Genomic DNA, 144179 nt, shown 5'->3' on the forward strand with positions numbered 1-144179 from the left:
TGGGAGGAAATTTCCAACAATGGGAAAAAGCAAAAATCACACCTGTTTTCAAAAAGAAGAGGAAAGATGACCTGGGGAACTTCAGGCCAGACACACTCACTTTGCTCCCTGAGACAATGATGGCAAGCATGCTCTTGGACCCCATTCCCAGTTACATGATAGAGAAGGTGATTGTGACAGTCAGCATCATTGACCAGGGGTGAATGATGCCTGAACCAGCTGATTACCTTGTGTGATAAAGATTTGTGTTAACATTTACAGTGGCTTTAGCAAGGCTTCCACTAATCTCCCAAAATGTCTTTACATCCACGCTAGACGTTGGAGTCTGGGTAAGTGTTCCACCACGTGGCTAAATCCCTGGTTGGGTGATCAAGGTCAGAGGTGGTTGTCACTGAGCCCTATTTGCTTCAAGGCTGGCTCCCCATGGGGTCCTGCAGGATCTGCTCTGGGCCTGTCCTGGTTACCGTCTCCAGCGGTGAGATGTGGAGGTCACGAAAGGCACTCTGTCAGGTTTGTGGTAGAAACAAACCTGTGGGGCTGGGTTTAATTCAGCTGGGAGCAGAGAGAGCTTCAGGGCACCTAGCAGTGCTTTGGTACCTACGTGGAGGGGATCAATGCGACATGGACAAGCTCTTTACAGCAGCGCTTGGTTTCATGTAAGAAATTCCTTTTGCTTTCCAAGGATAACACACAAGCCCTGGAGGAGCTGCCCTGAGAGCCCAGGGGTCTCCATCTTTGGAGGCTGAAAGCTCAGAGCTGATCTCCTGCTCTGAGCAAGTGGTGAACGAAGGGCCTCCTGGGGCCCCTGCTTCCCTCTGCTGCTCTGGGAAGTGGCTCTATGATTTTTGTGAAGCAGAGAATAACAGACCATTGTTTTTTGAAGTGCAGATGAAGGTTTCACATAAGCACAGCTCTGATTAATCAGTAGATGGAATTTTCACAGTCTTTGCTTTACTAAAACATTTTATCCTTTCAGGCAATAAATGGGATGAATCAAATATGTGATAGAATGCTGTGACTTTGCAGTAGTAAAGACAAGGGCAACCTGCTTTCATATCTTTGCAGCTAACTGTGGTCTGCACGTCAGATGCCATGGCATTTGTTTAGATTCATTTACACCTCTGTAAAGCCATTGTAAAAGTGTTACCATCGTGATTGCTTAGTGCCTTGAATCTACTTTGTGGAAGTGGAAATCACTACTTAAAAATTGGAGTCCCACTTTGTTCTCTGGCAACTGTGAAGTTTTTACAATTTCCAGAAAAAAAAATACCCCGATGACAATTTTTTTTTGTGCTTTCCTAAGGCTAAAAGAAGTATCAGTGAATAAGCTTTTAAATGTATTTCTGAAACTAGCCTCTCCAGGCCTTTCAGATTTTGCCAAAGGTGCCATGACTGTCACCCTGATTTGGGACTAATTTCTATGGCAATATTTTCTCATTCATGTTAGTTTTGGTTTTGAAATACCAGTCTTTCTGTATATGCTATTATTCAGCCTTATCTAGATGGAGACTTGTCTATAGTGCAAGGTCTATCTATTTTAGTGTACACGGGAGATCTTACAGTGGTAACTATCATACTTAGGAGCAAACAGTGGCCAGCAGATTGATGTGCTAAGGCAATAGAAAGGAATCTGATACCAACAGGCCTAACTGAAAGCTCATGTTTCACCCAGCTCTCTTTATAAGACTGCATTGTTATTTCATTTTTCAGCTTAGAATAATGTGATAAATGACCTCTTCTCTTGCTTTGTAGTCTCTTTTTGCTCCATTTATTTGTTGACATCATGCTCCCATGAATATTTCATAATTATTTCTACAAAACGTAGCCGAGCAGGTTACCTGAACATTAGCATTTGAGAAAGCAGAATCTGTCAGTATCAAGCTTTTGAAGAGGCTTTCCATTTATTCATAGCAGAGGAGTGGGAAGGGTCAGAAGAACCTCACTGACTTAATGAAGAGATGGAAGAGGAGGTAGTAAAAAAAATGGAGAGAGCTGATCATTCTGCAAGCTGTTGTAGGCAACATAATACATGCACTCACATAATTTTTTTTCTTGGTTACTGTAATTGTGACACTGTGTTATGTTTTTATAAAACACTCAGGGAAAACACTACAGATTCATTGACTTCACTGCCCATGGCCAAAAGGAAAAAGACTCTGGAAAGAAATCAGCATCAGGCATTGTGCATACAGCTCATACAAGCCAGCTGGAAGTGTTGTGCGTTGTATGGCAGAGTAATTCTTCTGGAGAGAATGAAATATTGCTACAATAAGGATCTTCATGAGATCTGGCCTGTGTCAGTCTACGAGAGGTCACCTGCACGTATTTTTTACATTGTAGTAACTGACTGCACAGTTTGGCCCTGGTATACCATTTCTCAGCTTTCATACTCCCAAAGTGGTTTAGAGGCTGAATATTAAAGCATATTACTGAGAAAAAAAAGTTTAGTGAGCTCAGTCCTATGTTTTGCAAAATATTGTTTTTTTCTGTATGTCATGGAGGCTATGGACATTTGCATATTCTGTGGTTATAATCTGACTGGCTCATGGACAAGAAATTCTGACATAAAGTGAGAAAAAAGGGTAGGAAATTTGATAGGGAGTAGCAAAAAGGAAGAATTTGATCTTTATTTGTACAGAAGAGTTGACAGGCAGCCGCAGGTCAGTGTAGTTCTTTCAAACAGTTGCTGGTTTTGCAATGGGTATATTAGTTTTCATATTGCAAGGCTCAAAAAAATGTTCCTTAAAAACAGGAGCTCCAGTTTTGCTTAAGTGCGGGAGATTTTTTGTGTGCTTGGTTGGGATTACTCTTAATTCTCCCCAGGCCTGGTGTCAACATCCCATTGCTTACTTCTAACCCATCAGGTGGATTCTTCTCACACATTTCTACTGAATTAGAGTCAGACCTGGTGTCTGGACCTCAGCCTGCCACTGCACCTGTCAAACATGTGGACTATGCATCTTCTGAACTTGCAGAGTATCTGCAGGAAGACCCATATTTGCATTAATGCAAAAATGTACAGACAACCTTTCAGCCCCATATGTATAATAAAAAAGTCAAACCACGTACATGGTTATGTCTACAGAACAACCTTCTCCTGCAGCAAAGACAAGTGACATGAAGACTACAAAAAACTACTAGGCCAGCTCGAACAAAAGTTGAATTCACAGGGGAGCTAGCCCCACTTTTAGAAGTGCTTAATCCTCCTAATGCTGTGCCAGTTCACTTCCTGCAAATATAAGTCACAGTCTAATATCTGACACCTGATATTTTAGATGGGTTAGTTGGGCTTCAGTGGCTTTGTAAGGCACAGCTTTCTCATACAGTTTTTGATCTGCCCATGGCCAAAAGACAAAAGCTCTTCCTCCCAGGTTTGCTCTACACATGGACAAGAAATGTTTGTACCTGGTTCACACAGTGGTGCAGCTGATCCCAGCTGAGGTGAGAAGGCTGTCAGTTCTGTACCTGTACACAGCCTTCACCTCCCTGTGGCATTTTGCAGATCAAGAGCAGATATATAGGGAAGAATAAACCTCAGGAAAACATAGAGGGAAGATGGTCGTAATCTGTGAATGAACTAATTTTCTCCTTGCACTGTCCCATCTGCGGGGCAATACATTGCATGGCCTGTCACCATCAGATAGTCCAGGCTTAGCAAAAGAGAAACTGAGTTCTTGCCTTGCTTGAAGTAAAGATTACAGATTTACTAAAATAACTGTAGGAATGAGTAACCATTGCACAGATGGATACTGAATAAGCCTTTAAAAAAATAGTATAAAAAAGGTGGGATATATCCTTCACTGGTGCAAAATGGTATAATACCATTTGAAAGCAACAGACTTTCATCAAATGCCTGGTTTTATGAAATAGATGACTCTGTTTCACAAAATACCTTTGTTCTCTGGTATTCTTAATGATTAATGAGTAATTCCTCACAGTGGGTCCACAATAACAGAAGAAAGCTGCTTTCTCTCCCAGTTTTCATAGAATATTGTCTTACACTGACAGTAGCAAAGTACACTCCTGATGCACTTATTACACACACCAATTTTACTCCATTTTGAGACATTGTCAGTGTTTTGCTCTTTAGCTGTGATGAACAAGACTGTACTACTAATGCAGTGGAACCCCATTATTTATATTATCACCTTATGTCCCGCACCTTATTAGTTACACCTTTGAAACACAAGAAGAAAATTATGATGATAATTTAGCTGATTTGTCTCTTTATCTCTTGTGCTTTCCATCTAACAATCATAAATTCATTTGCAGCATATCAGCAGGAAGCCGGTTCTGGAGCTTTACAGAAATGCAGCAAAGCATTTGGGGTCTCTAACCTCTGCCAAGGAAAGAGCTGAAATTTGTTGTCACATCCCTAACAGACCTATTTGTGGATTAGGTGTAGATAATAAGAAAAGAACAGATTTATATATCCATTCCTCAAGATCAAACCTAGGACCAGGGAGTAATTTAAAGTTGATTGCAGAACAGTGAAAACCAGTATCTGCAACCAGGAAACCTAGAATGGATTCAGTCAGTACAACTGCACAAGATGTGTATTTTAGATAGTCTTTTACACAGTGTTCATAACTAATAGTGTTAAAAGAAGCATCACAGAACATATCTATATCTCAGCTTCTTCACTTTTGTTAGAATCCACATGCTGAAAGCTGAAAAATAGCTGACTTGCATGTCATCCAATTAGTCTACTGAATTATCATTATTTTATATTTCACATTTCTGGGAACAATGTGATGTGAGTCTATCTCTGACCATTGGCAGATCTAGGCTTGAAATTAAGGTGTTTTTTAACAACATGCACAAGACTCATGTTCAAATAGGTAAGTCAGTGCAAACACATTCTGTTGTCATGGTTTTATATGAGTTATTTTGAAATTCACTGGGAGGTGAAGCTGTAGCACTTTGTCTCACTAACAGCTTCAGGAGCTTTGAAGAAGGTATAAAAGACCCCACGAGACTACTCCTTACCTGCAACTCCTGGGGTGGCATGGCTTAAAGTGCTGTGGAAATCCTCTTTATCTCATGATTTTGGAGATGAACTCATCTAGAGATGCTGCCATGTGCCAAAAATTGGCGTGGTCATGTTTTCCTTTCTTGACAATCTCCCTGTTGGTTTATGGGAAGCCTGCAATAAATTGTGGATTAGTTCATGGGCAGCCTGAGAAGGAGGTTCTGTAAAGGACTGCAGCTGCGTAGCTAAAAGAGGAGACAAATAAGACTTAATAGAAATAATGTAGGAAAAGGTGAAAAAATTCTCATTGATCATGTTTCCTCTTTATTCCCCCCAAAGGGAAACTGGACATACAGGATGTTCCACAGAATTGGGCACAATATATTTAAAGTGAGCAGAAATGTACACTTTATTTTTGAATGATAACTAATAAACTAAATCTTGTGAATTTGTAAAGACGGAGTTGTCAGAAAGATTAGACTTTTTTGTTTATTACTTGGGCAGATCTTTGGCAGCTCCTCTCTAGAAAGTCCTGAAGCGTGGGAAGTGAGTTAAATCTAACTGGATGGGGTTAAAAAACCCTCCCTTGGTGGCAAATTATTTTATCACAGTTTTTCCTAGGAGTTTGTTTATTAGCATTCATCTGAAGTCTACAGTATTGAACAGTATATTGGTCTAAACATGCCTTAGGTCAGAGCCAGGATAACAACTTCAATAAAATTGTCCTCTTGATAAGTTTGCCTGTCCTGAGACTGCAAGATGAGCATTTTCTCTTTTTAACTGTTTGTTTTTAATTTCTGGATAAAAGAATAACCTTAGAAACTCACTTGCACAGCAAAATGAAATGCATTATTCTTGTGACCATTCTTTCTAAAGATCCTCTTATGAAGGAAGAGGACTGAGCAGTTCTGTTGAAGAGCAATACCACTGAAAATTCAGTTATCAGAGAGAAACATTGCATTTCTCAAGGCACCATAAAAATATATCACAATAACATGGTGTCAAGAATGCAGTCATGTTTGATATTTTGTAAGCCTAATGGTGGTGCTGTTTCTACAGTGCTATTATCAACCTTTATTAGAAAAAAAAAGGCAGACACACAGGTTACAGATGTTATAGCACAAAGATTCAAAAGAAAACATAATAGAGGCATGTTGAGACTAACGAGGCTTTTCTTGTTCCTCAGATTCCCAGCAGAATTCAGCATCCCAGATGGCAGATGTTGGTCTGAGCCTTGGCTGTAAATTAGACACTATTCAAACAGCATCTGAAGAGCATCCTGCACCTCTAAACTAAAATGTGTTTTAGAGTTGTAAGTTCCTTTTTTCTTCCACTTTCTATCTATCCTTTTGTTTTTGGGACTGTCTTTGATAAATATGCTCTCTTGAGCTCTCTGATCTGACAGGAGGGAGAACATTTTATGAAGTAGAGGAGATAATTATGGTCCCTTTTATGGACACTTTGTACATTTTTGGGATGGCCTTGTTAATCCTAAACTTGGTAGTTAACCTCCTCCACGTTAGTCCTGTGTCTTCTAGACAGCCCCACGCATGAACCCCAACCCATGGCCAAGTAAATCCTTGTCACAGCTTTGTTTCTGGACTCATTTGTAACAAACAAGCAAGCAAACAAACCCAAGCCTCAAAGCCCTATAATACAGGGGCCAGGCTCTTTTCTCTGAAAAAGCCTATGAGCACAGTAAGAAGGAAAGGAGAGATTTTATGCAGCTCAATTGATCTTTCTTTTCTGCATTGCAACATTATTGAATGTCTTTCATTACAGAAGTGTTTAGCAGAACACTAACAGGTTCAGACAATACTTCAAAATGGCTTCTCTGCATGTCTCCCTGTACCATTTTTCTATTTATATTTTAGGGAGATAATTACATTGACACCAAAGTGAGCAGATGGAGAGTGACTGGAAGGATGAGGTCAGTGGAAGAGATGAACTTGAATGTATGACTGTAAATCTTGAGGAAAAGCTACTAAAATGGAGGGAGGCATGAAAAAATAAATCATGTTCTACAGGGAATTCACGTCAATACATTCAACAAAGTGCTGGATCCTTGTGGATTTAATCTCATTCTCTTCTGTCTGTGAAACTTGTCACTGAACCACCTCCTCAACAGGAATCTGTGGGATGCTCTGGGAAGTGCTTGGGGCATTTTCTGTTCTCCTTTCACACATCCCAGTAGTACATGCTCACTAATAACTTCTGCCTTGATGCAAAACCCCCTTAAGATGGTGAAAAGACATCTGCCCACTTGTTAAGGACTGTTGACCAAGCTTCCACTTCATAAATGACTGATTTCATCCTAGGGCTGCGCAAAGACACTTTGTAGATTTTCCGTGTGCATCATACACGCTGTTTATTTCTTCTGAATTGTTTTGTATTATACATGGGGAAGTGGAAGAAGATGAAAAGGAACAAAATCAGAACTCCTGCCAGGCAATACAGGTCAGGCGCCTTCCCAAGAGCAGTACGTTACCTGAAAAGACTGCCATCCCCACTGCTCCTGAAGAAACAGAACGATGCAGGATCCGGAAAATAAAATTTTTATAGCTCCATAACTGGATCTTTCACAACTTGGGTTTTGCACTGATTCCTGCTGGATTTGGCGGCAAGCCCAGCAACAGATACCTTGCACTCTGACATATAGTATGGTGAGACCCAGGACAGAAGTATAATTTGGCAGCAGGTATGTGAAGTAATTCTTTGTGGTGTACTTCTGAATTCCACAGGACTACCTTTTGTAAACAGGAGTAGGTCTGCTTTGACACCTGTGAGCACAAATTACTTCAGACAAAAGCCAGGGCTGATCTGCAGCATTCTGTGTCCAAGACCCACAGAGAGGATCCTGGATGGAGTCACTGCTCATAAGCTGTTCTAGCAGTCAACAGAATTTCTGGAAATAACTCCTCTCTGCTCTTTTTTCTCTGTTCTTTTTTAGTTAGTTTGTAAATTTCCTTCTGATGATTTTTAAGGACAAAATCTTCACAGGCATGTATAGTGATATTTCCTCTTGTTGGTGAGTACTGTGTTAGCACCTGTGAGGCTTTAACAGAACGTTAGTGTGCACAAATATCACAGTACTGTACAGTGGGAACCCAGTGTGCTCATTGTAGTAGCAGGGACTCTATATTTACAAGCTTATGTGGAACCTGCATAATCACACTGGCAGACGTGTTGCACAAACAGGCCGTCATTAATTGTTTGTATGTTTCCAATATAGGGCAGCAGTTCCCAAAATCTTGTATGTCCCATGTACAAGATCCAGGCTGTCTGCTTCTGTAGGTACAGGGTCAGTATGTTCTTTAATACAGTCTATTATCAAGCTTCTGCCCGTCCTGAACTGTTCTCTTTTCCAAACTGGAAGTACATCTAACATCACACCAGGTCTCATAAGCTCACAAAATCTCTTATTTATAAACGTGTGCATTCGTAGACTAATGGAGCGTTCATAAACTAATGAAAACACCAAGAAGATTCAGGAAGAGAGGAGCCCTTGGTAAGCCTTTATTTATTTATTTCTTAAATATGATAATTCATACTGCAAATAGGAGAAAGAAAGACTTAACTGTACTTCTATTGATACATAAGTAACAATATTAATGACATAATACTTAAGAAACATTAAGACCTAAATGGAAAGAATGACAGAAAGAGATATGGTAGGCAAAGAGACAGCAAAAAAAAATATTAAATAAGATTGACAAGAAATAACATTTCATTATTTTTAAGGAAAAAGTGAGAAATTACTTTAACATCATTTTAAAAGAAAAAAGAAAGCAAGCTTGTTGGCACAAATCAATCTCTTCAGGCAGGCAATTTACCTACTAAAAGCTGTGGATTTGAACTGGTGATTCCAGCAAAAGTCTTATTTTGAAAAAGTGAAATTAATGTTCCTTCTCAGTTGTTAGTTTGATTTTATTGCTAGTGAGCTGGCAAAAAGTACATGTTGCTCTCCTGTGGTGCTCTGCAACACAGCTGTGCATCTGCCAGACAGAGAACTGTAAAAGATACTACTATACATAATAGATGCTGAACTGGAGGTAGGTAGGTCTCCCTGCTCTTGAGAGTCAAGTCCTGCACAAGCTCTGTTCCTCATGTGTGCAAGATGGGTAAATTAATTCACTTACAGCTTCCACTTCTTATGAGATTGTCAGGTGGAGCACCATTATATACCAGAAATCTGGGAGGAACGTATAGGCATGGAGTCCTGCCTTTATGTGGTCTGTGTTAGCTTGCTTGTGGGTGCTGTTGTCAGAGGTGTTAATTTGTAAACTGATAGAAAGGTAGTGGAATGGTGTGGCGTGATCACCAAACGTGTAAATTTACATGTCTGTAAAGATGTTGCCATCACATTTCTAGGGAGTGAGGCACTGAGAAGTATCATCTATAAAATGTCAAGGCAGGGGCAAACTAAACACAGGCACAAACTTTCTTCTATCGTTGCTACCACAGGCCATGAAAGCATCTCCTGTCATGGAGGAGGCCAACAGTCATGTGGTGGATTTGCTGCAGAACTTGGACTATGACTATTGATATGTTAGAAACCACAGAAGTGCCTCAGGACGGTCATATAGGAACTAGGGCTTCTTCCCTAAAAAGAGGCAGTGGGATTAATAGCCCAACTGAAGTACATTTGCCCCAATGCACCCAGCATGGGCAACAAACAGGAGGAGCTGGAAGCCATTGTGCAGCTGGAAAACTGATATAGTTGCCATCATGGAAACATGGTGGGATGACTCACACAACTGGAGAGTTGCAATGGATGGCTATAACCACTTCAGAAGGGATAGGCAAGGAAGCAGAGGTGGTGGAATAGCCCTTTGTGTTAGGGGAGTGTTTTGACTGTCTAGAACTTGATGATGGATGATGATGATGAAAAGACTGAGTGTTTATGGGGGAAAATCAGGTGAAAGACCAACAAAGCAGATATCATGATGGGAGTGTGTTATAGACTACCTAAGCAGGATGAAGAGAGAGATGAAATATTCTGTAAGCAGCTGGGAGAAGTCTCATAATTGCTAGCCGTTGTTCTCATGGTGGACTTCAGCTTATCAGATGTCCCCTGGAAATATAACACAGTTCTGAGGCAACAGCCTAGGAGGTTCCTGGAGAGTGTGGAAGACAACTTCCTGACACAGCTGGTCAGTGAGGCTACCAGGGAAGGAACCCCACTGGACCTGTTTGTGAACAGAGAAGGACTCATGGGTAACGTGATGGTTGGAGGCCACCTTGGGCATAGCGATCATGATACGATCGAATTTGCTATTCTTGGAGAAGTCAGGAAGGCAGTCAGCAGAACTGCTACCTTGGACTTCTGAAGGGCAGACTTTGACCTGTTTAAGAGTGCCACCACGTGGCATGTACAAGGCAGCCAAGTGATCATGCCCAGTCAGGATGGGTTGATGAAAGGCAGGTCCTGCTTTACTAACCTGATTTCCCCCTATGGCTAGGTGGCACACTGAGTGGATGAGAGAAAGGTTGTATATGTTGTCTACCTAGACTTTAGTAAAAACTTTGACACCATTTCCCACAGCATTCTCCTGGAGAAACTGACTGCTCATGGCTTGGCTGGGCATACTGTTCACTGGGTAAAGAACTAGCTGGATGGTTGGTTCAAAAGAGTTGTGGTGAATGGCATCAAATCCAGTTGGTGGCTGGTCACAAATGGTCTTCCCCAGGGCTCACTGCTGGGACCTATTTTGTGTAATATCTTTATCAAATATCTGGATGAGGGGATTGAGTGCACCCTTAGTAAGTTTGCAGATTACAGCAAGGTGTGTGAGAGTGTTGATCTGCTTGAGGGTAGGAAGGCTCTACAGAGGGACTTGGACAGGCTCAGTCAGTGGGCCAAAGCCAATTGTGTGAGGTTCAACAAGGCCAAGTACCGGGTCCTGCACTTGGGTCACAGCAACCCCAGGCAGTGCTACAGGCTCGGAGAAGAGTGGCTGGAAAGCTGCCTGGAGGAAAAGGGGATGTTGGTCGACAGCTGACTGTACAAGAGCCAGCAGTGTGCCCAGGTGGCCAAAAAGGCCAACAGCATCCTGGCTTATATCAGGAATAGTGTGGCCAGGAGGACCAGAGGAGTGACCTTCCCCCTGTACCCCGTGGTGGTGAGGCCCCACCTGAAATTCTGTGTTCAGTTTTGGGACCCTCACTACAAGAAAGACATAGAGGCACTGGAGAGAGTTCAGAGAAGGGCAACAAAAATGGTGAAGGGTCTGGAGCACAAGTCTGATGAGGAGTGGCTGAGGGAACTGGGGCTGTTTAACCTGGAGAATAGAAGGCTGATCAGAGACCTTATTGCTGTCTACAAGTACCTGAAAGGAGGTTGTAGCATGGAGGGTGTTGGTCTCTTCTTGTGGAGAATGAAAAACTTGGGCATGGTAAGTCTCTTTGAGCGCGATGGGCGACCCGTGAGGACAGAGACTTGGGCTCAATATGAGTTTAACATCAATGCCCTTTAATGAACATTTTAACAACACACTGAATATCAATGTCCCCCAATACATGTTTTAACAACCCTTATATACTCTTTACTTAGTACAAGCACAGGCTATGATTGGTCACACTCTGCAGTCAAGGGTCCCCCCCCTCACGGTGATTAGCTGCAGGGCACTGTCCACGAGCTGTTCACGTGCAGTGATGACAGCGCCCCTCCTGCAGCCTGGGTTGAGGATACACCAGCTTCTGTTTACTTGAGCGACTTTCGTTCTGTCTTTTGTGTCTCCAGACAACCCTCCGTGCAGGTCCTGGCCTACACCTCAGCCACATCAAGCTCTGGCTTGTTCACAGCTCACAGCCCATGTCCCTTTCTTCCAAAAACTCTCCACATCTTCTCCCAAGTAGCAAGTGACAGGATGAGAAGAAATGGCCTCAAGTTGCACCAGGGGATGTTTAGATTAGATATTAGGAAAAGCTTCTTCACTGAAAGTGTTGTCTGGCATTGGAACAGGCTGCCCAGGAAAATGGTTCAGTCACCATCTCTGGAGATATTTTAAAGATATGTTGATGTGGTACTTAGGGACGTGGTTTAGGGTGGATTTAGCAGTGCTAGGTTGACAGTTGGACTCAATGATGTTAGGGTTTTTTTCCAACCTATGTTATTCCAGGATTCTATGATCCTATGATTCCACTTGCCTCCAGACTCAACAGAGAGCAGAATCAAGCACAGGTTTTTCACTTGAGGTTTGTCTGCTTTGAGCTGTCATGAATATATTTTGACCTTCAACATGAAGGCAGTGTACCTTCAGTAGGCCAGTGACACAGAGGTACTTTCACTTATGTCAGCCCTAAATTGAAATGAATATGGAACAAATGCAACAGTTTAGTCATTACCATGCTCATCTCCAAATATTCTCCCCACTAAACTCACACTCACCTCTCAGGCAAGAGGCAAGCCTCTTTTTGTGTGTGGCAGGCCTCAGCAGGGCACACAGAGAAGAAGGCAGCCAGCTCTGTTTGTCTACGTTGTCCTGCACTATCCTGTGAACTGGTGACAGCGACACAAAATAGAAGTGTTCTCAGGGCAGGCAGAGAAATGTAAAATGAAAAAAAATACAAATTAGGAAATGTGTGTGACTCAAAAGACATGAGCCACTTCTTGCTTCATTGCTTGATGCATTTAATAGAAACAGATGTCAATAGGACTTCAGGGAGTTGGTCCAGGATGGAAAGACTGCCAAGGTAAGAGAAAACACTTGAAGGAATGTGTATGTCATGCAATGACTTCCACACAGTAAAAGCCAGTGAAGACAGCATTGGAGGGTCCAACAAACCTGAAACTTGAGTTTCTTCAGGCTGAGCTGAAGAAGAAAACCTTGCAGATGGAGTTGGGTTTGAGTTTTATGTAGACTGGAAGGAAGGGACTATGTGACAATAAAGTTACATGAGTGATGTTGGGGTGTTCCTGTGGTGCCAAATTCTAACCCAAAATTTTCCAAAGGAAACTGGCTTCACCAAGCTGCTTTCTCATACAAGCTCATACAGCATATAGACATATGAGCCTGGAAAGATATTCTACCTTCTGCTGCACAGGGCTAAAAGACACAGCCCCTGCTTACAGGCTATACGCTGCCACAAAACTTATCAACAAAAGGGATTCCATCTCAGGAAGCCAAAATCATAGAATAGTTTGGTTGCAAAGGATGTTCAAAGGTCACCTCGTCTAACCACCCTGCAATAAGCAGAGACATCTTCAACTAGATCAGGTTGCTCAGAGCCCCGTCCAACCTGGCCTGGAATGTCTCCAGGGATGGTGCATCTTCCACCTCTCTGGGAAACCATCCCCCGTGAAATCAAGACTGCTGAATCTCAGAAACTGGTAATTTCTTCTGAACAAGTAGTTGTAACAAGCAATCACCTGGTCTGAGTAGGTCTTTGAGTTATGGTGTGCAGACAGGGCTCTTTCTCTTCCTCTTCCTCTTCCTCTTCCTCAGGTGTTGCCTACTTCTGTCAGGGGTTCAAAAACATACAGCCCCAGTTATTCCCTGGTGAGGGGCGGACTGCAGCTTCAGGCAGGGCACAAAGGTTCACATGAAGGAGTTGCTAGAAGGGTCTCTAGCCTAAACCACAGCCTGTGCTTGTGAGGTAAAAGCCTGTCCAGGGTACTGCCAGCCATGGCTGCACTCTCTTGTGTCAATAAACAAATGTTTTGCAAAGTGCCACAGAGACCAAGAGAGACGGGAAGCCCTCTGCTCTTTAAGGGGCTGATGATACGGGAGTTCAGGCCACATAGGAGTTTTCAAAGACCCAAAAGTCCAGGAAACAACATCCTCAGAGCAGAGTAAGCTCCTCTTTTTTTCACTTCTGCATTTCTATCTGTCCTGTGAGACCAGGTGAGTCCTCCAGGAGACTGGAGGCTCTCTTGACCTTAAGGTTTTTCAGAAAGACAAAGTTGGTAAGGAATAGGTGAAGAGCATATTTGGCTTGCAGAGATGGATATATGGACTTCAGTTGTGTAAAATTACTGGAAATCAGGAAGGATCAACTATCATATAAACCCATTTTGTTTGTCCCCCCCCCTTTTTTTTTCTTGTACCAGTTAGAAGACAGTTTAGAACACTGTACCCCTATCTGGAGGGTTGTTTGTTTTTTGTTTTTTGTTTTTTTTTTTTAAACAACTTATTTTTTCTTTTGATCTAGATCTCTCTTGAAACTTTCCTAAATAACTAACGTCTTATAATCTGGCTGTTTGCTGTCTTCACTCCTTGCATTACTGCTACATACTGTGAGGCCATTTTTGATGGTTGCTTTTCAATTTCAAGTGATAGCTGCAGTGCAGGGAGGGTAGACATGATAAACCATGCTCTCCTAGCGTTACTCTCCAAACATGACCACAGTAATCCAGTGCAGACAGAACCATGTTATAGCTAAAAAAGGATCACCATCTTAGGAAGCTCCAATGGGGCACACAGATGATGTTTCAGTTGCAGAAACCAAGGGCTTGCTGTCCATCACTGTATATTTCTGGATGTGACATTTCTATGTGCAAAGCCACTAAATATAGCTTGTTCTAGCCTTTCCTCCACAACATAAATGACAAGGGCAACAGCAGAGGTTTGCTTTTAGGAAGAAGTTACTGACATTGAGTAAGATTATTACCTCAGGCTACATGGATGTTCATGAAGCATTTTAGTTGCATCTGGAGTGAAAAAACAGAATCAAGAAGTAGATTTCCCAGTCGAGTTTTACCCTATTTAGAGTAGCCCACCATAGTCAGTATAAAAATACTCCTGGGAAGCACCTAAGAGTAGAAACAATTTTCTTGATTGACAGACAGCATTGTTCAACTATGCACAATGCTATATGTAGAATAATTTTAGACCATGCACTAGAATAAATATGCACATTCTTGATTCATTTCAGTGAAAGACTTATTGAAACTGTCCTTTGCTGTATTCATGCTCAAAATAAGTTTAGTTGTGTCTATATGACAATTTATCTCAAAATCATTGCTTTCATTGACAAAAGTCCTTCTAGACTAGCAGTGACAAGCTGGATGTTGCAGGGGATTTTCTGCTGAGATTGTTGCCAGGTGACAAGGAGCAAGTATGGGCCTCTGCACCGCATATTCCCCTCTGTCAGGAAGACAAGTTTACCACAAGGGAATTTAGGTCAGTGTTTTTTACACTCAGATTTTTTCCTGAAGTGTAAGAATAGATTAAAAGAGCAGGGATATCTTCCTGAAATGTAGGAAGTCAGTGCAGGGAAAGCTTGGGAATAATAAGCCTTAGGACCTACTCTTTTTCTTAGTGCCTGCGGGGCTGCACCCCCACAGGGCTGGAGAGAAGGCAATACCATAATTCTCTGTTTATGAGGAACAGGCCCTGAGTTGCTGTGAAGCCATATGCTCCAGGCTTCCTACTCTGCATTTTCAAACTCAATTGCAGAAGAGTCCCAGTCATGCAGGTTTCTAACTCTCACTTGCAGGGAAATTAACGCAACAAAATTCAGTGCAAGATCTTTTGGAAGAGGAATGTGATATCTATTTACAAAGTCTTCAAGCAACTTGATTTTTATGCATTCACTCTCCAACACTCACAAACTCATAAAATTCAAAATGTGTGAGTCCCTGTAGTCTGGTCACAGAGGGCGAGGACTGCTGGCTGTCCAGTCCTCTTCAGATTTTTGTGGCTGTTCTTGGTAGGAGACATGAAGCCAATTTTTGGACATTCCTTTTATATCCCTTACAAACCGTCAGTTGTTGTGTAGCACACCTCTGCCTTGGCTTTGTGCTTACTTCACCTTTCATAAATCTTACACCACATTGCTGTCTGTTGACTATTTTTCCTTGTGTGTAATATGTTGCCTGCTCCTGCTGGTCTAACACAAAAAGATATGTACATGTGATGTGCTGCAGTCTTCTAGCCATCCTGCTTGTGTGTGGATTGCAGAGTCTGTGGGGTCATCAGGAACATTGGCCTGGTAGTTGTAACAAAACCAGTACTTCCCTTAATTTTGCTGCTGAGACCTGTGTTCTGGGAGCTGTGTTTCTTCTGTTTTTTGCAAGTAGATTGCCACCCATTCCTCACTCATGCTTTCTTTAATATTTTTGCCATTAGTCTCTACAAGCTTATGTTCAGTATAACCAAGCAGTTCTGTTGTGCTCTGGGAGATTTTAGTTGTGGGTACAGCTTCCAAACCCAATTTCTAGTGGTCCATGAGAGAAAAAACCTAGGAAAAATGTGATTTGAAGCCTCCCCTAAACGTTGTTGAAAATGACTGTGCCAAAACTTGTATTGATTTCTTTGCATGCTAATTCCTTTCCAGAATCTGTAAGAAGTGTTTCCCTAAAAAAAGGTGTAGAGGCTGGAGAGTCCTGCTAATCACAGGACAGGATGGGTGACTATGAGTGTATCCAAATGCAAGGTAAATAAAACATGATGAAAAAAATGCCCTTTATTGTTGGAGATGGAAATTAAAGTTCTCTCCTCAACCGACCTGACTAGCAGTTAAATTATTTTTAGCTGCACGATTGTTTGAACAGAAGAAAACAGGAAAACAAAAATCAATGATTAGTTTGTTCTGCATCATGTTCTTGAAGATAATACGTAATACAATTCTTTAAGTACCTTTTAAGACAGATCTAAGAGATCTCTGAAAAAAATAGACTTTTAAGAGCATGAGTCAGACACATATTACCGGCAAGTACAATTATACACTCACGGGCTGCAACTAGGTCAGAGTCTTTACAAGATTGGTATTGACTTTCTTGTTCTTTCTCCCGTGCTGCTAAAAACCCATCAGTATTGCAGCATTTAACCCATCTTTCCACTCTGTTGTATGCCAGTAAGCTGACTGGGAAGCATGACTGGAGAAGGGAAAGGACAAGAACGAGGCAGAAGACTTACGGACGTTTGCTCACTTCTTCCTGCCTTCCAGCTGTTACGGCCTTACCGGGTGTACCTACTATGCATGTGCTTGGTTATTTTAAAAATCATCTTTCTAATGTGAGTCAAAGTCTTTCTACTTGGCTGCAGAAGAGACAGACCAAGGTTTCTCAGGCGTCTGAGACTTCCAACTCTTCTGCTCACAAAACTGTAATGAGAAGTATTTGACAAAAGACTCAAGTAATAAAGGGTTATTCTCATCTTTCACTGTTGAACAACAGGTATTCCTGAGTTTAAGACTGGAGACTGTAGTCTGGGCTGAATTCTTGACAATACGACTGAAATCTTTTGAGGCCTTCAGCAAATCTGGGTTCAGTCATGATTTATTGGTTCCTTCAACAAGGACAGTCAAGGAATATCAAGGATATTAGTGTTTTGACTAGACATATCGTTAGTGCTAATATCTGCGCATCCAGGTGTTAAGCAGGTTTTTTGGTGGGTTGGTAGGACTGTTGAAGTAAGGCCATAAGAAAGTTTTGTAAAGAGAGGTGTTGTAATTTGTTAGACTGACTCATGGAACTGGAAAATGCATGTAAGTTTACAGATGAACTACCCCTTCCTCAGTGCTGGCACAGACATGGCAAACTTGGAGCTAGAAACTGGGAAAAGTAATTTCAGGTTTAACAATATTGGCTGGCTGAGTGAAGGGCAGTTACACCCTCAAAAAGGGCATTAGTGATAGCAGAAGAGAAAGATTATCACCTCCTAGAGAAAGAAGAAGTGAAAGTGAACATCTAGGAGGGGGGAACATATCCTACCTTCAGATAACTCATTCGCTGGATAATTCTGGGATGACATTTCACTTTTCCTAGTTTTTACCTCTGTAAAACAAAGATAGTAAGGACTTGGCAAAGTACTGTAAATTAAAGAAGCTGTAGAAAACCAATTTTTTCTTCAATAATTCATTTGATTATTGAAGCTAATGATTCTGACCTGTAATTCTGGAAATGGTGTGTAATGGCCCCCTTAAGCACTAGGAGCTCAATATTTTTATTGGAAAAAAAATAGACCTTAGTACTGGGTTGTCAAGAAATGCTTCTACTCTTTAGATATTATTTTAAACAGTTGGAATTTACATACTTGTGTTACCAGATGAACTTGTGACAGTCTGTGTGAGCTCATCCTCCTTAAGAGTTTTTGTTTAACTTGAAGTGGTGATGATTTAAAATAACATCTATCTTTAATAGTAACTAAACTAGGCCACAACTCATGCTCACATGGCTAAACTCTCTTTTGCTTGTCCCTTTACTGTATTTTGGAATTGTTTCTTCCAAAAACAATGCCCAAACTTTGCCTGGTAGGAGTCAGTTGTCATCACAAAAAATGTGCCAGTTTAATTGATAATTAAGCAGTATGGAGGCATATGTGCCCGTCATTAAGCCTACCCTCTGTCCCTCTTTGTGTTACTGGTATGGCTGTGGCCAAAGATATCAGATTACTGTAAATTCCATAGAAGTAATTAATTAGTCTGGGAAATAAAAAGATACTATAAATTTCCTTGTGGAAAGGAACAAATAAAAAGACATTTGAACTCAGCCCCTACCATATAGGCCAGAGCAGGTACATTGGAAACATGTGTGGGACAATTGCCCAAGCCACCAGGTGCCTAATTCCTCAGTTACGGCTTCTCTGTGCTAGAGATATTCTGCTGCCTAATGAAGTGTGGCACAGCACACTTCGTTCAGCGCATTTTCTCAGTATATTTTAGTTAAAAGTCAGCCAGTTGGAACAATCAAATTGACTAGAAATAAGTTCCTGGGTTGCTCACAGGGAAATTTATTGTATTATTGCACGTGTTCAGATGATTTGCAGTACAGACTTGCCAGTGCACAGCAGGTGGTACTCTGTACCCTCAGGGAGTTTAGAAAGGGGGGTATGGAGGTGCTGGAAGTCAAAGGTGAGGCTTGTGTGGATGCCCTGTCACTCACCTTTCTGCTGTTTATGCTGTGCCTTTTCAGACAGCTGGGCTGGACGTGCCAGGTGGTGCATTCACCTGCCAGCTCTGCTTAGCCACGAAAAGTCCTGTGAGTTCCCAGGCATTGGGATAAGGTCTTGTCCATGCCAAATGACCCAGCTCTCCTGTCTCACTGCTAATTCCTGATCACTGTTCTGATGGACCAGTCACAGACTTTGCTCCTATTACTTCAAATTGCATCATCAAGGCTCAGGGAGAGCATTTCAGCCCACATTCACTGTCTTGTGTATAACTAAAATGATTGTTGACTCCTTATGACACAAACAAGATTATTCCAGAGCAATTAGATTTGCAGAGAGCAAACCCAGTTTTCTACAACAACATGGCAATTTCTCAGTGTTCTCACACAGATTTTGGATGGTACACTGTCATGCTGTTATTTATCTGGTCAAGAACCAAGAGGGCTGTATAATTACATTGACTGAAAAATACATTATAGGAAATGGGGATAATTCCAGTATAACAAACCATGTCTAGAGCCAGATACACAAGTAAGAGCTATTGCAGCATGTAACAATTTTAATACGAAAAAAAAATCACTGTATTTCATGCTAGGTAGCTGAATAACATGAATCAGCTGCTTAGGATGACTTCGAAACTCTGCTTACACAGATTAAATTGTATTAAAAGCCATGATGGTCATTAATATATTGTCAGATGTCTAACATAGAATTCCATTTAATAGAGATAAACAAACAAAACATGCCTATTTTGAAAGAAAAATTACTTTATCTGTAAGAATTAAGACCAGAGATTTGTCATCTTTGCATTACTTGGAAGAGTTAATGTTACTTGCTTGAAGGAACAACCTAAGCAAAATCTGATAATCCTGATACTCAAGATCACTCCCCAGATTGTAAGAGAGTGGTTGAAGGGGAAAAAGATTTGCATTATCATATCAAATCCCTATGTCACGTGGTGCCTCCCTGCTCCTTCAAATACTGGGTGAGACAAGCACTTTTCCTGAAAGGTGAAACCTGTGCCATCTGCAAATTAAAAGGCTCTATGAAAAGCATATAAATCTTGAAAGAGTGGGAGGCAACTGTTTTCTTACCGGAAGACCAACAGTAATCATGTAACCTTGCCAGATTGGTGCTACCTCAGAGAGATAACGCCTGACCATAAACTTATATGTAATGGCAAAACTTTAAAATAAAATGTGATACCTTTTAGGAGAAAAATAAGTAAAAATAACTAAGTAAGTAATAGGAGATTCAGTGGCTGTCTTTATAGTTAAACGTTACAGGTTTGGGCAGAAGTTCAGAATAATGTTTATCTGAAGTTAGGGTGCTAGTTGAAATGGGAGGTACCAGGTTTCTGAGCTATTTAGAAACATGAGCTGCTTTAAGAGCCTAGTGCGGGTGTAAATGTCTATTTGTAGTGTATCAGGCAAAACAGGAACCGTGTTCAGCTGTGACAAGAAGGAAGGGCAGGAAGAAACAAAAATAACACAACCTCACCTTTGATTTTTGGCTTTAGACTCCTTCAAGTTAGATAATTCAGTCCTCAAAGGGTACATCAAGACACTACATCTGGCCCATTAAATTTCATATCTTTTTTTCCTTGCTAACAAGACCTGCAATGTTGTGTCCTCCGGGGATTTCTCTCTATTATGATGTGACAGATTAGACTATATTCTGTGAAACACAGGCTAGAAATTCTTCTAAATTGAAAGCTGCAGTGATGTTTTGAACCTGACTTGTAATTAAGTTTTAACTTGGCTTGATATTTACATTGTAATGGAGACCACTACATTAGATGAGTTGCAAGAACGTAAATACAGCTCATTAATGGAGTTTCAGTATTAACCATATGAAATATTTCTGAATATATAATCTGTTAGAACAGCAAGAAGAAACAGAAGTAGATACATTGCCAGAATACCTGAAAGGCAGAAAATTAATACTGGGAAGACTGGTGATGTTTCAAATAAAGTGTGTAAAAAATGTTCAAAGTAGACAAGAGTTTGACTCTTTTCTAAGGCAAACAGTCCTTAGGGTGTTGTGTGTACCAGAGTACACAGGACTTAGGCAGATTGACACTTGGGATATGACCCTGGTCCAGTGTAATGGATCTCTTCTGGCTCTTAGTGTATCAGGTATAAGATTTATAGGCCTGTGGACGGCATGTTGGATGAATTCAGGAAGACATCCAGGAGAAAACCACAAAGAGACATGAGTCATTAGGGTATCTAGTCCTAATTTTATTTTTCTTTGACTTCAATCAGAACTTGGCCGCCAAATTTATTTCCCCCCCCACCCCTCTGTGAGTTACCATTAGGTATACAGATCTTGAATCACTGCCTTGCTATTAGAAGTAGCTGTCCAGGACTACACTGAGTAACCAAAGACGGTTCAATCCAAAGATGGCTCAATTTTTGTTTTTAAGGCACCTTTTACTTAAGGGAACTTTCTTAAAGTGCTCATTCACTTGCTCTCATTTTTTTACACTTCTGCTGACCAAGTCCTCTGTCTGACTTTATTCCTTTTAAAAGGATTCATTTAATTCTGATTATCACCTTTTAATTTTTAAGCTGCATTGTATTTTTCCTACACATTTTCTTTGTGGACATGGCAAAGCTGCAATTAACTTATTTCTCCAGGTGGCTTTGCATGTAACCTGCCAGAGATCATGTCAAAAGTCTCCAGAAACTTCTACAATTAACAACTGCGGCTGTTGAACAACTGGCTATCATTAGTAGCCTCTGTGTTCAGCTTGCTTAATTAGTTACAACCAATTACCAGTAGGTTTTTCTTCTCTTCTGTGCAGTTTGTCATTGAGTGAAACAGCTTTTCCCTTGACCATTTAAAAGTCTATTGTGGACTGCAGTGCTTGATTGATTAATACCTGCCTGGTAGGAGATCCATAGCAGACACTTGATCCTGCTGTGACAGGACCTGCTAGCAAGGTTTCCTCTCATGGCAGGTAGCCCAGGTTCAGCATCTCTTGCTTCACAGGCAGATCAGAGGTTGAGGCTCAGTATGGTGTACAGAGGAACCGGTGGGAGAGCCACCTTTTTCCCCTTGAACTGTGTAGATCCATGATGAAGCTCAGAGTTTTACCCTCCCGTGCATTTAAAATAAAAACAACTTTAAACCAGTTCATTTAAATGTGATTGTGCTGTGACAGGAGCATCATTTTTTCCTGGGCAGATTGGAACAACCAGACTTATCAGATCTGGGCAGGGGGTATAAAGAGAGGAGGCTGGTACCTCCAGAGTGTGCTCCTCCATTCCTCAGAGAGCTTGTCAGGCAAAGAGGAGGCTCTGGGGAGACCTTATTGCAGCTTTTCAAAAAGAACTTATAAGACAGATGAGGACAGACTTTTTAGCAGGGCTTGTTATGATAGGACAAGGGGTAGTGGTTTTAAACTGAAAGAGGGTAGATTCTGAGTTGATATAAGGAAGAAATTTTTTTGCAATGAGGGCGATGAAACACTGTCCCAGGTTGCTCAGAGAGGTGGTAGATACCTCATCCCTGGAAACATTCCAGGACAGGCTGGACAGGGCTCTGAGCAACCTGATCTAGTTGAAGATGTCCCTGCTTATTGCAGGGGGTAGGACCAGATGACCTTTGAAAGTCTCTTCCAATCCAAACCATTCCGTCATTCTATGATTCTATAATCTTCTCTTCTAATATTTAATCAGAAATTTAGAGCTTGAAATTGAAGTTAAAATTTCTTTAAGAGGATGATACGCTTGCCTAAAGGTGCTTATTTTCTATCAGCTCATTTGGATTACTGACCAAACCTTCCTCTGTCCTGTGAAACACTGATTTCTTCATAAAGCTGAAATTTTAGTGCTTTGAGTTTAACAGTGCATTTAGTGTGTAGAAAAGCATTATCTAGTGCTAGAAAACGGTTGTGTAGCGAGACTAGAGACGGTGAGAGTCTCTGGTCTGGAGACCTTTTTTCCAGGGAACACTGCACAACAATGAATACCAAATAGAATTTATTGAATGCAGGTAAATTTTTAATGAGTAGCACTTGTACACTGAACATATGTTGAAATGAATGCATAATTAAAAAAGATTTGTTCATGAAGGTTCACCTGAGATTTGAACAGTAGCAGTCTAAAATGAACATTGCTGTTCTTGCTGTGTGTCAATTTGTCAAGATTTCTGAGCACACAGTGGGAACAACTCGGGATGCTTGCTTTTACAGTATGTATGTCATCATTTAACCTCAGACAGCAAATAAGATGATGATAGCTGCTCCCTCACTCCCTCCATCCCCTGACTGAGTTATGGGAAAGAACCAAAAGGGAAGGGAGAAACTCATGGGTTGAGATAAAAGCGGTTTATTAGGACACAACAACAACAACAACAACAACAACAATGTACTATTACTACTATATATAAAATAAAATTAGTGATACTCTGTGTGATCTCTCATGAAACTCCATTTGTGCTGAACAGTCAGTCCTGGGAAGGGGAGCACCCTGGTCCTGAACAGATCGTCCCAGTGAGTGAGCAAAAAGGCAAAAGGCCAAAATGCAAAAGGCCAACTGCAAAACAGCAGAATGGCAAAAGACAGAACTAACAACCAGCTCCCAATGAAACAGAACTCCTGAACCAAACTAATGAACCAGAAAACCCAAACTCCCTAGCCAGAAAAAGAGATTCAAATGATATATGGAATGTGATGCTAAAGGTAGGGAATATTTCATTGGCAAATCTAAATGTCAATCTCAGGTACTGTCCTGTGGCCCCTACTTCCAGTTTGCACCTGCAGCTTGACAGCCGAAGAAGTCCTTGGTTCCCTTAGCAACAGCCAAAATATCAGTGAGTTCGTATATTCTTTTCACACTGACTGAGAAACATAGCTTAGTTGTTGAAAGAAAAACATTATCCCAAGGAAGAAACAGCATAATCTCATTATCATTTTACTAAAGCCAAAACAAAAGACCATGCTAGCAACAAAGAGAAATTTCTGGCTGCATGGGAAATTAACTCAATTTCAGTCAAACCAGCACACTGTAAAATACCAGCTGCATGCACTGTAAAATGCCAGTTCTATTAACTTGCACTGGAATTGTCTTTAAAGTGAAGCTTTGCAGAGAAGAGTGGAATTAAATAATTGCAAATAATTGAAATAGTCTTTTTATGTGTTATGCTTATAATAAGATTGATGGATGTGCATTTCTTACTGCTAAAGGCTCACTACATGACTAGAACCAAAGAAACATTGCTGCTTTGCATGAGATGTCTTCGAAAACCCCATTTAAAAAAAATGTTTGTAGCCTCATAACTTGCTTCTTACTTTGTGTTTCATGGCATCTTATTTACATGGTATATGCCTTGCTTCAACTATTCATAGCAAAAGAGCTTTTTACTTTGTACCCTGGATGCCTTAAATAATGTGTGTAAACTATCCACGAGCAAATTGTGAGGTTTAGAGTAATTATTGAGTCAAGGAGCCAAATGATACATATGCATCAATACTTCCAGAGATTGAAGTCAGGATATGGATTGTGGTTAACTTTTTAAATCCATTTATTTATCTATAAAACAGAATTAGTTTTCTGAAAGCATTCATTACATCTATTTTAGGCTTGCTTAGAGACAGTTTTGAGTGGTGAATATAAACTGGAATCAGCATTTTCTGTGTTCACACTGGAAGTGCAGCAGCAACAGCAATTACTCCATGCTGCATAAGATTTAAGCTTGTAGGTTTCTGGAGTTATTCCCTAGAAGGGTAGCTGGCTCTGCATGTAATGACACTTGCCTATATTTTCCCAAGTAGTATTTTGCAGGCACATTTAGTGATAAGTCTAAATCTGTCCTTTATGAATTAATTAAGATGATGTTTGTGTTTCTGTCTCTCTCAAGGAAGAATATAAAGGAAGTATATTATGCTTAAAGCGTTATTGTTGACTTGAAATCTCAGTTTGAGAATGTGAATGTTGCCAGTACTGTTTGTGTCAAGAAACAGAAAGTATCTGTAATCCTTTTCCTGTTAAATACATACTGCTTGTTTGAAAGAACTGAAATAAATAACTTACGCTTTTTCTATGGATAAACAACATTTAATCCAATTCCTTGTATTCTTTAAACACGTGTTCATTAGAGCATAGGAAAAACAGCGCTGGGTGCGCGGGGGATTCCCTCCGCCCAACACGCACACCTTTAAACAATAAGAAGTGTGCTTAAATACAGTAAGGTACTACATATTCATAATGACCCCAGGAACGCCTATACATGTTCATAAGCTTTCCTCGCTTCTGATTAAAATGAGTCTCAGATAACCATTTCCATAGACCCTCCCCTGTTGCGCCTGCGCAGTGCCACTTGGTGAATTCGAGGAGGGGTCTTTGGGGTCTTTGGATGAAGGCTCCTTCAGCTTCATCACAGTGAACTTTTTACCTTTGGCTCATTATGTTGAATTGACTGGGACCCAAGCTGCCAAGTCAATTGAAACCAGACTGGCGCCCCCTTTTGCCATTATCTTGTCTCCTCAAGTTTACAGCTAGGTGCAGTAAAGCTTCTTATCTTGACATTCAATGGGGTTCTGTTCTTCTTAACATAAAGCTCTGAACTAAGCATTTATTGTGTGGCTAAGCCTTAAAGTGTTAGTTCATTAGTAGGCACCCATTATATGTTTAGTTAATCCTTAAAATGTTAGTTCCCTTCATAAACAAGTTTCATAACTTTTTACATGGAACTTAACCACCTTTTTCCAGGTTCAGAGCCCGTGCCTCATTTGGTTATATCTGTAAACATTAAACATCTTAGCATGAATCAAAACTGCATTTTTCACAGAACTGATTGGAAATTTCTGTATATAACAGAAAAGGGTAAAATATGAGAGAGAATGTGTATCATGTTGTGGAAGGATGCAAACCCCTCTCTCTTCCCCTCCCTCCTTCATCATGGAAAGAGTGGGCACATCTCCCTCTCTCTCTGCTACTTGACGCTAACAGCTTCTTTTGTTTGGCCCCAGAGCACCCTGGCCAGGGCCATTAGGAGAAGGGAGTGCCGAGGCACACTGAGCCACTGGGCACCTGTGGCCAGTGTGGGGGATGTTTGGAGGCTTCGGGGGCACCCACAGCCAGTGTGGGGGTGCAGAGAAGCTTCTTGAATGCCTACAGTCAGATCTGATCAGCCCATATAAAAACGAGATTCTAGTCGAGACTCCGCCCATTGTCGCGGGTCTGTTGGAGCACGAGCGAGAGGCTGCTGCTGAGAGCCCCCTCCCCGGGATGGAGACTCCGCTTGTCTTGCCGCCACGGGTGTGAGTAAAACTTCTCGCAGGATTGCGAGTATATACTTTCCGTGCACATTTGCACGTGTAACTTTCCGTGCTCAGTATGAGCATGTGCTCAGCACGTGTAAAATTAATCCTCGCATAATCGTGGGTGTATTTTCCTCCCGTGCTTCTACATAAGCATGTGTAATATTCCGTGCACATTTGCACGTGTAAGTAAATTAACCCTTGCAGGATTGCGAGTGTATTATAAATTTACCCTCGCAGAATCGCGAGTGCACACTTCCCGTACTCACTATGAGTACGTGTATCTCTTCAAAATAATCCCACACTGTGTTTAGGCAAGTGTGTACTCCTCCGGGACTCAGGGACAGCTCCTGCATTTTTTGGGTGAAGCCACGTGCATGCACACTGTGGACCGCCTGTTGTATTAGTTGCTGCCCCTTAATAATTTTCCTCAACTGATATCCGAACCTGTATTTAAGTCACTTTTGGAGTGCTAAAACCCTGTTTCTCACCGGTTTAATAAAAGTTGTTTTGGACCCTGTTGTCCCTTAAACTAACCTCAGGGTGCCTCCGTGACACATGTTCTCTGTAAAAACATTCATATTTAAATTTTAGGTTACATAGCAAAGGATATATCAGGAAATCTGAAAACTGCTGTTGAATATATAGCTGAACTTTTCACTTTGTGTTATGACGTAGAGCCATATTCTTCCATGGTGTCTTGGTTACCTACAAAAACGTGTGTTAGTAGCATACACTGCAGTTTAAATAGAAAGCGTGAGGCAGCACAGAAGCTGAGAACCCAAATAATGTTAACCACATATACTTATACGGTCCTATATACTTTTGTTTTTTCTCTTTTCAGCCCAGAATACAGACTTTCAAGTTCTTCATTCCTGTGCCAGAGTAATGTGCCAGCCACACAGTACTCAGTTGAAATGAAGTGGATAATGGTTTATTGAAGGAGGCTGCGGCAATGCCATTTTTAGTCTAGGGTAATACAAAGTGTTCTTCTGTCACTAGATGAAGTACAGTCATGTAAAAAGCCCAATAGCCTTGATGCTGGGACTGCATCAACCATTTAAGGATATGCTGTCAATCAGTATCAAGTGATCAGTAATATAGACCTCTGCAATTGCACTGCCTTTTTCATCAGAAGTGCTCAAACACTTGATCTGTGGAAGAGTGTACTGTGGATTTCAAAGAGGGATAAAATGAAACAATGAGTAACTGGAATCTTCTCCAAGTACCCTCTTATTACTCAGGTTGCCATTCAGCAGTCCTGAGGACATGAACATCATAAGGTCCTACAGGTTTGCAGTAGTTGTCAGCCTTCTCAAAATTCAAATACTGGTAAGGTTTGCTAGTCAAAAGGCACTTTTAAAAATTTGGATAAGGACTGAACACCTAGGTGCAACAGCAATTTACTAGCAAGACCCAATTTTCTTGTCTCTCAGGCTCTGACTATATATGAGGACATGGTCAAAAAAACCAGCACATAATTATCTATTTGCCTCTAAGTCCTAGGTTGTCCCACAGATAGATATATATATATATATTAATGTAGAAATACAATCATGTTTCTCATTTTAACTCTGTTTTTAAAAGAATTCACTTGTATTTAAAAGTCTGTATATCTCTGTGACAGACAACGTCTTAGTCTGACCCAATTTCACTCTATTTGGAGCTGCTTTCCTGGAACAAGATGAACAAATGTCAATTCTCATTTTCTGTTTTTATGGGAATAGAGGAGCGTGGATATGTTCTCGACAATAAGATATGGAGGGTGATGTGAAATGTTAACATGCAAATTAATTTGAGATGATATTTCTATCAGGGGAAATAAAAGCTCTTCCATGAAATTCCCTCATCATTCCTTTCATTTTCTGCATATAAGCTGTATGTAAAGCTGTCAGCCTGATAATTAGGCAAATTATAGGGACCTTCTCATAAGAAAACCAGTGCAATTTCCAGAGAGAATTTAAAATGAAGATGCCCACAAGGAAGGCAGAAGTCTGTGCTCATTTTCCTTTACTGAGACTTATTCATAAATACCCAGGTTTTTCCCTGTCTGCCCTTGACAGCAACAAGAGGATTTAGAGGAAGACTTTGTTGCAACGAACAGGTCTCGGAAAAATACTTGTCCTCCAGAAGGTAGTGTATTTTAATGCAATTTCATTTCTTTAAAAATATTCCTTCTAGCTTTGGTAAAATTGTGCAAGATGTCTGCATATTGCATGATTTTCATGCAAAGTCATGAACTGGAGAAGGTTTATTCCAAAATCAGCATAGGCTTGTGAAGCTTTCTGCAATCTTTCCCAAGAGGGAGTTTGTGGGGAAAGCCAATTATAAACTGGGTTTCATAATTTGCTGCAAAATCTCTGTGAAGAGCTCTACAGAGAAATAGAATTCCTCACGTTTCAAGACAGGGAACAAAAACACAAAAGCGTGATCATCAGCCTTTGTTCTTTTAAAATAAACAAATAGCATTCAGTAAACAGAGAGCTCAGAAAAGAAAAAATTAATAGCCTAAGCAGGTAGGAACCACCTCACAAAATAATCAGGGGAAAAGTGATGGGGTGGCATAATCAATGAGGAATAAACAGGTGGTAGTATAATTAATGAATTCAACTAATTTTATGGAGAGAATTGTGTTGATGTAACATGCTTACATTTCTGTAAGGCATTTTGCTCAGTCCTGCATGATACCTGGTAAAAAGATTAACATTTTTGAAAATCTGTGTATGCTGGATGCACCTGATTTATTAATAGAAGCCATTCATTGAAAGATCGAGGAAATTAATCCTGTTGGCACATCATCCAACTATTCCTTCTTGAGGTCTCCAGGGATTGATTTGCCACCCATATTTAATATTTTTTTGTCAGTGATGTAGAAGTAAATATTGTTTAGGCATACATTGAGATTACTGGGCACTGGGCAGAGGTTTAACCTCATTGAAGAGATCGTGAGAGGTTACTGAACATGACATGAAATGTTGCAGGATATGATGGTTAACACTCCAAGAAGCAGAAAAATGTTATAGACAACACAATAAGGGGTGCTTGAATTTCATGAGTGCTAAAGGGGGAGAAACTGCTAAGCTCTACATGTGTTTTGAGGTGTGCATTGGGGACCTTTGTGGGAGCAGAACCTTGTAGCAACATCAGTAATACCATGCTAGACTGAGATAACATTGGTAACGGTGTCAGAAATACAAAATTAATGTGTGAACTTAGTGAAACAGGAATCAATGACAGAAAAGCAATGTGTAGATGTGTGTGATCAGCTATGTATTGATTTTACGTGTGTGCATGTGTCTATGTGCGTATGCACACGCTCCTATGGGGAGTTCATGCTCGGCCCTGCTCCAGCCAGGGCTGGGCAGGGCTGTGCAGCAGCTTCACCTCAGTGGGGTTGGGAAGGAGTATCCAGGCTCTGACATCTGACCCGCTTCAGCTCTACTGGGCTGGGATTGAACCCCGCCCTGGATCCTGCAACCCTTGGGGTTTGTCTTCTCTTAATCACTGTGAAATCATGTTTGTCAAATTTTGTTGCACGCACTGAGCTCACATTTTAAGCCAACTAGGGGCTTTACAATGTGACTCCAAGGCATGTAAAGGCATGTCAAGGCACTTTGGGGTGTTTGAGAGTAGGCATTGCTGTCCGTGTAGATGCAGTCTTTTATTCTCTTAACAGACATGGGGTCTAATGTCTGGGATCTAGCTCACCAGTAATACAGAGTGAGTATCCAGAGTCACTAGTGTTCCCTGAAGGAATTAAAACTAGCCAAGGCTGAAGTCCTGATGAGGGACATCACTCAGTCATACTGTATTCATGGAAAGATGATCATTTTAGGTATGTAAAGGATTTCACTCACCTCCTCACTTTTCTTACCCACTTAAGAAATGTTTGCCAAATACTAATTTTGCTTTTGCAAGGATGGCTGATTCTTTTCAGTCTGTTTATTTCTGTATGTCTGATAACTGTCCCTTTCCTCTACAACTTCCTCTTTATGGCGTGGAGCCTGAAAATGCAAACGTTATCTATTTCCAAATACTGGTCCCTGTGATCAAGCTGGCAATGTCTTTGGTGTTGAACGGCCAATTGACATTCATGCTTATTATATTGCAGTGAAATCTCTTGAGGGTGATTATGTAAACTAGGAAACCATTTCCTCATAAAACTGCTTGGAGCCATTGCTGGAGGCATAGCGTATTCTGTGTGTATTCATGAAATTGAACATGCCATTTATAAAATAATCTGGCAAGGAGAAGCATGGCCAATTTACAGTGGAAATGGTTCATGCTGTTCTTAAACTTTAATTAAGCTTCAAACAAAATATCTAGGGACATGATGGATTCTCCATTTCCTCATTGCTTGAAGGGGTTAATCTCAGACCTGTCTGCAAAGTGCACTGCAGTTCAAATAAAATCTCTGAACTTGTGACAGGCATCAGTGCATGAAATGGTGTTATCCAGAGGGTAACATTAGATAGAGAAATGTTTCTCTCTTTAACCTGGTGTAAATCTATGCATTTCACTGAACTGGAGTGATTATATGTTTATAGTTTGCGTTTTGAAGACTGGTCCAATTACCTCCACCATTAATTAAAGTGTTTACATTTTTAACAGCTCAATTGATAAAGTTATGTAACCATGAGTTTACATAGCATTTTCATTCTTAAATCATTGGTTTTGGTGTTGCTTGGATGTAATGAAGTAGAATTTAATATCCACCCACAGCAGGGAAAAACTTCATATTTTTATATCTATACAGCTACAAGGATATGACACCTCCCCCCTGCTTTAATTCTGTTATCTTAACAGCCAAATAGGAAAGCCCTCTAGGAATAGTAATCCTATAAGCTTACAGTAGGAAGTGTTACTTTTCATATTACAGCTATACTAACCTCTCTTAATATTTTTATCCATTCAGTTGCTAAAGAATCTTACTGCTATACCACACATTTTTTAAGAACCACCCCTGATTTCCAGGAGATCTGGATCAATAGTAAACTGTTGGTATTATCAACAACCCAGCACAGGGTACTTAACGTATGAGTGGGTGAGGAAGGTGTACTGACAGCAGATCACAGGTTCCTTTTCACACTGACTAAGGTAATAAAGAAGTTAATACTTATATCAGTGAGAGAAGATGCTAAGAGTGTGGTTATATCATCTTGTCTGGCACCGTTGCTGTTATACAAGTGATAGGCCACAATTCTGGAACCTTGTTGTCTAAATTAAGGTTTCAGTGCTGCAGAAATGGAGTCCATCCTTTAAGAGAAGGGGCAGAGGTAAGGACATAAATCACTTTCTCCTCCTGTGCCTTATGTTTCTTTGTCTCCTTCGGTTCATAGAGATATCTAAGTAATAGTATGTTTTCCAATTAATAAAATGATTAAAGCCTTAGAAATTATTTTGTGCAGACACAGGAAGTATTCACCTCAGCATGCTCACCTGGAAGAAGCATGACCCTTTTTAAGAATATGCAAGCTATCTCTTTATCTCTCTCACTGCTTTGCTGGATTGGTTTTCAGTTCAGAGGTGAAGCCTCTATTCCATGGCCTTTCAACCTGGACATCACATTGATGTCCACAACATGATGGCACTGTGTGGGCTGAAAGATGGGTGGGAAAAGGCTGATGGTGCCAAGTGACTATGGTGTGGAGGTTCCTGGTATACAGGGTAATTCTTGTAGCTCCTGGCTCACATGCCCATATACACAGTGGTATCTGGAGTCACATGCCTGCCTCTCTGTCAGCTGATGGATGGACCTCCCTTCTCTCTGTGTTTGAATCTGTCTTTGAAATCTCTGATCAAGCTGTGAGCTTCCTCCAGCTGTGGATGCTGCCCTCCTCTGAGCTTCTCCAGCCTCCTCGTGCTGGCTCTGTTCTGTCAATGGAGATCTGCCTCCTCTGTGGTAAACAACTTTTGAAAGCAATCACGTCAGACCTTATTAATGAAAGGGAAGAAGAGGACTCAGAGGATAACTAATCTATCAACACGTTGTTTACTGGTGAATTCCCAGCTGCTAGGCTGTGCTCTTGTTTTCACCTCACAGCTAATCCAACCAAATTCAGCATCCACAGCTGCATCTAAGTAATTTGTTTCATATGTAGAAACACTGTGTGTCAGGTGGGGAATGAGAAAAAATTATCTTTTTCCCCTGCCAGTGAGTTTGAGAGGAACAAGATAAGAGTTCTTACCTGAAAGATCTCTTGCTGTTTTAAATAATTAAATCCCTTCTTTTCCCATAAAGATTTACCTCCTCACCTTTCATGTGTGCCTGGGACTGGGAACCCCCCTGTGCTCTGCAGCAGGTAATTATTGAGCCGTGCTCAGCAAAAGTTCTGATGAGTGGCAACCAGATGGGAACAAGAAGTGACTACAAATGATAGTGCAGGCTAAATGCAACAGCAATGAGAATATTAGAAATCCAAAACAATAAAAGTAGTCACTCAGTAAACGCGTGTGACACAATTAATTAATAACATTTATGTTTATTTTACTTGCCTGCACTCTTCTTCCACACCTAAATATTTTGTTTGATTTTTAAATATTTCATTTACTTGTATGACTTGATGCATTTTTCTTTTCTGATGTGCTCTCATATCATCACAGAGGACTACTTTCACTAACCCCTGTCCTCTTTCCCTCCTGCTTGCATTTGCTTGATTTTAAAGACATATTTGCTATTTCTACTTAGAGGAGTTCTTCAATACATTCAGATCATGTTTGACTCCACAAAGAGTTTCTTTTGCCTCTGTGATTCCAGAGAGCCTGAACTTGTAGCAGAATATAATATATACATATATATGTAAAAATTATGATGAAAAACTGTAGAGAAAAAGCTCTTTGAAGTGTCATGCTAATGTAATGTTATTTTTAAAGCACACTTGGAGGTCTGACTCTCATCATTTTAGTGCATTAGCTTTATGTTTGTTGATCTGGCCTTGGAAGCCAGATGGTGGAAGTTGGTGTGCATTTGGTGTCACGCTAGTCTTGTTCTGGAGTCTGCAGATTTACAAGCCAGACCTAGAACTAACTCCAGGACTACAAGCTCTGATGAGAAGGGTGACAGTGTGTCCAGCCTCTGTTGTCAGCTGCTTGATTTCAAAGAGCTGCTGGATTCAGCTGAAACAATGTTCAAAGGCTTGTGCAAACCTGTAGTGGATGTAAACCAAGGTAGCCTTTAGGTGACACATGATCAGTAAGAGCAATGGGAAAGGAGGTAAGCACAGATCAAAGAGTGTTTTCATTATGTTCTTTGAGCATATTCTCAGCTACAAAGAAGGCATGGAGGTGCACATCTGTGCCTTCTCTCTGTGTGTGTCAAAATTGGATCACATTGACAGTCATTGTAATTTCTCTGCTTTGTCCCAGGGAAGAAGGAGACCTCCTGAACCTCGAAAGTGAGGAGAACCTTACTTTTCAAAGTATGTGTGACCCTTCCCCACTTGGAGACAGTCTTGGAAAAGGTGTAAAAACAATGAATTTCTTCTCCTTTTTGGGTTCCTTGTCCTGATACTGCTACCAAAGCCAGGTTGTTGAAATAGGCTGACAACACAAGGATAAGAACAACACCGATTTCATTGTGCCTTTGAGAACAGTGATTGCCCTGTGGGTTGATCAGGTGTCCTGTGAAATGTTCCTAGGGCTGCCAAAGAAATAATTATAGTAAAATACTTCCTGGTGAAGACTATAAAGGTTTTCCTTTCATTATTATTATTTTATATTGTTTGTCTACTTTAATTTGAGCATTGATTTTAGGTGTCTCCCTTTTAACATTTCCTTGGCAACTCTTGTTTGCTTAATCCTCTATTCCAAAGTTTTTAGTGTTCCAGGTACACGATTTCAAAAGGAATAAGATGGCTAAAGATGTGGACGAACTGAAATGTCTAAATTTTGAGAGAGGTCATGTGCTTGGGCCTTACTGTGAATTCCCGTTGAGGTCTCATTTGGTTTGAAACTCTGAAACGTTGTGAGAGCTAACCTTGCAGGCCAAAATCTAGGTGCCCATGAAAAGTTTATTTGGAATTTGCAATTTGGGGACAATAATTTTCAATTACTGTGGACAATGAGAGACATGGGACTGTTTAGCCTAGAGAAGTCAAGTCTCAGGAGGGATCTTATTAATGTGTGCAAATACCTGAAGCGTGTGTGAAAAGAGGAGCCAGGTTCTTTCCAATGGTGCCCAGTGACACAACCAGAGGCCACGGGCACAGACTGAACCACAGGAGGTTCCCTCTGAACATCAAGAAACACTTTTTTACAGTGAGGGTGACCAAGCAGTGTTCAAGCAGTGGCACAGGTTGGCCAAAGAGATTGTGGAGTCTCCATCCTTGGAGATAGTTTGAATATCCAGCTTGGTTGTGGTTTTTTTTTGCCCTGTTGAGCAGGGGGTTGGACCAGCTCACCTCCAAAGGTCCCTTCCAACCTCAGCCATTCTATCATTGTGTGATTCTGTGATGTTGTTATCATATTTACATGTCACTCGCACAGGAATTTCATTAGCATCTTTATTTGGCTAGCTGTTCTGAACAGGTACAATACTGCTTTCAGCAATTATTCATAAATGTATACCTAATTCTATTATCTGTTTCAGTTTGGCACCATTTATGTTTCAGTGTCTTTCCATTAATTTCAAAGAATTTTGGCTCCTTTTCTCCACTAATTCCCAATTCTCCATGTAGCTTGAAAGAACAATCCAATTTCTCTACCATTGCAATAGAAAACTACAAATCAATAGCACTCACATTGTCCCCAACATGTATAGTTTGTAAAGCATGAAAACATATTGTCTGTGATGTTTAAAACATCTGAAAACACAGATGAGAGACAAATTGAGCTTGCAGTTATAAGACTGAATTTCCTTTCTGTTGGCTTTACTACATGTTTGTTGTTTTATTTTGCCACATAAATTCTAGAGTGTTATATTACCAAACATAGTCTGGCCTTTCATCTTCTTAGAGTCTACATTTTTGGGGGCAGTGGGTCAGCAGGAAGACTTCAGTGAAGACATTCCCAGTTCCAGGGTACTATGTATTTTCCTGCATGGAGCTAATCCAGGTGGGTTCACAGCTGGAACCATGAGCACTGAGAATGGTGAGGGACTCAGCAAGACAAGGAGCTGAGGCACCTAGTCTCCCCACCAACCCACCATGATGAAAGAGGTGAAAATAGAGTTGACCAGCAGAACTAAAATAGAACAAATTAACCAACTCCCTGGCCTCTAGGCATAGTCTGTCCATGTAGGTAGGAAGTCAGAAAAATAAAATGGTGCTGGACCTATAGCTTATGCTGTTTATTCCTGCGAGCAATTATTTCACATGGTGCTTTTACACAAAAAGGACTTTATTTGGTGTTTCAACCCCATGCAACAGCACAACATATCTGTTCATTCTTTGCTAGAGTGAAATTTTCATGCTACAGACTTACTAATGATCTGCCTTGACTGCCATCAGTGCTACCTGCTCCAAAGGGTGGTATCTGAAGCCAGACAGAGCATAACAATGAGAGAAACAACTTACGTGACCTATTCCTTATCTGCAGCCTTCTGGCAGTAGTATTTCTCTGTCCAGAAACCTTGAAGGCAGGCACCCCACAGAAACTTAAGAGGCCTGTCTGGTTCTCTTTGGGTTAAACAATCTCATCAGGAAGAGGGCTGCACAGTCTTAAAAAGGGTATGAAGTCTGGGCTGCAGCCACTGTTCTTGCTCCCCCAGCCCTGCTGACGGGTAGCTTTGCCAGGAATTTAAAAAAGGGAAGGAAAATAGTGTTTTAATACAGATGCTTGTCAGGGAATTGGGTGAATTAAGCCAGCACACACACATACAGACTGAAGAGTGGATCTGGAGACCCATTTTTTAAATGGAGGGCTGCCTTTTTATCACAGTGTAATCCAATCTGTGGCTCTGACTGCAGTGTAAATGAGTAGCAGCCAGGATCACAACTGCTCTCTGAGCCAGAGGTGGGGGATATGGTGCAAACTGTCCTGCATTTCTGCAGCTGTTTTACCTGTATGAGTTTAGAGATCCTTTTGGCTGTTTCACCAAAGGAGGGTGGGATAAAAATGGGCTCTTCCATAGCCTCTGCTCTTCCCTCTTTCATCTCTTTCTCTTCTTCAGAAGAAGTGGATGGATATACCATTTAGGAGGAGAACTGAGCAGACAGTGAGCTCTTGGTCCCATAACTCCAAAGTGTGGTTAGGGTGAGGCACAGGGCAGGAAGGAGGGTGTTTGGTGTCTCACAGTGAAGCACAACAAAAAGCTTATGCTTCCTTGTCACCCTGCCTAGAGATTTCTGGCTTTGACGTCAGCAGAAACAGGATCTCACTTTGAAAGTAGAATTATCTTCCTTCTAGCAGAATAAGATTATAAGCTCCAGTACTTGGTAGAAGGTCCTTCACCTGCTGTTCCCATTTCTTTCCAGTCGTATGAAAAAGAAAAAAGGTAATCAAACTTATAATAATTGTTTTTTCTCTAATAAAGGAGAAGGAAAAAAGCCTCATGGATTCAAAAGTGCTTTTCTACTTGCTTCAAAAATGGATCTTGGCATATTAACTTCACTTTAACTATGAGTTGTACCTAATCTGAGAGAAACTGAGGGAAAGATAGCTATAGACTAACCCTGAATAAATGTATTTTATCTGCTCTTTTTTACAGAATGAAGAACAGCAATAAAAAGATGAGAATATTTCCTTGGCAGCTCCATAACCTACTTTTTTGAAACAGCTGCTTTAAGGGACTAAAACTGTCACTGGTGCAGTCAAATTGAAATCTGTGTGAAGAATCTCATCTCCTTCTTTGTTTCCTGTCTCCATCTCTCCTTCCCCTTTCTTCCTTCCTTTCTCCTTCCCACTTCCTCTATTTCCTTTTTTTTTGGCCTTTTTCTTTCCTTCTTCTCACTCTTTGTCTCCCCTTTCTATTCCTTTCCTCTTAGGTGAACAATCCAGTTGGCTGGCTTCACAAAGGTCTAATTCAAGGATAAAGAAACCATGTTTGGTCACAAGAGATTGTCTTTCATTTTATTTGGTATCATAAAACATAGTTAGCTTATACACCATAAATAATGTTAGCTTCCAAAATTCTACGAGAGAATGGCAGTGTGTCTTTGCTGAGGGCAATTTAAAACCTCTTGTGTGAGCTGATCAAATTAAATAAATCTTCTGTGCCGTTAACATCAAAATCTACTTATGTGCCAGCATTCATTCTTCAGCTCTGTGTTTCCAGGCAGACAAGGTCAGCCGTGTCTGATGGATCCAGCTTCTGTGTTGTAGGAAGACCAGGCGGTCGTTTTCTTAAGAAAGAGGGTGTTTTTCCCTGTTTTCCTCGCAGAGCAGAGCGGCTGATACCGTCTCACTCCACCAGATGGCAAGCTTTAACCAAGGGAAAAAAACCCACAAAAACCCACACGTTTTTGCAACTATCCATCTGCCGTAGGGGAAAGGGGGAAGTGCGCTTGCCTCATTGGTTATTTTATTTATTTATTTTATTTTTTATTTCTTTCCTTTTTAAATACAGAAACAGGCTCACATCCATCTTCTGGCATGATCTGTGGTGTTTAGAAAAATAAATCAATAAAACAACATTTGCTGTCAGCTACTGAGTAACTGACAGGTGTCACAAAAAGAAGTAAAAAATGGGTTAGAATACACAATCCATCCCCAAATCGCACTGAACAAAGGCTGACCCAGTGCTTCTAAACAAACAAATAAGCATGGTAGTTCCAGTCAAAAATGAGACAATGTTTCCAGGTTTGTCAGTGCTGCATAACAGACCCTGAGTTCCGGTTATCCAAACCCCCTCATTAATCCCTGCCTTTGACTCAGGAAGGGGCATGTGTTTCGGCCTTTGTGACCTGCCTGGACCATGCACAGAGCAGAGGACAACTGCGCTTGCTCTGTCCAACCTACATTATCTGTTCAGTCCAGGGAAGGTTTCTTGCATCCTGAGAGTTGAGTTAAAGTCTGCCTGTCCTAATGCAGCAGACTTCAACTGCTGCATTAAAGGTGCTCATTTCTGTTCCCATTTCATTTAATGAACTGGCTGTCACATCTTCACAGCTGGGACAGTCGTGTCACTGGGAGGTGGTTTGTCTTGCAGAGGGGACCCAGCCATGGAGCACTGAAGTGATGTGTGAGTAGCAAGTCTCCCAAGGATCTGTCACTGGGGATTGGGAGAGATCTGCACTGTCTGCAGCAACGGGAGAGAAACGCTGTGGGGAGTCTGCAGCCATAGGGTCAGAAAGCTTTACACGTATAAGCCCAGCTGTCAGTTCGTTCACTTCTCTGTTTTGTTGTTGTTGTTTGTTTTGTTTTGTTTTAAATTTTATTTTATTTTTTTTTTTTAGCCTTTTCCTCCTCTTGAGACCACAGGTCCATCCCCATTTGGTAAGTGGGCACCAGGCGAGCTGCATGGTGGGAGCCTTGACAAGCCTGGGGGTTGTCGTGCCCATCACTGCAGAGCAGAAAACTGGTACCCAGTTGTTCAAGGGGAGGAGAGAAATGTTTGGCTAATATCATGTAATGTTTCAAAGAGCAAGGAGGAAATCAAACCTGCATCATCGCACTTGCTGATCTAATGACTGGAGAAGAGTAGTTCCCATTTTTTTCTTTTTTTCTGTAGGCTGTCGTTATGTAAAATGTTACTCTTCCATTAAAATAGTTTCACCTGTGTCTTTACTCCTGTTTCTTAGATCCTTTTAAAGAACAAACTCCTAAAAACTTAATCAATGCCACAGACATTTATAAGATTATGCCAGATGAGTCTGAAGGAAATCCATGCAACAAACACAATTACATGCTGGACCGTAAGTAGATGAACATTGTGGGGCCCAGTTCTGAGACTGAAAAATAAATACACATATTTTAGCTGTTTTTGCTTTTCCTGGCTAATTTTTTAAAAATTTTCCTCAGCATCAAGGGAGGTTGGAAACCTTTGTTTTTCCAAAAAATAGGAACTCATTCTGCTGCTATTGCATGACTCCTACAACCGTGTCTTTATAAAAGGCTCGTGACTGATAATGCTATGAAGTTTGAAGAGCTGCAGCAGTGCAGACGGCCGTGAAGTGGAGCAGTTAAGGCTGTGTCTGCCTCTGTAGTCATACCTTTAGGACTTACCTCGCGCTTCATTTCTCTCAAGGAGAGGTTTATGGGCTTTGAAGTTTCATACTGTGCTTGGAGTTTGTTTATGTGTTGGGCTTTTTTTTTTTCTTTTTTTCTCCTTTTGGATAAAGCCCTGCAAAATCCCGCAGTGTCTTGGCTAGAGCTCGAGCCATGCCTGGAGAGTGGTGAGCACTCTCCTTGGTTCCAGCATCCCTGTCTCGCTGCTGCTTCTCTCTGGAAATACACAATACTGCTCCAAAGCCATGAAGGTCTGACTGAGAGCCTGGCTCATCTCACCTGGCTTTGCTGCGGCTCATCTTACTATCCACGTAGTCTTCTGAATTAAGGAAACTTCTGGAAACATCCCCTCAAGGTGACCGCATCTGCTGCTGGTGGAGCCAGGCAGGGACTGCTTGGTGCCTCCTGTGGCAACGTGTCCTCTGATGGACGTGGTATCCCAGCGCCCTACCCTAGCTGTTTGCACCAAAGCAGTACTGTGCCAGCTTGGCATGTGTGTCAGTGTAAAGGCAGTGAGGTTAATTTAAATCTGAGCCTTCCTTTGCTGCTGCTGCTGAGAAATGCCACTGTGATGGTAGAGCGAGTTGTAGGAAGGTTTTTTTTCTGCTCTCGCTGTGGGCTTTGGGTCAGAGAATATTGCTTTGGTTTTCCCAGGCTGAGTTAATTTAGAGATCACTTGGTTTCGTGTCCAAACACGAGGGATCAGACCAATCTGCTGACTTTGACACAACATCACTAGAAGCAGGCCAGGTGTGCCCAGGTAGAGGAGTTTTTTTCTGTCACTTCATTACATCCAGTAATATTTCATACTGCAATAAAGTGGAAGCCCACAAAAACTTTGGATGTGTTTTTAACCCATTTTACTTAGTTTTAATTTTACCATTGCTCTCACATGTGAAACTCTGCTGAATATGGATTTCTCCTTTTTGTTTATAATTCAATTGTTGATGCACAAACAAAAAAATCTGATCCCTTTTCCATATTCATGATGGCTCTGCAGTACTGACAAAACTAAACCATAATAAACCAAAGGAAATCAAACTTCTTTTTCGTTGCTAAGAAAGTTCTGTAATAAAATTCAAGCTAAAGGTAAGTGATTTCACAGCCACATAATAACTTTTCACGAGTAGGAATGGATTTTAACGTCATGCGTCTCAGTAAAAAAAAATAAACGCTTGCAGTTCCTCTCTGAACATTGCTTTACTCAATGGCATTTTGCACTCTGTAGAGTTTGTTTAAGCACTAATCTATCAAACATGGAGAGAGCTGAGATCACCGATCTAAGTAATTTGTGGAGAGGAGACAACCCTTCTACCTTAAATAAATCTGAGCTTGCATTGAAAGAACTATTTGCATCAGAAGTGCCAGGCTGGCAGGAGGTTGACTCCAGATGTGCGGTTTGGTTTCAGACATACGGAAACCACCAGGCATACAAAGATGTATCCAAAGATGTATGTCAGGCTCAGGAAGATTCCAGCACTGCAAATAGAGGTGTGGTTGAGTTTTTGAGGGGATTGCTATGTGTACTTGCCTTGTTCTAATTGTTTTCTGGGCTTCAGCTTGCAGCCAGGCTCAAGGCAGGATCCTGAATTGGATGAACCTTTGATACAAAATGTATGGCTGCTCTCATGTTATTTATTTGCAAAGCTTTTATATGCTGTTATCTGTTGACAATATTTTAAAGTCTCATATTATACTTACTAGGATAAAAAACTTTTGCTACTAATGCAAGTTTCTAGTGAATTCCTCTCAAATAAACATTGCATTTTGCTGTTACTGCATCTCTCTGCTATGGCTAAAATTAATCAGAATCCCCATCTCAATGCCTGAAGAGACAAGAACATTTAATTTATGGCAATTTCCTTTTCTTTTCATGATTTCTACTAAACATAACATGCTGGGTCTCAACCTGCATTTGCATTTATGCTAAATTACAAGCTGAACAATCAATACAAGTCCCAGCTCATGCTGCCCACAGCTGAACAGCAATGAAGAACGCAAACTGCCAAGGAAATTTATCCCACCTAGCCAGCTTGTTAGTACACAGCAGCATTTAACCATCTATTTATTTAGCACAGTGATCTTGGAGTGTCTCCCAAGTGTTGCAGAGAAGAAAAGAGGAGTTCATTCTCAGACACTTTGTGAATTCTCCTTGCAGGCCCCAGATGGCCACTTCCCAGGGCAGGACAGGCAGAGGTATCTTTTCCTTTCTTTCTGATTTCCTTTCTTTTAAATATTCCTTAGTCTCTGCACCTTTACATTTTTTGTATCGTCACCTTCCTGGAATGAGGGCAGCCTCACCAATGGGTGCTGACACACTCCGGTTAGTGTCTGGAGCTCGGAGATGTGGTGCATTGTAATGCTGTGCCTACACCGGGCTGCGGGAGGCTCAGGTGTGTTCAGGTGAATTGTCCCTGGGGGTCTGCAGTGGTGTGAACAACGCCATCTGTAAACAGTGTGTCTGTGCTCAGGAAACCTTCCTAGTGGAGCCCACAGCCTCTATGGGCTGGGCTCACTGCCAGGATACTGCAGATAAATAAAAGCAACAGCAATCATTCACCGCTCTTGCGCTCTTGTCCTTTGATGCCCCACAGTGAGTCCTTCTAGCCATTGGGTTTCAATTTGGAAGTAGAACCTGGCCCTTCTGGCTGCCAGTTTGGACTTATCTGAAATGCTAACTAGTCCTTCATGCTGCAAAGTGTATTAAAGCCTGACAGAAACTTATTTGGGAAAACTACATGCTCGTTTGTGTCTTTTGTCTTTCTGCTTCGGAAGTGTCTTTGGAGTGAGAGCTGCCCAGCCGCATTTGATATTGCATCCTATCTTCACCAAGCCTCAGACAACAGCAGCATGATAAGGAGATGCTATCCAGCTGATGGCATGGCTGTGCACAGGAGTACTGGCCCCTGCATGCGCCCAGCTGATCTCCGGGAGCAGGGCATTGGCACAGCTTGGAAACACCAGGCTTCCAGAGCACAGGCAGGTCCCCCTGCCTGGAACACCTCAGTGTGCTTCTTGCTTGAGTTTCAACACATGTTGTTGCTTGGGGAGTTTCCCACTGCCATTTCCTTGGATTTCCAGGTGCTAGAATGACAGTTATGGTCACCTTGAACACACGTTCCATGTGCTCTCCACCCCACCGGACAAACAGGTGGACTGTAGGTGACTCACTGGAGGAGAGGTCTCAGTGCTGTGACCACTGACCATTCCCAGCTCCAGAGCTCAGCCCCCTGCTGCCCACCTGCCAAGGGGCTTCCCGTGTGGGTAAGGGCACCACCGTGTCCCCATACAGCCCTACAAGAACAGCATGAGCAGGGAGCTGTTTGCCTCTTTCACCTCCAGACCCATGCTGAGTTTAAACCAGGCAGAAGAGCATCTCTGTAATCCCCCAGTCAGCAGCTGTATCCTGCAGAGCCACAGTGACTGCTGAAATTGACAGGATTAATGTGACTCCAGGGGTCTCCCTGCAGCTAATGAGGAGATGCTGGTCCTAATGAATGAAACACAGTGGAGAGAACTGGTACACTAAAGGCAGTAAGTGTCCCCTTTGTTGCAGTTACAGTATTAGTGATTAAAACATAAGTCAGTGGGATGCAGCTAGCTCTCAAGCTAATTCTTCGACAGGAAACACTGGCCCGTGAAGTGCCGGCTTCAAACATTACTGAAATCGCTGCTCAGGACTTTCTTATTTTTTCATCAAGGGTCGTGCTGTTATTAACACAGGTGTTGGCGGCTATGGCTCCAGCCTCTGCCTGGCTGTACCTCCAGGTAGCTTCAATTCAGAGCCTGTTCCATGTCTCAGAAACAAGAAGGTTCAACAGAAATGAGACAAACTAATCATTTCCCCTCCATAAACTTATGCTTATAATCCTGGCTGTGATTGTCTGTTATGTCTTCTCTGGTACAGAGGACTTTATTTCCTACTGTGATGAAATAAAGTGAACCAAGCCATTGTCAAAACAATTCAAAGCACTCTGTGCCTTCAGGCAGAGAGATCAGTTCTGCAGCCTATTTTGCCTCTTAGCTCCTCAAACTGCTGAAGAAACAGGTGCACAAAAAATGATAGCCTGGCTAATATTATTTTGTTAAATTCAAGTGCTGTGTTTGTTTTACCAGTAACACAACATAGGGTGCAAGACGACTTTCTGTCCTGGCAAGTACCCCACATTAGAAAAATAAATCAAAATCTCTGTGTACCTGTAAGCTATTGGCTAGAATGCAGAGTTTTTTTTATGAATATGCATGAAATAGCATATAAAAGACACACAAATTAGCAGCTGTGAAGAACAGGCCCTCAGTCCCTGTTCAGTCACAGTGTTAGACTAGAGAAGCTGTTGGTTAAATCAATGCTAATCACACTAAAGGTGCAGCACAATTTCCATGTAGGCAGCAGCTTGGGGTTGTTCTCTGCTCTAACGATGCAAAGAATTTGTGGGTACGTTTTGGATGCATTGTTAGCTGTTCTTTCTGTCTGCTCAGGAGGCAAAACTAACAGTGCCTTGTAACACACCTTGGCATAGTGTATACCTAACCAGCCAGCGCCCTGATCAGAGCTAAAACAATAGCAACTTCATGGTTGCTGGCTTTGTTGCTGCATGCCCCTCTGCTGGAAAATCAGTTTCTAATGTAAAGGGAGGGAAAAGGAATTGGGATGGTGTTCTAAATTCTTTTCTTTACCAGCTTGACTATAGACAGTTGTCTTCACTGCTAAACCTTTCTTCCTCTGATATTTTACAGCAATTTGCTGCGCTGTTTGGCTTCCCTACTTCGCAGAAAAGAAGGAACCCCTGCAGAAACTGAGGCAGCAGTGCTCTGTGAAAAAGAAATCCGGCTACCTGTGAGCTGCTGAAGTGTACGTGATGACAAGCAGTAGTCACAGCATAAGTAAGACCAGTAAGAATTCTTTCTTTTGCATGGTTTTATTTTATTTTATTTTATTTTATTTTATTTTATTTTATTTTATTTTATTTTATTTTATTTTATTTTAAATTGTGGCTCCTTACAAAGCTCTCTCAGCAGCTGATCTCCCATTTGTCTTGCCACCAAAACCTGGAAGCCCATGACCTAATAAAACATTAACATTTCCATTTTACTTTTGATAAAGAAGGAAGAATGTGATGGCCAAGAACGTGTTTTTAGCAGAGAATAAAATACTGCTATCCATCCCATCCTTGGCAAGACCTATTTTTCTCCTCTCTTGTATTTCTAGGGTTTCTTTTCCTCATTATCTTTGTTATGCTAATTAAGTCCTAGCTTCTACTTTCTCTCTTTCCCTCTCTTCCCCTCTCTTCTGTTTAATTAACATGGTGGATGTTGTCTTTTGTCTCATGATTACAATGAACTAGGCTCCAGTGAAAACTGACATATTTTGAAACCTTTTAAATTGAAATGGCATGAATTCAAATATTGTCAGCCAATGCTAGTCATTTTGTCACATGAAAGTTCCTTTGGAGATTCTTACCCCAACAAACACTTTCAAACAAAACAAAACGAAATTAGTTTTTTGCTTAGGCGACATTGAAAAAATAAATAAATAAAAAAACTCACAAGAGACACTAAAAAATCATAAAGTATTTTCTAAATTTTGGCAGTTGCACTTAAGACGTCACACACGGGCCTGGAGTCGCTCTAATTTCCAGCAAATGTCCTCCCTCTAAGGTGGAGAATAAGCCTCCAGTACAGACTCTGTCTTTAAAGACTGATGCTACATTCCTGTCTATGATGTGAAAGGGACCTGGGGGTCCTGGTGGACAGCAGGATGACCATGAGCCAGCGTTGTGCCCTTGTGGCCAGGAAGGCCAATGGCATCCTGGGATGGATTAGAAAGGGAGTGGTTAGTAGGTCGAGAGAGGTCCTCCTTCCCCTCTACTCTGCCCTGGTGAGACCACATCTGGAATATTGTGTCCAGTTCTGGGCCCCTCAGTTCATGAAGGACAGGGAACTGCTGGAAAGAGTCCAGCGTAGGGCAACAAAGATGACGAAGGGAGTGGAGCATCTCCTGTGTGAGGAAAGGCTGAGGGAGCTGGGTCTCTTTAGCCTGGAGAAGAGGAGACTGAGGGGTGACCTCATTAATGTTTATAAATATGTACAGGGTGAGTGTCACGAGGATGGAGCCAGGCTCTTCTTGGTGACAACCAATGATAAGACAAGAGGAAATGGGTACAAACTGGAACACGGGAAGTTTCGTTTAAATTTGAGAAGAAACTTATTTTCAGTGAGGGTAACAGAGCACTGGAACAGGCTGCCTGTGGGGGTTGTGGAGTCTCCTTCTCTGGAGACATTCAAAACCCAGCTGGACACATTCCTGTGTAACCTCATCTGGGTGTTCTTGCTCTGGCAGGGGGATTGGACTAGATGATCTTTCGAGGTCCCTTCCAATCCCTAACATTCTGTGATTCTATGTTTCCACCTGACTGTTCCATATCTTCTTTTAACTACTTAATGAAATTCTCCTCCTCAGGATGTGGGGTATAAATTTTTTGTTCCTGCAAACCAAAGGAGTTTCCAGGCTTTTGCAGTGACGTGATATGGGAGTCAACCCTGCTCCACTCCCACCGAAGCTGGGTCACTTATCCATGTGGGAAGCAAACCACAGATTTGGGAAGACATCAGAGAAATGACAAATGAAGCCTAGTATAGAGATGGGTGGCTTAGCAGGGAGGACTTGTTCTGCTTCTTTATTTTGTAGTTATAGATCCTGTGTTTCCTAACCCAGCTTCTTTTCACCAAAATTAGACAGTCTATTTCCACAGCTTCAATTCTTTGACTGAATCTGGTGTTACATCCTCCAGTGCTCCTACTGCCTGTCTGGTATTTTCACTTTGTTCCCAGAGATTTCTGTGTGTGCATGTATTGTACACGGCATTGCTGGGGGCCCATGGGACATGGTGTACATGCAGAGCATGTCTGTCACTCCAGAGAGTGCATTGACACTTGTTATTTAAATCTGCCATTAAACAAAGGTAAATCTGAGCAAATTGCAATAGGACGTTCAACATCAGCAGGTAGTAGGTGCTTTGATTTTCTCTCCAGCACTCACAAATGTCTTGAAAACTCATTTACACATCTCCCTCTGTATCTGCACATGTCATACAGTGAATGTTGCAGAGCTAAGTATACCAAACACAAGATGAAATGCTGCAATGTGTTTCTCTCAGCTTTTGCTGTTGAAGCAGATGGGATCAGCCATGAGAGAGGTCCAGGGCAAACCTCCTCAAACTGAGCTCAAGCAGTGTTTGATTGATGCCAAGGTGTCTGATTTCAGGTGATGAAGTACGACATTTGCTAAAAACACCAACAACTGCCCCAGCCTGCATCATTTCCCCCTTCCAGAATTCAGGCTGGAGATGCGTAGCAGATTGCTCAGGAAGCAGGATCTGCTTTGCAAGGATTTGCAAGGGATCTGATACTTGCACTTTGGGCAATCATTCATCCAAACTCAAAATTCAAGGTGAAACCCTCTCATTATAACTGAGTTGTTTTTATAAACCTCATGAGTCCTGGTGTCAATACCCATGTAACAGAATAATAACAGAGAGTAATGCTAGTTCATGGCCTTTGTCTATATTTCATTATCACAGTCACTCCCGTTCTTAAAAGTGCAACATCATGAATATCTATAGTGATTTTATCACAAAAAAAGCCATGGTAGTTTTCCACTGTAGGGACCCTTTGTAGTTAGTCTAAGACCTGCTCCAGACTCGTTTTTATTGCAGACATGCATACATGACTTGATTTGATTCACTAATGGTCATCCCACTTACAAAGTAGAGGGCATTTAATTACAGTGCCTGCAGCTTCTGAGAACTGACTGAAAGCCCACCAAAGTAAAAGGATGCTTTAATGCTGAATGAAAGGAGTTTGAAGGACAGAGAGGGGTCCAAAGTAAGCTGTGAATAGTGAATGTATATACATTTGCCAAAGCAGGAAAAATATCTGTAAAACAGTGCTTAAGGTTGGGAACAGTGCTTATCAATTCTTGTTTATGGGCTTCTCCTTCCTTGACATGATTTTGCTATTACAATATTTATTCTTTGATCTGATATGTTAGTACCTTCAAAAGTGAGAGTGGGCACAAATATTCTGCAGTGGATACTGTTTGATTTCTTGAATTTCCAAATTAAACTGCTTTTTGCAAGTGAAAATTTAATTTCACATATATTTTAACTGAGTTACTTTGGCTCAGCAATGGAATACAACACGTATTTACCTTCCACCCTGTTGTAAATTCTGTTTATGTTTTGTGCTTTATCAAGGTTAAGGTTTACTTTTATCATGTTTCAACAACACAGTGCAACTGTGCAGCAGATTAAAACCCTTGGGCTTTGCTCTTCTGAACACATGAACGGGATGTGGGCTAGTGTGTATCAGCATAACCTCAGTGAAATCAGTGAATATGGAACATTTTATACAAGCATTTTATAGAAAATCTCAGAACCGTGAGATGCGATAAGGCTGGATGTGGTTCTTGGTTGCCCACCGCCTTCTGCAAGCGTCTGAACTAGAGGAGAGCGAATGCAAGATTTCTGCAGGATGCGGCTGTCCTGGCTAGGTAGCACGTCTGTGTCCTCTCAGCCCCTGTTCAGGAGACTGGACCAACGAAAGGTGGCATTAAGCACACTAGTTTTGATAACGAAGCGTAATTATACCAGTCAATTTTATATGTTTTTATATAAATACATACATATATTTTAATTTACATTTTAGATAATCCATTTCACAGGTATGTGAACCCTTTGCATGTGACTTTCACTGTGGCCCAGTTTCTCAGTGTTACAGGTTATGTTTTTAGCATGAGCAAGGTAAAAGTGCCATCAGCTTTCTCTTCAAATTACTAACTTATGGTAATTTTTTTCAATGCTATCGAGTCTGAGATAAACTTCAGTGAGTTACAGTGAGTCTGGTATCAAAGATGTTGTGTTTTCCAGAGATGTGCATGTTCTTGTAACTCTTTTTTTGGAGGTGGGAGCACAGAGAAGACGTGTCTTTAAAAGGAGACATTAGGCTCAATGCAATGGACAGTTAACTGAGAACTTCGGAAGTCTCAGGATACAACTTCCCACCTGTTATCTGCTACAAGAGAGATATGAAATAGTAAAAAAGTAGGGCAATATTGTAGTACAGCTTGACTGAGACATTGAAATATTCCTCATCGCACAGAATTTGAATGAAAAGATAAGGACTGATACAGCTTCAGCTGTACTTAAACAAATCTCTGGTGCTGTTTTATAAACCATTCTTAGATTACCTTCACTGGGAGCTGTTCATGTCTGGTGAGCAGTTTTGACTGAAACTTAGCTGTGCGCGAGTCAGTTTTTTTTTTGCCAGGATGGTTTTTAGGCACACAAGCATTGCACTGTGTCCTGGTACATGTGCTGTAAGAGCTAGGCCAGGCTGGAATGCTTAAGAGAGAAATAGAGTAGTATAAACAACAAACTAATACCATTGCAATCCAGTGAAATAAGCTCCCCGTAAAATGAGAGCTTCATTGATTCTGACAAAGCAAACAACGACATCTTCATGTAAACCACTAGTATCTGGTACAAATTGGTGAAAGAAAGCTGCATAACTGTATCCTGTTTCTTGATCAAGACTGCTGCAGTGCAGAAGCATGTCCCTGGTACAGCAAGCACCTGCTTACATCTGCCCCTATACAAGACAAGTCCCATGACATACTTTTTCATGCCAGGTCCTTTCACTTTGTTGAAATGTTAGGATGAGCACGTAGGAGTGAAGCGTAAGGAAAAGCTGTGTTATTCACACCTGCCTCTCCACAGATCTAGGTTTGCAGTAATCAACAGGAGCTTTTTAAACATACTTTCCTGTGTCATCTGTTCATACAAGAAATGACAGACAGGTTTAGTCACTGAGAGTAAAAACAAAGTGTGAGGAATCATGTGCATGCAGACAAGTCAGGCTTACAGTGCTGTGTGGCTGGTGCATAGGGACCAGTACCTCTGGAGAGAAAGTTTGGAGATCTGTAGTAGGAAGAGAAAGAGGCCATCACAAATGACCGCTTATTGAACCCAAGGAACAGTAAGAGTGATGAACTAAGCTGGGGCTTGCTTGTCACCACAACTGGTAGCAAAATAAGGCCTCTGGTGATAGCAAGGAAGAGACAGAAAAAGGTATTGCTGCCTGAGAGCCTTGTTTGAGGACTTAGGAAATGTGCTTTTCCACTGTGCAGTAAGAAATCATATACATACATCTGGTATCACCGCACGATCCCTGGGTGGCACAAACTTATATTCAGTGGGTTTAGAGGTTCTTCCTCTGCTCCTTCTCTGCCACAGAACATCTCACATCTCCAGACTGTGTTTGATCACACTGCTCATCTTAGCACCAGGCGGAGTAGGCCGGATGCTGCTGCTGCTGCTGCTGCCCTGAGCAAGTGAAGTGGTGGCTGGTTCATCAACACAGTGGCATTTCCCCTGAGAATTTCCAAACTTAGGTTCTGCTGTAATATTTGCAGCCTACCATTTGCTAATGCATTGAACTCTGGAAGGAAAAAGCAGACTCTTCCTCCATGCAGCAGGTTGCTGGGCTCTTTTGGAAAGCTGCCTTGATGCTTTTTGTGGAGGGTGTGAAAATCAAGCTGTCCCCTCTGTCTTCAGTGCAGAAAGGGCTTTCTTTCACATGCTTTGTTATTACACAGACCATTTATAAATGCTGATTGAGATGTTCTAGATTAGGTAGCAGGGGAAACCATTTTTGTCAGTCAGACGCGGCTTTCTTCTGCTTCCTTTGAACCTGAAGACCCACAATGATGACACCCCATATTTCATTCTTGCTGGCCTGATTAAACTTGTCCAAAAGTAGTTTGAGCCCCAGAAAGTAAAGACAGCTTTATGTGTTCTGGATGAACGTTTATAGATGTGAGCTCTTTGTTCAGGGAAAGCACTCACAGGTTTCAGCCTATGGATTCCCCTTCAGATAGACTGAAATGGAAATTTGCATGAGCAGAAACAGCTGGATCAAGCTCTCTGTAAGTAATTAACACACAGGAGAGACAGTTGTGCTTGCACTTTATCAAGCCTCTTGGTAAGATTATGTACTCCAGATAATTAATCATTACATTCCCTATACGCATAATTACATCCACTTTCTTGCTCTCCCACCTCCACACATATAAACAATTCATATGCATGTATTTACAGAGTAATTACAGAGTGTGTATGCTGTGATTAAAGGCAATATAAACTGTGTTACCCTAATTACAAGAACAAACAAAAAGCAAATACCCAAAACAAATGAATGCACAATTGGAAAACTACACAACTTCTTTAAATCTATTCAAACCCTTTCTTTTCAAGATATTAGAAAGAAGAAAAGAAACTCAAATAATCTACGCTATGTGCCTGACACAAAAACTGAGAGTGCCATCCAGCCCAGCAGATCCCTTGATTGTAAATTATTTAATATACGGGGCATAAATCAGAAAGCAATGTTACTTGAGACAAGATGAAAGAAATGCTGTATCTCAAAGTTAGAGCACATTCTGCACAGTTTGGGCTCAGTTCTCTCTCATCAGATAAGAGAAGCTCCTGCAGTTGTGGCTTCAGTGGAATATACCTGCATCCCACATGAGGTGAGCAAGGGCATGTTTGCCTTTGAAACTCCTTGCTGGCTTTGTTTACATGAGGTGATCTGGTGCAACTCTCACACAAGCAACAGCACCGTTCCCTCCTCCTTAAACCTCACATTGCCCCATGATGTTTTGACATATGAGCTGTGTGTTTGCTATGGCAGACTGCTCTGATACTTTCCCTTGGAGCTTTTTGGCTCAATGCACTCCAGACTACTGGCAAATTAAGCAGTTCTGTGGGAAAGGGGAGAGTAGGATCAAATGGAGTAATTCTGTATTTTCTTATGTTTTCTCCTTGTGATTAATCTTTTTGTCTGGGACTCATGAGACAAGATAGTAAGAGTAGTAAACAAGGAGAAGGAAGGTCACATTGGAAGGACATTTTTCCTAGATTTATTTTGTCTGCGACCAATTTCTTTGCCAGTGCAGTTTTGCCAGCTAAAAGTGAGTGGTGGGATCACTCTTGCAGCTTTTGACTGACAAACACTATTGAGAATAGTAGAGTCTTTAGATCTTTGGATCTAAGAGAGGCCATAGATTGATGATTGCTTGTAGTTTTTATTCATTACTGGGACAATTGAGAGGGCTTTTACCTGTCCTGTGTGCCCCAGTGTTGGCCATGGAGTTCAGCACAAAGGGCTGTTAACTTCATATCTGCAATACCAGGCAATCTACTGTAAGGTCTGCCAGAAGAGGTCCTTGACACCAGCTTCAAAAGCAAGTCTGACTTTCTTTCTGCCACAAGTGTATTTCTAGGGTCTGTCATCTCCATGGATGTCAATGGTATTGTCCTCCGGTATTCATACCGGGACACCATGAGTATTGTGCTGGGCAGCCTCTGAACATGTCCTTATAGAAGTGGAAGTGTTCTCTTGTGCTTTGAAAGCTAATGCCTGGAAGGAATTTAGTGTGCTTAGTGGAAGTCTTTATGCTGAGAAAAGAAATCAAGTAGATGTGGGAGGTGGCAGTGAAGGAACAGAAGTACAAAATCCTATGAACACTGAGGGAAAGTATGGCATTGTAGAGGATTGACAGGAAAGAGAGGGAGGATGTCAAACAGAGAAAGGGCAGGAATTGAGACAAACAGATATGCTGGTGGTGCAGGAGTGTGTTCTTGAGCTGTTATATTTTGCGTATTGCTGAATACTACAAAGAAACTCAGAGCTCCAGCATCCCTGTGGTGCCAAACAAGACACCCTGGTGTCTTACAGAAGCTGACTGATGTGGGTGGCAGAGCTTGTTACAGATAGTCTCTTGCGTTACATCAATGAGAGTCTGCGCAATAGCTCTTCAGGCTCTCATCCTGCTTGTGACACTGGTGGAGTCCTCTGTAGGAGCTCAGTCTATGACCAAGAGTCTAAATTCTGCATTTCAATCTTCCAGGAATAGTTTGGGGCTGGTGGCAGGAAGTTAGGGCGTATCATCTGACCTTATTCTGGCCTTTGCTTTGGCTGTGCAGCCTTCTAAGCCAGGGTAATGTAGGCATTACAACACAATTTTCCAGCTGTTTAAGAAGACAAAATGATCTTCTCCCTGGTCACCTGAAATTCAGAGCCTGGTTTGACCTTCCCCCAGATCATGCAGCTTCAGATCACCTCAGTGCCAGGCCTAAGCCCTCAGAGTCTGGCCTGAATAAAAGTGTCTTATTAATTAATACACAAGCTGTGAAATTGGATTGGTGCCACGTGGCTTGAAATTCTGCAGCCTGTGAAGTGGAATGCTGCATTGTATAAAGCTGAGTATGTTGATGCTGTTTGGTCCAGTGGTACAGAAGGAAATGGTGGCTGTATCCAATTGAAACTGTGCCTGGGAGGGAAACTCTCTCCTATTTGAGCTGGAGAGGTGATTTAAGTTGGTACTGTGTCATTACCTTAAGTGCAATTTAGCCAGGAAACAAACCTGCACTTACAAAAAGCACTTGAGGATCTTTAATTATCACAGCAGGTCGGGACCTCAGTTTTAAATCTCATCAGGAAAGCATTTGCCCTCTGACACCACGCTGAGTCACCAGCTCAGTAAAGAGCTCAGAGGAAAGAGAAAGTGTGCTGTATGTGAAATGACAGGACCTCTTCTTATAGAGATCCTTGGTCTAGTGGGAGATTGGGGCCATTCATGATCAGTACTCTGCATTACTTGAAAGCAAATTCACTGCTCAGTTAGGGTTGCTCACAGCATTTGTAATGCTTTCAAAGTGTCCAATTGTTCCTTATTTATTCATCAAGATAATACATATTGGACACTGTGCATGTTGTTCTGCATATTTTTCCTTTGCCAAGTACAGATTTTTTTACAGTGCAGATTTTTATTTAAAAAATGTTATAAAGCTCTTTGCATTTCTCAGTGTATAGTGGCAGTTGCTTGTGCTGGCATACCCATACTTTGTATAATAAGTTTGTAATGAGCAAATTAACAAGGACACAAGGTCACCTTCAAGCTTGCCACAGTACCAGAAGTAGAACCTTGTGCAGAATTTGTGTTGCAGGGTCTTTGCTGACATGGTGTGATCCTTTGCCAGACAGGTTAAAGTGTGCCTAAGGCCTGGGTTTCTTTGATCAAATTCAGCGTGAGACTTGCTGGGGTAGTAGAGCAGGCTCAGGTTTAACGGACTTGATACCCAAAGAGAGCAAGGGCCCTAGGTCTCAGACTGGCCAGATAGATAACTTGTGCTCACAGTTATCCTCACGGTCTAAATTGCACATGCATTTCATACAACTGCACATACTAACCAGGAATTATGCCAGCTGCATACAAAGCGATTAAGCTAATTTTCTCACTGTGTATGGCATGTCAGCAGCTGGCAAACTATTTGGAGGAGGGTTCCTTTAAGTGCTGACATTAGCCAAATTATTGTCACAGATAATTGTAAACCAGTTTCCTCACATTGCCAGTGAAATGTGCAATTCAGTTAGGCTTTGAGAGGGGGAATTCCGTTGCAGCAAGAAACCTTTTTCTTCTTAAAAGTACACTGCAACAAAATAGTTCTCCTCTGACTGATGAAGGACTTCCTCACCAGTGTTCAATCTGGTATGTGGAAATAGTAGCTAGAATTTATTTCACTATTAGCAGTTGGCTGATCTCCTCATTTCTTCATCAAAATACAATTTTCTCACTGTTTCGCCACCTAAACTGTATGGCTAATGTCTTCAGTTAAAAATGCTGCCCTGTTACTCTACCAGCCAAAAAGTTCACGACATTTATAAGTCTGATGCCAGGGGATTACAGTTGAGAATATCTGTTTCCCTCTCTTCCCAGGCCCCGCATAACAAACGGCACTCAGCTCACCCTGGTTAAAACAAAGCAGGGAGAAAGGGAAAGGACCACGGTGAGAAATGTGGGCACGAGGCCGAGTTGGCCTGCATGTGCGTTGTGTGTTGTTCTACTATGTTTAAAAGGTATTGTTGTGGAAAAGAGAAAGCTTGTGGTTTTAATAGCCTACACAACTCTTGGTCTCTTAACTCTGATTGTGCTTGCAGTAAGCGGACACCTTAACTAGTAGCAACTAAGATGCAAACGTGAGACTCTGGGGCAAAAGCTGTTGGAGTCTTTTCCAAGCTTTGTAAGAGACATCAGAAGCTTTCAAAGAGCCTCCTGTGAGCAAAAGTCTGTGTTTTGGTTTAGGTTTTCACACATATTCTTCCAGGGACTGCTGGAGGCAGCTGCAGCTGCTGGGAGAGCAGTGGCAGGCAGGGTAGGGTTTGGTGGGCAGGAAATTATAGAATCATTTTGGTTTGAAGAGAAGCTCAGGATCATGGAGTCCAACCATAACCTAACTCTGGCACTAAACCATGTCCCTAAGAATTTAATCTATGTGTCTTTTAAACACCTGCAGGGATGGTGACTCCACCACTTCCCCGGGCAGCCTGTTCCAGTGCTTGAAAACCCCTTCCCGGAATAAATTTTTCCTAATAACCAATCTGAACCTTCTCTGGTGCAACTTGAGGTCATTTCCTCTCAACCTGTCCCTTGCTACTTGGGAGAAGAGACCAACACCCTTCATGCTACAGCCTCCTTTCAGGTAGTTGTAGGGAGGAATGGTGAACAGGTGGGCAGGTGCTGGGCAGCCACGAGTCACAGGAACAAGGAACAGAGAGCTTCACCCTGCTTTGATAATCCCTCCAGAAATGCTCTTTGGGGTTTGCCATCATTCTAGGCCTTACTTGTGAGGCTTTTGAATGTAACGTCCATCACTGTGACCATGATTCAGCCCAAGCAGTAAACAGTTCTCATGTGGTGCTGGGTCTTTATTGGTAATGAAAATTGCAGGCCTGTGCACTCAAAAAGCAGAAGAAGCAGGCTGAACTGCCCAGTAGCTGATGGCAGAACATCTAATATATTTATTGTGATGACTTGACAGTTGTGTTGTCACCTGCCATCCAGTCTTGTCTGGCATCCACGCGTCTGGGCTCTTGTTAGATGATGGGGCAGTGTGCGATGAGGCACGCTGTGAGCCCCAGCCAGGGAAGGTGTGTGGTGCGGAAAACGCCCTGAGCTGAAGGCTGCATAAATTATTGCTTTAAAGCCAAGCAGGGAGAGATCATAAAACACAAGCTCAGAAAATTTAAGGTTTAAGGCTGTGCCTGTGAGGCCCAGATAACATCGATATAACAGGATTTTCACATTGTTTCAAAGGACTTACCCAGGAATTTACACACTAGGCCAAGCTCATCTCTGTTGTAGTATCCCTGATCTCAGTGCTGCTGTTATATGATAATGGTTGCCTGGGCTCCTTGAGATGGATCTGAGGAGGAAAATGAAGATGCCATCAGGTCCAGCAAGTATACCTTCAGCTGAAATGTTATATTTGTAAAGGTCTGTTTGTCATCCTAGCCCTTAGTTTTCTCATGGCTCTTTTAATCTTCAAAAGACTTTACAGGTATTGATTAATCTCAGAGCAGACCCATAAGGTAGATGCAATGAGTAAGTATCACCTCTGCTTCAGAGGCTTGGAAATTGAAAGGAAGGAGTTTTGGCTGCACTAGAAGCTGAATTGGCATCGTGAGAACCTGGCTGTCCACCCTGGCCTCAGACCTCTCGATCACACCTTTGTCAAATATAGTATTGTCTTACCTTCTGCTCCTCACTCCCTTAGCAAGTATTTCTTTTGAATTAAGGTCTGATCCTGTGGGACACTGAACTCAGCATCAATCTATTTTTAATAGAAGAAACCCTGGCTGGATTTGGCCCAGAGTAACTGGCTAAAGTTATCTAAACAAGACTGCACTGTTCCTTCCCTGATTGCAAGAAGGAGTGTGGGAGAGCACATGCGCAATTGAACAGAAACTGATGGGCTTTATTTGGATTGCCATTTAAAATCATCATCTACCAGCACTTTGTTTACTAGATATAAAACAAAACTGGCTATACAAAGGTGTGAAATATGCACAGAATGATCCATCTCTACTGAGCTGTGCAAGCAGTTATGTTGTGATAGATAATGAGAAACACACTGACGTTCATGTAGGATCTGGTAAAGAAACAGGGACAAAAAATTGCAGGCAGCTGTCTTTTGCTGAGAAGCAGTTTTTCAGTGACCAAAATTGAGTCAAATTATTTTATGTGGATGAAGTCAGGGGGAAGGAAAAAAAGAAAAAGGAACAGGTGTAGAAAAGTCAGTGTTCAGAGTTACGATTTCAGAAGAGTAGCTGGCTTGGAAATATATCTAGATTTTATTTAGAAGAGGAAAAATCAGTCAAAATGCCTCATCTATGGCATTTTGATTCTTTACTAGAGAACTGCTACCTCGCTGTTGGCCTTCCTGGTACAAGTAGAGGGGCAGATGGGAGATCACTTCACTTGGAAAGTCTTAATGTTATAAAAGGGGCAACTTGAGAATACCAATGATTATCTTCCATTCAGAACTTTAAGCTGGTAATATACCTGTAAGTTTTGCCAAAGAAAGTTACTGTTCTACCTCAGTGAATGACATTTCTAGGGTAAGTGATATTTAAAAACAATGTTTTTTAAACTGAGGTACCCTACAAATATTTGTAATTTCAACCTGCATCTAAATTAGTGCTCACAGTCAGTGCAAATCTTTCCTTTGACTTCCCTCTTCAAGACTCAGTTGAATAGTTTTCATTTGGTGAGACTGAGTGATCCTCTGCAGTCTGCATACTACATTGAGTATGTCACTTGCTTTTCAACAACCCAGGCTAATTATGGCACTGCAGACTTACTTGAAACTAATTTTAAGGAAACATTTAAATTTTAAAATAATTGGTGTAAGTCCTGACTGGTCTGATAATGGTGGAGACATCTCTCTTAAAAAGGGTGATTAAAACCAACACTTCTCTATAATCCATGCAAAACTTTGAAGTTGTAAGTAGCAGAAACCTAGATATTAGGTAAAAGTAATCCTATAAGCATCTTCGGATTTTAGAACCCACAGCAGTCCATGAGGTTTTGACCACATTTACAGAAATGGAATAAATTTGTTGGCAGGGTATTGTACAGCTAAACATATTTAAAAGTTGGCAGTGTAATACTTTCATTCATTCATTCAGATATGGTGATGAGACCTATGGATTTAATAATCATATTCCCAGCAATCACAATTATAAAAGTTATACTCAGAGATAATCATGTGAGGCAGAAATAATTCCCTGTTAACCAAATTTCAAATGGCTCTGTATCATTAAATTTGAAAAATATTAATTAAATGCCTTTCCCTAACATTAATTTATCTGAATACTTTTTTTCTCCCCTTTTTCTTCTCTTTTTAGGAATTACTAAATGAAATGTATTAGTAAATGCAGAAATAGGAGTTTTATTGAGGGCATTAGAGATGGAGAGTACAGTTGAATGCAGTACCAGAGCAATGTTGATGACAAAGTATAATCTCAGTACAAAGAGGTCCATTCATTTTGAAATGAGTGATGTGAAAAAAAAACCACAAATTTTTCCTTCAGGGAAAAACCTCTTAATAATGTTAAAGGGGCCATAAATTAAAATGACCTTTCAGCTTATGAAAAGGAAGGAATTACTCAGAGAACTGTTTAAAAAGGGTGATGAATCAAAGGTAGCTTTTCTTTTAGCATCCATCCTCTTGTTTCACAACTCAGAGTAGGAGATACGTGAATCTTCAAAAATGGTGATGGGCATTTGAATCAGACCACACACATCATCTTTCTTCCACAGGTCTGGTGAGTTTAAGGGTCACTATGCAGCAAATATAATCTCTCAGTTTTTGCAGAGCTGATGATTGATTCATCCAGGGTCTCACAAAGAGCTAGTGCCAGAGTCTGTAATCATTTTAAAGGCAGTTCAGAAACTGTAAACATGTGGCCTTTTAAAATAACTTTCAGTGTGATTGAGCAACCTCTGATATTCCACCTCTTTTCAGGGCAGCGCCACCTACATACTTCACTTGATATTGTGTAATTTACTAATGCAGAAATTACAGTGGGGAGACACATAAGTGAACTACTACAGCAGGGGAGCAGAGAGACAGGCATGGATGAAGAAACCCTGTATCTCCTGGAAGTCACAGAAACTCCTCTGAGGGACCTCTTGCCTTCTGAATGTGTCCCCTCCTCACAACGTTTCACATTGCTTGTCCTCTACTATCCATCTTATTAACTAAATCTACTTTTTTTTTCCTCCTTCTCCAAGCAGAGCCTGAACTTGTGAGACTGAAATGCCAAAATTAAGAAAAGATGCTGGGACTCTCAGAAAAAGTATAACCCAGACTTCAAACTTCGCAGGCCTCACAACAAACAGAAATCTCATGTTAGTATAGAAATCTCTGTCTTTCTCAGATGTGCATTTTGTTCTTCCTGCTGGGATTCATTTCAGCATCTAACGCAAGTTTAAAGTAAAGAAGAAGTGGCAAAAATACCATTTTCCCCTCTTTCATCTCAGGAACACACTGCAACAATTTTAATCCAAACCAACCCAAATTTGAAAAGATGTTTCTCTCCATGTTCCTTCTCAAACGCCTGATCTTTGGTCCCAGACAGAAATTGATTCTGTGCTCAGTACTTGGTTGCTAAGTGACCCAGACAAAATCCCTGTGCTGATTTTTCTTCTTTTGTACATTTGATCACAAACAAGACAACCAGGCAGCTAGAAGATGGATTTTATTAATATACAAGATTTTTCTAAAAGCATAAGACATTATTCTGTACTTCTTTCAGGACTGGGAAGGAAATAATCTACATCACCAAATCTCCAGCTACTGGACAAAGAATGCAGGAGAGTGGAGCCTCACTGCAAAACAGGGTTAATATGTGACAAAGCAGAACTGAAATACTGACTCAGGTAGCCTTCTGTTGTCCTCCCCTCTGAAGATGTAACTCAATTTTAGTGGAAACACAATATCATAAAACTGGGAGGATAGTCAAAGCCTTACTTTCTCTTTCTGGAGGAACAGCTGATTGATAAATGGCTGCCAAATTTTCTCGTGTGCCCTAATTTTTATAAACCCTTGCACCAGGGTTAGATACTGAGATAATTCAGTTTAACTAATGACCTAATGAATTGATTTGAGGCAAAAAGAGCACGTGATGAAATCAACTGATAATATGTCATGTGGTGTTTTTCTTTAGAGTGTCATTGACCAGTCACTTTCTTGTTTAAAAACTTTGTCTGAGTGGGGATACCAGCTGATATGCCATAGACAAGAATTGAACTCGTATTGCTGTAAACTGGGCAGATGCCTGAGCATCAGAAGCTTCCTATTAATCACGGTGGGAGCTAGCAGCAAACTCCTGTGCAGTTAGAGATGTGTCAGAATTCAGGACTCATGAATGAAAGGGAGCGAGGGCTGCTTTATGGCAGGTGGTGATCCCACACCTACAGACTAGCATGGTTCTGCCTCTGTCCTCTGGGCTGGCTTTGTTCCTCAGTTGCGGTAAATGCTTGCAGTGTTTGTTTAACAGACTTGCTTTTCTCACCAAATAACTCCAAGACAGCTAACAAAGGTGACACAGACCGTTCTCCTGACCAGTGGGGAGGCAGTGGGTGCTGGTGGGGAATGAACACCATGTCTCCCGGGTTGCTGCATGCACCTTTCTGTGGGACATGATTTCTACCCCAGCCCTGCTGCCTCTGTCACTTTCAGAGACCTTCCCAGCTCTTGCAGTTCAGTAAAAGAGAGTTACCAACTGTAAGCAATGTATCTTCGCTCATTTTCTTTAAAATAGAAAGTGCTTACACAATACCTTGGACAGCAGGCTCCAAGAAGGCAGTGACAAGAAGAGATGGACCTCTTGGAGAAGGTCCAGAGGAGGTCATGGAGATGGTCAGAGGGATGGAACATCTCTGCTGGGAGAACGGTCTGAGAGAGTTGGGGTTTTTCAGCCTGGAGGAGATAAGCCTCTGGGGAGACATTGTTGTGGCCTTTCAGTACTTACCTATAAGAAACATGGGGACAGACTCTTTAGCAAGGCCTGTTGCAATAGGACAAGGGGTAAAGGTTTTAAACTAAAGGAGAAGAGATTCAGGCTGGACATGAGGAAGAAATTTTTTACAATGCGGGTGGTAAAACACTGGCCCAGGTTTCCCAGCGAGGTGGTAGATGCCCCATCCCTGGAAACATCCCAGGCCAGGCTGGATGGGGCTCTGAGCAACCTGATCTAGTTGAAGATGTCCCTGCTCATTGCAGGGGGTTTGGACTAGGTGACCTTTGAGGGTCCCTTCTAACCCAAACTATTTTATGATTCTATGACACAGAGCAAGGGCGGCAGAGGGACAGTAACCTGTAGGCACGCCTGTAGTCAGGAGATGGTGTATGTTCACAGTCTCGACTCCTGCTGAACAGCTGTGCCTCTATCAAGCCAACTGTAAGCAATTCTATGCTCCTGTAGGACCTGAGGATTAAAGGATCATCTGCAATGCAGATCAGGTTGTCTTTCAGAGAACAGAGGAAGTCATAAAGTAGGGGTAGATGCAAGGTCTGGTGGTCAAGATGGCTGTTCTGTGGTCTGGATATGAAAAACAGGACTGTCACCTGACTTATTTCACCGGAGTTATTTCACCAAGCAGATTTATCATTATTATTTTTCCCCTATTTCATTAAAAGGGACAATGAAGCAAAACACTGCCAGAGTGCATTGTACTACCAGAATGTTGTCACAGCATTGCCTTATAAAGGGAATTGGCATCTGAGCCAGAACACTACGCTTTTCTTCAATAACACATTATCATCAGTACTTCTCCCTGCAGAGAAGCTGCATCTTCATGATCCCATGGCAAAGGAGACAGTCTGGCACAGAAACAGTGTCATCCTCGCTCTGAATCACACAGACCCTTTTAACCAACAGAAAAAAGAAGCTGAATTACTTTGTTTTTGTTCTTTTTAGATATGGGGCACAGCTGTGTAGATTCTAGGCAACAACTGCCTGCTCTAATGCGGCATCCTGCACAGCAAGAAAGCTAAATATTGTCACTTCTCTCTTTCATTTTGAGCATTGGCTTGTGCATTGGGAGCACCAATGTACATTTGCCTGGTTGTGAAACACCCACTAGATCATGAAGCTGATCTGACACCAGCACTGCAGAAGCATTTGGACTAGTTATTTACAGTTGATGTCTTTCACTACTGAATCCCTGGGTGCTGCACACCTTTAATTTAAATCAGGAGGCTCAAGATCTCCCAGAAATGAGCATGAGCTCTGGAGGTGGGTAACTTTTCAGTTTGAAAGTTTTATTGTCACTATGGCTTTGATGCCGCTGTCTGGCAGAACTTGAGGACCCTAACTGTGTGATGATGACTGTAGGTTATGATGAGCTAGTCAATATATAACATCCTTCATGGAGCAGGTGTCTTAGTGCTGACATCTGTCTGAGGATGGAAGGGAAGGTGGAGAATGATGCAGTATTTTGAGGTGGAAGGCCCAAAATCCATTCTATTCTCAGAAGAGGACTACAGGCAAATTTGGGAGTCAACAGTCTAAAAAGAAGATTCTTTCATGTCAAACAACTGTTCCAAGGAAGCAAATAAAGGTTTTGTTTTCCCCATGCTTTACACCTGCAAATTCTCCAGAAGTGTTTCAGGTTATTTAAGATCCAGGAAAAGGACAGCCTTGGCGCTTATTAGAAATAGAAAGGGTCACACCATGACAACAGCTCTGATCTCAGTGGGGGAACTTATTTTTCATGCCTCTCTGACCAAGCGTTTGCCAAAATTTCTGACAAATATGTAGATAGAATCTCTAAAATAAGACTGGTTGTGTTTTCTCACGTATCAAGTCTGCTTTTCATTTAAATTGAAATAATATTTTTTCTTGGCATACATGACACTTCTTCATAAGCATCAACAAATCTTATTTATAACTTGCATGTTATATATTTTTCAACAGGCTTTTACTTATCTGACCCACTTTTTAGCATTACTGAGTTGTGCCAGCTAGGTCCAACAAAGAACATGATAACAACATAAAACTACTGCGAGGTGAATGTAGTTCTTATGTTAGCTTAGTCCTGATTGGAAAGCCCGCAGGACATCCTGTACAAATTAAATTTTTAAGTTCATTTTGGTATATTTGAGAGATTTGACCAAACTTTGCAATTCTCTTGCATTCATCCAAAGTTTATCTGACATGTAGCTTACAGTAAAAAAATAAAGGGAAAAAATGATCTGAAACGCTAGGATGTTAGGCTGGATTCAAGTCTCCACTGTAAGAACCAATCCTCTGAGTATTAATGACCTGTTTCCCAAAGAAATCAGTACAAGTGAAGTACTTACATACCACTGAGGTTCTGGGAGTTATATTTGTTTTTGCGGTGTCCACACACAGTTGTGGAACATCAGAAAAATAGGATGATATTGTACTGATTTTCATGCAGTATGAAAAACAACAAAGGAAAAAATTATTATTGAGACACCTACTTACAGACCTGCCAAGTCAAGGATTGGAAACCAATGGCAAAAGAATATATGTCAAATACAGACCAGTTCAGCTTCTGGCAAAGTGCATGAGAGATTTCAACTTGTAATTGATATTTCAAACAAATAGATAAATAAATAAAGATGATAAAAACCCACAAGAGATGCTGATTCCCTCCTCTCTCCCCCTTTTCAGATTCAGGCTATTTAACAAAGTGCTTGTTATAATGAAATAAATATTACATATATATATATATATATATATATATATATATATAATTGTTTTGTTATCTTTCAGGCTGGTTTGCATAATTTTCTCTGCAGGCGGAACATGTGGCAGTCACAGGAGGCAGCTGAAAGGCAGATGGACTGAAAACCCAGCTTGAACAGTGGTTGGTTTGGCGTAGCTGAAGGGTGCCTGTGCCGCTACAAGTGCCTCCCCGTGGGTCCTTCCTTGCAGGGTATACCCAGGGTCCTCCCCTGGGTATGAGCTGAGAACCCTCCACAATGCACCAGGAACTGAGAGGTGGGGAAGGGGCCCAGGCAGCCCTAACACGTGTCTCTCCCCTTCTAGCAACAGGGAAAGAGCCTTGAAATGCGATCAGTTGTTTACATCCCCTCTACAGCTCCTCTCCACTCCCAAAGCAGGCTCCAGAGGTGCTTATTAGAAGAAGAGTAAAATAACCCTATCAGTAGGACAGGGGAAAAGGGTCACTGGATGAAAAGCTGCCTTTAACAATGCTCCTTTGCATGGGGAGTGTCAGCCTGGAGAGGTCCAAAAAAACCCCTTTACTCCCTTGGTTGTTTACATGACAGGAGGCTGTTGAGGATGTTAAGAAGTCACTGCTGTGCATATATGCAGTATAAATGCAGAGTATTCAAAGCACTGTCTGTGATGCCAGATGTTCACAGTTCTTCTCTTCACTCTTCAGTAAGGGTTTCCCACGCTCTACAACTGTTTATGGGCTTTGCTCACTGGGTATTTGGCAGTCCCTGCTGTGCCCAACTTCTGCTAACGAGTCAGGACGACAAGTGTCTCAAGGCCAGCAAATACCTCCCCAGTGCTTATATGGAGAGAAGTTTTAAAAAAAAAAAAAAGGTGAAATAACACACTCCAAATTCAGAAACTTTTGATTACTGAAGAACCTGAGATTCTGTGGAATTAAAGATTTATTTTATAGAAGAGTAAAAAAATCCCATAGAAAATAGGTGGTACTAACTGTAAGTGACAGGAATGTGAAGCTTAACTCTCTCAAGTTTTCCCCTTGCATGGGATTTGCTCTGTGAGGAGCAGCATGGATGCTGCCTCGGCAACCTTTCTGTACTCATGGGATGCAGATGGGGGCAGCCTTCCACCCACCACATTGATTCTGCTGGCTTATGGACCTATTTCTTCTCTTCAGACCTTCAGAAGGCCTCAAGAAAGTGGGGATGGGCTGGGAAGGCTGAAGTTGTTTCTGTAGGTGAAGTACCATGGAGAACAAGCAGCTTTACTCCTGTGTTTTGCTGAGTGTCAGATTTTTGTCAGCTTCAAAAGCAGCTTCTGCTGGAATGGACTGTCCAGCTGGTGGGAAAGACGGTGGGAGGGTGTGGGTGTGAGTGATTTGTGCCACATTTATAATTAGTTCTTCATCTTAATAAACTTTCCAGTGTTAATTAAGCCTGTGAATCTGCATGACAGGAAGCGACAGCCATTCCCACTTCATGCGGGGGCGAGTGTTGTGGGGAGGTAAAGGCATCTAGTCATGAAACTACTGAAGCAAGTGATTTAGTTTTCAAAGGTACCATTGCGTTTGATCGTGTGAAAGCCAGGCTGTTCTCCCATGGTTTTCTGTGCTCTTTGTGTTATCTATTTGCACACACATACACATGGACATATATAAAAAAATAATTATTTTACTTATATACATCCTGATGGCTTTCAACCTCAGCCTGGGATACCAAACTCAAGCCTGGCAAAATGTGGCTTACATTACATGCTGTGTCTTCTCACAGGATGCCATATCAGGGGTGGATAGATTACACATACAAGGCCAGTACAGAGCTAAGGCTGAGCTACTGATGCTTATTTAGCAGTTCTCTAGCTTCCACAAATAATATTTATTTAATAACCAGAGTATTTTATCAACATTATTAGTTTAATTTTAAATAGGTTTGTACAGTCTTATGGCAATGTTTTTATGTGAGAATACTTTGTTATTTCTATATCTTGCATTTTTAACAGAGTAAAGAAATTCTGTTCTTAGTAAATAAATGCATATCTCAGCAATTCAGAGTAGTTTTAGATTGTCAGAGGTATCTTAAGTGGAACAAAAAACCTAGGATATAATGCAGTTGGGAGTGTCCCAGTTGTGTGCTACAAAAATGTGCAGAATTCAAATCACCAGTTTTTATGAAAATTCTGGGGATCATTATCACTTATGCTACTGTAAGACATGATTAACTCTGTTGCAGCCAGTCAAGCCTCATCAAGATAAAACAGATGTGCTGGGCCAGTAACTCTTACACAGACAAATAAGAGAACTTGGTTTGCTATGGCAGTGTTATTGCTTACTTAGGGTCATCTCAGCTCTGAGTGCTCATCTTGATGAAGGCAAGAAATTATGTTTTTCATGGTGCATAAACAAATATCTTTTCTGGATGTGTACACAAATAAGAGAAAGGTGTTACTGCAGTTACAGATTGTACTTCTACAATCTTGCTATTCTTGGTCAAGAATAGTATTTATTACAAATGTGCCTGCAACAGGTCTCGACCGTCTTATGTGCTATAATGAATGAAGCAGGTTAATTTATTCAGATTTGGAGGCAGGATGTTTTTTAGCAGAAGAAGATGAAAACTATGTCCATGTATTCCTGTAGCACCTAATTGCTTGCTTGTTGCAGATGTTAATGGAACAGGAAAGGAGGTAGCAGAGAAGCAGGCCCAGAAATATAGGTGGAAGAATTGAAACACATCCAGAAAAAATATGATTTTGTCTTCCTTTCCTCTTCTCCTCCTCTGTCTGCCCCAATGAAGCATTTATTTTCTGCCTGTGGTGCATACTATCAGCCAGAGAACTGCAGGAAAATCGGTAATTGCCTGGTTAAATTGTCTGAAGCAGTGCTGTCCCTGAGAGGGTCTAGAGGCATTAAATAAAGGGAAATAGAAGAATAATACGCTTTCTTCTGCTTACAAGGTTTAAAGTAGCTCAAAACTTGAGCTTTCAGGAGCAGAAGTCAAACAAGCCAGGCTTAGTGTAGCAAGCTTGTTATTTAGGGCAAAGGGATTTAGTTATAACATTCCAGAGGCTGTGATGGTTTTGCACTCTGATCCCTTAATCTTTTTCCAAAGGATGCTGGAATGAACTACCTTTTAGAAGGACCTCTTGCAGAACGTCAGAAACTCCAGCAAAGAGAGATATCCTTTCAAAGATGTGGTATCCCAATTTATCAGAATAACAAATATTTTGACAGTAACGGATGTTGCATTGAACATTAATGTCACATATAGAATTCAGTTTTAATGTTTCTGTTATTTAGCTTGAACCATAGCTGGCCGCTCTGTGTATATATTTTTTTTTTAATTGTTGCTCTTGTCAGAAGCTCTTTTGCCTGGGATATTTTTAGTATGTTCTTCAGACAGGAGAGCTCCTTGTCAATCACAAACCCATGGATACCTCTGACTTGAGGCTTCTGAACAAAAGAAGTCCATTTTCACCCCCAGGGAAAGTTAAGGCTAATATCCTTGCTGCAGTCAAGCAACTCTAGACAACACTAAATGAAACTCTGAATTACCTTACCAAATCACTTTCCTTTTTTTGGATTTTCTCCACTCCCTAGTTCATTCCCATGCCTCAGGTTGTACAGTAGCACAGCATGTCAAGGACTGAGGGCTTGCTCAGGGGTCACTCTCTTCACTCTCCCATGTGGCTGGAGAGTTGGATGGGGAAAAATTAAATGAAAAATAACAAAGGAAAGTATAGAATATTGCATCTGGGCCAGGAACAACACCACGTTCCAGTATAAGCTGGGGAATGACCTATTAGAGAGCTGTATAGGGGAAAGGGACCTGGGGGTCCTGGTGTCCAGCAGGATGACCATGAGCCAGCACTGTGCCCTTGTGGCCAGGAAGGCCAATGGCATCCTGGGGTGTATTAGAAGGGGGATGGTTAGCAGGTTGAGAGAGGTTCTCTTTCCCCTCTACTCTGCCCTGGTGAGACCACACCTGGAATATTGTGTCCAGTTCTGGGCCCCTCAGTTCAAGAAGGACAGGGAACTGCTGGAGAGGGTCCAGTGTAGGGCAACAAAGATGATGAAGGGAGTGGAGCATCTCCTGTGTGAGGAAAGGCTGAGGGAGCTGGGTCTCTTTAGCTTGGAGAAGAGGAGACTAAGGAGTGACCTCATTAATGTTTGTAAATATGTAAAGAGTGAGTGTCATGTGGATGGAGCAAGGCTCTTCTCGGTAACAACTAACGGTAGGACAAGGCGTAGTGAGTTCAAACTGGAAGACAAGAGGTTTGAGAAGAAACTTCTTTTCAGTGAGGGTAAGCAAACACTGGAACAGGCTGCCCGGGGAGGTTGTGGAGTCTCCTTCTCTGAAGACATTCAAAACCCAGCTGGACACACTCCTGTGTAAGCTAATCTAGGCAGGGAAATTGGACTGGATGATCTTTTGAGGTCCCTTCCAATCCTTAACATTCTGTGATTCTGTGATTCTGTGAATGGTACAGAAGATTTTCAAAGTGCTCCTACAGACCTGCTCAGCAGTGGTGTCCTCTGGGCTCAGTCTGCCTTGTTCTCTGGTAGTCCTTACAGGTCCTAATGGACTAGAAGTGGTCTCAGGTCTCCTGCAGATCACCTCATATATTAATTTTGATGGATAAGCAATAGCTGGTGTATTTCATATTTTCCCTGTCACACCCATGAAGGGTCATTGGGCAGCACACAACAGCAGTGCTAACTGACCACGCTATGACATGGCTCCAGCATTCAGGAAGGGTTGCTTTTTCCCTAGATATCCAAATACCTGTTCCCAGAAACCTACTCTGAAACTCCACCTGGGAAGTGTTAAAAAATCTCATTCTTTCTTGTTATTCACATTGCTTTTGGACAGACAGGAAAGGAAACTCAAACAGTAAATCTCTGACCAAATGCATCATTGAAACTGACACATTTTTTAACTGTCAGGGTAGTAAACCAGACTTTTATGCTGGCTTTTTGAGTTGTCTCTCAGAGGTCACATAGTATACAACACTGGACACAGCTTCCAAGGGTTTAGGTTTATTCATACAGTCATTGTAGGGGTTACAACTTTGCTTTGGTGTTGAAAAGGACAAATAGTCTTGATATGTGGCAAATAGATGTCAAGCTGAGAGAAAGTGCTGATTGCCAAATAAAACTATTTTTGAGAGGAAGCCCGTGAAGATTGTGAGACAATGAATGAGATCTACTTTGGTTTTGCTGAGATACTCTCATTGCTCCTAGAGGTCTTGGAAGCATTTAGTTTATGGAGAGCCAAGACCATAGCTATCTACACCTGGTGGAATGCTTCATCATTGGAGAAACAAGGTAAAAATCCTTCACGCATAGCGTCACAGAGCAAAAAAACCCTAAAAGGTATCAGCTATAATTTTCACTGATGTTTGGAAGCAGAAGTAGTATACCCATTTTTTCTCCAGGGTAATTGCATCTCATTTCTGCCTGTTATGTAGCTTATACAAAAAATAGTAAAAAAAAAACCTCTCCAGAATTGACACTTCAATTAAAAGCAAAAAAAGAAAGAACTAGGAAGAACCAAAATCTGCAATTCAGATATTTCAGTGTGCCAGGAAATGTGATCAGCTGCATACAAGGGTTGCATCTGCTCTGCTTTATTCCCACAGACAGCAAGCTGCCCACAGAGACCACACCTCCTCCCACTTCTCCTCCTGTTCAAGTTGCTGAAATGCGGTCCAAATCCAACACCACGAAATTGTCACTGAAGTGCTTTTTCAGCACGGCCCCGTCACCCACTTCAGAAAGGATATTTATTGCCTCCTGGTTCAGGGTTGCAGGGCATTAGCAGCAGTGTCTTTGTTTTTTTTTAACTGGTTTGTTGACTGGCCAGTGCATTCCCAAGATGGTTGGCAGCACCATCACAGACTTCTGATGTGGTTTGATCCATCTAGTCCCTGTAATGGATGAAGATGAGAAAGGAATTAAAGCACTCCTGTCTGGGAAAGAAGACTGCTGTTGTTACCGGGGAGTTTGTTTTCGTTGGTTCTGAAAAATCTATTACTTCTCTCTTTTGAGTAATTCCTCTGCAGAGATGCTATTTTAATAAAGCTCTGCAAAATGGCTGCAGCTAGAGGGAAATGTATGTGAAAGTGGCTTCAAAGGGATATGCGTTTATTATGAGACTTCCCTGCTCTCCCTCTGATTTCATTTTCTTTTGTGCTCTGGGTCACTCTTGACTTGTTTCTAAATATATTGTCTCCCACTCCTCCCAAGTGGAAAAGAGATGTAATGCAGCATCCAATTTATTTGGAAACCCATTGTCTCCAGGGAAATCTGAACACAAATATCCTGATACTTTATACGGAGCTTGTTTTGTAGAGGAAGGTGAATGCACTGTGCATGTGGGATGTAACTCTTTCTGTGAAGTCCCACAGACTGCAAGATTTGTTCTTCTCTTCCAACTGCCTTCTTTATTAAAGTTAGTATCTGTCTGTGACAAGGGTTGAGTGTATTTTTCAAAGGAGGTTCTGCTGTGCAGCCGTGAGTTAGACAACAAATGACTGTGAGAGACATCTTCCCAGGAAGCTGCATGGAGCAGAGAGTGAGCCATGCACATGATATGTATTTGATCCTCTATGTGCTGAGCCTTGAGAGACTGAAGGATCTCGGTTTACTATGATCCCTTGGTTTGCCCTGGTGGACCAGCTCACCACGGCTGGCTTGCTGGCTTTTCCCAGGTAACCGCTGTGTGAGAGGTAGCCATGCCAAAGCAACCGGAGAGGTAATAGGAAGAACAAGACTTCTTCTGAGGAACTGTCTAAGGAGTCTTCATCCGAAGTTCTCTTCTAAGGAGTCTGTGTCTCCTCATAGGACTGTGCTGCTGCCCTGAAGAAGAGCAATAGTAACTCCAAAATGTCAGAAAATATTTAACATTCAAACTTGTTTTCACATGGACCAAAACATGTGTCATATCCAAATACAAAGCCTCTTGTCATCAACAACGGTGAGCACTTCGAATGAAACAGTTAATCGCATGCTGAAGCAATGCTGTTGGTCAAGAAACCAGTTTCTGGCATAGTGTTATTTGTAGTTACTATTGGTTTCTCTGAGAGACTGCAAATAATAATATGTACACATTAGCACCTTGTGAATACATATAACTTTCCATCTAGCTATAGTTTTCTTCAGCATGACTGTAGACAAGGGTAGTGGCAAACAGTTATTGAAGCTTAAAGAGCATTTTTAAAGTAAGTACCAAGGCCTCACATTTGTTCTGAAACCGTTTTATTTTCAGGGTATACTGTTTAATTTAATGGAGGGACAGGAACAGTACTGGATGTGGCATGATTTAGCATCCCTGATGGAGTTACTTCTCCTCTGCCACCCTGCAAAGATCCCCACCAGATCTGTGGGGGCCCCTGTCTCAGGTTCCCTGGTATCCCGAGGCTGTGACACATCTCTCCCTTGGTCACAAAACCCATAATGACTGGGAAGGATGTCAGAAGCCTTTATTCATTGGCGGGGAGTGGTGGGAAGGATTAGCTGCAGGGAAGCTCTACATTTTGCTGGGAATTTTGAGTCGTGCGTTCAGGAGAAATCAAAATGACAGCTTTTGCTCTGCCTACATGGAAGGCTCTTAGCCATTTCTTTTTCTGCCTGTAGGGAGAAAGACGCTGTAACAAGAGCCAAAAAATCTGGTCTGGTTCTCCTGCTGCTCTTCTATTCTCCCTTAAGGGAAAGAAGATTTCATAGATATTAGAAAAAAAAACCAAAACCAAATCCTCTCCCACATTGTGACAGAAGTGGGAATAACAATACTTATACTTGTGAAACTATTGCCTGGCTTACCTTCTGCCTGCATTGTATGTGCTACACCTGCTGAGCTGCTCATCAGGAAGTCCCAGGACAGGCTGAAGGTCAGGCCATGACCACATGAGAGCAAATGCACCTCCCACACAGCTGGAGCAGCTTAGCAAGCTGATAGTTGCAGCATGCCAATGTGTTTCGGAGGCCTGGTGCACCATGGCAAATACACATTAAGGCAAAGCAGTGTGAAATTGACAGTTATATATATTCACTTGCATCTTGATCAACCTCCTGTTTTCCTTTCTTTGCTTTCTATTTTATATGCATACTTCATTTCTGAGAAGTTGCCTCTTCAATGCAAATACAAATCTAAACCAGAAACAACAGGCTGCTTTGTCTGAATGTGTAATTCAAATTGCTGCTAAGGCACGGAAATGTCACAGGTTCTTTCTGACAGACCACATCTGCTCTGTGTTAGTCCTATCAAGATCCGACCTTACGTAAAGCTGGTCTCTTCTTTTCCTGCAGGGATACAAGAAAGGCTGGCAAAAATATGGGAAGAGTCATCGGTCACCCAGAGCTGCAAGGGATTTAGGAATACAGTTTGTTTTCCGACCAGATAGCAGAAGACCTTTCAGAGCAGTAGTGCTAGGTAGGACTTTTCAATGCAAATTGTTGATACCAAGCACTTAATAATCATGCATCAGGCTCCCTATAAATGGGATTGGGATAAATATCTTAAGCAGTGCCTCTCAGAAGTTGCAAAAATTCAGGAAGGATTAGGATTAACTTCTGAGGCTTCGATGTTTTTCTTTTCCACAAACAAGAGGATTAGAAATTGCTGTCTTTATACAGGGTTTTAGTAGGCAAAAAGTAGTTCTATTTGTGAAGCAAAACACCATGAACTGGGCAGACTGTGATGTCAAAACCAAGAAGAAACCACTTCCACACATTCATGCTTCCATGCATCATAACCAGAGAAAAGCAGAAACCAGAAACAATTCACATTTTTTTTCTGTTCCAGCCAGGAATATCAGTCTGTGCACAAGTGTGGTAGGTGGGGTGCCTCAGGATGCATCACTGTGGCATCCCATCATGTCTACGCAGTACACAGGCTAGATAGGAAAGTGCCTTTCGTTGAGACATATGTCTTTTGGGGACATACATGTACAACCATGTACAATGGCTGGCACAAGCTGATCCAGAAGGTGGCTTTTAGATGATGATGACAGGCTGAATGAGCTCAAGAGGCATCATCAGTGTGATGTTGGAGAAGATGAAAATGAGACTGTATGGGTAAAGACAAAGCATGATGTACAGTTCAGAAGTTTAGTGGTGAAGAAGATTAGCAAGAGATGAGTTTTGGAGTTCCTCTGAGAGAAAAGAGTCCATGAGTCTATATACATGAGGAAGATGTGGATTAGTGTCTTATAACAACACTATTCTAAGGCTTAGAAATGGGAAACATTTTTTCCCCCCAGATAAATTTGGGCCTTATCTCCTTCAACTAAGACTCTTCTCTGCCTTTTATCCAGCAGAAAACAAGTCTGGATCTGGACTCTTTGTCTCACAGCACCCTCAGGTGTCCCTTTCTTGTCACCCTGCCTTAAAGGGTGATAGCAAAAGAATGTTTGTGTTGATGTACACGTGCATGGGAGACTAAGCTGCAGAGAATTAACTTTGGCAAGTGATATAAAAGAAGATGAAAGTTTTGTCTATTTGTAGTTGACATCATTCAGTGGGTTCTCCAGTGTGGCCCAGAAACCTCTGCAGGTATTAAAGTGTCTGGAAGGGTGGGGAGCTTGGCTGGGTGCACAGAACCATCATCCTTATATCGACACACAGGGAGGTGCGTTTTAATTGTGATCATCACCTTCACCAAGAATTGATTACTTTTAAGGCTTTTCACAAAAAACAAAACAAAACCAGCCACCTAGTTCCCTTGTTAAGACTTCTTCACAGTAATGTGGCAAAAGGAAAACATTTGTTTGTGTCAAATAACAAAGAAATCCAGAAAAAGACATTTTTCTAGTTTCCAACACATTATTTAGTAACCGCTGTCCTACAAATCCAGTAAAGCAAATGTAAACTTTCATTTCAGAAATTTGCAGTCTTTGAAATATTAATTGAAAGATATGTTGAGCAGACATAAAAACATCCATCTTCCTTGTCAAATTTGCCTTCTGTGTAGAAAAACATAATTGCCATTGCTTTGTTCTTCTCCCAGCTCAATCTTTTCATTTTCGTGTGTGCATACATACATGCATGTATATGCTTTTAAATAAAACCACTTTTCTTGAGTATTCTCGCTTTCTCCTTCCATAAGCTTCCTTGCATGGTTTCCTTTCAGCTAATTAACAAGATGTCTCTGGTTTTCACCAGTTTTTCACGGGAAGAGATCTCTGTCTCAGAGGTGCATTTTTGCAATCAAAATAAGCAAAGTCCTTTGCAGGACTCCACATCTCTGTGGCTCGCCTGGAAAGGACAGGGAGACATTTGTATTAGGTGCTGGGCCGGCACCTGAAGGCAGCTGCACCTTTGTTTTGCACGGCTGTATCCACAGGGGACATATGTCCATGGATTTTTAACCCTGAACCTTCACACCTTTGTCTCTGTCATTGCTTTTCTGAAATGCTGTGATCTTAATAGGACTCTGCCTTATGCTCAGCATTATTCTCCTGTTAATCCCATTAGGGTGTTCTACCAGGATGAGAAGAAAATAATATGGGCATCAGCTCATGGGGGCCTCAGTGCCAATTTGAAAATAACTATCTACATACAAACAAATTCTGAAGTGCTTTGTTAAAATTTCTAGTAGAAGTCCCACTTTCTAGAATTACTGCAATGCATTTGAGCCAGTGTAATCAATTTTCTTGTGTCCATTGTCTGCAGGTTCTTTAACTCCAGGCTGTTATCTTCTCATTATTTTGCATTTGCAACTGCTATTCACCATATAATTCATCCAGACTGATCTCAACTGCCTTTAAGAAATCAGTTATATGGTCCTTTTTATTTATTTATTTTGGTGAAAGCACGGTGAAGGTCAACACTTTTCTTGCTTTACTGCCTGAGAACACAGATGTTTTCTTCTTCAGCTATAAACGTGGCATCCCTTAAAAAATGTACATAGACCTAATTAAATTATATTTCCCTTAGGCTATTCAGACAATGGAACATTAATATTAATCCCCCTTCTCCCTCTTTGCCCATCCCCACTGCCTAATAAAACAATTATTTTGTTGTAACACCAGGTTTGTATTCTCTCAACAAGATACATGTTATGTTCTAATGCCTTGGGAATCATTAAAGCTTCTTGCAGAATGCAAAAATGCAAAGCCTTCCTTCTGATGTTTTTTAATTATCTCGTGCTATCTGATCTTGCCCGGCACTTAGCTTTATCAAAGCACCAAGCCCAGATTAACCTGGGTGATCCTGCACCCCTAACAGGGTGATTCTTGTCTCCCATTGACTTTGTATTTTAATTGGTATCTTGTTATTAAGAACCGAGAGTGCAATACGCTGAAAGGAGTATACTGAATGGCTAATATTTATTCAAGTAAGAGGGGAAAGGAAAATAACTTAATCTGCAGACTTTGTCTGACATCCCTGTTGTCTCATAGTTTCTAGCATTTCATACTGAAAGAACTTAGAAATTAACCTTTAGAAGGATAAGAGCTTTGGCTATCCAAATCTGTAAGCCTGTCTTTCTTTCTTTGTTTGTTTTTATTTGGTAGGCTCTTTTTGGAGTAGAACTAGTAAAATTAAGTTGAAGAGGTATTCCAGATAGGTCTGGGATTTTGCAGATTGCAATCTTGGGGAAAAGGAAACCAATTTATTTGTCTTACAAACTGCCAAATACTCCTATGTGCAGAATATAACCATGTGGTCTCACCTTTAGAAACGTTTCACATTGAAAAATATCTTCAGGTGAATCTGATCACATGCAGGCTCTGCTTTGACTTAGGAAACTGAAGAACAGCTGGGTAAGTAAGAAAATTAGTTTTCTCTGGGTATGTCCAAACAAGGCAAATTATTGCCACATTTGCAATGCATTTCCACAGATACAGTGTTCTCCACAGAAATATAATCAATAATCATAATTAACATTATTAATTATTAATCAAGAGTTTTTATCGGAAGATGTATATGTAAGTTATTGATCCTATCTAGGCCTGAGGATTTCGTGATGAACTAGAATACTTGTCATTTTGAATTTCTGTCTGATAAGGTATAGGTGAGGGCTCTGTCTTCAGTATTGCTCCAAGAAAACAGTCACATTGATAACACATTCATCAGAAGGCCTTTGATTTGAACAGTCATAGCGTTGCAGCAGTTTAATCTCAGGCAGTTTTTGTTTTAGTTTGACACTTATTTAGCCCTACAAAATACATTCAGTTCTTTTGTCTTATGCAAATAGGTGTAATGATCTATTTGTCCATCCTTTCCCCAGTAACTTTAAACTCATTAAGGAACTTTGAGTTGACAGACACACACTGGTAGCAAAGAAAATAAATTACTTAAGAAAAAGAAAATAAAAAATTATATATATTTAAGTGGAGAGTATCCTTAAAAGCCCAACAGCAATATAGAAATCCACATAATATCAGCTTTAGTCTAATTCTCAGACCATCAAGCTACTCATTAGTAGGATCATAGAAGACTGATCCAAATTCAGAAGAGGCCGCACTTTGGCCCTTTGCATGGGTGGCAGTCAGCCCTGAAAGGCTGAAACTATGTGTTTGTGTCTCTTTGTCTTAGGTGTTTTTCTCACCTGAGCTTTCCCACTCTGCTCTGCACACAAGAGGACACGGTGCTCTTTTCTGCCTCATGTGTTGAATCCAGCTTGCAAACAGAAATATTGAGCTTCATAGCTGCCATTGTGAGATCATGCATTAAAGAGTACACAAGAAGCAGACATGGAGTTACACCTTGCCAGAGGGAAAAAACAACAGTGACGTGGTGGGGAAAGTCAGTGGCATTTTCTAGAAGATGTCTCTGTTTAGCAGAATTGGTACTGCGAATCTTAAATGTGTGTTTGAGAAGCAGATTATCTGCTGTGGGAACTGGAAGGGTTCTGCCTGTCTGCCAGGCCAGAGGTCACAGGTCACTGTTGGAAAATTGGAGCTAATGTAAAGACTAGAGATATTTGAGATTTTTCTTGCTCTTCTGTTTAAACGTTTTGTTTCTTAGAGCTCTGCTAAGAAGAGGAAAGGAAGTGAGCTTTTTCTCTGTGTTTGCTATGTGTCTCCTTGCCATTTTTAATTCACAGTTTTTTCCCCCCCCCTTTCTCTTATTTCCCCCTATCCTGGATCTGTCTCCAAAGCTGGTGTTGAATTCAGAGGGCTGGATGAGATGCCCTCCAGAAGACCTTTCCCACCCAGCTTGTTTGATGGCTTTGTTATTCAGTGTCTTTATGGTTCTGAGAACAGAAATAGATTGGGAATAAGGGGAGAAATCTGGGAGAGGTGGAAACGGCCACTGAGCACCAGCCAAATGCTGCCACACCTGTGAAACAGTGGGAAGAGTGAGAACTTTTCATTCAGGCACAGCGTGTTTTAGAGGAGAGTTTCCTGGCTGTGATGGGAAAGGAATATCTTCCCTGAAATGGCAGCATTTTTTTCCAGGTAGGGAGAGAACATGGGAGCAGGTGTGTGTGGAGACAGACTCAACACATGAGTTGTGTGGTGAGCAGACTCATGTGCATCTTATGAGCTCCCAACAGATGAAGGAGGCCAAGCTGCAGTTAAGCACAGTGGGAAATGACCACCATGTTGTGAATCAGATAGTGGCAAATTCCCCTCATCACCTGGGCTGGAAGTGTCACTGAGCTGTCTGTGAGAGCACCAGAGGAGACTTCTTCTCACTCTACAGGGAGTGGGATAGTTTCTGTTTCCACAAAAGCAAATTAGGGTTAAAGCAACTGAGAACAAGAGAGCTGTATTAAGAGTAAGCAACAGGAAGGATCATCTGTTATCCGTCCTGTGAAAGGGTGGTGATGCAAGGACCAGTCATAAAGAAAAGGCCATCTTCTTATATGTTATTGTTCTTATATGTTATATATTCTTATACGGATGGCAAAACAGATTACAAGAAAGTCCCTGCATGGACAAGGACTGCTAGTTACATTTCCATATTGAGTAATACCTTTCAAACAGTGATTTTATGGGGTGGAAAGCACAGAAACCTCTTTCATAGAATCATAGAATGTCCCAAGTTGGAAGAGACCCATAGGGATCATTGGGTCCAACTCCCCTCTCTGCATATAACAACTACAAAGTTCACACAATGTGTCTGGAGGTGCTGTCCAATCATGTCTTGAATACAGGCAGGTTTTTGTCCTTGACTGCCTCCCTGGGGAACCTGCTTCAGTGCTCCACCACCCTCTGGGTGAAGAACCTTTTCCTAATGTCCAGCCTAAACCTCCCCTGGCACATCTTCTGCCATTCCCTTGGGTTCTGTCATTTGTCACCAGAGAGAAGAGTTCAGTGCTTGCTCCTCCTCCTCCCCTTGTGAGGAAGCTGTAGACCACAATGAGGTCTCCCCACAGTGTCCTCTTCTCTAGGTTGAACACACCAAGTGACTTCAGCCGCGTCTCGTACAGTTTCCTCTTCAAACGTTCACCAACTTTGTAGGCCTCTTCAGGACACTCTCCAGTAGCTTTACATCTAGTGTGCAGGCACACAAACCTGCACACAGTGTGCCAGGTGAGGCCTCCCCAGTGCAGAGCAGAGCGGGACAATCCCCTCCCTGCCTGGCTGGCAATGCTGTGCCTGATGCACCCAGGACATGGTTGCCCTCTTGTCTCTCAGGGCACACTGTTGGCTCATGTTCAACTTGCCATTGAATGGAACCCTCAGATCCCTCTCTGCAGAGCAGCTCTCCAACATCTCATCCCCCATTCTGTATGTACAGTCAGGGTTGCCGTGTCCCAGGTGCAAAATCTGATACTTGCCCTTGTTGAAAATCATGTGATTGGCATTATTGTAGAAGCACCTCAAATGTGGTTGTTTGTGCCCTTCACCTCATGGCGCAGTCTGAAGAATCTCACTGTCACACAGCTCCTTGAACTTTGGTGGGCCATCCCGATGCTCATCACTGACTGGCTTGGTACTGCCCCATTCTCCCTTTCAATCTAGTTTAAAACCCTATCAGTCAGCCCTGCTAACCCCTGAGCAAACACCTCATTGGATGTCAGTAGACATTCTCACTCATGAGAACAGTTATGGAGTATTTCAGTGGGAACCACCCTGACATCTGTGGAAATTTCCCTGCTCCCGAGAACCATGATTTCCCACGTACTGCTTAATTCAGTGGAGAATTGCTACTGCACATTCTTCCTGATGTCATTGATAGATACAGGAAGGTTTTCTGAGACACTAACAGAAATTTCATTTTAAAAGCAATAATAAAAAATTCCATTCCTAGATATTAAGTAACTGCTACACTTTATGAAATTTCACAATTATGGTCCAGAACATCACAGGCAAAATTTCTCCATTCATAGGTGTGTTAAGGGCTGGAAAACAGGATTGAATTTCTCTGACCCATAAGTAACCCCATCAAGCCCTTGCAGCCCCGGCAGGATGTGTGAGGATGTCTAGAATGCAAATAGATCACTGCTGTATTATGGTGTGTGAATGGGAACTAAGAAAACGGGCAGAAGGGCTTCTGAAAGACAGAAACAGTTAGATGATGTACACTGGATTAGCTACCAGACTAGATGGCATGTTCCTGCAAGCTGGTGATATTGTCACTCTTCTTCTGCATCTCCCCTCTGTGTCCAGAGAACACTGCTCATAGCTGAAACTGGATTGTGAAGGTCAAGCACCCAGAATCTGCATGCAAACCTGATGTTTTCCTGTGTTAAGCCTGAAGGGTGGTACTCTATAAACACCAACATTCAAGCCTTCCCTGCACATCTTCCCATGAAGCTGCTTTCAATTCATACTGATATGTTAATGGGAAAGTGAGAAAGAGAAACATATAACAACTTAATTTAAAAATAAGTACAGGCACTAAGAAAAATTATGCTGCATCTTTAGTCTGCAGCAAACTCATGGCACTGCAGTTGCAAGCAATTTTGCCTGCTTTCTTGTAAGGGCTCCCTTGAGACTGCAGAGCGCTCTCTACCAGTAGTTGAACTTATGCTTGTTCAGACCTGGGCTCCTGAGGTGGAAGGGAGGAAGAAAGAAGTGGTAATGGGGAGGCATAAATCTTAAAATCCTTAGTCTCTTGTCTTTGGCAGGGGGGAATACACAAAACCACCAGAGTTTATTTGCCTCTTTCCTTTTTTTTGAGCATTGTGCCAGCAAGAGATGCTTTGGATTATGACTGAATCTTGGCTTGTAGTTTATGTTCCAGGATTTCTGTGTGACATGGCAGGATCCTGATTTTGAGCACTGGCCTGATGTTCCCCAAAGCACTGAAAATAATTTTTGCAAAAGTCAGAGCCCTTGGAGGTGGGTGCAAACCACCCTGAAAGTGAGCAAGCCTGTCTGCATAGCTATAGCTGCAGCAATAGTTTGCTGTTCTGGTATAATTTATGACCAGGCTGGTGAAAGTGGTTTGGAAGAGCACTGCTACTAAATTCTTCTGCTAATGCTCAAATCTAGCTGAACTAAAATAGAGAATGATCCTGTGTGATGTTACGCTGTAGCTCTGAGGGGCAGTAGCCTGTGATGTGTGGGAGGGACAAGCAGAAGGGAAAACTGTGCCAGGAGCAGCACATCTGACTCTGACTATTAATTCTTCCAAGGGTGGCTGTGAGCCTCTCAGGGAAATCATGTTACTCTGACAGCAGCTTGTGCTACATGGAAAGCTAGGACCTTCTTTTTTGCATCATCTGCTCAAAAAAACACTGATCTTTCATCTGCATGTTCTCAACTGCCCCCTTCCCTCCCTGGGAGTGCATTTCTGTAACTGGGTGGATATGAGGAGAAATCTCTTGTATTGGCAAGAATGGCAGCTGCTGACATGGAGTCTTTCTGGAGGAACAGAATCTTATTTGTTGATTTCAAGTTTGCCCTTTCCAGCTACAAAATAAATCAATCTCCTGCTGTGTAGCTATTGAGGTGAGACACTTCAGTGTAACACGTGAATGCAACTTTATGTATGAAAATAGCATACCTTGAAAATCAATTTCATGCCAAAATGGGGTGTTGATAATTTTTACTTATTATATTTATACTTAAGGCACTAAAGGGCAATCCACAGTATATAATTTGGCAGACATCGGTCTACTGCATGAGCATATAGCCAGTTAATTATATACTGTAGTTTGCAATGCTAAATGTATTGTTCAGGTCACGTAAGTGCTGATAGCTTGTGTTACAGTCTGCAGGATGCCATTTGTATTACAAGATTAAGATAAATCCACAAAATTAAGACAGGTTCACAACTGCGACAATTGGTTTTGAAATGATTTATGTAGAATGTATTATGCCATTTTCCTCAGTAATGATATTGTACCTCCTTCCTTTATACTTCATGAAACTTTTCAGGACATGGGTGAGTGAAGGCATTTATGTCATTACTGTGTAGTATATCTTAAATAGGAGTCAAAATATTACGCATGTGGTGGTAAGGCTGGGAAACCATCTTGCACACAAGAAGAAAAGGAGCCATATTCTTGGTACTCTTGAGAAAGAGGACAGAACTATGCATCTAACTCTTCATAGCACTACCAGTATGAAAAGCATGAAGAATCATGGTTGTGTTTTAGATGTATGGAAAAAAATACACTGGAAAATATATATTTATCTCAATGCAAATCAAACTCATCTTTAATTGTGTTGTTTTGGTTTCACAGCTGCAGTGGAAAATCTGTTATTGGATGAAGTCTTTACCTAAATATGACCTAAATGTTACCCATGTATTCTTATGAACCTCTGTCTCTACATAAGTGTGTATTTCACTTAATGAGTTATGCAAGTATTGGGCACAGCAATTAGGATGAGAGTTTGAGAACAAGCAAAGATGATGTTTGCACAGATATACCCCAGTCAGCCCTACAGTTTGCTTCTACTCTGCAGGAACATAAACAATTCTTTATCTTTCCTAAAAAGTCTGGTTTGATTTCTACCTTATGAGTTTTTAACATATTTTCTTGAGGGACACAATCTTCATATCCTGTACAGAGACATGGAATCACAGAATCATTTTGGTTGGTAGAGACCCTCAGCATCATCAAGTTCAACCATAAAATAACCTAACTCTAGCACTAAACCGTGTCCTTTTGAACCTTGTCAGACACCTTTTAAACACCTCCAGGGATGGTGACTTCCCTGGGCAGCCAGTTCCAATTGCCTGACAACCCTTTCCATGAAGAATTTTTTTCTAATACCCAATCTAAACCTCCCCGGTGCAACTCAAGGCCATTTCTTCTGGTCCTATCATTTGGCACTTGAGAGAAAAGACCAGCCCTCTCCATGCTACAACCTCCTTTCAGGTAGTTGTAGACAGCAAGAAGGTCTCTGCTCAACCTCCCTTTCTCCAGACTAAACAGCCCCAGTTTCCTCAGTCGCTTCTCATCAGACTTGTGCTCCAGACCCTTCACCAGCTTCATCACCCTCCTCTGCACTCCCTCTAGAACCTCAATGTCCTTCTTATGATGAGGGGCCCAAAACTGAACACAGGATTCAAGGTGGGGCTTCACCAGTGCTGAGCACAGTGGCATGATCACTGCCCTAGTCCTGCTGGCCACACTATTTCTGATACAAGTCAGGATGCTGTTGGCCTTTTTGGCCACCTTGGCACACTGTTGGCTCATGTTCAGCCATTGTCAATCAACAACTGCAGATCCTTTTCCGCCAGGCAGCTTTGCAGCCACTCTTTTCCGAGCCTGTAGCTCTGCCTGGGGTTGTTGTGACCCAAGTGCAAGACCTGGCACTTGGCCTTGTTAATCCTCATACAACTGGCCTCAGCCCAATGATCCAGCTGGTCCAGTTCCTTCTGTATGGCCTTCCTACCCTCCAGCAGATCAACACTCCCACCCAACGTGGTGTCATCTGAAAATTTACTGAGGGTGCACTCAATCCCCTCATCCAGATCTTTGATAAAGAGATTATACAGATTAAACATCAGACCTAATTCTCTTGCCAGAGAATTTCTTTGATGATTTGTACTGCTAGTGCAATACAGTGCAAACATTAACTCCTAGACCCTTGAAAAAGAAACTGTGCAAAGTGAAGGGCATCACTGGCTCTGGTGCAGTGTAGACAAGAAAAGGTTATCTGCTAAATGTCCCTCTCTGCTGTAAGAGGAGTGCGGCTCAGTATTCTGTTGCACAGGACATTCATGGAGTATTTTTCTCCTGTGGCTGTAGCTCAGACAGCTTGGTAAGACCATAGCTATGGTCACTGTATTCCTGCCTTCATGAAGCCTTTCTGTCCCATATAGTAACCTTAGGTTTTTAACTCATTTAGTGAACTTTAGATTACTGCAGAAAGCAAAAGCCATTCATCGTGCAATTTTCTGAAGTCCTCGCAGATGGTACCTCATCACTGTCTCTCCAGACTTAACTCTTTGCTCCTTAAAAAGAGGTCAAAACATATACTTTAGAGGTACATGCTGCCCATCACTGCAGTGCCTTCTCTGTCTTGCCTGAAGGTATTCATAATTTCTAAAGCTAGAAGCCTCAGACTAATGACTTTCGAATATTAATATGAGAAAACTCTAGAGACCTCCTTAGAATTAATGCGGTTGCCAGGATGATCACACTTCAGGTTTCTATTTCAGTCTGTTCTTTTCTCTGGTGAATTTTATTTTGCCCTGGTGACATACCTTTATATGATTGGTTTTTGTACTTCTCTGAGTGTGAGGTTGTTTAGGAAACATAGCTATGCTGTTTATTCCTTAAGGTGTGGTGGTGTGCGACAGCAACATACCTGGTTGTGTCTCTCACTCTGTTCTTCACCACTCACTCTGACCTCCTTCCGACAGTGACTTTGTTCCTTTTATGAGTTGGAAAATTGTTTTTCAGTCTCTTCCCTATTGCTAGATAACTTGCTTATGGCCAGAGAGACTTGATGTGCAGTTTTTTTCTGGGTAAATCAAAGCCAATACTGACTATAAGAGTCAGAGATCCCACAGAGAATGAAATCCTTCTTCTCTGTTGCTTCTTGAATGTCATCTGCATGCCTAGCACTGAGTTTCACGCAAAAAAGCACAGCACTTAGAGAAGTTTTTGTTGTTTATTTTGTGTACATAGGGCAGAAGTTACTATGCATGCAGACAAAGTTTTGATATACTCTACGATGAGCTTTACTGTACTTAACTCTGAAAACATATATGCTCCCTTTCATGCATGGGCAAGATTGTAGTGGGTCTTCTTTCAGTCCCTGTGAATTTAAGAACTGTATTTTACACCCTGTTATCCTTGTGCTCCTTCTGATCCCTTCAAGTAGTTCAATAAATTCTCAGCATCGGAGTCTCTTGTCTTGGAATCATTACACAGGAACACAAAAGACACAGAGCTGGTTCAGTGTTGTCTCTCTGCTGTTCATCACAAAGTAGTGTGCAACCATGCCCTTTTCCTCTACCAGAAAAAAAAACATGGGGCAGTGCTAGACACCTCCTCTGTCAGCTCACATTGTATCTTTAAACCGAAGTTTAAAGTTGTTGCCTCCTTAACTGCTGCTGTGCCTCTTGCTTCACAGAATCACAGAATCACAGAATCACAGAATCACAGAATCACAGAATGGTTGTGGTTGGAAGGGACATCTGGAGATGATCTAGTCCAACCCACCTGCTAAAGCTTCAGACGGTTACTCCTTGTAGCAGGTATTACAGATGAGAAAGACTTATTGCTACAGAGTAGGTGACCTTGACAAACCTAGGTGTAACACTTTTAAGTCAGAACTGGGACAGAATGGCAAGGTCTGTGGTAAAGACAGCATTGCCTTGTAGCTCTCAGCTGTGGCATTTGAACATAATATCTCAAGACTGCGAGCTGATTGACAGCCTTCACGAATACGAGATTCTGTTTTTAAGTGTTGGGTTGTTATTGGCTTTAAGTGGTTTGGAAGCACAAGTCCTGATTTTTTTCGTTGTCCTGCCTACATCAGTGAACAGACCTCCCCACAACAGCGTCCTACCTGCCCCTTGCCCTTTTTCTTACTCACACTCCTGTTCCTCGTGGGACTACAGGCTCGTCAGGAAGGCCTCTCTGAAATCCTCTGGGGAGAAGCTTGTTTGAGTCAATTGCAAATGACATTTTCTGCCTGATTCATTCTGTTTCCTTGCACAATGACTTGGACTGCAGTGTGTTAGAAGATTAAAGAAAGCTGGACAGAAGCAAAGGAAAGTTGGAATTAAGAAGATTATAAAGTTCACTGACTTTCTAAAATTAAATTGGCAGGTTGGTATGTTTTCTGACATAATCCCAATATCATACTTAAAAATCACACTCACAGCAGACTCCCGAGGGTGTTCCATATTAACTATTTGCTTATATCTAGTTTTGACTGTGCAATCTGTCATACCATGCATGCATTGGAAAGTGACTGTGGTACCAGCATGGTCTTGAACAGTGACTCCGTGTGGGGTAAATTAGTCCAGTTCAGATCCCAAAGTGTAGGGTAAACCTGGAAGGCAGAGTGTACACACAATACACAAAATGCAAAGGGCAGCAAGAGTACTTAATCACTTTATAGACTAGGGCCGTTCTTATCCCCTTCCTGAGCAGAAGGATACTTAATTATTGTAGGTCTGAGTCATGCTATGAGCTCCGTTGATGACACTTTGTTTGGTCCTGGGCAGGTCACACAGCTTGTCACCAAATTACGGAACATTTGCCTGTTCACAACAATTTCTTGGCGATAAATGTGGGTCAGTTTGAAGGACATTGATTCTTCTCCACTAAGAGCTAGTTGATCCTGAAAGGCCTCCTGGTTTCCACATGCTAAAAGCAAACACTTGTGAATACCACAGAATAGCAAAAGTGTGTTCAAGCATTGGAGTCCTTAATCTGTCTGCTCACCCAATAGAAAGAAAAGGATAATAACAGTGTTGCACCTTAGAAATGTGTTGCTAGGATGCTGGGGAAGAAGGCAGTTACAGTTAATTTCACGTGCATAAATATGTAAGAATGCCATATGCAACCCATGTAATGATTTATCTCCTGTGCCCCATTTCATATCCTGGCTGCTACCAGGAGCTCTGGATTAATTTACCTGGAGGGGAAATCTTTTCCTAAATTCACAGTGGTTTATGCTATTACTGAATGAAGGTATTTGAATAGCAAAGTGGCCAAACTTGCTGATGAACAGACTACTGCAGGTAGCTTGAGACAGCTGGGCAACATGATGGTAAATTACATTCATTGTTGATGGCTGCAAGGGAATACAAATCGGATGGAACAAATTAATCTCCTTATATACATCAATGGCTTCTGAATTAGTTGTCACCTCCCAGGGAAAAAAATAATCTATGGGTTGTATTGTGGAAGCTCAATGAAGATGTCTGCTCAATTTGCAGCATCAGTCAGAAATTAATAAACTGCTGAACAGCTTTAAACTGAGGCTAGGGAACATCACAGCAGCAGTGTTCTGCACTACATATTTCTGAATGGGGCCCTGATGCTTTCATTACAGCTATGTTTTATTGACACCTCTCATTGCCCTCCTAAAAAACAGAGAAAGTGAACTCCTGAGCTGAAATCAAAGAAACATTCCAGGACAAGCAACAAAAATCGGCAAAACTGTTAGTGGCCATCCAAGGAAAAGTTGTGCAGGGGACATTTTTTTCATAACTAGTGTAGGAAGGACCTGCTTAGCTTCAGTCTGTACCCAGCTTTGGACTTACACCACCTCTCCTGTGATCAAGAACAGAAAACCACACTCATAGCTGAGGCAAACAGGCATGCCCAACTCCAGCATTGTCAGTTATAAGATACAAACTTGGTTTGGGGCATAATATCTGAGAAAAGACATGCCAAAGACAATAAATAAAACTTTTTTTTGTTTCAAATTTTTACAGACGAAGCCATTTCTACTACCTGTTGCTAAAAAGCTTTTCACAATTGGTTTCTTTTATGTTTGCATTATTTTGTTTTACTGTTCTTGCTTAAGGGAAATTTGTGTTGATCATTGGTTAGGTGAGGGACTAGCTTGTTCCTTGTAATAGTACATATAATCACGTATTTTGTTGTAGTGTAATGTTTCTTTTCCTCTGAAGCTGCATTCTTTGGTTCTTACAGGATTTAGGATGCTAGAGAGACCTGTTTTGATGATTGTTATTTTTATATGGTTCCATGAACTACAACTTAATTACAGTCTTTCTGAGAAACCTGTGGGCTTCAATATGGGGTGCTTTCTTCCCACTCTCAATCTTTGGTTATTTTCTGGCTGTCAATCAAAAATAATAGATTAATCTTTTTCTTTTTTTTTTTTTTTTTGGCATTCATTTTGAGCACAGAGATTTTGGCATTCATTGAGCACAGAGATCACAAGATATAAGGTAAGAAATAATAAGAAACCTAAAGGCTTTCCAGGTCTAAGGAGAGTTCCCTGGCAGAAAAGGACCAGCGGGTGTTGGTCAACAGCAGCTGAACATGAGCCAGCAGTGTGCCAAGGTGGCCAAAAAGGCCAACACCATCAGAACTAGTGTGGCCTGAAGGACTAGGGCAGTGATCATCTCCCCGTACTCACAGAATCACAGGATCACAGAATGTTAGGGATTGGAAGGAAACTCGAAAGATCATCTAGTCCAATCCCCCTGCCAGAGCAGGAACACCCAGATGAGGTCGCACAGGAACATGTCCAGCCAGGTTTTGAATGTCTCCAGAGAAGGAGACTCCACAACCCCCCTGGGCAGCCTGTTCCAGTGTCTGTCACCCTCACTGAGAAGAAGTTTCTTCTCAAATTTAAGTGGAACCTCTTGTGTTCCAGTTTGAACTCATTACCCCTTGTCCTATCATTGGTTGTCACCGAAAAGAGCCTGGCTCCATCCTCGTGACACTCATCCTTTATATATTTGTAAACATTAATAAGGTCACCCCTCAAGCTAAGGAGACCCAGGCCCCTCAGCCTTTCATCATAAGGGAGATGCTCCACTCCCTTAATCATCTTTGTTGCCCTACGCTGGACTCTCTCCAGCAGTTCCCTGTCCTTCTTGAACTGAGGGGACCAGAACTGGACACAATATTCCAGATGTGATCTCACCAGGGCAGAGTAGACGAGTAGACGGGAAGGAGAATCTCTCTCGACCTACTAACCACCCCCCTTCTAATACACCCCAGGATGCCACTGGCCTTCTTGGCCACCAGGGCACAGTGCTGGCTCATGGTCATCCTGCTGTCCACCAGGACCCCCAGGTCCCTTTCCCCTACGTACTCTCTAATGGATCATTCCCCAACTTATACTGGAACCTGGGGTTGTTCCTGCCCAGATGCAAGACTCTACACTTTCCCTTGTTATAGTTCATTAAATTTTTCCCTGCCCACCTCTCCAGCCTGTCCAGGTCTCTCTGGATGGCAGCACAGCCTTCTGGCGTGTCAGCCACTCCTCCCAATTTGGTGTCATCAGCAAACTTGCTGACAGTGCACTCTACTCCCTCATCCACATCACTGATGAACATATTGAATAATACCGGCCCCAGTACTGAACCTTGGGGCACCTCACTAGATACAAGCCTCCAGCTGGGCTCTGTCCCATTGACCACAACTCTCTGTCTTCTTCCCTTCAGCCAGTTTGCAGTCCACCTCACTACCCGATCGTCCAGACTGCAATCCCTCAGTTTAGCTGTAAGGATGCTGTGGAAGACTGTCAAATGCCTTACTGAAACCAAGGTAGACCACATCCACTGCTCTGCCATCATCTATCCACCTTCTTATGTCCTCATAAAAGGCTATGTGGTTGATCAAGCACAACTTCCCCTTGGTGAAGCCATGTTGATTGCTCCTAATGACCCTCTTCTCCTTGATGTGACTTGAGAAGGCACCAAGGATAAGTTGTTCCTTCACTTTCTCAGGGATGGAGGTGAGGCTGACCCGTCTATAATTACTTGGGTCCTCCTTCTTGATTTTTTGAAGACTGGAGTGACATTTGCTTTCCTCCAGTCATCAGGCCCCTCTCCTGTTTCCCAAGACTTGGCAAAGATGATGGAGAGTGGTCCAGCAATGACCTCAGCCAGCTCCCTCAGCACCCGTGGGTGCATCCCATCAGGACCCATGGATTTATGGATGTCCAGATTGCCTAATTACTCACTAACCCAGTCCTCATCAACTAAGGCAAGCTCCTCTATTGTCCTGACTTCCTCTGGGGCTTCAGCGGTACAGGGCTCCTCAGAATAGCCTCTGGCAGAGTAGACAGCGACAAAGGTGGCACTCAGTAACTCTGCCTTCTCTGTATCTTCTGTCACCAGGGCACCCACCTTGTTCATCAGTGGGCCTACATTGCCTCTGGTGTTAGTTTTATCTGCCATGTATTTGAAAAAGCTCTTTCTGTTGTCCTTGAGCCCTCTCGCCAGGTTTAATTCTAAGGAGACCTTAGCTTTCTTAGTTGCCTCTGTACATCCTCTGACAACAGCTTTACATTCTCCCCAGGTGGCCAGCACCTCCTTCCATGATCTGTAAACTCTCTTCTTCCACTTGAGTTTACCCAGCAGTTCCCTGTTTAACCACGCAGGTCTCCTGGCTCCCTTTCTTGACTTCCTACGTGTCAGGATGCTCTGATCTTGAGCTTGGTAGAAGCAGTCCCTGAACACTAACCAGCTATCTTGGGCCCCTTTACCTTCAAGCAGCCTTGACCATGAGATTTTCCCTAGCAATTGTTTGAAAAAGCCAAAGTTTGCCCTGCTGAAGTCCAGGGTTGTAATTCTGCTTGCTATTCGGTTCCTGCCACATGGGATCCTGAACTCCACTGTTTCATGGTCGCTGCAACCAAGTCAGCCCTTGACCTTTACTGCTTCAAGCAGACCCTCCTTGTTAGTGAGGATGAGGTCCAGCACTGCACGTCTCCTAGTTGGCTCCTCCACCCTTTGCATCAGAAAGTTATTGTCAATGCACTGGAAGAACCTCCTGGACCATGGCTGGCTGGCTGAACAGTCCTTCCAGCAAACATCAGGGAAGTTAAAATCCCCCACCACAACCAGGGCCTGTGACTGTGAGGCTGCTCTCAGCTGCCCGTAGAAGGCTTCATCAACTTCCTCATCCTGATCTGGTGGCCTGTAACAGACACCCACAACAATATTCGGCACTGGTGAGGCTACATCTTGAATACTGTGTTCCGTTCTGGACCTCTCACTACAGGAAAGACATTGAGGTCCTAGACCAAGTTCAGAGAGGACAAGGAAGCTGGTCTGGAGAAGGGTCTGGAGAACAAGTCCTATGAGGAGCGGCTGAGGGAACTGGAGCTGTTTAGCCTGAAGAAAAGGAGGCTGAGGGGACACGTTCTTGCTGTCTACGACTACCTGAAAGGAGGTTATAGCATGAAAGATGTTGGTCTCTTCTTCCAAGTAACAAGTGATAGGACCAGAGGAAATGGCCTCGAGTTGCATCAGGGGAGGTTTAGATTGGATATTAGAAAAAAATTCTTCACAGAAAGGGCTGCAAAATATTGGAACAGGCTGCTCAGGGAAGTGGTGGAGTCATCATCCCTGGAAGTGTTTAAAAGATGTGTAGATGTGGCACTTAGGGGCATGGTTTACTGGCGGACTTGGCAGTATTAGGCTTATGGTTGGACTTGATGATATTAAAGGTCTTTTCCAACCTAAATGTTGCTATGATTCTGTGGTTAAATGTTGAAGCATTCCCACACTGGATTGAAGATTACAACATAATGCCAGTACAATGGCAGGCTAAGAAGGGGGAAAGTTAATGGATTGTGAAATTAAATTACACATTTGGAGAGTGCTCAATCTATTACTGACAGCTATTGATTGCAGAAATAATTGTCCATTTTTAAAGGTCTTGCTTTACTTCATGCTGAACCAATCAACTTCCTGGTAGTGGTCATTTAAGAGCATCACCATTAATCAATTTTTTAACCTATAGAAGATTAGTGATATAACAATTTAATATAGTTGGTTTTAATGTTTTTTTGTTAATACATTTGGGAGACAATGGCAGCTTTGCTAGCAGGTATAGTTGGAGAAGGTTATGCTAAATAATCATTGAATTTCATGTCTCATACCAAGAGCGCCGAATACTCTCAAATCCATGGGATTTTAGGGTGCTTATTCAGCCCTCTCTAGGGAGAAACTCACAGTGTTTTTCATAAAATCTTAGAAATGGTGGTGGAAAGGCACCTCTGCAGGTCCAAGGTATAGCCTCCTGCCCAAAGTGGGACTGCTGCCAGCATGAGTTCTGTGCCTTTGTCTTCCGAGCCTTCAAGACTTCCAAGGATGAGATCACAGAATCACAGAATGTTAGGGATTGGAAGAGACCTAAAAGATCATCTAGTGCAATCCCCCTGCTAGAGCAGGAACACTTAGATGAGGTTACACAGGAAGGTGTCCAGGCGGGTTTTGATTTGAATGTCTCCAGAGTAGAAGGCTCCACAACCCCCCTGGGCAGCCTGTTCCAGTGTTCTGTTACCCTCACTGAGAAGAAGTTTCTTCTCAAATTTAAGTGGAACCTCTTGTGTTCCAGTTTACACCCATTACCCCTTGTCCTACCATTGGTTGTCACTGAGAAGAGCCTGGGTCCATCCTTGTGACACTCATCCTTTATATATTTGTAAACATTAATAAGGTCACCCCTCAGTCTTCTCCAAACTAAAGAGCCACAGGTCCCTCAGCCTTTCATCATAAGGGAGATGCTCCACTCCCTTAATCATCTTTGTTGCCCTGTGCTGTACTCTCTCCAGCAGTTGTCTGTCCTTCTTGAACAGAGAGGCCCAGAACTGGACACAACATATTCCAGAGCTGTACTGCTTTCTGACACCTTTTTTTTTTTTTTTTTTTGGAAGGACTGGACAAAATCAGTATGGACTTATTTAAAAAATGTGGTCTTTGTCTGCAATTTAACTCTTCTTTTGCTTGTTTTGTATATATAGTTTCGCTTTCTCACCTTTTATACCTACCTGTCCCTTTAGATAGGCTTCCTACTGCTTGAGCCTGCACTATTCTCACATGAGGCACCAGTATCTTTTAGCAAGACCTTTGGGTTCATGGCTAACACAGAAATTGGGCAGCTGATACTAGTGGAAGCTGGATTATGACCCTCACATCTGTGTCTGTGCTTTGTAGAAATAAAAGATACAAAACTCCTGTCCCAGATACACGGTGACGCTGACTCACAGCAGGCAGAAAGACCTCCTGTAAACTTGCCTTTTCATTTCACTAAGTTTTCAAGTTCCTCTTGAGGAAGCCACAAAGATTTGACCTCATGCTTTGAATTGTTCTGACCATTGGGAGAGCCCAGGAAGACGCCTGTGGTTTATGGTGATTGTAGGGAAATCTCTAGGACTGTCTCCCTGAGTTGGTGGTGTTGTATAGTGTTTTCCCCTCCCAAAGTAGATGGTATTTTAGCATCTTGTGTGTCCCCTGGCATTCAGGGACTTGCTGGAAGTCAGGGCCACCTGCATGCACTTGCTGTGGAGACACCAGCGGCAATGACCACAAGCCTTCAGCTGATGTTGTGTTACTGGGACTGTGCAGGTGCATCTTCTGTTATTGCATCTGCCACCACTGGCTCCTACTTGCCTGCGGTAGACGGGTAATCTGCTCCCTCCTTTCTAATTTAGTGTCTCACTCTCTGTCACTGTGCACAAAGCCACCTTGCCTCTTACTTTCTATCTTTCTTCTTACTTACTTAATTACTATCTTACTTACTTACTTACTTACTATCTTTGTTCTCTTCACTGTCTGTTGGCAGAGCTACGTTCAGGTGAATAATCCTCTTCCCCTGTGTTGCTGCTGTGTTAGAAGTGTGAGCCAGAGGGAAGAAGCAGACCCACACTCTGCAAAGCTGCAATGCTGCACATTCCTCCCTGCTCTTGGGAGGATGCATCTGGGTAGTAATACAGTGCCCCAACCATCTTCTCCTTTTTGCTTTACCTTCCCATCAGGCCTCTTACAAAAGTACTTATGTAGCTCCACCAGCCAGCCTGACAGATTTTTGCCTCCCACCTCCTCAATCATAATATTTCTTCCCAGTCCTCCAAAGGCCCTTGCTGTGACTGCATGATTTAATTGGAACATTGCCAGGGCCTTTTTAGTGTACAAAAGTAGGTAATTGACATGAGGTGCTAACCAGGAATGCAGGTAGAACAGCAGCTCTTCTGAACCCTCCTTGTCCCTGCCTGAGGAAAATATTAATAATCCTGCAGCTGTGTCAGCCAGGGTGGATGCAGATGAAACACGCATGGCTGTTCTCCAGAATGGCAGAGGGGTAACGGATGGGGGTGGGGGGAAAGTGCAGCAGCTGTATTTACTCTAGCTCGCTCTCGGTATTAGTTTTATGACTTCAAATCACAGAGCAATACTGCTGTGAGGAAGAACTGTCTGAAAAGTGAAGTGAGGCTTTTTTCAAAAGCAGCTAACAGCAGGGGATGTTCATTGCTCTGTGCCTCTGTGTGTTTGCTCTGAAGAGAAATTTGATATGCTGAACCTTTCAGACTGAGGAATGTGGTTGCATTTTTTAATAATAATAGTTTTACACATTCAAACATGCACACATTTATGCATTTAAAAAGATAGATATATATATGCAGGGATATAAATATATAAACATAAGAATTTAATGCTTTGCTTCTGCTCTCAAGAGCATCCCTACCTCAGAGTGACAGTGATGCAGAAAGGCACGTGAGGGCTGGAGGGCAAAATTCCCTGCAATTAAGCTGTGCTAACAGTGCTGTCACCTCTTCTTTCCTCCAGCTCCCCCATTAGATTTTTATAGCTTTTCTGCTTCAGAAGTCAACCATAGTTGTACCTCCTGGTGGAGAAAGGCGCTGGATAGATCTGACAGGTTCAGCTCCCAGGGAAGAGACTGGAGAGCATCTCACAGGAGCGAGATTTCTCCCCTCCCAAGGAAACCACACCTGGTGTACTGTTATATACTGAGATTTTGTTATATTGGTACATTCCTACCGTATTCTGTTTTGGAGCTACTGTGCCCTTGTTCTCTCCGGAAGCAGCTGTGCCCAGCCTTGTCTATCTGTGCCTCTTCTGCAGTCTGCAGGCTGGCTCAGGGCTGCCTCTGCTGTGTTTCACTGTCCGGTAAAATTTGTCTTTGTACAGTACTTGTGTTCCAAAACTGCATGGATTCAGGTTGGCATGGACCAACTGGAATAGGACAGTGTTGCAACAATCACAGATGATGACAGCTTTACATTTACCTCTCTTTGGGAAGACGGGGAGTGAAATAAAGAAAAGAGGTCAGCAGACAGACTTCTTAGTAGGTTTCTAAATTTTGATGTTCAAAAACTTGTCTTTCAGAAGTTAAAAAGGCAGGGACCTTTCAAATATTTAAGGATACATTGTGTCTGAAAAACTTGCTACAGCTTTTCCTCCGTATGATAAAATATTCTCCTCCCTAGCATTTTTTAATCCATATTTGTGGAACAAAAAGTTAATTTCCTGAATAAATATTCTCTTCTATCTCCATTTTCACAGTTGTGGTGTAGAAAGGTAAGCCCAAACATAAACTGGGCTGAGCTATTTAAATATTTCTCCAACATCCTGCCAAAGCTCCTATGGAGAACTGTGCAGATCGAACTGTTTGCTGTTGTTCCTATTACAAACATCCTCTCAAGAAATGCTACTATTGAATCTACGACAGTGGCAAAGATGTAGATGAATACTATCTCAGTCAACCAGATCTTTTTTGAGATCTACTATGTAACATCATTTTCCATCAGGCAAAGCTTCTAGTGGTTTCTGAAAACCTCTCTTCACTGGTTTCCACCCTTGAATATCTGATAAATGGCTGATAAAGTTTCTGATGAAGTTTCAGAAATAACTTTGAAAATCAGGATCTTTTGAGAGAAGGGACGTGTCTTCATTTTTATCTTACAGAAAGAAAGCTGAGACATATCAGACAGGTGAACCGACCTCCCTAAAGCTACTTGGTAGTCAGTGGCAGGTTTGAGACTCATCTCTCTCATGTTGCCATACAACCTTTCATATTTTTGTTCAGGCTTTCATAAGGTGGGTTGATGAAATTGCTATGCATGTTACTAAATCTTGGTCTCCCCTCTGTTGGACAGAATTGTTCTTTGGAAAACAGTATGGGTGATGAAGCTCAATAAGGGAACAGAGGAGAGACAGTTACAAGAAACAGAAGCAAAAGAAAGTCAAGAAAATAAATAATTCTGAGCCAGTGTTTGCGGCAAAAGTTAATTAGAAATTTTTGTTTTCCTTGTTAATTTACCAAAGAAGGGTAGTTGTTACACAAAGAACAGGTTCAGTGAATTTGAGCCATTGATTTGGGTATATGCTGATATATTTGCTCTAAATTTTCTTGCAATTAAAAGTGTGGGTTTTTTTTTTTTTTTTGCCCCAGCAATGACTTGTCTTGTATTGAGAGTTGGAACAGTCTGCTGCAAACTCAGAGTTCTACAGCAGGGCATGGTCTCAGCATGAGCCATCTCCTCATAGTAAATGGGCTCTGAGCAGGATGAGGTAAGATAGTGTGACTAAGACAAGTGCGGAACAGAACAGCTTGCAGCTTTCCATGGATTCATCTTCTTATGAGAAGCAATTCCATTCTGGAATAAAGAATGTCAAGAGGAAAACAAACACAAAAAATAAACACCATGTCAAAGTTTAGCACTCAGTAATGTCAGTACTCTCAAAATGCAGTGATCCTGATAGTCTCTAACTTGTTTTATGTCACTCTTCTTTTACTGATTTTCATGTCATTAACCCTGATTTATAGCACTACGGTAGGGAAAAAGAATGGCAATATCAGTTTGTAACATCAGGCTGCTCACTGCATTCCCCCCCATATTATGTTTTTAGAAGCAAGTTAAAGTTTTCTATTATATCCACAACGAGATCTATTTAAGAGATAGCAATTGCACATCCCAAGACAATTTATACCACTGAGGAGTGAATCAGCTTAGAAAAAAAGTCAGAGAAGATCTATATCTCTTTTCATCCCTCACAACTCCCAGAGAGACTATTTTTCAGGTTCCAGCAATGCAGAGCTTGATTGTTTTTTCTGTTTTCACATACCAAAAATCCTTGCTTTTGTTCAGCAGCACAATGCTGAAATATGGTGCCCTGGAACCTGATGTTCCACCTGCCTTTGAGAAAGGAAATGGACCTAATCTTACCTGTTTCTCAGGTGAAATTGTCACTAGTTCCAGAGTCAGAGTAGAAGGAGATGAAGGGGAAAGCTGTGTGAGTTTGTGTGTGTGGGGACTAGCTATCATGCAGGACGGATAGAGGAACAGGTGAAGGGGGTCCCCCTATTTCCCTTACACCATCTGACAAAACTGCGTTGGAAAGGCTGTTCCCAATGGACTGAAAGCTAAGCTGACTTCCCCAAATCTCAAACCACAAACTTATTGCTTGAAAAACAAAGCTTTGACTTTTCTTCACGTTTCTTTTGTCTGGAGAAACAAATTCAGAAAATTAGTGTCATCTGTTATCTTTCTCCCATTTCTTCTGTCATCATTCTTATTACCCCAATTTGTCCATTACTGGTAGCTTTTATTATCTAGGAAAACATAAATTTCTAAAAGTTTTGGGGAGTCTAGTCTTTAATGAAATTTTAGTTTGGAAATATTTTATTGAAATCATCAGTATAATTTCTACCTTATCTTGTAGAATCATAGAATAATTTTGGTTGAAAGAGACTGTCAAGATCATCAAGTTCAACCATAACCTAACCTATCTCTGGCACTAAACCATGTCTCTAAGAACCTTAGCTAAATGCCTTTTAAACACCTCCAGGGACGGTGACTCCACCACTTCCCTGAGCAGCCTGTTCCAATGCCTGACAACACTTTCTGTGAAGGATTTTTTCCTAATATTCAATCTAAACCTCCCCTGATGCAACTCAAGGCCATTTCCTCTGGTCCTATCACTTGGTACTTGGGAGAAGAGACCAACCCGCTCCATGCTGCAACATCCTTTCAGGTAGTTGTAGACAGCAAGAAGGTCTCTGCTCAACCTCCTTTTCCTCAGACTAAACAGCCCCAGTTTCCTCGGCCGCCTCTCATCAGACTTGTGCTCTAGACCCTTCACCAGCTTCATCACCCTCCTCTGCACTCCCTGTAGAACCTCAATGTCCTTCTTATGATGAGGGGCCCAAAACTGAACACAGGATTCAAGGTGGGGCTTCACCAGTGCTGAGTACAGTGCAATGATCACTGCCCTAGTCCTGCTGGCCACACTATTCCTAATACAAGCCAGGATGCTGCTGGCCTTTTTGGCCACCTTGGCACACTGTTGGCTCATGTTCAGCTGCTGTCAGTCAACACTCCCAGATCCCTCTCTGCCAGGCAGCTTTGCAGCCACTCTTTTCCGAGCCTGTAGCGCTGCCTGGGGTTGTTGTGACCCAAGTGCAGGACCTGGCACTTGGCCTTGTTAAACCTCATACAATCGGCCTCAGCCCAATGATCCAGCCGGTCCAGATCCCTCTGTATGGCCTTCCTACCCTCCAGCAGATCAACACTCCCACCCAACATGGTGTCATCTGAAAACTTACTGAGGGTGCACTCAATCCCCTCATGCAGATCTTTGATAAAGAGATTAAACAGAACTGGTAGCAATACTGAGCCCTGGTGAATACCACTCATGACTGGCCACTGACTGGATTTGGCTCCATTCACAACAACTCCTTGGGCCTGGCCCTCCAGACAGTTCTTTATCCCTTGTGCAGTACACCTATCCAGGCCATGAGCTGCCAGCTTCTCCAGGAGAATGTTGTGGGAAATGGTGTCAAAGGCTTTACTGAAATCTAACTACAAAGCATCCACAGCCTTTCCCTCATCTACTAGGTGGGTCACCTTGTTGTAGAAGTAGATGAGGTTGGTCAAACAGGACCTGCCTCTCATAAACTCATGTTGACTGGGCCTGATCACGTGGTTTTCTTTTATGTGCTGAGTGATGTCAATCAGGATGATCTGCTCCATGACCTTCCCTGGCTTGGAGGTTAGACTGACAAGGCTGTAGCAATTCTTTTCAGCTTGTTTAATTTGGAAAAGAGAGAAGGTTAATCTGCGTATCACAACCAGTTTTGAGCAAATTACAAATCCTGTTGAGCTGCATCAGCAGTAATCTCAAAACATGATCTCAGATTATTCCTAAAGGCAAAGGTACATGAGAAGAAGACAGTTTATTGATGGGATAGCTCTATCAACTTTTACAGGTACTGAAATATCATTACATAACCCCTTTAGCCTTGGAGTCTTGCATTTTCCAGAGAATTTCTTCTTCAGGTTTTCTGTCTGGTGGTGTACTAACATTCAGTGTGTGACTCATGAGTCAAGGAATATTTTAATAGATTAAGAGGTCCTAGGTAGAGCAGTGTCTAGCAAGGGATTGCTTCTCCTGGTGTGACCCATGTTCTTCTGGGTTTACCTGATTTCTGTCCATGCTACCAGGAAGGACAGACCCTGCTTTGGTGACTGGGGTTGTTTAAACAGCAAGGCCCATCTCTACCCACCCCTGAGTATGCAGTGTTGGACAACACCTTTGTACACAGCCTGATTGTAGCCCATAGTCGTGCCAGTGGCTGAAGGTCTCAGGGTGTTTGCAGTCCTGCACAAGCTTCCTTGGTCCTGCAGATGCAAAGTGTGCTTCAGTGTTGCACGGCTGGGTACATTGCCTATGGCTGGACTGTACTGTTTGCTCAGTATAAGCATCATAGAACCAGCGAGGAAGCATTTTGCTCTTTTGCTGTCCTTAATATTCAAAAGAAAACTGATGATTAGCCATTCCTTTTTTTGATGTTCACTTGCGGGACACATACCAGCTCACGACAGGGACTTTCTGCATGTGCTTTTATCCCTTGGCTGGTACTCCAGGGATTCTAATCTGAATCTGTCTACGTATAAAAGCAGGAAGGGAAGAGAGAGAGTGAGAGTCCCTAGCTCCCATCACAGATGGTTGATAATTAGTGTGCTGCCTCCATCTCCTTCACAACAGAGCAAATATAGTTTTCTAGTGACAATGTGATGAATTCAAGCTGTTTCGCACCTCAGTAATGTTCTTGGAAAAAACACAGAAAGACTCTCTACTTCTGAAAACTTAGTTTATTTTCACTGATTTACACTGGGTCAAATATTACATGTCCTTCAAATACACTAAATGGGAAATTTTGTCTGAGTGGGAACTGCAGGCTTATGGGAATGAAGAAATATTTGGAATAGCTGCCAAAACCTCTCAGACATGAAAATTGTAATAGAACTTGAAAGGAAATAAATATATGTTCAATTAAAAGCCATAGATGGCTGAACCATCTTCCCATTTCAGTTTCTGGTTTAACCCCCTGATCTTAGCACAGGTCTCTGTTCTCAGTAGAGAATCACATTCTGCTGTAGTGTTTCCTCATTCATTTGTTGCAGCTCAGTGGCTCCAGATGTGCACTCTGTCTGTCCAAGCACAGCCCTCCCAAGTATAGCAGTGCTACCCACAGGCAGTGCAGGGTGCGTTGTCTCCTAATGAATAAACTATGTGAATGAATGAATAACCACTGTCTCAAAACTTCCCAGACAAATGAAAATCCCCAAACCCTCTACGGTTTACAAACTTTTATTGATAACACTCTGAATTTTCCAAGAAAGCAAGACATAGGACCATGTGAGAGTCGGCCTGAAGAACAGTATTTGCCTCAACATCGTCATCAGGAACTTGGAGAGATACCAAGAAACAAATGGCCTGAGAGAAAGAACTTTGTGGTACAGGGAATCTCCAGCCTGGGACTACAAGTAACAATAGCTGCTGTCCAGAAGATGGATTTCACCTGCTGCCTCAGCCAAACTTGCTCCACCTCCTCCCTGTTACTAAAGACAATGAAGAAGAGCATGCGCAGAGACTCGCAGAGGGTCTTGAGGTCACCCAGCAGACAAGTAAGAGACCCCTGAACGCGAGGCGATGCAGGCGCAGCCAAGTTTTGGCAGGAGAAATGAGGACTTTTTGGGCCTGTGCAGTTAAGTCTAGATTGCAAAACAAAGGTGGAGATTGGCCTCAATCCATGGGAGAAAGGAGGTGTGAGGTGAGCATAAAAGATGGTTCCTAACCAAACCTCGGAGAGATCTTCCCACCAGAGGATCGCGTATCACGACGGAGGACCGGCAGGATGCTGTTCGGGACCTGAGACCATAGGGACAACTTTGGACCCGTGATGGTAGCCTCTTTCCTGCCTTTTTTCTTTCCTTTTTCTCCACTTTCTCTGTTGCGTGCCTCTTTGTGGGCAAAATAATAAAGTTACACTGTTTGATTCAATTACAACCCATTGGTATTTTGTTTGCCTTAATTTTGCGCTTTGAGATCAAGGTAAACGAACCATCAGGAGTCCACCGAATGGACTGTGACAGACCCCATTCCATGTTTTCTTGTGCAGTGCCAATCTTAATCACGTCCTTCATCCACCACTCCTTTACACCTCATTCCACGTTAGAAGTGGCGTCTCTTCATCATTTTTCTGCCTCACATTCTTAATTATGTTCCTGCTCAAGGGAGATGGGAACTTCTGTCACCAACGGCACTGACAGGTGATGCAGCTAAGACCAGTTCCTGTAGGATGTCCATAGCTGTCTAGGACTTTTACCATTTCTTAAGCCGACACCTCATTGTTGGCAAATACCCCTTTTCCTCACTGGTTGCTGCAGTTCAACTAGAGAAGTTTAACAAAATAATGCAACTACTAAGATGAAAATGTTGTTAACATGGCCTTCAGTATGCTCACGAGATATCCAGATGTTGCCACAACTCTAAATAAAACCTGACGTTTGCTGTGATAGTTTAATTTTAGTTAAGTGTCTGTGGGACAGATTCTGACTTCATTTCTATTGGGAAATAAGCTAAAAGCAAGTGAGATTAAAAGTTAGTGTCCTTTTTGCCCTGAGCCATAGTGAGATAAAAAATAGTCAGACTTTTTCTGATACCAGCTTTTTCTGGTACCTACACAAGAATCTTGCAACCTCAGTAATGCAGACATAGACTGGTGCTTCATGCTGCACAGACAACACAAAATAAAATCTGACCTTGCCTGGAGCAGCCCTGGATCTGACCTCTCTTCTGATAAATCACCTATGTGCCTCTGTCTTGTGTTTCTGCGTTGAATGCATTTCCTTAATGATTGTATGTGAAATCCAAATGAAGGCTTGTACTGAGGGTCAATCAACATGCTTTGACTCTGTATGTTCATTGAGTGATACCAAGATGAGGTCAGGTTTTCCAGATAAAAGCACTGCTGTCATAACAGTTTCCTGCAATTTGCTTATGCAGTGTTTCTTCCTTTCACCTTTTTTATAATTTGTGACAAATACCATTAATGTCAATACAAAGCCTCCTTTTTATTGTCTTAATATTGTCCCAGAGTCCCCCTAACTCATTCTTGTCCCAATTTTAAAGCCTTGCATGAATGCGCCATGTTGGTAACTAAGAAGTATAATCTATGTAATCAGTTTTTAGAAGCAAAAGTCTCCGTGCAGTTCAGACAGATGCCAGTGATGTCCCCAGCTCTGCACGTGCTATGCCATTTGCTTCCATGAACCTATACTGATTCACATCAACCTAGTGAGCAGAGACAAGGTACAGGATCTTGCTACTCTGGAAAAAGACCAGAATGGCTGTGAATAATGAAAAAAAGCTTTTCCTCCTATATAACAGCTTACTGATGGTCTCAAAGACTTTTTTCTCCTTCATTTATGCATCTAAAATCACACTGATCTAATATGTCTGCACACTTTTTGGTAAATCACCATGTGCTTAAAATCTATATGCTAGAGAAAAAAAACAATTGCTAAGTTGAGCTGAATTCACTGGATGAATGAAAGAATAAAAGCAGTGCTTGGAAATGATTTTGGGGAACAGATTTCTGAAGTGCCCAGATTTCTGGGAATTGTAATGGGTCAGGAGAAAATGCTTTCTCAAGCAGGTGTGCACAGTTGTTGTTTTCCTAGATTAATCAGTGTTTAGAAATCTACATCCAGGCGGTGAAAAGATCACATAGCTCCAAGGTGGCATCATTATTCTGGAAGCTTGAATGTGCTGGTTCAAATCATGCTCAATGAGTGCAGCAGACACTGAACTGTTGAATATAAGATGACTCTTCAGTAGCTTTGAGAAACTTTGGGTTCTGATTTAAGCACACAAAATAAACTGTCAGCCTGAAAGTTTTAAATTTATTTTATTTATTGTTTCAGTTAGTTATTTTGAATGGTTCTGGAAAATAAAGGAAAGGAAAAAGACCTGTTTGCATACACATTTTGAGCAGATGGCATGAAAGTGAAGTTTGTTCTGTCAGTGCATTTTGGACACAGAAAAAGGGAGTGTTCACCAACAGAACCATTAAATGCCCCAGTTGTTTGCCTGTGAAATCTCATAAGGCACCTTCTGAGCATTTTTATCACTGGCAATTTACACTTATTGCATTGGACCGGAACTGAAGAGACTGAAGATAATAATAACCTTAGAGTAAAGATAAGAAGCTCTCACACTGTCAGTTTTCACCTCTCTCAGTTTATGAACATATCTGTTTCTGGTTACATCACATATGCTTTGTGATTAAACATCCTGAAGCTCCTCTTCTCTACACAGTCCAGTGCAGATAATTTTAAGTTGATCCAAATGCTTTTTGCTGTGCAGCTTTTCTGCTCAGGTACAACTTATTCTCATTGGTTCAATGGAGCTCTTGGAAGACGGCTGGTGAAACTCCGGCCAGATCAGAGCCTCTGCAAGGTGGGGTCTCTATCAGATGCATCAGGTGGACTTGACATGACCTGTACTGTTTTTGATGTGACAGTTTAGCTTTTTGCCTTCTAGTGCCTGCAAGTGAAGTACAGCTCTGCTGTTAGACCTCTAAGGGCCATTGACCCACCATTAAGACCACAGTAGTTTATTTGAATTCTTCTTCTGTAATGAAAGGAAAGGTAAGAGTCACCTTTAGCTGACTTGAAAGCAGTAGATGAAAACTGGTTCTGTTTTTCAAAAACTGTAATTGTGACATTCTGCATAGAAAGCTCTACTTGCAAAGATGAATGTTTCATTAATTTTTAAGGATGTGAAACTGCAATGGAACATTTACTAGAGCATTTGCTATCTATCCAATGCACTAATACCATGCAACAGTCATATTATTTCATTCAGTTATTATAGTCATCAAAAAGATAGCTAAACTTAAAATGTTGAAACATCAAAGTGGGGATTTTATTCTTATGAGTGATTACTTTGAAGGAAATTACTATTTTCCCACTGAAAAATTACTATGAACTCTCCCTCAAAAAACCTTGAATAATGTAAATCTCGATCTAAAATGCTGCCTGAGAGAGATGGGGTAAATTCTATTATTCATAAAGAGTGTGCTATCCCTGGAAATTAATTATCTCAAAACCTCATTTTTCTCTATTGCTATTCAATACCCTGTTAGCAAACAGTGCCAAGTGGCTTTGTCTGACCATTGTGTTAAGACAGAGATGTTCCCTTTCCTTCTGTAAACCAAGTTTCTCAGATAATATTGAAAATAACAAGAGGAAAGATAACCACTTGTCTTCTCCCTTACTTAAGGTCTTGTGTAGTCATTTGTGCTTGTCCAAAAAAAGGCATTAAACTGTCTAACCCAAGGAAATGATTATATAAAGCAAGAAGCAGTGAAAAATGAACAGTGTATGTAAAGTTGGCTGGGAGCTGCTTATCTTCCAAAGTTTAGAGGGCTTATAGGGAATATGAAATTTTGAAAAGTAACCTCCAACAGTTTTTTTTCAATCATAAAAAAAAATCTTGAGATCTAGTTTCCTAAACTTTTCCTGTGGTTTTCAGATTTTCTGTTAATGTGTGTCCTCCCTTCCCCTAAGATATAAGTTTGGGTGCTTGTATTCAAACTAAAGGTCCAGGTAAAACAGTTCCTTGCAAATGTTAAAAGGGATGAGATGTCATTGCAAGAGTCATTTTCCTGCCTGCTTGAAGGAAGAGTCTTTTCATGAAGGGGAAAATGCATGCTATGAGAGAACAAAGACTTGTATTTGGTTTAAAGTACAGAGGAAAAGTCAAGGGCTCCTGGCGAATGAATGAACCCCAAGAGAGCTCAGAGTGCAGGCTACTGTTGATATATCCAGGAGAAAAGGTCAATGAAAATTCTTAGGGTATGCTTTGTACTTTTCACTTGGGAAAATTCTCTTTGAAAACAAGGCTTGCATTTTTTTGATTTTAGTATTCAGTTCTTCTCTAAAGTCCTACAAGGGAGGAACCACACTTAATTTCAGTAAAGACACTTAAAATAGGGAGGAAACAGCACATTTCTAAAACATACAATTTATATTTTGGATGCCAGCGCATAAGGCACTTTGTTTTATCATAGAATCATAGAATAGTTTGGGTTGGAAGGGACCTTCAATGGTCATTACGTCCATCCCCCCTGCAGTGAGTAGGGACATCTTCAACTAGATCAGGTTGCTCAGAGCCCCTCCCAGCCTGGCCTTGGTTGTTTCCAGGGACCTACCACCTCTCTGGGAAACCTGCACCAGTGTTTCACCATCTTCATTGTAAAAAATTTCTTCCTCATGTCCAGCCTGAATCTTCCATCTTTTAGTTTAAAATCATTACCCTTGTCCTGTCACAAATAGGATCTACGAAAAAGTTTGTCCCTATCTTTCTTACAAGCCCCATTTAAGTACTGAAAGTCTGCAACTAGGTGTCCCTGGAGCCTTCTCCAGGCTGAACAGCCCCAACTCTCTCAGTCTGTCCTCCCAGCACAGCTGTTCCAGCCCTCTGATCATTTTTGTGGCCTCCTCTGGCCCCTCTCCTACAGGTCCACGTCTTTGTTGTACTGAGGGCTCCAGAGCTGGACACAGGACTCCAGGTGGGGTCTCACCAGAGCAGAGCAGAGGGGCAGAATCACCTCCCTTGACCTGCTGGCCTCATTCATGTTGTACCCTTACATCTTGGGTGCTGCTGAGACCTAGCCAAGTGTTAACTCAACCTGTTAAGTGCAGAGATAGATAGAATATGAATGTAAGAATTGTAAGAATTAAAAAAAAAAAAAAGGCAAACCAAAACAACTCAGAGATTCTGCCATCCATCTCCAGGTTTGAAGAACCTGGGCAGGACACACTGCATGTTGTAATCACAGTGTGAAAGTTAGAAATATCTCTGGGGAAAGACCAGAGGAGAACGTGGTTTTTATGTGCTGAAGTACAGTATTGTAAGTGTGCTGAAACTTAAATTCAAGATTGTTTTGTAATTTGAGAAAGATCACAGAAGTGACGCGATCTATTCTCCCATCTGAGGGAATTTTTTTCAAGTAATCTATGGTATTCTCTGAACTGTGTAAAATATTTTGTGACAGATGCCTTGTTTCCTGAATACATTCAGTGTGTTTAATCATTATTCATTATTATATGTTATCTTCCTCCATAGTTATTAGCAGGTAGGAGACAAATAATATTTATTAGAACTTCGCTGAAAGCAAGAAGCTTAATTCTGTTTATCTTTTCTGCAAATACAGGTGTCCAGCCTGTGTAGGAGCAGAGGGTACAGCTGCAGTGCAGGAAGAAATGGAATATGCTAAGGTATAATATTACTCCATCCAAATCCATCCGTATTTTCTTGCCTTCCTATTACTTTCTCTATTTTAAACAGTCATTATCCCTTTGCCAGAAGAACATTCTGGTGGAAATCTGCAATCCCCTTTCACTGGAATAGAAGCCTTGTAAGAAATCTTTGTTGTTGGAACACATTTTCTGGTTGGCTTGTGATATTATAAATTTTTCTGACCTCTAGTATGAGCATTGCAAATTCTCCAAAATAGATTCTGCCACTGAAAAGTTGCTAAGCAACTAATCTTGTCTGATCTGTTGTAGTTCAAATAAATGAAACAGACAGATAAAAGAGACTTTATAAACCTAATGGGCTGTAAAAAGCAAACAAACATAAACCCATAAACAAATATATAGATAATGTATTTAATCTCAAAATAAGTATTTCTGCAGAAAAAAAGCCCACAAGAAGTATATAAGGAGACTTTAAGCAAAAGCAAAGAGGGTCAGCGTTGCTACTTCACAGACCCAGACTGTCATCTCAGTCTACTCTTTGGTGACCTTAATGATGTTCTATTTGCCAGGTATTTTTTCTTTCATGATATCGCACGTAATATTTAGGTAGTCAAAAATAAACTTTAACTAATCTTTCTGAAGAGCTGTCTTTTTTTTTTGTTTGTTTTTTTGTCTTTTCTTTTTTTTATGTTTGTTTGTTTGTTTTGTTTAGCTCTGGATTCATGGGAGAGCTGCTCTGTACTTGCATATGCTGATTTGCACTGTACCTCACATTTTCCTGGTGTTGCAGTCTGGGTCTTCAGAACTGGGCAGCTAGAAACAGAAGAAGAAGGATCTGGAGCCTCTTGTTGAGACTCAGAGGAGGTGCTGCTGGGTGGGATGGCCCTCCAGGCAAACATGTTTTCCTACCGGAGGCAGACTATGCATAGATTTTGTCCACATGGATGACTGTGAGGGTTTATTTCTCATCTTGTTTTGTCTATCACAGGTTCGTAATGCTGTAAGGAAAAGGGCACTGACAGCCTCAGCTGCTGCCACAGGTTTGCTCCTCCAGTCGCCTGCACCTGGAACTTTGAGGCTTGAGCTTCTGTGAGTTATAGTAACCACTGTAAGGTTTTCCTTATAACAATAATTCCTTGGATGCTTTCAGCTCTACAAGGCACTTTGCATTCTCCCCTTCCATGATCAGGACTTCAGCACAAAATTAGTGTCAGAAAATGTAGTGCATGTTCTTAAGCAAGAGGTAGCTGATTTTATTACACAAAATCTCTAAACAGTTTGATTTTAGCCTCTCAGGCTCTCACACTGACAAGTGCCAAGATGTATGTGTTCAAGTGGTCTGGCTAGGATACTTGTGTGAAGCATTTGTGATGAGGGATGTTGTCTGCATTGTTTGGGTACCTCTTGGCTGGTAACAAGAAAGCCATTTTTGGACAGATCTTTTATATCTCATAGGAAATATCAGCTGCAATGAGTTAATCCTTTCTCTCAAATCATGCTTACTTCACCTTTGATAAATCTTCGGTCAGTTTGCTGTCCACTGACTCTACTCCCTTGTTTGACATATATATATTTGGGAAAAATGTCTCCAGCTTTTTCCTGCAGGCCTAACAAAAAAAAAAAAAAGAAAAAAGAAAGAGGTAGAAGTCATACGTCACAGCCTTCTAGCCTTCCTCCTGATGTGAGGATTGCAGGTTCCTCTGCTGATGGACTGTCTGGGCTGTGAGGTCATCAAGAGCACCTGCCTGGCAGAAACAGCATTCATACCAGCTCTAAACCCACATATCATTACTAATGTCTGCACTGATTTATGGCTGGAGTCACAGCTCTTTACTGACAGTCTGTCAACCTGAGAGGCATTTTTGAGGTGAAATGCTGGTAATTTGAAAACATAAAATAAATCTTCTCAGTTACACTGTCTGGTTACATATTTATATGATGCAAATGCTGTACTAAAGGTCTTTAAAATCATTACTAGAAGAAGAGAAGAAAACTTTAAAATGAAAATCATGATTATAAGAAAGGTTAATGAGACAGAAAAAAAATGCAGCTGCCTTTTTGAACCATTCCTGGTAAGAAGATGGTCCTTTTAAGGCCTAACCTGAAGTTAGGACTTTTCCATCAACTTGTTAAGGCCAAAGCCTCTGTTTTATTTTAGTGTAAAAGCTACTTGATCTAAAGCAAAGGCCAATACATAACTCAGAATAAAACAGGCAAAGCAAATCACATTATTTTCCCATTATTATTCACTTGAGGAACAACTTCTGGTCCAGCCTTGTTAAGCTGTTGACAGAGAAATCAGTCACTCCTCAGAAATAAAGGAATGGAAATGAGTTATTTCTATTTTCTCCTGGTGTTTATGCAAGCTTCCCCTTAAGCACTTATGAGAATGAAAGCTTTTCATCTAACACTTTAATTCTGTACACCTTTTCCCTGTGACTGAGAAAATAAAATAATAGTGGCACTTAATAAAAGGAAAAAAGGAATCACTGGAGAGGAAACACTCCAGGAGCAGGTAACTCTCACAACTTATTGAATACGGTCAGCATAATGATTAGGCCTTTTTAATGACTGTCATTGCATATGAATGCTATTCATGGAAATTCCATGTGCCCATCTGGAAGGCAGATTGCCTCATAAAATAGGGAAGAGAAATAGGGATTTGAAAAGCTAGCTCTTCCCCTGGTATTTGTGCAAAGAGTTTTTCTCTTGACAGGACAGATTTTGTCCTACTCTGTCATTTTACAGAGATCTTGAGAGTAAAGAGCTCGACAAAGACTCAATTGTAAGAAATTCCTATGTTTTGCAGAAGTTCTGCAGTATCTTAAAGAAACCTTTTAGCCTGTCTGGTATTCCACGTACCAAGTAGGCATCATACTCTGAACTCTCCTTCATTGCTGATCTCTCTGGTCTATTCAGGTCAGCACCATCTTAGGAAAGGACATGCCATTTTTCATTTTTGCAGTGAAAATCCCCGTCACAGCTGACACCTCCAGATTTGGTCTCATGTAATGTCATTTAAGGACCATAAAGAGGAAACAATCCCTACTGGGGAAGCCTCTAGGCAAGCCTCTGTAGGGAGCAGAAACACATGGTGAGGTTGGTATAGGGAATTCTTATAGCCTTCATGCTATGCTTGCATGGGAGAGATTCAAGGCTGTTTGAAAAGTGATCTGTAGAAACCAATTGAGCTGCAGATGTATGCCGATGTCCATTTGCTTATTCTTACTGTTGTCTAGCTCTTGCTTTCTCTCATTTAATAATATCTGATGCATATGGACTGATTATTTTCTTAGTATCTGTTAGACACATCTACCTTCAGCTACTAGAAGGTGCCTAGTCTGCCCCTGCAGTAAACAAACACATTATGCTTTCTGCCAGCTTCCACATTAATAAGCTTGCCTTTTCACAAATCTGTTGCCTTGTAGGTTTGTATTTCCTGAGGCCTTTGCACAGCAAATCACAAACTGACAAGGTTTTTTGAAGAAGAGTTATCAAGATGAGTAAATTTTTGCTGAGTCCTATTCATGATCCTGTGGCACATTGAAGATATGGCTAACAAACTTTTATATTGCTAGTCCAGCACTACTAAGTAGCTACACTTTTTAACTAAAAGGCCTGCATTACAATTCTCACCACTGGGCAGGAAACATGTTTAACACTCACCTTTTTCTTGGAAAGCTGAATGTTAGAAACAGCCCAAATATTGGGTAATAATCATCTTCTTTCCTGTGTTGCGTGCACTGCTACTCTCTGATGGTTTTTGGCTTACAAATCTGAATTTATTCTGCAGGAAAAGTGAGTTTTGAATTTCCAGTTCTCCTGTTAGGGTAAAACTTCTCTTAGGGAATGTGAACTGTCTTTCAGTGCATTTAGTTTGAACAATCATGTCTTGGCAGTAGAGTATAATCCTGCACACTTAAATGTTATTTTTTTCTTGTACAAAATAATAATCCTGATTCCTATTTGTGCTGGTTTTGCAGGGATAAATTGAATTTTCTTCACAGAACATTTTCTTTTTAGTAGTTAGCATAGTTTTTTGTTTAAGATTTAGTATGAGAATAATGTGTTAATACACCGAATTTTCCATGCTTTCACCTGGGACAGGGTTAATTTTTTCTTTCCAGTAGGCAGCCTGTTTTCTGGAGTTGCTATGAAGAGAATGTGAGGACTCACTGGTGTTTGGTTGTTGCCAAGCAGGCCAAGGATGTTTCAACTTCCCAGCTGCAGGTACGCATAGAAGATGAGAGGGAGCATAACAGGACAGCACCTAACTTGACATCCAGTCTGGTCAATGAGATATTCCCTACCATTAGCATCATGCTCTGTCTATAGCTGGAACTGGCTGTGCACCTCTCTCTCCCTTTTCTTCTGGGATGGGTTGTTTGAGTCTGGTGCACTCTTTTCCAGGACTGGCTGTTTGGCATGATAGCGTTCAAGCACGAACTGCTCTTCTGGCATCAGCTGTATGAGACTGGTGTTCATAATCATTACTTGTGGATGAGCTATGTATCTGTCACTGGGTGGTGAGTGACTGCATTGTGCATCACTTATTCTATATATATTATTGCTACTATTATTGATATTATTGTTACAATTATCATTACTATAATTACAATTGTTATTATTATTTTATCTTCTTTTGATGTATTGTTAAACTGTTCTTCCGTTAACCCATGAGTTTCTCCCTTCTCTTTCCCTTCCCTTTCAGTTCTGTCCCCCAGCCCACTTGGCAGATGGGGGGTGACTGATTGTCTGCACTGTCCTAGTTGCTGGCTGGGGTTAAATCATACCAATACTAAGGGGAAATATGCAATAGATACTGTGAGACAGTGGAGCAGCAGAAGACTTCAGTCAAGCTTGCTGCTGCATTTTCAGTGCCTGCCCTTTGTAAACCGGTTATTTCCTTCTTGCTGTTTCCCTCCCATAACCTGTGTCTATGTCTGCCCAGTGCCCTTGCAATGCTCCTCTAGGAGGGAGTAGCAAAGCTTTTTTTATGCCTATTACGATCTGACTACCAACATGGGAAAGGTGATAAAAAGGATGTAGCCCACAGAAAGTAGCACATTGAAGATAACCAGGAACTTCTCCAGTACTATGACTTGCATATGGGGAATGGGCATTTTGTAAATGACACTGACATCCAGACCTTGAATTTTTCTGGAGATAAAACAAATCCCTCTATCCATCTACCCATCTACCATAGCACAGCTAGATATCAGTACTGTGCCTATGTATGAACCCTGTGCTCCTGAGTTGTTAATTTGGGGTAACCCAGGAGTTCCCCAGGTAGCTGTGATCAGAAGGGAGATGATGGAGACCCTTGGAATCAGGTGACAGACTCAACTGCTGTCCACCTTCACAATTAGGTATTTAACTATATGGTGCAGGAACCCTATAGTGGTAAGTTTGGTCTTGTCTGATTCATATACTTGAAAGTACCACTCAATATCCTGATTGGAGAATCTGACCCTTCTTTCCAAAGACTACTGCAGATGGTCTTGGGTGCAGAACTGACCAAGTAGTACATAGTTTTAACTCCTATAAATAGACATTTTAAGCCATTCACACAGAACAGGTTGTGCAGTGTTGTCATTTGTACATTGGTAAGATATTAAAGATATTTTGTATCTGGTTAATATAATATGTAGTGATGGATTATGTATGTGCTTGTGTAGTCACATAAGACTATAACCAGCTAAGCTATAAAGAATAAGAAGGGACGAGGGATGAGGAGTCTCACCCCATCTAGCTCAAGATGATACTGCAAGGACCTTTGCAGCAGAAACACTTGTCACCATCCAGATGACAAGTTACCACCCTATTTGGAAGATTTTATTCCCAACTTGATCACTGCTCTGTGCCAGGATCCCAACAATTTTATTTCATGTTTCAACAAACTATCTGTGTCTATGCAACAATCATTAGGTCTAACCTTCAATTATTTCACCTTAACCTAGCACTGATCCTTTCAGACATTGTTCATGTCCTGACAGGATGTAGTGTACATCATACAGTACAAAGCTAGCTAAGTTAATGAAAGAAATTACAAGGCTCCTGTTCTAGAGGGCTGGTTCCCAGCCTCCTCTGTTCCAATTTTCTTCGTAACTGGGATCTTTCTGTAGATTGTGTGTTAGAGAAGACAAGGCCAGAAGCTTTCAAATGATGTTAATTTTATAAGAAATAAAGGGGAGAAAAAGAATCAGGTTAAATTCTACAGCCCTTTTGCTGTTGTTGTAGTTAACCATCCTCCAAGGAAACCAAGCACTATTCTTACAGGGACCCATGTTATTGACAAAAAAAGCCAGGAAACAGAAAAAAACCAAACCCCATAGTCTCTCTCTCTAAATGAACATCCTTCCCTGCAGAGGGTCCAAGCACTCCCAGCTGAGGTTGGCACCAGCTTCTTTCAGCTGACAGTGGGAGCAACGATGATGTAGATGGCTGAAGTACAGCCTGTGCAGGGTATGGTCATACAGCAAGGACAATGAGTGGTATCTGGGGGACACTCTGGTATCAGCTCTGTCAGTTCTGACAATGAAAGTCTCTGTAAAACACTCTCTTATCCTGCCTGTGGGTGGGGGCTGACCTGAACTCAGGTGAAATGTCAACAGCCTTGCCTTGCATGCAGGATCTTCAAAGGGTACATTTCACTTCTGGATGCTGAAAATGTTGCTTGGTGCTTCCAAAAGAGCTGGAAAACAGACAGAAGGGAGGATAGAGCTTTAAAAAGAGAACTGAATGTTTTTGCCATCTGCTAATACGTACTGACCTAAACTGTGTCTCAGAAACAGACAAGTTTAGCTTTTTACAGAGTGTAGCCAGTTGCTTGACAGTCTTCTTTTTTTTTTTTTTTATCTTTTTCCCAAAGTATGACCCTGTGCATGAGACACAGTGGTTCCAAGAGCATCCTGGTGCAGGCAGAAGTCTCTGTTTATTCATGAAAGATACAGAGGCAGTTCAACAGAGCAGTAGGAACATTTACAAGGTTTTCTTAGCAAGTCTCACCTCTTGAGATGGAGTGAAGTGATTTTGTGTTTAGTCACCCTAGTGCTATTACAAAGTCTTCTGAGATTTTCTGTGAGGCACCTGAAGAGTATCATGAACATCTCCTGAAAATAAGGTAATTTTATGCCTAATAGGCGACAAAGAGTAGCCTTATTTTGAATAGTGGTTTCGATTGGTTTAAAAAATGAACTCACTCTACCCTTGATGATAAAAGAACATGATTAGGGCATTCCAAAGCTAAACACTTAAAGTGTACATAGGGTCAGAATTGTGTTTCCAATCTGATTTCAGCTGCCACCTTATGCCTTCTGATACTGGAATTATGTGAAAACTTGTTTATCTCTAAAGTGACCCATGCCCATTTGATGCTTGGTTGCATGAGCAGTTATTTGACATTTATTTTCTCTTCCTTCTCTATCATGCACACTTCAAACCCTATTGTGAAGATAAAATAATTAATTTCTTCACATTTTATAAAGATCTTTGTTATTGTACTGTCTGAGTGCCTTAAACAAAATCACAGAATCACAGAATGTTAGGGATTGGAAGGAAACTCATAAGATCATCTAGTCCAATCCCTCTGCTGGAGCAGGAACACCTAGATGAGCTGTCACAGGAATGTGTCCAGCCGGGTTTTGAATGTCTCCAGAGAAGGAGACTCCACAACCTCCCTGGGCAGCCTGTTCTGGTGTTCTGTTACCATTACTGAGAAGAAGTTTCTTCTCAAATTTAAATGGAACCTCTTGTGTTCCAGTTTGCACCTATTACCCCTTGTTCTACTATTGGTTGTCACCGAGAAGAGCCTGGCTCTGTCCTCGTGACACTCACCCTTTATATATTTGTAAACATTAATAAGGTCACCCCTCAGTCTTCGCCAAACTAAAGAGACCCAGCCCCATCAGCCTTTCGTCATAAGGGAGATGCTCCACTCCCTTAATCATCTTTGTTGCCCTGCGCTGTACTGTCTCCAGAAGTTCCCTGTCCTTCTTGAACTGAGGGGCCCTGAACTGGACACAATATTCCAGATGTGATCTCACCAGGGCAGAGCAGAGGGGAAGGAGAACCTCTCTCGACTTACTAACCATCCCCCTTCTAATCCACCACAGGATGCCATTGGCCTTCTTGTCCACAAGGGCATAGTGCTGGCTCATGGTCATCCTGCTGTCCACCAGGACCCCCAGGTCCCTTTGCCCTACACAGCTCTCTAATAGGTCATTCCCCAACTTATACTGGAACTTGGGGTTGTTCCTACCCATTGTCATTTGTCTACACTTTCCCTTGTTATAGTTCATTAAATTTTTCCCCACCCAACTCTCCAGCCTGTCCAGGTCTCTCTGGATGGCAGCACAGCCTTCTGGCATGTCAGCCACACCTCCCAGCTTGATGTCATCAGCAAACTTGCTGATAGTACACTCTATTCCCTCATCCAAACACAAGGCTTCATATATTTCTGTAAATTGAAAGGGACATGTATACCTATCTCACTGATGGAAGGATGATTTTAAGAGCAACTAGAAAAATAAGTCTGTTAAAACGTTTGATGATACAAAGTGGTTCTCCATCACGTGCCACATGAAGATGTCAAGACGAGTTATCATTGCCTTCAACCACAGGTCTGAGAGCGCAGCTCTTCTACATTCCTTCTTGTTCAGTGGTACTTGAAAAAATATGTCACACAGTTAGAGATCTGTAAGATATTGTAGCAACTTGTGTCCTGTTCTGCAAGAACTCTGAGGTAGATACCAGAACTGGAATTTAGCTTTTCAGGACAGGGTTTAACATTATAAATGAAGAAACCTCCCTGTTACACCTATGGTCATTTGTCTTGTGACACAGTCCTTGTCTATCAGCCAAACAATTCTGCACATCAAGGGACCCAACTAAACCTTTGAAGCTGAAAAACACTAATTTGACCATCTAGACATATTGTTGTCTAAGATTTATTTCTTAAAAAAATAATAAATCCATTAAGAAAACTGGTGCCACAGATAACTTATTCGTGTTGTAGTATCAATATATGTATAAACTTTTTCAATTTGCGATTGCAACTGCTGTTCTGTGATCATGCTCTGCAGCACTTTTCTGTCTTGACAAAGCATACAATACACCTGTTTAATTACAAAATTTCAAAACATCTTTTTGTCATGCAGCATCAACATTAAGCGCTTAAGAGGAATCTGGAAGCTGTCAGACTTATATCTTGACTGAGTGACATTGGCATTGCCCAATATATATACATGGCCTGCTGCAGTGTTTGATAGCTCTTTAGATTATCAAGAAATTTTTCCTGATATCCAATCTAGACCACAGGTCTTGATTCTTTTACTCTTTGCCTCTTTCTGGCCTGTGTTGGAGATGTGACAGTGAACTAGCGGGACCTTTGGTCTGGGCTATTAAGGCAATTCTTGCTTCTTGTGTTTATAGTCTTATACTAAAATATTTACTATCTAGGAAAACAATTAATACTTCTCTCTTCATTTATCTGGTGAAAGTAGAGATGTTGTTTAAACGTAAATTCTTTCTACCAGCGAGACATTACTAGCTTCTAGCTAAGTCTGGTGAACAGCTCCTTTTTTTATCATTCATTCTTCTGCTAACTATGCCATATGGTTATTCATCTCATGGTGAACACTGGCAGCTAAGAAGTATCTCTCTTTCTTGACAAAAGATTTAATGCATGTGTCTAATTACATTTAATAATGTATTTCCATGAGACTTCTTCCATGCAGTAAGAAACTACTTGTCAAGGCTGATAGATTAGATGTGTTCTTTGGTTAGTTATTAAACTTGCTGGTACTTATTCTGCTTCATCTGCACTATTTTCAACATCTAACTCCTGACAAAAATTTATGTTGTTCTTGAATTTCTCATTAAGTACAATGTTTGAAAACAACAACAGAAAATGTATGTACATCTAGTCAGAAATATTACCGTGTAAAAATACCAAAAGTTGTCTGGACAGGGTAGTAATCCTTTAGGAAGTCATTACTATTGGTAACGTTAACAATTTTGATAGTCATAATAACAGTGAAAACTAGTAATACTAGTGATAACAATAATAACAACTAGTATGACAGGTATGGTGTGCCTGGGACAGTAGACAGACATCTGGGAATCCTGGTTTTGGTTCTTTCCTCTGTTAAGTGGTCTATGGGATCTTCAGCTTCGGGCTAAAGGCTGACATGATTGTGGCTAACAAGGATTTTGCCACTGACTTACATGGAGGCAGAGATTCCCTCTTGATCCTTTTAGGCAAAATTTTCAAATGCATTTATGTGACGTATGAGGCTGAGACCCTATTTCAGAGCTGGTATAGGACCTCAGGTCCCCTTCAAAGCTTGAGAAGAGGCCAGAGTTCCTACGTTACTTCTGGCTGTTAGCTTAGGTTATGGATTATTTAGGGTAAAAATAAAATAAAGTAATAATTATTAATTTTCAGAGTCATGTCACTCATGAGATATATGTAAATGCATGTTTTTCTTCCACTACTTACTGGAATTTTCATCTGTATTTTGCAGCTATCTGTGAGACCTCTGTGATGACAGCTAAGAGTTGTGCTCTCAGAAGCATTCAAAACAACCGCTTCCCTACAGCATCAAAGAGCTGGAAATCAACATGGTACCAACTAATGTGTGGAGGAGTTGCACGATTTCTAGTATCTTCAGTATGTTTTTTTCATAGAGGCCCAGACACTAGGATGGTTGCATATAATTTCATCCTTGCCTTGCTTCAACATAAGCTAATTAGGAAGCTCATTATTTATTTGGCACAAATTTAGCATAACAAATCAATTTAAGAGGGCACAAGAGACAAAGTAATTTAAAATGAAAGTCAGAATCAAGATGAAATGGCAAGATGGAATATTTTAATTTCTAATAATGTGATAACATCCTAATGGCTCTATGGGCCTTGGTGGTATTTCCAATGCGGACGAGTCAGCATAGACTTCCCACGGAAGGGCATGGTTTGCTGATTAACGTCCTGTGTTTCCTCTTCCAGGTGGCACCACCTCCTCTGCAGTCTCTCCAATGCAATACCACTATACAAGGTTCATTACTGTAATGCAGATGGATAACTGGAAAGAGGGAATGTCTCTGTAATGTGACAAAACTGTATCCAATTGCTAAAATCTATAACTAATGAAAATTTTCAGGTGAGTTACCTGATGACCAGTATTCCAGTGATTCTTATTCAAATTCAGTTGGAAACATAATTTTTGGGCTGATGTGGAGCCCTGGTAGCCTAGAAAACATCTCTAGGAATAGTTTTTCAATGATTGTGAAAATTTTAATTTATGTTTAGAAAGACTGTGATGATTTTTTTTTTAATTTCTTTTTTTTGCTTTATATAACATCTAAAAAATAATTATCAAGGTTAGTCTAGGGCAAAATACTCAGCTGGAGTAAACATCTTTAAAGTTAACATAATTACATTGATTTTCACTCTGGAGAACTGTGCTTCATCTGCCAGTTTTGAAGTTTCACATAACTCCTGTCCACCATGGACCTAACTGTTCTCATTTGGTTTACGAGGTTTAAACACAGCTGTAGCAAGCATTTTCCAATGGGAGGGTGCCCTTGTCTGTTTATAATACGTAGGACCTGCAAACATTTACAGTTTCCAGCATGGTCCTACTCACTTTCCAAATGCTTTGATTTCTGTAAGAGGAAGGACACAGAGGCTTGTTAGAAAGTTGTTGCACTTGAGGAACATGACAAATACTTAGTCTGTTCTGAATCCTACACAATTACAGATGTTTTCCTGGTAGGTGAAGCTGAAGACTACCGTGCTCTGTGGAGATAAAATTATCTGATGCTTTTTTCTCCCCCTTCCCTGATTAAGTCCCAGCACCAATCCCTGATTCCAGTCAGATGCATAGCTACCAATCCCTGATTCCAGTCAGATGCAGAGCTGGTGCAAAAGCAGAGCAAAGGACCTACACCACAGTCACGGTGACAGAAAGGAACATTACAAATGCTTGCTGCTCTGTGCTGTAGTGTAGTGGTGTTTTTTTTGCACTGTCCATCCATAGATGGAGACATATCCACTCCTGAAGATTTCATGTGCTTAAGCCAGTGAGGAGCTGTGCAGAGACAGGCTTCTCTCTCTCACAAGGAAACTCTGATCTTAGGGTTGGAGTTTCCTAATTTCTAAAGCTGCCCAGAAACACACTGTGTCCATTATGTATATCTTGTATGCGTGATGAATAAAATGGAACTGATACAAATTCTTTGGCATTCATAACGGTTTATATTTCACAAATGGCAGAAAAGTGCTGGCAAGTCATATTCTTCCCCAAATATGAGACGTGCTTCCTTGCAATACAATAAGAATAAATAAATGTGGGTGAGTACAGGATGACCTTCAGCTTTGATCTTGAGTATTCAAGTGTTTATGTTGCGGGACTTGAAGCAGATGCCTTTCTCCATTTATTTAGGAGTGTAGAGAGTGAGAAAAATTTTCAATCAACCTTTGCAAACACAATAACCTGGTCCTGGCTGGCTTTTTCCTACAATTTGAGCAGCTTCTTGACTCCTTTAGGTTAAACATTTTTCCATGCTCTCATAGTATGAGGAAGCAAAAAGGCATTGCATATTTACTACCTTCCTTTTCCTGAATATGGGAAGGGAGAAGTGTTGTGTAAGTTGTCTGTATCTGGGTCATGATTTCTAAGGGCTGTTTTTACCAGCTTCATTTTAAAAAATAATGTGGTGTTCCAGGTTGTAAAGAAATGGCTTCGAGGTAGGTGGGAAAAAACATGGTAAAATATAAAAATGCAAATATTTTACCTCATTGCTCTTTTCTCTGAAAATTACAGTATCTGTGTTTTGTAATAGTACAGGCACTTTTCTAGCTGGAGAGTACTTAAACGGATTTATAAAAAGGTACATAAAGAACAAAAGACATTTCCAGATACAACAGTGAGCTGTACACCACAGAGAGATTTCACCTCTGTCTCTCCATTACCTTTCATGTTTGTGCATTTAAAGAGAAAAGGCGGGTCTGGGGACTGCTTTTGTTTACACAGTTAAAAGGCTCATAATTTCTTACTCTGGCTGTTACTGATGTGTTCAGGAAACAGAAAGATGAGAATTGGTATCGAGCAACCAAGGAAAGAGCCACTTCTATGGTGGAGGTGGGAAATGGTCATGATCCCAGGTGAGATTTTTAATAAAGAAAAGAATAACATTTGTATATCGTTGAAGTCTGTAGATGGAAGTGGTAAATAAGCTGCAGTGAGTTACGAATCAGCAGATCTGGAGTCAACTTTCAGGTCCTTGTCTGTGTGTGTGTGTCTTCTGTAGAACTGCAAAGAAAGAGATGTGACTTGCTTTCCATGCTCAACCCTGTGTTACCCCTGCTTGGTGGGTATCACCTCCTGTTGCCAGTGGCTTGTTGAATATTACAAATTATTTTGAACAAGGGAGGAGTTTTACTACATCAGAATAAATCCAAAGCTGTGTCGTAGAGTCAGTGCTGTCACACACATTCAAACATGGAAAAAATTAGAGAGAAGCTATCTCTATACAACGATGGCCACCCGAACCAATATCACCTTGCTTACCATGGCTACACAGGGATGGAGGCAATTCCATATACGGCAGGCAAACCTCCTGCTTTCCACCTTGCCTTCCCAGGTGCCTCTGTACAACAGGTGTGAGGCTCTGGATGTGGAATGCCAGTCAACGGGTGATGTGGATAATGGTCCATATACACCAGAGGTTTTGCCAGTGTCAGAAAGACCTAGCGCCTGTATCACAATCACCTCCATGAGGAAGAAGATGTAAGTTACAGTTGTGATTACCGTCTGAGGGAAACAGAGGGCCCCATATGCTGGACAGAGCCTCTTAGGGAAGAGTGGATTTCTGTGGTGGAGTAACTACATCAGTGGACAAGGGAGGAGCTACAGATATAATATATTTGGGCTTCTGTAAGGTCTTTGGCATGGTCCCACACAACATCCTTCTCTCTAAATTGGAGAGATATAAATTTGATGGGTAGACTGTTCAGTGGATGAGGAATTCGTTGATGGTTACATCCACGGGGTAGTGGTCAACAGCTCAGTGTCAAGATGGAGATCAGTGACAAGTGGTGTCACCCAGGGGTCCATCTGGGGACCAGTACTGTTTAACATCTGCATCAATGACATGAACAGTGGGATCAAGTGCCCCCTGAGCAGCTTTTCAGGTGGCACAAAACTGAGTCATGTGGTTGACATTCCTGAGGAATAGGATGCCATCTAGAAGGACCTGGACAAGCTCGAACAGTGTGCCCACGTGAACCTCATGAGGTTCAACGAGGCCAAGTGGGCTGGGGCAACACCTGGTGTCAATACAGGTTTTGGGATGAAGGGAGTGAGAGCAGCCCTGCAGAGAAGGGTTTGGGGATACTGGTGGATGAAAAGCTGGGCATGAGCTGGCAATGTGTGCTTGCAACCCAGAAAGGCAACCATATTCTGGGCTGCATCAAAAGGAGTGTGACCAGAAGATCAAGGGAGGTGATACTGTGCCTCTACTCCACTCTGGTGAGACTCCATGTGGAGTCCTGTGTCCAGCTCCCGGGCCCTCAGTACAGGAAAGACATGGACCTGTTGGGCAGCGTCCAGAGGAGGCCACAGAAATAATCAGAGGGCCAGAACAGCTTTCCTATGAGGAAAGGCTGGGAGAGTTGTGGTTGTTCAACTCAGAGGAGAAGGTTCTGAAGAGACCTTATTGCAGACTTTCAGTACTTAAAAAGGGCCTATAAGAAAGATGAGGACAAACTTTCAGCATGGCCTATTCTGATAGGACAAGGGGTAATGGTTTCAAAGTAAAAGAGGGGAGATTCAGGCTAGACAGGATGAAGAAATTTTTTTGCGATAAGGGTGGTGAAACACTGGCCCAGGTTTCCCAGAGAGGTGGTAGATGCCCCATCCCTGGAGACATTCAAGGCCAGGCTGAATGGGGCTCTGAGCAACCTGATCTAGTTGAAGATGTCCCTGATTATTGCAGGGCGGTTGGAGTAGATGGCACTTCCAGTCTAAAGCATTCTGTGATTCTGCGATTCTATGAGAAAGCATGAACCTTACCTTGCTCAGTTACGTAAAAAATTGTCATGCTCATACACTGGTCTCAACCAAGACTCTCTATGTTACTCCAAAAGCTGATGTTTGATGAGTGCATGATCACTTTTGACGTTGATGTTGTATCTGCAGGCACTGTTTCCATTCACTGAAATGACTCATTTTGATGTGAGAACTGCTAAGCACTTTGAAAAGATTCCTTTTTGCATCAAAGATGCATATTTTGGGGAAGGAAGGAAGGAAGGAAGGAAGGAAGGAAGGAAGGAAAGAAGGAAGAAAGGGAGAGAGAGAGGAAGAGGAAGAGGAAGAGGAAGAGGAAGAGGAAGAGGAAGAGGAAGAGGAAGAGAAGAAAGGAAAGGAAAGGAAAGGAAAGGAAAGGAAAGGAAAGGAAAGGAAAGGAAAGGAAAGGAAAGGAAAGGAAAGGAAAGGAAAGGAAAGGAAAGGAAAGGAAAGGAAAGGAAAGGAAAGGAAAGGAAAGGAAAGGAAAGGAAAGGAAAGGAAAGGAAAGGAAAGGAAAGGAAAGGAAGGGAAAGGAAAGGAAGGGAAAGGAAGGGAAAGGAAGGGAAAGGAAAGGAAAGGAAAGGAAAGGAAAGAAAAGAAAAGAAAAGAAAAGAAAAGAAAAGAAAAGAAAAGAAAAGAAAAGAAAAGAAAAGAAAAGAAAAGAAAAGAAAAGAAAAGAAAAGAAAAGAAAAAAGAAAAGAAAAGAAAGAGAGGAAGAGAGAAAAGAGTGTCGTATTTAAAAAAATGATGAAACTGACAAGCACAGCAAGGAATAATAGCCACAACTAGAGCATTGCAGGAAAACTACACGGCTATTCTGTGAAACAAGGCTCCCCCTGCCTTACTTTTTCCCTAGGACTGCTAGATTCGGTGGCTTCTCAGCCCAACGACATCTTTTCCACAGCCCTGAATTTTGCCTGGAAAGGTCAAAGTTATTCCTGTTTGATTCTAAATGAGAGAAAGAAGTCAACAGTGGTGTTTCTTCAGGATTCATAATATATAAATATAGATGCATTTGAATAAGCAAATAACCTTTTTCAGTGACTTAAATCAGAAACAAACATCATTGATCTACATAATGTGACGCCACACAGAAATATAAAAGTCCAAAGATAGTTTTCATTTTTCTGCTGGTTACATTTTGTGGCAAAATTGCCAGTGGCTTTTGTGGGAAGAGAGATTTTTCCTAAAAACTTTTACTAGCAGTTAAGCTCTTAAGCATCAGTGAACTTTAAGAGATTCTCAGGGTCCCATTAAGATATGTATGAGTTTTCTGAACTGCTAAATCAGCACCTTATTTAAGCTATGTAGGAGTGTGTCTGACTTGCCAAATCAGCACATAGATAAGGATACACAAGAACTGTAGCTGAAATAACAAGAACTGACACACTTCCATATACTCCTTGGGGCAGAGAAGCAGGCTGAACAAACTGCTAAATATTTCAGTTCCCTTCCAGTAAAAATTCCTGGCAACCCACAACATCATGGCAAACCGCGACATCAGATTTCTGCGCAGATGTTCACCGGGTAAACAAACACAGAGCTGCAATCCCAATCCAGTGTTTAGCAAACTGGCTGGAAGAGTAGCCCTCCTGCAATGTAAGACCATCAGTCTTAATTACACAGATGCCTGGATATTCTTCCCTTTTCTCAATGCACTAGGATGCTGGTAGGCTATCCAAGTTAGTATCTGTGCTGATAAATGATGCAGTGGATCTACCATTAAAAAGCTACAAGAAATATGATGTTTATGATGTTTAGAATAACATAGTGTTACTAATATTGAGCTGAGACATCTATCCCTGAGCAAAGTGTCACTGCAATTTTAGGTTCATTGAGTCCTTTAAATACTTGAACACATGATCAAAGCCTTCCAGGAAGATTTGTTCTTCCTTTGGCTCCTTAAGGAAGAGGGAAGGCAGTGAAGTAGTCCAGTATATGTTGCAATGATTTGCAGGTGTGAAATTTGTGTTCACCAGATTTGTCTGCTGCATAAAACAAGACACAGTCCTGCTCTCCATAAATAGATTTCTAATTTTTGTGATTCTCTTGAAAGACAGTGAGTATGTCCAAACGGATCTCTTGTCTAGCTGTCATCACTCCCAGTTGTGATGCTGCACTTTTTCTTCTGCCTATCTTGAAAATCTCTGATAACATAAACACAATTTAAGAGAATTTTAACAGTATTGAATATTGGTATGCACTCTCTGGACTTGGCAATACATGACTGGTTGTCAAACCAGGAACTATTACCCCCTGTGAGCAGGAAGAAAGGCTGGTCCTTGCATTCCTTTTAGCAGGACAACATACTTTACTAAATCCCAGTCCAAAGTGAAGTTTAACTGTCTTCTCTGTGGTAAGGCAAAAAAGATACTATAAAGGTATGTATAAAAGTTGATATGGAAAAAAAATACATAAGATAATATATAGGTAGTGAATATAAAGTAATATACCCATTAATAAAGAACATTTTCTCATTTAATGATTTTTTTTTGTCAGTGTAATCTTTTTTTACATGGCAAAACACAGACCAATGTAAAGATGCTATGAAACATTGTACATTTTATTTGCACTGCACAGACAGAGATTCAACTCTTAGCAATGATAGCAGAGACCATTCAGGATTCCAGAGGAATATTCTCAATTTTTAATAGAAGAGTCTTCTAAAGTTGCAGTAAACTCACCAAAATGTTCCCAAGTAATAACTTGCAAAACATTTCCTTCAAAACCAAACAAGAAATAATAGCCTTCAATCAGGTGATACTAACATTATTGAATGATCAATACGCTGCATTTTTCTGAAAGATTATATTCTATATGTCCTATAACTTGTTTACATGAGGTGTTGCACAGTACTATCTCCATAGCATATCTCTGTGGCAGAAATTGGAATAAGAGATAATTTGCAATAACTCAAAAGAAAAAGAGTCTGAATGTTCTTCCTTCTTGTCTTGACTTGTCGTTCTAAAACAGCATTAATGAAGTGAAAACCAAGATTTCTTGCAAACTTCTACTGACTTTCAGACAACCAAGTTTCTACTCCTGTTGTTGGTCTCAGTGGAGCATGAGGGAATTTAGCATCTTGAGTTCATGAAACTTAATGGTATTTTACACAAAAAGGGTGGGACACATCTCACAACTCAATGCGACCTTGACAGGATACAGCTCAGAATTTAGGACATCAATATCTTCTTCTGTTATCTGAAGTCTTAAGATTGTTATGCTATTATAAATTCCTCCAGAACATAAATTGTTGTGTCTGGGAATGCCTTGGTGTGCTGGTTTCATCAGTGTCAGAAACCAAGGAGGCATCTCTGTTTGGATACCCACATGAATTTTCACATAACCATCTTGACTGATAAGCATTTGTGAAAACAACCATCCCCCCTAAATCCTAGTTGTTCTAAGAATGAATAGAAATAGTTCCCAGGAGAAAAGGATGCAGAGGGAAAAGTCTTCAATGTGGGTTCAGAGAGCTGTAACAATGTAAGCGTTGAGTAGGGAAGGACTTTGGGGAGCACGACAGAGGGGACACCAGGCCAAGGAGCTGGCACTGCCTCAGTGTCTCTAGTGGTCTACAAGGCTGACCTCCCAGTAATTTCAATGATAGATATGAGAATGGTTACCTATCTGTGTTCCTGTGAGTGCTTATATACCTAGATATCTCATTAGAAAATGTGGGTTTGTTTTTTGTTTTAGAAACCTTCAAAGGAATGAATAGATTATCCTGGTGTGAATGGAGAAATACTTACCAGGAGGAAACAGGAAAAGGTTAATTTATGCTTTTTTTAATGCGTTGGAAGACCAAATGGTACCGTGTTCTTTAACTCTTAATTCTGGTTCATGTCTCCCTACAAGGTACCAAAATATTTTAATTTTTATAAATTCTACTGGAGAGGGTGGGGTGTATAAACCAGACTAATGTTGTTCTGTATTTTTTTTTCTCCTTGAAACCCTCTTTCAGAATACTCCTGTCAGACTGCAAAGAAGCTGCAATTTATGTGACTGGTGGTGAATTTTATTATGTAAAATGTTTAAGAGCAGAACAAAATAGAAAGAGGCTGGATAAAGGAAACAAAGAAAACTGTGAAATAAAGAAGGTAAGAAACCATGTGGTAGAAAACAGATTTTGTTTTAGGTACATGCCTGTAGAAGAAGAGAATGTCTCCAGTTCACAGAAGAATGGGTAATATACTATGGGTGTTCTCACATTACCGTAGGTGTTATGAAGAGAAATCTAAGGAGAGATGTCCTTTATTTTTGGGATTATTGTGGGAGTGTGCTAAAATATTTTTTGCTGATTGAGCTGAACATCAGACAAATCAGTGGCTGCAATCAGAAAATAGTGGATTAAGAAAGGACCTTAAAACTAGCCTAGTCATTAGAAAAAGCAAAGGCACTTATCAATCTGGAAAGAAATTTCAAAGAAGCAACATGATACAGAAAAAAAGTGGTGACTAGAAAGGAAAAGGACATATAAGAAGAACAAGTGAAGGGATTAAAATGTATAATTCATCAGGAATTCAAAGGAATAATGACAGGCCCTAAAGGGTTCATGCAGTAGCAAATATGAAGTAAAGATGAAACTCCTGAATAAGCTGATCATTATGTAAAAATTAAAAGTGGCTACTCTGTCTACAGGAAGAAATGAAGGGTTGGATTGGGAGCTGATGGAGGATGCTGACATTTTGGATGATATCACAGAATCACAGAATGTTAGGGATTGGAAGGGACCTCAAAAGATCATCTAGTCCAATATCCCTGCTGGAACAGGAACACCCAGATGAGGTTACACAGGAAGGTGTCCAGGCGGATCTTGAATGCCTCCAGAGTGGGAGACTCCACAGCTCCCCTGGGCAGCCTGTTCCAGTGCTCTGTCACCCTCACTGAGAAGAAGTTTCTTCTCAAATTTAAATGGAACCTCTTGTGTTCCAGTTTGTACCCATTACTCCTTGTCCTATCATTGGTTGTCACCGAGAAGAGCCTGGCTCCATCCTCATGACATCCCTTTATATATCTGTAAACATTAATGAGGTCACCCCTCAGTCTCCCCTTCTCCAGGCTAAAGAGACCCAGCCCCATCAGCCTTTCGTCATAAGGGAGATGCTCCACTCCCTTAATCATCTTTGTTGCCCTGCGCTGGACTCTCTCCAGCAGTTCCCTGTCCTTCTTGAACTGAGAGGCCCAGAACTGGACACAATATTCCAGATGTGGTCTCACCAGGGCAGAATAGAGGGCAATGAGAACCTCTCTTGACCTGCTAACCTTCCTCCTTCTAATACACCCCAGGATGCCATTGGCCTTCCTGGCACAAGGGCACAGTGCTGGCTCATGGTCATCCCGTTGTCCACCAGGACGCCCAGGTCCCTTTCCCCTATGCTGCTCTCTAATGGATCATTCCTGAACTTATACTGGAACCTGGGGTTGTTCCTGCCCAGACGCAAGAGTCTACACTTTCCCTTGTTATATTTCGTTGAATTTTTCCCTGCCCAACTCTGCAGCATGTCCAGGTCTTGCTGGATGGCAGCACAGTCTTCTGGCATGTCAGCCACTCCTCCCAGCTTGGTGTCATCAGCAAACTTGCTGACAGTGCACTCTATTCCCTCATCCAAATCATTGATGAATATATTGAATAATACAGGCCCCAGTACTGACCCCTCAGGCACTCCCCTAGGTACAAGCCTCCAACTAGACTCCATCCCATTGACCACGACTCTCTGGCTTCTTCCCTTCAGCCAGTTTGCAGTCCACCTCACCACCCGATTGTCCAGACTGCACTCCCTCAGTTTAGGATGTATGAATTATGTAAAGAGACAGGAGTGGGAAGTTGGATGGTTGAAAAGTGCCTTTGCCACTCAGTAAAAGAAACATCCTCAGGGGATGCAAAACAAATCACTGCCAGTCTCTGGCATTTCGAAGACAGCACAACTGAGGACGACAGTGTTGCATCATGCAATGAAAGCACCAACCAGTAGGCTCTGAGACTGCAGCTGGCCTCGACCCTCAGCACTCTGCTTGCTGGACAAGAGCTGCAATCATCCTTGAAGCCACTCAGTGTGGTGAAAGCAAGGTCAGATTTGGGTTTCCTCGTCGGGGCTCTCATCCAGACTGGGTGAAAGATAGGTAAGTTTTCTTCACTACTGAACATGTTCCATGGTTCTCTCCATCCGGAGCATGCCCTCATGCCCAAGTTTGATTGGAAAGAGGACTTGCAGAACTAAGGTAGATCTCTTCTCCAGCTTATTCAAGTTATTTCAGTCACATTTGAAGTAACCAGCAGTTCACTGAACCAGAAAAAAGTATAAGAATTTGTCTTTGTGTCGGGGTGCTAATCTGAAGCCAATCATAGCCACTTTTACCATTAAGGATTGGTTAGTGTGCCATGGGAGCCTATAATCCTACAGCATTCTTCTCCCTCTCCTGTACAGTGAAATGTGCAGTGAAATCATCACTGAACCAGGATGAAACTGAAAGGGCTTTATGGGAAAGCCTGTGTTCCCTGTGGTCAAGATCCAGGGCCAAAAGTTAGAATTTCAGGCAAATGACACCAGCTTTGGACTTAGAAAATATTAGCAGCTATTACGTAATTAGTGCTAACACATATCTGGGTGTGAAATTTCTAGTGGTCTGAAACTGCAGAAACCCCTCTGCAGTACTTCTTTGCTTTGCTCAACAGTCGCTCTCTCTGTGCAACTGCTGATCTGCAAGACTGACAATGTCTCTGTAGCATGTGCTCAGATGCCATCTCCTTCACACTTTGTACCTCTGATACTTTTTGGAAGAGTAAGACTCACTGCATGGGTGCACTTCAGCTGAAACACACTCACAGAGCAGATCCACTATGCTCTAGATGCATCCTGTACTTCATACTTGGCCGGTGATTGTACATGTGGGAAACCTTGGGCAAGAGTGGGACTTAATTCCACTGTTAGTGTTACAACAGTGAAGAACCCTGATATAATTTTTTTAAATGTGGAAATGTTTTGCTAGTGTTGTCTGTGTAACTTCTTTGGCAAAATCAGTCTTCTAGGACTTTATGTTTGCTACAGATCAACCTACATGTATTTTTCTACTCTTACTGGCTTGGTTACATACGTCAGAGTAATATTTTCCTAATTTAGGTTTTAACTGATTTAGTAGAGATGCAACATTTTTAATGACCTCAATCCAAAATCTTATAAAGTAAATATATGTCAACATTTCCTATCGATTAGCTGATTTTTAAAAAAGTTTGTAATGTTCGGTTTCTGTGAGGAAAGTTGCTTTAACATGAAGGTTTTGGATAAGGCTGGTTCTTAGAAGAAATCTCATTTAGCTAAATAAAGGGATTAAAATTGAAAGAAACCCACAGTATTGGGGTTCCCCCTTAGACTAGCTATTTCTCTTGAGCAAGTCTGCACACCCTAACCCAGACTCTTAGGTTGGGGAAGTGAAATGAGTACATAAGTGAACTATATTCTTCAGTATTGGCTGCAGTTGTGATTGGCCGTTTTCATGGCAAGAGGCTACTCATTTCAGCTGCAACTACCCATCACACAGTATCACTAAATAATTAAACAAAACCATTTTCTTTGCCTTTTTTAATTTTAAACTCCCAACATGATATAAGAATAGTTCACATTTCCTACAAGCTGAGGGTATCTACTTCAGTTACATTGGTCTCAAAGCAGAAAAAACTCAAACCCTCAGTTATTCTATTTCCTTCCTGTTTACTGTGATCCCAGTGAAATCAATGATGGCCCAATGGAGGCCATGTTGGTGTAAAAGTGATGAAGAGGAGGTCAGAAACTAGCCAAAAGGCTTTGGATAAGTTGGTATTATTTCACAGAATCATTGAATCATTGGATCATAGAATCATTTCAGTTGGAAGAGACCCTCAGGATCAAGTCCGGCAATAATCTAACCTAACTCTAGCACTGAACCATGTCCCTAAGAACATTGTCTAGATGCCTTTTAAACAACCCCATGGATGGTGGCTCCACCACTTCCCTGGGCAGCCTGTTCCAATGCCTGACAACCCTTTCTGTGAAAAATTTTTTCCTGATACCTAGTGTAAACCTCTCCTGGTGCAACGTGAGGCCATTTCTTCTTGTCCTACCACCTGCTACTTGGGAGAAGAGACCAGCCCCCTCCATGCTACAACCTCCTTTCAGGTAGCTGTAGACAGTGAGAAGGTCTCCTCTCAGACTCCTTTTCTCCAGGCTAAACAGCTTGAGTTCCCTCAACTACTCCTCATAAGACTTGTGTTTCTTTTATGATGGTGAGCATTGCAGTGCTCAGAATAATGTGACAATCTATTTCATAGACAATGTATGTGGTGTACACTAACTGGAATCTTCTCAAAAGCTGCTGATTGAAAACAAAATCAGCAAGGATTGTAACACAGCTGTCTCTCTGCTTTTTCTGCTGTTCACTCTTTCTTCGTCTATTTTACAAAACACCAAAAGGTTTAGAAGTCAGCAGTCAGAGGGATGGTCTTGACAATGAGCAGGTTTAAACATCTTCCTCAAAGACACTGCCTACCTTGCTGGAGCTTACTTACTATGCAGAAGCTTTTCTTACTACGGACAAATTCTGAAAGAAAGAAGCCTTGGAGAAAGTCCACCTCTTCTTTATGTGTTTTTGTATTACTTTCAGGTTTACTTGCTTACATTTTCCTTCTGACCCAACTGCTGTTTTCTATGCAGTAAATCCCAGGCTTTTATACTAGTTGAAATTTCCTCTGGAGTCAGGTGACAAAGCTTTCTTTGGGACAACATTTTCATTTCCTTCTTGGCCTTCTGAAACTCCTTTCACTTTTTGTTTCATTCTTTTAAAGTCTTTCCTTCTTGGGCTTTTGTGAGCTCTTACACTTATCTAAAGAGCTGCAAGTTGAGTCCAACTGCGCAGGCCCCAGTAGCAGAAGGACTGGAAATAGTGGCAAAGAGAGAATTTTGCTAGATATTCGATGACAGTGAATGTCTGGAAATGGAAGTCAAAAATGGTAGTTCCAGAATTAATATAAGCTCCTAAGCACTGGTGAAAAAAGAAACTGTAAAGGCATGGGCACTGAAATCACATGGGAGCAGCTGTTTTTTCTTCTCTGGGAATTCATGCGATGCTGTGCTTTATCACAAACACTTGTTGTTCGAGCAAGGTCAGAGAGATCACTCTTGCCTGTGAAACACAGCAGCTCTTGTTCATCAATGTGTGGCCAACAGAGGAGCTTTGGAACAGTGACTTTGTCATCTTCACCTGAGAAACAGGGAGAATTACCGGAGTGAATTGTTTAGAAGCAATTTTTAGGTAATAGGCAATCTTTAGTGTTCCTACTGTGTTAAATAGTACATGCACATGTAGCAAGAAGTTATCACAGGTTCAAAACCCATAATAATCTGAGCACAGGAAACGACTGAAAAGACCCTTCTTTTTAATAACAGAGGTACAATAACAGACAACAGAGTTGAAGTATCTTGCCTAAGTACTTGCCACTCTAGGGATAAACTCATCTACTTGGCATGCAGGCACTTTATCAACACATAAACCACCACAAAAAGGGTGTTCCCTCTGTGAAGAAGTCCAGGGAAGAGAATTGTAGCACTGTTATCCTCTGCTGATTCGGAGGAGGACTTTCTTCTCTTGAAAAAGTAATTATGAATTCATGAAATTATTACAGCATAATTTTTGCTCATTTTTATGTAATGAGTATTCAGCAATATTCATTGAGGAAAAAACCCTAAGCCTTATACCTCTCACCTATCAATATATAGATGGCTTTAGAACTAGCAAGAACAGATTTGCAGTGACTTGCTCTTTGAGCTGTTCAGATTAACATCGCTCAGCTAATGCCTGGGGGTTTATTTGCATGTATATAATGTAGAAATGTTATTTGTAAATTATTACAAAACACTTTTGGTTTTTATTTCAGTTATTTTTCATACACTGAAGGTGGCAAAGTCATAGATATCAGAATTTTATCAGTGTCTATACTGACAAATAACGAGAACTTCCTGCGTGACAAAATAACATAATGACACTGGAATATCAAAGGGAAAGAAATGATGAGTTCAAAAGACTAACTCAGGGTTGCAGTGACTTATTGATATATTAATGGGACATAATTAACCAGCAACTCTGTGAACTGACAAACTACTATAATAAACAATTGTAAAAAATTAAGAAACACCTACAAACTTGTGAAGACTCTTCTATAGTAAATCCCAAGAAGTCCTAATCCCACCCATGCACACACATGTGTGCACCATTGCATGCACATGGAAATGCATGCAAACCCCCTTCCTGCAGAGACCCTGGGTGTCACAAACCTCCCAAGTCCTGTGTGTCCCCTGAGGCACTCACCAAGGGTATGCTGTGGGAACACCCCTACCCTGGGTGTACGTAAGTTTGGTCTACAGCTTCAATGTAGGCCCCCAGGAATACTTTTTGAACGGACTGACTCCAAGTACATAGGAATAAAATAAAAATTAAAGTGATCCTACTCCCATTGTATGAAATACCGAGCATGTGAGACTCTGTTTTTTAAAAAAAAACTAGAGAGCCTGTTTTTAAAAACCAGGCTGTCATAACTCCTCTTCTACTTGTGGATGACCCCTTCCTGTGTTTCTGCACTATGTATTGTACAGTGGGGGCAGACTGGATTAGATACTTGAAGCTGTGCAATTTTGTACCAATATCACTGAGGCAAGTGAGGCTGGAAGGTCTCTGATTGCATTTGCAAAGATGTGTTTCCCACTGCAAAGTCTGTGATGAGATTACCTAATTTCAGTGCTCCCTTTAGGTTTTGCAACCCGTGAATCCATGCTCTATGCTTTTATTGAACTTCACAAGAATGAAAAATAAAGCAAAACAAAGGCAAACAAACAAAAAATATTTTTTTTCCTTTTCTTAATTTTCTTCATTGCTTTTTCACTTCAAGAATGGAATTTCTTCATAAAGGAGTTACTAGAGCATAATCATCCTATTTTTTCCTCATTATCTCCACAAGCAGAACAACAGTGTGATTGGAGTGAGGAATGAGACTGTAACCTACCTGGGTTAACAACAAGAGAGTCCTCTGCAATCTCTTCATCTCCGTTCTGCTCTTTCCCCGCTGCCCAGTCCTTTACCTATTTCATTTCTCTGCTCATTTTGAATAGCTGCCAAGAAAATCCTAAACGTCGACTGGGCTGTCAGGCTAGCAACTTTAAGTGCGTGCTTGAGGGTGACTTTTGACATACTGTGCAAGTAACTTAAGTGGTTAGATCGTATTTCTTAGGCACCCTTCCCTTCTGCATTGTTAATATGAACAGAATTTTGATTTGTGGAGCATACCTCTAGCCCAGTACTTGCTTCAAATGTGAAGAGATATTTCTTGGTTTAGTGTAAAACTTTGTTGTGCAATGGATAAGGTTTATCTGCACAGTGAATTCACATACTGTGAAAGGGTAAAAGCATCTTAAGAAAATAAAACTAGAAAACAAAATGGTAGAATAAGGCCCACTTCACAGAAGAATATTGTTTTTCCTCCAAAAGAAGTTTTTGAAAACCTATGCACAATTTTTTGAAAAGAGCAATAGTGTATTTTTATATTAAAATGACATTAATATAGGTACACTTTGGTTTATGTAAGCTCATCTGCTTTTGTCATGTCTTGGCATCACTATTCTGTTTTGCAAGGTGACATCAGTAAAAAAAGATATACAAATAATAACACATTAATTTGAAAATGCAAATTCAGGCAGATGATCCCAGCATAAGATGAATGTGAATGCCTCCACCACTTGTGGTACAGGCTTTATTCATCATTTAATGCTGACATCAGTGAGCACTGCAGTGAGCACACCCCTGTCAGATTTGCTTCAGAGAGAAAACTTGGGGTGTCTTTTGACATACAGTTTCAGCAAAGCTTTTGACTGAAAAATTTCAGATGGTTATAGAGAGAAAATTTTCTTGTTTGACAAAAGATACAAAAAAAAAAAAAGTAGTCTCAGTATCAATCATATTAAATTGTGACTAAGCAAAAATTACTTAAGGTGTGTGTTTTGTCATTTTGGGAGTAAAAGAAGCTGTGTTTCCAGTTAAAATTGTAGATAGATGAAATCAGAGAACTTTTTCTATTGTTTTTCTGTCACTTAAGCAGACATTGCAATGCTTAGTCAAAGTTCACGTCTAAATCATGAAAATTATTCAGTATTAATGTTTTGCTCAAGCAATCTGAGGCAAGCTTCACAATACTGTAAAAATCTCCAAGAGGCTTGCAAAGGCACAAAAGCACTTTTATACATGATTGTTGAATATAGATTCTAACAAATATGTCTTAAGTAGGAAAATTTTTACATTTCTACACATTGTTTTTCCAGTTTGCTGTGGTGACCACAGCTTAGTTTTAGAAGCAGCAGATGAAAACTTGAGATCATTCAATTCTTTGTAGGACTCAAAATAATACTGCCCTTTACAGAAATTAAGACAGTATAATGAACAGAAATGCATGAAGCACGTCATGGTAACAATTCATTGTGCATTGGTTGTCCATGAAATGCACTAACATGTGCCCTGGGTGTTGTGAGATGTTCTGGCATGGCATGCTGTCAGACACTGCTCTGACAGAAGCAGCGAAAAATGAGTTAAACTCTGTTTTTCTTTGCCAAATTCCTCCAGTAATGCCAACCAACTCTCTCTTGACTGCAAATTTTCTCTCTAAGCCTTGTACACCAATCTCTGATTAGCTCACAGTAAGAATTTGTGGCCTTGTTTGCATTAAAGATCCCTTCCTTAATATCTTCTTGAGGAGGTAATGGATGAATGAAAGGTATTGTAAATAAAGCTGGTCAATTTATTGTGCTGTGGTTTAAATTTTTTTCCAGGTCCACTTGTAAATGCTGCAGCTTCAGAAGTCTCTGCTGCAGCTCCTGGGAAAATATGTCCCTCAATTAACACTTGAATGCTGTATCTCAGGTTACCTGTGAGGACTGAAGCAATAGGAAGAAAACCAAGTACTGTCTGGTTGGACTTAATGGCTAGAACAGCCTAGTTACATGGTAGTTACATAATAAAAAGCATTATTTTGCTTTGTGTTATGTGAAATTGCCTTTAATATATACATACTCTTTATAAATCTGATAATAACAGCATAACACAGCTGGTGTCTCATTGCGTATGTCTTCAGATCACAGACAAATTCCCTAAGTTAATCAGTTTTGGTATGTGGTTCCTCATATTTTGTTTGTTCTGTACTCAGATAGATAATGTATTGACACTGATCAATACATTGTCATTAGAGAGGATTCGATACATTGCACAGCTAATTATTCTTCAGAATATTCCTGGGATTGTCCCCATGCAAGGGCTGCTGGAGTGGAGGGTGGTTGTGGGTAAAAGCTGGAGACATGAATTTGGGAATGGTCTCAGATACACTGGCTGATTTTGCCTCAGTTTCTCCCTTCACAAGACAAAGTTGGAGATACCTCTTCCATGTTCACTGGGAAATTTAACTTCACTTACATAATTAAATAAATATAAGCTTGCCAGGTCTGGGGTTGGAAGCACTGGTGGTTTTATTTGGTCCTGTACTGGGGGCAACACTCAGATAGATGGGTGGTCTGAGGGGAGCGCAAATCTTGTGTTGTTGCTCCAAGAGCTGCGCTCTTGCACCATAATTGACCAGCCTGTCAATTGACCTCCTACTAGGAGGCTGGTAAGAGGCAGTGAAGGCAAAGTACTGTTGCTCAGATGGCTTGAGGAAAAGGTGTGGGGTTTAGAAGCAGTAACCAAGCACAGACATAAAGAAGAGGAGAGTTAAATGATTTCCTGTTTTAGCACTGTGATTTCTATTTACATCTCTGAGATGTCCCTGCTGGTCTCAGTGATATACCCTATTTTTCAACATATATTATCCTTTTGCTTTCTCAATTTGCTCATCATTAAAGACTCTAACCTGAAAGGTAAAAGTAATCTCAGATTTATAGGTAGTTGAGCATGGGTTTTAAAACGCTTTCATTACTCAAGGTGACCTGAATTTATAGCTTGCTCAAACCCTAGTGTCACTTTTCCTGAGATTTTCTGTTTTTCAAGTCCTTCATCTTAGATTTAAATTGGAGAGACAATCTTCATGACAGAAGAATATTGGATGTTCCTTCTTGTGGAGAAGCATGGTGGGAGATGTGTGACTCACCCAGTTCTCCCAGCAGGAACTGGAGGGAGTCTGTGGGATCTGTGGGCAGGGTAAATACAGTGGTGGTAATTCAGGCAGATTTAAGATCTTGAAGTAAAATTTGCCTCTTACTTTCAGGGTACCAGTGCTTTCCTACAGCATTTATGGCTAACCATGATGCCTACAAAGCTCTTTCTTGTGCTGCAGTTAGAAGACAGAAGGACCTACTCTACGGAAAATAACACTCTCTCATCTGCCTTCAAAAGCCAGGGCTGGCTGGTGAAGACGGTGCAGCATTCCTGGTGAGAATGAATTGAGGGTCCCAAAAAGCTATACAATAAACATAAAAAAACCCATGAGAACAAGGAGCTCTGTCTCTGCATTCGTGCAAGGTATGAAACCAACAGATGTGAAGATGTAGGTAGCTGTCTTTCATCTTATGTGTATGAGTGGCTTTTCTAGAAAAAGGCCATTAGAGGTTGCAACATCTGGAAAGACACACATCAAATCAGGACAAGGCTCCATGGCATATTTTTAAGAAAATCTACTTCATCAAATATGAAATTACCACACACTCTTGCAGGTGAGGACCCAGTATAATTTGGGATAGGGTCTCTTCTGAAAGTGTCTTTTTCTTATGACAGTGCTTAGCCACAAATATTCAACAGCTACATGTTTCTTTTATTAAGGGTGCTGCCATTCAACAGATAAATGCCAATGGGTTTACAGAAAGCTACCTGTGGATGAAAGGGGTATGATTCAGCCTAAAACCTGCATACAATTGCAAGTGTCTGAGTGTGAGACCTCACAGGCAAAAGAAACAAGGCCCTTGAAAAAACACTCTGGTTATTTGTATTTACTTATTTAGCACTCTTTGTTCACTTGTCTCACAGCAGAATCAAAATCCCATGTGATTGTACTTGTGCTGATGCTTCCCTGCAGCCATTATACCAGTTATCCAAATTAAGCAACTTATTGGTGAGGACAGAAGAGCCATTGTTACTTCTGTATTCAGGTTTCTTTTGAAGAAGAACCAGAGTATTGGTGTAGACACACACCTGATGACCAGCACTGTGATGTTCACCTGAGAAGTTAACTAAAACCCCATTGAGCACAATTGCCATGCAATTTGAGAAGAAATACTTGGCATGAAAATATACAATCCAAAAGGTCTAGAAATGTATTGTGGAAGGGGAACAATGCCGAAGATGGTAAGAGATCTACCTTCTTTTAGTTGCCTGCCTTAACCATCAATGGCATCATCAATAAGGTGACCTAGTTCTTACCATTACTATTTGTGAAAATCTCAGAGTAACTCAAGTGGCAGTGAGAGATCTTGCTGGTAGTTTGTAATTCTTAAAGTTTTGTGCTTGCACTCAAGTATTGCTGATAATCTTCCCTTAATAAATGTTTGCATTTCTTTAAAATCCATTATCTTGTTTGAGTTACTGAGATCCATCCCACTTTCCTGTTTCATATTACCCCACAAGAGGTTACAAGGAGTGAGATATTTGGCTCTTATTTACACCTTCTTCTTGATCAGCAGATCACGTTGTGCCAGTACTTTCATGGGATTAGTTATCTAAAGAATTAATATGTTTAAAAAAATATCTTTAACTTAAAACCAGTCACTCTCTGTTTAAAAGTATTTGGTTTATTTTGAAGCAGGACCTGTTGCATTTACTGCATATTTAAGAGTCTGGAACGACAAAGTTTCCTTTCTTTTTCTCTTTCTCTCACTTTGATAATAGTGTGCTTGGCAGTAGACTATGTGGTAACATTTCCTATTTCCTTTATACACGGATTTTCCTTTTTTGTGTCATCCAAAAATAGTTTCAAAAAATTCTTGGAAAGTTCGCAGCAAATTTAGGAAGACTGCTAAGGCTGGATACTCTGGATTAGCTACTGTTACTTGATTGCATATTGTTATTTTCATTGGTATTACTGCTATTATCGTGTTTTTAGTGTATGCTTGGTGATCTACAAATAATGGAAAGTAACAGAATAAAACAACAAAAAGATGACTCCTAGCCAAATGGCATGCAATCTAAGCTAATGTAATGGACAGAAAGACTATTAATCTATGTATTTTTAAGTGGTTAAATTTTAAATTAGTGTTTCCTTTAATTTCCAACCACCCATTTTAGAAATCAGACCTTACTAAAGATGTCAATATTTGCAGCTATTCAAATTCAAGTAAAATCCAGTCTATATAGTCTGCGTAGATGTGAGAAAGAGTGGAAATTAAATAAAAAAGTGAGCACTGATCTCCATCTGTTGATTTATTCACAAAAAAAATCTACTAAATGAATATTCATTTCTTATATTCGTGCTGATAAAATAATGGTTTACCATCTATCAGGCTTTTAGCTTCTGTCATGCTTTTTTTCAGATCTGTCTGTGTAGGTCATTTAGTAGTTCAGCATCTAAAATGACAATACTTACATAATATTAAACTTAGACAGTTTGAATTTACCTAATGTGATGTGATTTAAACAAACATATGTAGGCTAGGTCTTATCTTGATCTCACAAGATTTTACCCCATTCCAGCTCCAGCAATTAAATGGCATTTCTTGATACTTCACTTTCTTTATAGCTGAGTTTGGAACCAGCTCTTTTGTATTACATAGCTGGGATCTGGAAAGCTGTCTTTCCCTTTTCTTTCAGGCTTTATGGTGGAGTTATGCAGTCAACTGCACTGAGAAACAAGATTTTTTAGGGTTTTCTCTTTCATACATAGAATACCACTCCTTTTATGTGGGTTCACACAGCAGGATTACTGGGCTAGAAAGGTAAATTCTAACTCATTGACGTGGAAACAGCTAGTTCTTTCATGCATATGGTCTGCAGGGAAGGTTTTTGAATCCGTTTGTACACATCTGTTTCAGATAAATGTTTCTATCTACAGAGAGATCAGAGGGCATTCAAAGCTTTCAGGTGCATTTCCCTTGAAAATAAGGGCAATTCAGCCATGTGCTAGAACCAACCTCTCCATTCTTAAAGTGTGTAGAAGGTTTTTCAGAAGTTGAGACAGGATGAGATCTGTGTCAGAAGAGGGAAACATGCACAGATATCTCCTTTTCCCCTTTAAAATTATGGGGATTTTAACATATTCTTTCATTAACTATTGTCGTGAGGGAGTAGTTTAGGGTTCTGCTTGCTGCGGAACAGTGCTTAGATTTCTTAAAGAGAAGTGTGACTTAAAAGAGTTTGGTGACGGTTCACTCTTTTATTTACTGCATGGGGGAAAATAAGCCAAGCCAAATGCTGCTTACCTTCTTTCCAGGAGCCTGATACTCATTCACAAAGCAAGCATTCAGGTGTCTTCCCTCCCTGATAACTGTTCACTCCGGACTCTGTATCCTGGAGCTCCGGAAGCAAACTTACAGGTGAGACCTTTATCTGTCACAGTGCAAACTGTCAGGATTCTTCTCTCCCTGATAACCATTTGCTCCGGTGTCTGTATTGTATAGAACTCCAGTAGCAAACTTTCAGGTGAGGCCTGATAACTGTATGCAGAGTAGACTTTCAAGAGACAAAATTCTCAGAAAAGATTTAATGGAGTAGAATAGCAGAAGGGCTGGCTCAAACTGAGTACCTGCGCAGAGGTCCCACCCGAACATAGAAAACCACAAAATTTTATGTCTTTACAGACCATGATTCAGTCCAACAGCAATATTTCACTTTGGGATCTTCTTGCTTCTCATTGGATCTTCTTCTCTGATTCCATGTGGGCCTTTGTTTGTTCAGCTGTAGACGTTGTTTATGGTCCATAAACTTGCAGATACTGTTTTGTCTGAATAAGTCCTTTCTTTCCAGCGAAATGCAAAATAGGCTTTATCTTATAACTGTTCAGTGTAGTTTGTAGTTGCTTTTGGTAAATATGAACAGGACTTCACAGCTTACCAAGTAACATGAATCAAAGAGCATACTAGAATCATACAACCTTATATCTCTAAATAAGCCATTACATTTAGTGTGCATCTACTTAAGCTAAATGATTAATATTGAAATTTAACTGGGCTCATCCACTGACCTGTGAGTAGTAAAACCACTGCCATACAGCTCACTTGTTTAGCAGGGACAGCTCAAAGCGGGCTCATCCAGGCTGTTGTGTTTATACAATAAAGTGGTTGTCTTGTAGTCAAATTGCATACAGTAGGAAAAATACGCACAAGACTCTGCACCCACAAGTTACTGGCATTCAGCGTGCCGTTCTGCTTCCCTGTGCGTCTCCTGGAAGTTCTTGGCCTGGCTGCAGCTCAGGCCCTTCCCTCCTCTGGAGCCTGGACCAAACTGTCACTGGTTTGGCTGGGGGGCAGGCAGGGTTGAGTGCATCCACAAGAATTTATTCTTTGTTCTGATTTTTGGAAAACCTGATTTCACTTTGATTCAGGAAAAACAAAAAAACAAAAAACCCCCCCAAAAAACTAACCAAGAGACCTTGAAATTCTTCAGGGCAACACCGTTGTAGAAAACTGTTCAGGTCCTTTAAACATGTTATTCTGACTTATATCATGATCCATAAAGCACTTTGAAAAACCCCCTTGAAATCAAAGGCCATTCCTATGTGAAAATCTGTCAGTAAAATAAGCTCAAAATAATATTTTAAAATATCTCTGGAGTTACCTCAAAATGTTTAAAAAATTCATGCAAAAAAACCCAATAAAGATATGATAAAGCATGTTGATTTTTTTTTTTTCTGAAATCTGGCAATTCTAGGTTTTGATATCTAGTTTGTAGTTTAAACTAACGAAAATATTTCATTGATAGGCTAGAAAAATTATTTATATTCATTGTGTTCATTATCTAGTGGTTTTCAAATTTTAGTTTTCATACAGAAGTTCTTCTATGGGACAAGGGATCTTAGCATAGACCCTTTTCTGCTGACTTTGAAATCTCTGGTAGAATTCCAATTTACTTTGAATTTTTACCTGCATATTTTTCTGCAATCTGCCCTCCCAGAAGCATTTGTAAGGGTGAGGAAATGACTGAAAAAAAGAGTAAGTCTGCTTTAATGTGCTGGTTTTGGCTGCCTGGTTATCTCCACACCATCAAGTGCTTGTTCGTGTTTCTCTCTGGGTAGAGGCTTTTTCATTTATCAAAGCTCATTTTATTGCCTTCTGTTCCTGCTGCTTTCATCACTATGGCAGCTGAACATTTTGTTCTATCGAGTTCTACTCTTTACTCTTACCTGCAAATTTGTCCAGAGGAGCACTGTGAAACAAAGGCACAGATCACAATATCTGAGATCTACTTGTTTGTAAGAACAATACCTCTTTATAAACAGTTTGACTACTAGGCACTAGCAAACATTTCAGCACTACTTCATTAAAGAAGAATATAGAAACACAATGACTCTAAACCCATAATTGCTACTGTTGTGGAAGCTGACTTGTGCAATATTGATAATATTTTTAATCAAACAGAATGTGCTGCTGCCTGGGAAGTTGTATAAGAATTTATTACAAAGAAAGAAGGTTAATTGGCTGAAGAGAACCAATGCAATCATAGAAAGTGTGTATGTGTCTAGTAGGATTTATATTTATTCCAAGGTTTACAAAAATAAGAAAACACTGTCACTTTTAGCTGTGTTTTTTACCATGCCTGTCAGGACAATGGGCTCTGTCATCATCCTAGTGTGATTTTTCGGTATTTTTAAAAGCTTATCACAAGCATTTGTCAAAATTGCACTTGTTGATAAAGTTGATCAATGCTACATTTTTATGTTAAAATGAATGGGGCTACCACTTGACAAAACCCATGGCAACAGCCAGAGCAGAGAAAGCCTTGAACACTTGAGTGGGAGATTTGTTCCAATAGGGCTGCAATGGACATAAAAGTCTTCAGATTCCATTGCCCTCACAGTGCGTCCTGTCTTCCTCCTGGTATTTGGCACAACCTTTGCCTGTGCACAGGGAAAGGGAAGATGCTGAGAGTGCAGTCTGTGCCAAAGCAAATCTAAGAAGGTCCACGGTCTGAGCTGTCGCCCTTTCCCTCCTCCACATTGCAGAAATTCTTTGGCTGCAGAAGCTGCTTGTCAGTCAGCCCCACTGCCTTTGAATCCCATTTTCTGGAAAGTGGATCTCTTATTGGATGTCTGCAAGACCTTTCTTATATATTCTGCTTGGTGACAGGCTTGTAAGTATAAATTCGTTTCTAAAGTGAACATAGCACCTGAAAAATATGTAAGCGTGACATGCAGAGAAACTGAAGCTGCCCTGTTCACCTACACTGTTGGTGTAGCCCTGATGGCATGGGTGGGGTGTTCTTCCCTCTCCAGATGTCCTGCCTCCCTCCACACCTCTGGGGACTGCTGTTAAATGGGGAGTGACTTCCTAACGATTTGTGTGTGGGGAGGTCTACCTGGCTTCCAGTGACATAAAATTGCAACGGCTACCTAATTTTAAATGTTCTGGCCCAGGCATTTGGGATTTTAGACCAAAGCAGACACCTGCGGAATGTTCTGTACCTCAAATTTCATGTTAATGCTGAAATTCACACAATGGGAATCCTGGAGAAAGGTGGGTTTTTTTTTGCCTAACTATATGTTTTGCCTGAACAACTGTCCAAACTGGCTATTCAAGTCCTTAAAACAAAGAATTTCTACTTCTACCGCTGCTTATGCTTGTGCCACTTCAAGATTTCTCCAGTGCCCCAGCTGTGAATGAATATTGAGGGAGGAGAAATGTGTACAAGCCGGTGCAACATTTCTCCTCTATCAGCGTGAAAAATGTGCCCCCTCCTTTCCTGATTCACATGAAAACTGCGGTGTATAGAGTTCAGTGAGTGGGTGGTGGTGGAGAATGGAGCTTAAGTAAAACCCAATTGCTTTATTTTGGATTAAAGCTCATTGAAGCCCTGAATATTCTGGCATCTTATTCCCTGCAAAAGCAAGACCACAATTATCTCCAAGATTATGGAGTTATTTTCTGTTCTGTCTGGAGTGGTGGGTCGCACAGTGCCAATCAGAAATTATATTTTGTCATAGATAGTCCCCAAGCAAATTTTGGAAGTAGCTTAAAGACAAAAATATCGGTTAATACTTTTTGTCTTTTGACTAATTTAGGTAGGGTTTATCCTGATTAAGCAGCTATGCCCTTCATCACTGTCTATTTCACTGGTAACAGTATTTATTGAAATTTATTGTAAAACTACTCACTTTGTTTGTTGTCCAAATCCTTTGCTCCCTGCTGATCCTTCAGCTCGACACTGAACCTCTGATTTTTGTCTGACAGCTGAAAATGAGAATACTCATGTGCCTCAGTGTGTACTGGCATGGATCCTCCTGCTGGAGCCAGCACATGGTCAGGACCATTATCAGTACTGAACAAAAGCTGCCCCAGACTGTGCTGTGGTCAACAAAACAGTCTCTTCCAGGTCCTCTGCTTCTCACAGTATCTCCTGGGCTATTTGATACTGTGTATGCCCCAAAGCCCAGTACTGCTGGAAGGTGCTGAAGAAGACACCTAGGTTACAATAACTGCGCCTGTCAAGTTGCTGTGGGAGAAAGTAAAACGTTTCTGGAGTGTTGGGATATTTTTGATAGTCCTAGATGAACTTCAATATTATCAAAACCTCATTGAGGTTTCTGAAAAGGCTTCTGATGCCCAGCAGCTGGGCTTGAAAATTGAGTTTTGATGAGTACATTAAGCACTGAAATAAAAGAAAGTGACTCCCACTAAGTCAAAGCCAAGCTCTGTTACTTGTCTTTGAGCCTGGAAGCTAGCAGAGACACATTTCTTGGTAGTTGAAAGGATTAATGTTTTCTCTCTTCAATGTGTTGTTACATTCCATGTTCAAATACATTTTCATTTGTTTGCTTTTGTTTTACATTTAGATGCTTCTATGAGTTTAAACCTAATAGACCCTTTACATGTCAGTGACAGTATTTATATTTAAAATCAAAATACCCCTTGAAGGCAATTGTTTGGTGGAGAGATTGTAGATATAAATAGAGCACAGAAATAAATTGCAAATATCTTTGCCTTTGATTTTTTCCCCTAAAAAGCTGTATTTGATCTGAAAGGAAATGCATAAAAATCTTATTAAACTTGGTTCTACTTCTTTGAAATGTGCTGCAAGACCAATTCTGACAAAGTTGACACTTTATATGCCCCTATCATGACTTAGGTAAGATAATAAAAATAAATTGTCTACTATAGTCACTATAAAAGCTAGTATGAGATTAACACTACATTTGATATAGATATTCCTATTACTGTGCTAGTAAAAAGAGAAAAGAACTCTATCAAACACTCCTTTTATTTCCACTTGGCTAAATTTTCAGCTGCCTTGTAGGCTGACGACATTCTTTGTTAATATCTTCCTTGGTGGAAAAGCTGCACTTCTAATCATTTGTCAGATTAACCCAAAATGAATGTTTTCATTGATATTTTTCCCAGTTAATGAGCTGAAAAAGAAGTCAATTTTTCACCATAAGAGCCTACACCCTGCCAGCCTTCATCTTTGCAGATGAGTTCATGAAGCATGAGCTGTACAAATCTCATTCTTTCGGGTGAGCTCCCACTACAGGTCTGACAAGCTACTCACGCCAAGGTAATCCAGTGCTCTAATTTTAAAGGAAATAGCTGAATCTGTTTCTGGTCAGACCAAATATTTCAGAAGTAATCCTACACTCATCACATCATTACTCTTAAAATGTTGTATTTTTTTCCCCTCTTAAATTGCTGCTCAAGTGAACATCTAATCAAGAATTTTTTGTATGTGATCATGCTGGATATCTCCCTTTCAGCTTAGTTTGAATAACTAGTTACAGGAAGCCATAACACTCAGAACAGATACATCTCTGCTGAAGTGGTCTCAAGAACAAACTGACATCGAGTCTTGATTTACATTGTAAGATCAATTATGGGATCCAGGTTTCCATACTGTAATAAGTCCTGATGACTTAAGGCCAAAGTTTTCGGAGCTTGAAGAGCATTAAAAGGCCTATGCCCTCTGAGAAACAATACACAAAGGGAACATTTGCAATAGCACCTCAGTAATATAAGACTGACTGATTTTAAGATTTATAACAAAATTAATTTGAAAATTTGTCCTGGATGCTGTATACAGATATTATAGTATCAATATGAAACAAAGATTTCCAAACTTTTATTCAGCAATAAAATGTGAACAAATATTTATGGCTGTGCTCACTAGATTAATTTACATTGTTGGGAAAAAGGGTCACACATATCACTTACAGCATTGCTGTGGCCTGCCTGAGGTTTCACAGGAAATGCTGTGGAGAATGCTGGCCCAGTAGCATCCAGCCCAATTTCACATGAAAGACTTCTCTAGAGAAACAATTAAAAAACAAAGGTTCTACAAGGATTCCAAACAGAGTAGGAACTTTATTCATTGGAGGTTTTAACAAATGTAAGCTTCTTGTCAGGCCTTTGCACAGTTCACTGACTTCCAGATATTGTATTCGTACACTTGTGTTTTCCTCTCTAAAGAGAAATCTGTTAGTTATTTTCATGAGTTAACAATGAAAGGTTCTCTATTTCATATTAAAAGTACTTTTATAACTGCAGAAAGTGCCCAGAAATATTGCATAGATATAAAACACAAATAAGAATACTGCATTCACATGAAAAATATTGTAGCTAGTGATGGTTGAAAGCAATGAAAAAAAATACGTCACAAAACACATTAAATGTCAAAGTGACTTGAATTCCACAGTGTTCTGTCTTTTCTTCATTTTTTAAGTTTTTACTGAGTACTTTTTCCTCTAACCTCTTTTTATTTTCAACTGGAATAAAACGAAGGCTATAGAAAGAAGTTTCCTTTTCATTTAAATTTATTTTTTGTTTTACAATTTTGTGTTTTTTATAATCTTACCCAAATTCAGAAAACCAAAGTGATGGAAATACAGAAAATGCTTATCTTTTTTTCCCCCATTTCTTTGATAGTCTGCATTCGTACCAGTTACAAGATATTTTATAACAATCCCACACTGGCAAACAAAAATATAAGGGGAAAAATATTAATTCCCTGAAAACATTTGATGTGGTCCTTCAGTTACAAAAAGGCCAATTTTGGTCAGGCAAACTGAGCGAGGGGTAAACATATGACTGGCTTTAGTTGAAACACCTGCACAATTGCAAATCCGTTCTTGTGGAGAGTACACTTTCTCCATGAATAGAAGATGGCAATCATATCTCCTCTTCTTGCTTCAAGCTTTCCATGAGAGGTTTTAGTCTCATGTAAGGCAACAGCATCTGACCTTGGTTACTATGGTAACCGATTGTGCATGGCAGCAACTGTAGGACCCGGGTCCAACCAGATGTGCTCATCCTTTTTGCATTTGAATGATCTTGTAGTATGGCATGTCTCATAAGACAATGCTTTTTATTCCCCAAAAGACAACTGACCTTAGCAGCTTTAAGGTTTTTTAACAATAGCTTTCTGCTTCATAACCAGTCTTTGTGTCGTGTGGTGTTTTGACCACCCACCATAGCTTGCATGATCTGAGTCAGAAGAATCAAAGTCTGGGGGTTTTGCTCACGAGATATTTTTATTTATTTTTATTTATTTGCTTTCACTTTGCATACAGACATAGTTTTTCTTGGAAACTGGAAAAATTGTGTATGAAGTCTCTTCAGCTTGGGAAAGACATACTGCCAGAGCCAGCAGAAGGGGTCAGGGTCAGTGAAGGGAGGAGTCGTACCAATGATATCCATTAACCACGTTTTATGGATCTGCCAGACCTGCTGGGTCACATGCCAGCTTCCACCTGCTGAAGGGCTCACAACCGTAGCTGGGGTGGAC

The 144179-nt window shown here is 41.2% G+C and overlaps 1 long non-coding RNA gene across 1 annotated transcript; it reads left to right on the top strand.

Moving 5' to 3' along the window:
- The first annotated feature begins 7178 nt into the window (after positions 1–7178).
- LOC135577313 (uncharacterized) lies at positions 7179–69375 on the top strand. The gene is made up of 3 exons (XR_010469019.1): positions 7179–7670; positions 43919–44065; positions 62891–69375. It is a non-coding gene; the product is annotated as an uncharacterized LOC135577313 (long non-coding RNA).
- The last annotated feature ends 74804 nt before the right edge of the window (positions 69376–144179 follow it).

This window comes from Columba livia, chromosome Z (assembly GCF_036013475.1).
Source record: "Columba livia isolate bColLiv1 breed racing homer chromosome Z, bColLiv1.pat.W.v2, whole genome shotgun sequence".
Taxonomy (NCBI): domain Eukaryota; kingdom Metazoa; phylum Chordata; class Aves; order Columbiformes; family Columbidae; genus Columba; species Columba livia.